This window comes from Barbus barbus (assembly GCF_936440315.1).
Source record: "Barbus barbus genome assembly, chromosome: 16".
NCBI lineage: Eukaryota > Metazoa > Chordata > Actinopteri > Cypriniformes > Cyprinidae > Barbus > Barbus barbus.
The window spans coordinates 3,072,109-3,189,994 of NC_136744.1; the positions used below are offsets into that span (position 1 = coordinate 3,072,109).

At 38.4% G+C, this 117,886-nt stretch overlaps 6 protein-coding genes across 13 annotated transcripts; 3 read left to right on the top strand and 3 right to left on the bottom strand.

Annotated features, from left to right (window-relative positions):
• Positions 1 to 1,418: 1,418 nt before the first annotated feature.
• Positions 1,419 to 45,578, bottom strand: LOC306882073 (leucine-rich repeat-containing protein 1-like). The gene is made up of 14 exons (XM_079436522.1): positions 45,013 to 45,578; positions 32,298 to 32,415; positions 29,308 to 29,386; positions 28,084 to 28,173; positions 24,685 to 24,741; positions 24,519 to 24,582; positions 19,824 to 19,898; positions 19,599 to 19,743; positions 19,164 to 19,282; positions 18,433 to 18,516; positions 15,376 to 15,491; positions 6,869 to 7,041; positions 4,886 to 5,028; positions 1,419 to 3,542 (listed from the first exon to the last, which is right to left on the bottom strand). Exons 1-14 carry the CDS (start codon positions 45,169 to 45,171, stop codon positions 3,384 to 3,386), a joined length of 1,581 nt encoding a protein of 526 aa, XP_079292648.1. The 5' UTR covers positions 45,172 to 45,578; the 3' UTR covers positions 1,419 to 3,383.
• Positions 45,579 to 56,420: 10,842 nt separating this feature from the next.
• On the bottom strand, positions 56,421 to 63,576 carry LOC306882150 (elongin-A-like; the record flags this gene model as incomplete). The annotated part of the gene is made up of 11 exons (XM_079436632.1): positions 56,421 to 56,482; positions 57,105 to 57,205; positions 57,454 to 57,577; positions 59,602 to 59,782; positions 60,070 to 60,167; positions 60,256 to 60,417; positions 60,522 to 60,624; positions 60,981 to 61,698; positions 61,817 to 61,929; positions 62,025 to 62,081; positions 63,505 to 63,576. 11 exons carry the CDS (start codon positions 63,574 to 63,576, stop codon positions 56,421 to 56,423), a joined length of 1,791 nt encoding a protein of 596 aa, XP_079292758.1.
• Positions 63,577 to 64,456: 880 nt separating this feature from the next.
• On the top strand, positions 64,457 to 70,885 carry LOC306882070 (kelch-like protein 31). 2 transcript variants are annotated; one of them, XM_079436517.1, is made up of 3 exons: positions 64,457 to 64,573; positions 65,817 to 67,019; positions 68,917 to 70,885. In XM_079436517.1, exons 2-3 carry the CDS (start codon positions 65,845 to 65,847, stop codon positions 69,647 to 69,649), a joined length of 1,908 nt encoding a protein of 635 aa, XP_079292643.1. In that variant the 5' UTR covers positions 64,457 to 64,573; positions 65,817 to 65,844; the 3' UTR covers positions 69,650 to 70,885. The 2 variants fall into 2 exon arrangements, with proteins under 2 accessions (XP_079292643.1, XP_079292644.1); XM_079436518.1 differs by having other exon boundaries at positions 64,562 to 64,678.
• Positions 70,886 to 72,462: 1,577 nt separating this feature from the next.
• LOC306882071 (glutamate--cysteine ligase catalytic subunit-like) lies at positions 72,463 to 92,812 on the top strand. Its single transcript, XM_079436519.1, has 16 exons — positions 72,463 to 72,899; positions 75,389 to 75,501; positions 76,620 to 76,802; positions 79,483 to 79,596; positions 80,076 to 80,134; positions 81,109 to 81,245; positions 85,581 to 85,655; positions 86,096 to 86,212; positions 87,429 to 87,567; positions 87,808 to 87,920; positions 88,023 to 88,115; positions 88,817 to 88,921; positions 89,123 to 89,204; positions 89,379 to 89,491; positions 89,619 to 89,739; positions 90,050 to 92,812. Exons 1-16 carry the CDS (start codon positions 72,750 to 72,752, stop codon positions 90,229 to 90,231), a joined length of 1,896 nt encoding a protein of 631 aa, XP_079292645.1. The 5' UTR covers positions 72,463 to 72,749; the 3' UTR covers positions 90,232 to 92,812.
• Positions 92,813 to 94,831: 2,019 nt separating this feature from the next.
• Positions 94,832 to 108,482, top strand: LOC306882079 (very long chain fatty acid elongase 5-like). Its single transcript, XM_079436532.1, has 8 exons — positions 94,832 to 95,266; positions 97,530 to 97,594; positions 101,214 to 101,401; positions 104,177 to 104,254; positions 105,357 to 105,528; positions 105,905 to 106,029; positions 106,839 to 106,973; positions 107,053 to 108,482. The coding sequence occupies exons 2-8, from the start codon at positions 97,537 to 97,539 to the stop codon at positions 107,170 to 107,172; spliced, it is 876 nt and encodes a 291-aa protein (XP_079292658.1). The 5' UTR covers positions 94,832 to 95,266; positions 97,530 to 97,536; the 3' UTR covers positions 107,173 to 108,482.
• Positions 108,483 to 109,169: 687 nt separating this feature from the next.
• Positions 109,170 to 116,888, bottom strand: LOC306882076 (F-box only protein 9). 7 transcript variants are annotated; one of them, XR_013785209.1, is made up of 13 exons: positions 116,718 to 116,888; positions 116,095 to 116,143; positions 115,064 to 115,186; positions 114,845 to 114,902; positions 114,655 to 114,751; positions 112,493 to 112,623; positions 112,297 to 112,411; positions 112,063 to 112,181; positions 111,892 to 111,982; positions 111,345 to 111,440; positions 111,131 to 111,224; positions 110,875 to 111,046; positions 109,170 to 109,637 (listed from the first exon to the last, which is right to left on the bottom strand). XR_013785209.1 is itself a non-coding variant. In XM_079436529.1 (13 exons), the coding sequence occupies exons 2-13, from the start codon at positions 116,116 to 116,118 to the stop codon at positions 109,529 to 109,531; spliced, it is 1,212 nt and encodes a 403-aa protein (XP_079292655.1). In that variant the 5' UTR covers positions 116,119 to 116,143; positions 116,718 to 116,888; the 3' UTR covers positions 109,170 to 109,528. The 7 variants fall into 7 exon arrangements, 5 of the variants coding, with proteins under 5 accessions (XP_079292655.1, XP_079292653.1, XP_079292652.1 ...); XR_013785210.1 differs by having other exon boundaries at positions 116,066 to 116,143; XM_079436529.1 differs by having other exon boundaries at positions 110,875 to 111,029.
• Positions 116,889 to 117,886: the final 998 nt, after the last annotated feature.

Below are 117,886 nucleotides of genomic sequence, written 5' to 3' on the forward strand. Positions count from 1 at the left end.
TATAATACCCTTTCCTCTGATAAAATCACCATAATGTCCAGCCTTGAGGGGTCTTTTGTTTTTTTAATTTCCTTTCTAAGAAACATCACTTGTTACTGTCTACTGTCCAAATGATCTGGTTACCTTAGCGACCAGAAAGCACTCAATCTCCAACAATACTTGCCAGTTAAGCTCTATTGAGACTGCAGCTGCTTCACTAATTTAGTGGATGAAGAAACATGACAAGCCCAATCATCTGGGCACTCGCTAGACTTGCTAGGATTTGTGAAATTTCTAATTGAGTGCATGTAGCTAGGATACATGTTTTTTAAATGGTACAGTTTAATCTCATGTTCATACTCCCAATATTTAGCATATATATATATATATATATATATATATATATATATGTATGTGTGTGTGTGTGTGTGTGTGTGTGTGTGTGTGTATATATATATATATATACATACAAATATGTTTTCTGTTTTTTTTTACTCTTGTTTCCAGTTAGTTACTGCACTGATTTCCAGTACAGCGGTTCTGCTGGGTGCAGACAATGCAGCAGACCACTATCATGATGCTAAAACTATATCATAACTTCACCAGATACCTGGCTCATAAAAAAAAAAAAACATATATACATATACATATATATATAGTGTGCATACATTTTGTTTGTTGTGCTGTTTGTCTGGACTTTATAGAAATTGCAGTCTTTAGATGTCTTGAGAAGCCAAACTACTCGATGCAAAATAAAACCACTTTCAGGCTGATATTACTGGATTTTACCCATTTTTAAAATGGTCCTAATTTAATTTTCTTCTTGGCCATAGATGTCACTAAATCTCATCTTAATCTAATTTATAAATGATTAATCTTAAACATAAATCTCTTAACTATTTTAATTTAATAATTATTAGAATTCAGATATTCATTATTTAATTATTACACAACTTGTCAGTTGAATCATATAATCAAATTATGACATTCCATCAGTTCAGGAAGAATTTAATGATTTTTTGTGATATGGTAGTAATTGCTTAGTTATTAACTAAATAGTCTAAATACAGAATATATGATTTAGTAGTTTACATTACTTAATCTGTAAATATGTAAAAATTTAGCAGTAAATGCACATCGTTCTTCCTTTATATTTATGTGTGACTATTTGAGGGTAAAACTGATCAATCTTTTTTTGAGAGAGAGAGAGAGAGAGAATGAATAGCTGACACTGCCAAATAAGCCAACAAGGGTAGAATGGACAATAGAACTGGGAGATCAAACAACAAACAATATCAAAAGAGTATTATGGATGTATGAATCTTCAACTGTGAGAAATGTCCTGCAATCATACCTTTGGAAGGAGTTACACAAATGATGTGATGAAACTTCCCCTGAATATGATGTTTTTGTTTTACTACAAGTTCGGCACAGCTGTCAGTGTTTATGAAAATGCTTTAATGAATAAAATTTAAGGAACAAAAGAACACATGTATTCGAAAGATAAAGTCATTTGTAACATTATCAATGTTCTTTAAATGTAACTGTAATGCATCCCTCTGAACAGAAGTTTTCATAAGGACATGTGGAATATGGAATCAGCAAAATGAACCGATGTAATTTTAAATGGGTAAAATTATAGACCAATTTCTAAATCTTGTTCCATATGTAGAGCCCATTCATCTCTATTTATGTACAGTATACAATGTGCATTTGAAAGTTTCAGCAACAGTATGAACTGCTTGTCTAAATATTACATAATACAATTTAAATTTTGGAATGGAAATTGTATCTACTGATAAAAATCAAAATGTTCAACACACAACAAAATGTATAAGTGAAATACAGTGAAATAAAAAAAAGCCACATGCAAACAGAGGAAATAGTGAGGTAACGGAGAGGGAGGAAACAAGCAAGGGCGGACAAACAATGGGCTGAAGCCTCAGATAATAAATCATTGATCGAAAAATACTGTAAAAAATAATAACACAATACAGGTTTGTAATAGCATGGTGGTGATTAAATAATGACAGAATTTTTATTTTTGGCCGTATTATTCCTTTAACATTAATCCGGAAAGAAGAAAAGCAGTGGCAAGACATCTAGCATTTTTTTATATTAAATCTCTGTATAAATAATGAATCATAACCTTTGCTTTCATGAAATCATTTTATTATTTCAGTGGTTAAAGTCATAAACGTACTGGCCCAGAAACAGCGCCCGTTTACGATTTGTTTTCTGTGCAGCTTCATTTACAAGAAATAATTAAAAATCAACATTAAAAACCATGTCTTTCTTGGAATACAAATGAAAACATACAATGTAAAATGAAGTCTGTGGTGTACCATATACATATATATTTTTAAAAAAATTATAGCATTGCTTACAAAAGTGCATTCTGGCACTTGGAGGGAAAAAACTGCTCACCTAAACCAAAGCAAAAGATAATAACTAACTACCCTTACCCTCAATTACAAAAGACTTTTATTGTACCTGCTTTTTAAAAAGCTGGAAGCACATTTGTACTGCAGCAGAAGTCGGGTTACTTAAGTAATATCAGCGTGGTAAAGCACAGCGCCAGCCTTCACTCTCTTCGGTCCTCATGCTGGAGTGTTTCAGCTCATGGTCCTGAACCGCATTAGCCCTTTTAATTAACTTTAGTACAAAATATGTTCTTTACACACAATGAAAACTGCATGGGTTACGAAGAAAAACCTGACCATGAAATACAAAGCTGTTAAGATAAGAATTAACTGTGTATGACATTAAAAATCCATCACTTTGTTCTAATGCTTTTAATGCTACAATTAAGTCCAAGCGAAAGGAAAGTTTGTTGATTAAGAAACTGGCTACGCATCTTTTGTTTGTTTCTAAAACTTCACACCACCTGAGCTGCCAGACGTATAAAAGTGTCAATATTCACAAGCAACTATACAATAATTTTTCAAATCAGTAGGTCCAAAAATGCCTGGGCTCCGTGTATCACCAAAAGAAAGAAAATGCACCCAGTGTTCGAAAATAAAAAAATAGAGCATATATATATACACATTTCTTATTTCTGTATTATAGATTCTGACAGATTTATGCTAAGACTTGTAGTGCAACTACCTATTTTGTGTGTCAAAGAAAAGCATAAGAAAAGCACTGGATTTGAAGAGTAAAAACGTGCATTTCTTTGCCGGTTATTGCTCTGGAGGTCTTTAGAAAAGAAGGCACCGTGTAGTGAGGACTCGTGCCCGACACAGGGCGGGAACAGATGAAGTTAGCAGGGCTGGAAAAGGGGCTCTGGTGGTCCCAGGAGAGCAAAAGGGTGGTCAGCCCCTGGGAGAAAACCGTGAGGAATGGCTCTGCGGGGGCTTCGGGGACAGACACACTGGGTAAGAGACATCTTGGAGTTAAAGCGGTCACACAGACGTGGTCACTCGGTCCACAGCGTTATTGACCTCGTTTTTGTTGGAATCCAGGCCTTTGGCGGCTTTCATGTCCTTTCGGATGCTCTCGGCCACCTTCTTCATGTTCTTCAGCTCGCCGGGGTGTGGAGTGGCCTGCCGCAACAGTGTTCTCTGAGAAACAGAAAGAAAAAGAACTCTTCAATTCACTGTTTCTCGTTATAGCACCCTTCAGAGCATTTTAAGACCCCATGAAAAGTGTATCTGATTGAAAAAAGATGGTTGAGGTGGGACACACTGAAGGGCTTGTCCTTTTTGGGTTTTTTATGTCACAGCATTTCCTTTTGGCATGGAGTTTACCTACTACATGTCCCACAATGCCCTCTTGACTCGACTTTCCTTTTCCAGTGTGATAGATGACTCAGGAGGAATCAACTTGAGTCAAGACTTCATTTATTTTTCAAGATGAAGGAAAGCATGATGAGGTCACGTCACACAACAAAGCATACAGCTTTTGAAATGTGTATAACACGGGGCCTTGTCCCAATAATACCCACACTTGTGGTCTTGGCCACTTGAGAGGCAGTGCATGTGACAGGAAGTAAACTTGCAAGACTGAAAAATGCCAAAGCTCAATGCCCATAATGTATTAAATCCACACACTCAAGGTGTAATAATTAGATATTATATATGATTTGGTAGTAAAACAAAGTGTTGCACACGGAGATGAGTATGCGTGTTTTATAAAATGTCTGCAACTGTTTATCACTTAAGAAAAGCACCGCAATTTTGTCATCTGATACATACAGACTAATGTACAGACATTTAGAAGTTTATTATACAAAGTATTGTAAATAAAGCTCTTTAAATATGTGCATTTTACAACACTGTGTTGTAAGCATGTCCCATCGGGTAATCCCATCGGATTTCCTGGATTCTTTCCCCCCATTCTGTCTCTCATAGTTGAAGTGCACCTATGATGAAAATTACAGGCCTCTCTTATCTTTTTAAGTGGGAGAACTTGCACAATTGGTGACTGACTAAATACTTTTTTGCCCAACTGTACCATGAACTCAACTTTATACCGATATCGCGAGACCGATTTTCACCTCAAGATGAAACATCGCGAGATCTCGTGCGCTCCCAAAAGCCGGGAGAAATGGTAATTAACACACGCAGCATTGTTAATTTTGCGTGAAAATATATCAGTACTTTAAGTCAAATTCAAGTATTTTAAGCACCTTGTGCGAACCCTGATCCTGTGTAGCATTTAGCCCATGAGTTGCTACTAGCTATTAAGACTGATATCTATCATTTAAAGTGGGCTTTTTTAATACAGTGAGAATTTTGTATATCCGAAAAGTGATATATAAAGTGTATATCTGAGTGACAGGTTAGTTTGAGTTCATCTATAAACCAAACCACCACTAAAAAGGCACCTGAAACATCACTTCTACGAAACTCATAATCATGCTAAATCCATATAATACATTTAGAAGAGCCTGCTTCTTCCTCACCTCTCCGTCATCCTCATCATCATCATCCTCCATGAAACGGATGGTGCTCATTCTGTTTGTGGCTTGGTCATCCCAGGTGTCATCCAGCATGTTGCTCTCCACCAGACTCTCCAGAGCACCACAGCGGGCAAGGTTATCTGAACCTAAACAGCATAGGCATAGTTTTTTTTTTTTTTTTACACACATGGGTTAAACAGATCCCTTTATCTATTATCGGATTAGGAAAAAAAAAACACATTGCATTTACTCTAGTTTTCATAAAAATCACACTGAGACGCTTATATTCCAAGTAAAGGGGGCTTACTGAGAAACAATCCCTCTCTCAACCTGACCTCCAACACATCCAAACATAGAGGAAGTCATTCTATAATGTCAGCAAAACCCAGAATAAGTTTTAATGTTAACATGCTGATTTAGTGCTCAATTATTTTTTATTGATGCTAAATTATTAACAATGGCTATTATTCTCAGTGTTGAAACTTTTTTTTACTGCATAATATTTTTGTGGAAACATCTTTGATTTGAAATGGAAATCTTTTTTAAAAAGAACATCTATGTCTTCGCTGACACTTTTGATCAATTTAATAGAGCCTTGCTGAATAAATTATTCATTCATTCCTTTAAGAATCTGATAGTGTATCACAATTTCCACAAAACAGCACAAACGCTTTTCAACACTGATAACAAGGATGAAATAATGTGTCTTGATGCAAATCTTGATATAAATTTAAATGTTTCTTGAGCAGCAAATCAGAATGGTTTCTGAAGGATTGTGTGACACTGACGACTGGAGTAATGAGCTTAGTAGTAAAACTGAACATGGAATATGGCACATACAAAACTTTTTTTACACTGACCCCTAGTTTCATCAATAAAAGAGAAGTTAAAGACTCCAGAAAATAAAAGCTTCAATGGGTTTAGGTTAAGACACGGCTGTGGGAGGAGGCCGTGTGTGGCAACATCTGAGGCCGAGCTGAGCTCAGAGGAGATAAACCTCTTTAGCCGCCCAATCCGCTGGCTCGATGTAGAAAGCAGCACATGAGTGTGAAGGAAGGCCAGAGGAAGCCCAGGGATATCAAGACCTGATCTGTACATGCCCTGCTGCACCTATACCTCTCCTCAAATCAACACACACGTCACACTGTCTGATCGAATCCTACGGATCAATCCCACGGGACCGCCGCAAGATTAAAGCACAGCAGACACAGGATGTTATCAGAATATTACAGATTAAAAAAAATGCAGAATCTCCTTGCAGATAATCTCGGCAGAATCGCGATTCCTCAAAAGTGATGTAGTGCTGGTTAGGATGGAAATCATTTAAAAGGCATATTCCCCTTCCTGAAGCCCACTAATCTTGTTTCTCTAGTTTGTATTACCTTGATCTTGATCTCCCTATGATACAGTTGCTATTTAACCTCTGCATACACACTAAATTCACACTATTATTTACTACAGCTGATATGATTCCTCAATCATCATGTGACACTGGAGTAATGAGTGCTGAAAATTCAGCTTTGCATCAAAGAAATAATGTAAATCATGCAGCCTTGATTAAAAACATTTAATAATTATGCTTCCAACTTTTGACAGGTACTGTAAACAATGTAAAAAAAAAAGAGACTCATAGTGCAGTACAGACAGTTTTAATTTATAATGGCAGTTTTCACTTAGTCACTAAAGCTTGCGCTTAGGGTGAAATTATGTCAGCCTTATTAATTACAATTCTTAAGCTTATCCTACATATATCTGTATGCAGTTTCACTAACTTCTACCACATTTGACCCTTGCTATAAAACCCCACTCGACTAAAAACACACAGAAAGCCCAGAACGTCTGACAGAAAGAGCGCCAGGTCCTCTGATGTCCTGACAACCTGCCACAGAGACTGTGTGCTTTCACATATGTCCGGTAGAAGTGACATGTTTGATGAAAAATAGCTTACAGGATCTTTCAAGTGTCATGCAGACATCAGGGCTTTACCTTTGTTTTCCGATTCACAGGGCTGCTGAGGCAACAGTACACAGGTCAGGACCTTCACTCCAGACTCGGGGTCCACGTCCGTCTGGAAGGTGAGCAGGGGTTGAGACTGGTTCTCTGACAGCCAGAGTGCTTTGAGTCGTAGAGAGGTCAGGGTCAAGGGCAGGTACAGCAGCCTTCACAGAGACACGGACAGAATATCATTCACAAGACACGCGTCTGCCTCTCTTTAATGCTATTACCGCAAACTCTCAAAGCGGGACATTTTATATGTTCTCCTGCTAGTCCTAAAACGTGTGTGTGTTTGACAGGCTTTATTACTCAATATTGTTTAATAAATGAAATGCCTTTAACTAATCTCACAAATTTCCAAGTGAAAAAGCATATTCAATAAGATGCGTGGGGCCTGGATGATGAAAAGGGGAGTTACATGGCATAAAGATAAGTGGGATTTGTTTCGTTGTCAACAAATGAACATGACGCAGGAGAAAGTTACCTCCAGTGTTACAGGTAATACATTACAAGTAACATGAGTTATGTATTCTGATTACTTTTTTCTGATTACTTACACAATTTGTACTGTTAAAAGCACTATACAAATAATAGTGACTTGACTTTTCAAGTGACTGGTAAAGTAACTCATTACAAATACATTTAAAGCTAAATCTTTCCTATTTACTGACTGACAGCTCTCCTGTCCCCATGTTAAGAAAAATTGGGAGGCACTTCCTTCAGCCTGAGGCTTATTAATTTCACTTCTGGTATGAATAGGCCTTTACAGATGCCAAAAACATCATTTTTGGAAATTTGTAATTTAAAAACAAATAGGAAAGCCCAGCCCAAGGGATAAAAAGTATCGCAATATTATAATGCATTATTTTTCAAAAGTTACTTTCCCCAACACTGGTTACCACAATATGATAAGAGCTTGTCAAGACATTTTGTTATTTGAAGTAACATTAAGAATCATGGACAATAAGATCTTTATTAGGTGTTATAATTTTTAGCTAAACAGTATAATACAGTAGTTTTATTCTGTAAATCACGTTTACAGTAATGGACTTACAATGGAAGTCTATGGAGCATGTGCACCAGAGGATTTAAAAGCAGAAATGTGCCGCTTGTATTTTTAGTTTTCACATTCATATGAATACTTCTGTTCAACAGCATAATATTGAGCTGTAAAGTTCTGTGTCCATGTGGATTCATTTATGCATGCATTACTGACTGTGGATTTGTTTGTTTGTAGTTTAATGCCATGCTAGCTAACACGGCTATAATATGGCTTTTTAAATGGCGAAAAGGGAGAAAAATAACAAATAGGGTAGATTTTAAGATTTCTTTTAATTTCTCTCTAAAATTCTAAAACTAATTCTAGTGTCACTTTATTAAAAATATTTTCACAATAGTCAACTCAAAAGTAAAGAGTCCTAATGGAGTTCAAGACATCACGCTCCATCAAAATATGCTTCAGTGATAAAAGACTCTGGCAAGAGGGGCATAAAGCAGGCTCTTCACACATTAACAGAGACGTATGGGTTTGTCTGGAGTGACCTATTTGACAGCGACTGTAGATAATATGGTAGCAGTGATTTTCAAATGAACAGCCATAAATGAAAAATGTGTCATCATTTCCTCACTCTCATGTCAAGCCATAAGACTTTCTTTCATCTTAGCAACACAAATGATATTTTTAATGAAAGGTGAGCGATTTCTGTTCCTCCATTGAAAGTCCTCAGATCTGAGGTGCAATACAATCATAAGTATTTTAATTAGATGTGGAAACCCTTTTCTGAATTAATAAAGCAGGATCTTTTAAATCATACTGTTGATTTAAATAATTGTAAATATGCAAGTAAATAAATGAATGCATATAAATGTATGAATTTAATGCATGCATTTTTGTTTGATTTGTCTTATAAGATTGTTTTGAGATTGCTTTTCTTTTCTTTTTTTCTTTTGTATCGTATTTTTGTATATAGGAAAAGAAAAGCAATTAAAAAATAAGTCCTTCTCACCAAAATCTTGATGTTCCAATTAGCTTACAAAACATAATCCATCTGTCAACCATACTTATGTTAGAGAATTGGTTCTCACTCTAGCTTGAGCTTGTGTTAATCATATTTGAAGTGCTCTGCGTATGTGCGTTGAGCAGGTTATGTGTGAATAAAAGCCTACATTAAATCAACATCTACATATATACACATACATATACACACACACACATATATATACACATATACCCATATATATACACATATATACATATATACATATATATACATATATATATACACATATACATACATATATATACACACATATACATACATATATATACACACATATACATACATATATATACACACATATACATACATATACACATATATACATATATATACATATATACATATACACATACACATATATACATACACATATATACATATATATTGTACTATTCATACCTCTTTATTTTTTTCACGTTTTGTCATGTTGCAGCCTTCTGCTAAACTGCTTTAAATTACTTTTGGCCCCACATCAATTTACACTCCATACACCAGGGGTGGGCAAGTAAGTTTGGCATCTGGCCCAAACAACATTTCACCACTAGATGGTGGGCCAGAACATAGTCAAACGATAATAAAAAGGATATTAATGGACAAAAAAATGTAACCAGAATTGCCTGTGACTGACTGTTCCAGTGTATTTTGTAACTGGTAGTGAGCTGTTACTCTGTGTACAATCCTGTGTCAGTCATTAACAAAAAGCCACACTTGTGTGGCGGTGTCCGATCAGAGTATGTGAGCGGAGTGGAGCGTCAACAATTTCCCCTCCGCGCTTCGAGCATTTAATAAATCACTCCGCTCTCACTGATATCAGAAACACCGCTCCGTGTCTAAAGTATTTCAGTATGTTTCAAATATCACAGTTCTATGGAAGCCCGTTTCCGCCACTGAATAAAAAATAAAAAAAAAGGTTATTGCGACTTCACAACTTTTTTTCCCCCACAGAATTGTGAGATATAAACTCGCAATTGCGAGTTATAAAGTCAGAATTGCGAGTTTATATATCAGAATTATAACTTTTTAGCTCGCAAGTGCGAGTTTATATCACGCAATCCTGAGAAAAAAAAAAGTCAGCTGTCAGCTAAAAATATTCAGAAGGAACAAATAAATTCCTTGAGAAATATAACTTCCCGCTCATGTCCACTGCAGTCATCATAGCCTTCACATTATTTCTGATTTGAGTGATCCTTTTCTATCTAGCTAGCTAAATATGTTTAACATGTGAATTCTTGCTAAATATGCAGTTATGTTATGGGTCGTTGGCATGAATTGCTATTGGAGCGAGTGAAAACCACGACGCTCCGACTTTTAAAAAATCAGTCAAAATCACACCGCTGCACTCCCGCTCCACTCACATACTCTGATTGTGAGTAACTGTTGCGGTCATGACAGATTTATTTCAGAACCAGGCGCTATCAAAATAATCTGGCTACGGGCACGGGCCAGATATTATTGCTGGCGGGCCACTAGTAGCCCACGGGCCGCCTGTTACCGACCACTGCCATACACCATAATGACAAAGCAAAAACAGATGTGTGACAACTTTGCAAATTTATAAAAAATTAACTGAAATATGTACATTGCATTCATACCCTTAACTCAGTATTTCTCCAGAAATATTTGATGGGGTTCAAACCCAAGCTGTGTGGTCACTCAAGGACATTCACAGAGTTGTCTATAAGCCACTCTTGCTGTGTGCTTCGGGTCATTGTCCTGTTGGAAAGTGAACCTTCTGCCCAGTCTGAGGTTCTGAATGCTCTGGACTGGGTTTTCATTAAAGCTATCTCAATATTTTTTGTGCATTGAACTTTTCTTCTACTCTGACGAGTCCCTCAGTCCCTGCCACTGAAAAACAGCCCCACAGCATGAGGCTGCTGCCAGCACACTTTACTTTTGGGGTGGTACTCTGCAGGTGATGAGCAGAGCTGGTTTCCTTCAAACATGATGCTTGGAATTGAGGTTCATCAGACCAGAGAATATTGTTTCTCAGAGTCTGAGGGTCCTGTAGGTGCTTTTCTGCAAATTTCAAGTGTGTTTTCATGTGTCTTCACTGAGGAGAGGATTTAAACTTGCCACACTGCCATAAAGCCCAGAGTGTTGCAGTGATGTTTGTCCTTCTGTGGGTTTCTCTCATCTGCATATATGATCATGGAGCTCAACTAAAGTAACCATCAGGTTCTTGGTCACCAGTATAAGCAAGCCCCTTCTCCATCAATTGCTCAGTTTGGCCAGGAGGCCAGCTCTAGGAAGAGTCCTGGTTGTTTCAAACTTTTTCCATTATGGATAATGGAGGCTACATGCTTCTGTGAACCTTCAATACAACATAATTTTTTCTGAACTCTTCCTCAGATGTGTGGCTTGACTCAAACCTGTTTCTGAGCTCTACAGACTGTTCTTTTGACCTCAGGGCTTGGTTTTTGCTCTGATATGCATTATCAGCTGTTAAACCTTTTCTGAAAATTGTGTGCCTGTCCAAATCATACTCATTCAAATTAATTTGCCAGAGTTTAACTCAACTCGAAGTGTAGTAACATCTACAAGTGATATGAGTGCTCCTGAGCTAAATTGCAAGTGTCCCAGAAAAGGGTATGAATACTTATGCAATGGAATCATTTATGTTTTTATTTCTAATACATTTGCAAAGATGTTACAAATCTGTCTTGTGCTTTGTCATTATGGTGTATGGAGTGTAGATTGACGTGGGAAAAAAAGTTATTTAAAGCAGTTTAACATGAAAAAAAATGAAGGGATCTGTGTGTGTGTGTTATATTATATATATATATATATATATATATATATATATATATTTAATTTCCATTTAGTTTTGTTGAAGTATTAAAATAACAAATTAAATAAAACTAAAACTTAATAAAAGACCTATACAGACATAATAAATTCAGACATTATTTAACTAAAATTAAAACCGATAAATACAAATCACGACAGTATAGTTTATCAGTAATCCTAAGAAATAACACTAAACACACATGCTAAAAACAACAACTTAATTACACATAGTAAGAAATGGTTATAAAAACTGAAACAGAAGTGAAACAAGTAGTAGAAAAGAGCAGAAATAAAAAGCGATACTTGTATCCTTTGCCGGTGTCCCAGCCCGGTAGAGTCGATGGTCTTTGCACTCTTCGGTCATCACATGAGGAGGCCTTCACACGACAACTGCCGCTACCGCTAAACTAAGCTTTTTTATACCCTAACAAAATACTAATTGAATTTAGCTGAACACACTTTCCTTATTTTTCCACAACAAATGGCCAAGCAAGCGCAGACACTGACAAGATACGCGAGACAGAACGAGACCAAACGTGATATCAGCACATCTCCAGACAGACAGGCATACATTTACAGTGTCCTCCATAAGTATTGAAACAGTAAAGACAGAATTGCTCTGTTGGCTGTGGAGTCAAGACATTTACAAATATGATTAAAAGATGAATATGAGACAAAACTACAGAATGTCACATTTTATTATTAGCCGTTTCAACACATACATGTTTTACCAAATAAAAAGAACAGCACTTTCAGAGTTCATCCCACTCATTGATGTGAGCATAAGAATTGGGACAGTTGCAGATCCCTTGCTTGTTTTGGGGAGTTTCTGCCTTTACTCTCCTCTCCAGCTGGTGAAATTCATGTTCAATCAGATTTAAATCTGGAGATTGACTTGGGCAATCTAAGACTTTCCATTTCCTTGCCCTTATAAATTCCTTGACTGAACTGGCAGGGTGTTTTGGGTCATTGTCCTGATGCAATATGAAGCACTTCCCAATGAATCTGGTGGCATTTTCTTGAATATTGGTAGGCAAGATGGTTTTGTACCCTTCCAAATTCATTCTGCTACTGTCATCATACATTAAGTCATCAGTAAAGTTGAGAGGGCCTGTTCCAGAGGCAGCCATGCATGCCCATGCCATGACATCACCTCCACCATGCTTTACAGATGAGGCTGTATGCTTGGGATCATTTCAGTTCCCTTTTTTCTCCACATTTTTGCTTTCCCATCACTTAGATAAAGGTTCATCTTTGTCTCATCGGTCCATAAACACAGTTCCAAAACTCTTCTGGCTCACCTTTGTGCTTTTTTGCAAACTCTAATCTTGTCTTTCTATTGTTGGTGCTGGTCAGAGGTTTGCATCTTGCTGTGTAGCATCTGTAATTCTGTGTCAAAGTCTCCTGAGGACAGTAGATTGTCAGAGCATCACCCCAGCTTTCTGGAAGTTGTTGGTGATTTTACAGACATGTCTTTTAGGGTTCATTTTCACAGCTTTTATGATTTGTCTGTCATCAACTACTGTTGTTTTCTCAGCTGATCAGGTCATTGTTGGTTGCTGGTGTTGCTGGTGGTTTCCAAACTCTTGATTTCTCAGTGCCTTTTGTTTTTGCTAGATCTCTAACTCACTTCCTCTTTTCTTTTAGCATCCAAATTACTTGTTTTTCTCTCAAAGTCAGCTCCCTCGTCTTCATCCTGGTTTGTGTGTGTCATCATCGATTGCAGGATTGAGAATGCAGAAGTAATGGATATAACTGATACGACATTCCCTGCTTTTAATATCTGAAGAATTAATGCAACAGGACACAGCTGATCACTTAGAAAGACCTGAGAGGCAACTGCTCCAATACTTATGCTCACATCAGATAGAGGGATGAAACTCTAAAAGTGCTGAACTTCTTAGCTGCTAAAACATCTGTGTGTTGAATCACCCAATAATAAAATGTGACATTCTGTAGTTTTGTCTCATATTCATCTTTTAATCATATTTGTAAATGTCTTGACTCCACAGCCAACAGAGCAATTTTGTCTTCACTGTTCCAATACTTTTGGAGGGCACTGTATATATATATATATATATATATATATATATATATTATGTATGTGTCTCACTCGTACTGTGTATGTGCGTGTACATAAACACGTTAACACGTTACATACTCGTATGTGTGTCTCACTCATACTGGAATGTGAAGCTGCGGGCTCTTTGATCGCCCCCTGGTGGCTGGCTGCAGCACAGGTCATAAACCCCGCCCTCTCCATGTAAACGAATGGGACTTCAGTCATAACAAAAAAATTACACTTCCAATAAAAATTTTCCAAAATATGATTTTGGTCATTTACGGTAGTTGTTATCAAGCTGATATGTTCAATTGTTTGTTTTTGTGATAAGTTTGATTTTAGTTAGTAATTTGATGCTATAAAAACGGGGCGTGTCGTTATGGTTGATTGGGTCTGCGGGAGTTTGGTTCCGCGGCTCCACCTCACAACTCCAAATGAATCTCTACTGCGCAGACTCGGGCTCCAAATGAATCTCTACTGCGCAGACTCGGGCTCCGAACGAATCTCTACTGCGCAGACTCGGGCTCCGAACGAATCTCTACTGCGCAGACTCGGGCTCCGAACGAATCTCTACTGCGCAGACTCGGGCTCCGAACGAATCTCTACTGCGCAGACTCGGGCTCCGAACGAATCTCTACTGCGCAGACTCGGGCTCCGAACGAATCTCTACTGCGCAGACTCGGGCTCCGAACGAATCTCTACTGCGCAGACTCGGGCTCCAAACGAATCTCTACTGCGCAGACTCGGGCTCCAAACGAATCTCTACTGCGCAGACTCTGGCTCCAAACGAATCTCTACTGCGCAGACTCGGGCTCCAAACTAATCTCTACTGCGCAGACTCGGGCTCCAAACTAATCTCTACTGCGCAGACTCGGGCTCCAAACGAATCTCTACTGCGCAGACTCGGGCTCCAAACGAATCTCTACTGCGCAGACTCGGGCTCCAAACGAATCTCTACTGCGCAGACTCGGGCTCCAAACGAATCTCTACTGCGCAGACTCGGGCTCCGAACAAATCTCTACTGCGCAGACTCGGGCTCCAAACGAATCTCTACTGCGCAGACTCGGGCTCCAAACGAATCTCTACTGCGCAGACTCGGGCTCCGAATGAATCTCTACTGCGCAGACTCGGGCTCCGAACGAATCTCTACTGCGCAGACTCAGGCTCCGAACGACATCATTTACTCACGATGGCAGCGGCCATACGGAGATGTTTTGGCTTCACTTTTCTATAATGGAAGGAAGCGGAGACGCGTCGTCCATCTTTTTTTACAGTCTATGATATATATATAGACACACACACACATATATATACACATACAGTATATAGCATTCATGTCTCTTTAAAAAAAAGTGTTTTACTGCTTTAAACAGTTTGGTGGAATGGGCTTTCAACAGAGGGACAGAAATATATAATTTCATTGAAAATATCCTTATTTGTTCTTTAAAGATAAATGAAAGTCTCATGGATTTAGAACGGCATTTATTGACGCAGTGATACACATCCTGTCTCAAAGGAAGTCACTGATGTGTTTGATGACTCAGTCTACATCACAAACCCCCCGGTGAGAAAACTTTGTTCTGACAAACCTGTTTCCAGACACGTCGAGCACGTGCAGCTCTGTAGCCTGCGAGAGCTCGGGAGGGATGCGCACCAGACGGTTCTCTCTCACACACAGAACATTGAGACTGCAGCAGCCGCCGATCTGAGACAAATCACAAAAACAACATGAGCAAATTCCCCTGCGACCACTGCAAAACGCTCCGGAAATCAGCACATTACCCCGTCACAAGAGAGAACAACATCAGCTCCGCCAGCATACGAATATTAGCAGGAAAACAACTGAGAAGACGGAGAGTAATGAACAAAATGAATTAAACACAGCTGCACTAAACGGCAAGCAAACCTTTCCTAAATAAGCGGTTTCAGTGACAGTAAGCCAGCAGAGTTAAAATTAGAAGCAATTAGAGGTGGTCTGAACTAGAGTTAATGGGCAGCTAAAAGGCAATGAAAGCTCTCAAATGTAAAAGATTTTGGAGCAATGGATTCCTATGGAGAGATTCACACCAGACGCCAACACTCTGACAAAGTGAGGATTTTCATCTGTGTGTTAAGAGTATGCTTACATTTGAGCACAATGGTCAAGAAGAGTTATTTTTCATCCTTAAGAAAAGCTGGAAAATATATTTGACTTCAAGCTGGAAGTTTAGAGGTGTAACTATCCAGTTTATAAAATGCTAATTAAACATTATTAAACTGACCCCAGACAGCTTCGCTGGTTTTTCATCCTGATTTTTATTATTTGGCATTTCTGTTATCTTGCATTGGTTACAAGCCTCCATAATAGTTCATGCACAGGGGTGCCAGATGTCAAGAGTTTAAAAGGATACATTTCCTTCCCAGTGTTTTACTAACATATTCGATTATGAATACAGCCAGTTTGTTCTCCTTCACAAGGCCAATGGGCTATTTGTTGAAACTAAATCTGCGAGGAAACCTTCTCAGATGGCATACTGTAATAAATCCAAACATAAATCTCGGCTATATTGTTTGTGATTGTTAAATAAAATGATTGTGATTGTTTACCGTTTCAACAGAAAAACCTCACTTTGTGAATCTCACATCATTTGGAATTACTGGAATTAATATTAGAAAACTTGACTGTTTTAACATCTAGTACAGTGGAGAGCAGACAGGAAGCAGAATGGGACACAGAAAGGAGGACGGGATCAGGAAAGCATCATATGCCGATACTCAAATTTGGGTCAGCCGAAGTGCATTTGCACTATATATTGGAGCACTGCCTATTAGGCTATCAGCTGTGACTTTAGAAACATTTCTTAGGGTTTTACCAGTTTTCACCGGTAGAAAGTGCGTTAATTAAAAGTAATAAATATATGATAAATATAATAATTCAAACTAAATGTAATGAGTTGATGTTCTCTTGATTTGTGCTTGCATGAAAATGCAATAATTTTGACAAAGAATTAGTGATCAATAATCACGATTATAACGGATAACCACAATTATTTTGCTCAGTTTGTCGTTACGTGCAGTCCTGCACTCCGACATTGCTTGAAGATGAAATAATATGAGAACATGACATTTTACTGGCTTTTTGCGTTGTGTTGTTCAAGTTCAAGTTTATTTGTATAGCGCTTTTTACGATACAAATCGTTGCAAAGCAGCTCTACAGGAAATTAAGTTTCCACAATATATTTATATATTGCAGAACCTTAATATATTTAACTTATGGCAAAATTTGGTAATTCCAAAATTTGGTGTCCATTGAGTGAGGTCAGAGCTGAGCAAACTGACTCGGAGAACAAGCTGCCTCATTTATACAAAGCCATTGTTTAAACAAGACAATAACATTCCTCAAATCTCGTTCAGCTGTCACCAGCGCCCGTCCTCACCCCACACACAGGAAAGTATGGAGGAGAAGGGGGAAAAAAAAACCCTTTAAGAACTGGAGATGAGGGTTTCTCAAGAACATAAGACACTTGAGGGCTGTTGAAGATGACACAAGACACAGAGCAGTAACACAACAAGCTATGTGTTTGTCCGGGGGTGTGTGCCATGGGCGACCCATCCCCTTGATCAAGCAGATTTGATGGAAAATTATGTCCCAGAAGAACCTTAATATGTCTGAATGCATAATATGCAATAAACATTATATCTCAGAAGATGTGTTAGGGTTCGTAAAGAATAATAGCTGGATTTGTTAAGTTTCAGAGGAGGTATACTCTATGCTGAGGATTTTTAATTCTAGACCACCACAAAACTATGGTACCAATAAGTTCAGCATTGTGACATCACAGACAATTAGAATATATTTCAAATAGGCGCTGGATACTATTTTCTCAACATAAAGTAGCTTTTGCAGCACTAGATACTGTGTCTGGCATTCTTGTCTTTCATGTATAGCAGTAATAAAAAGAGTATTGCTCAAATAAAAAAAATAAAAGATTATTCTGGAAAAAGCATGACAATCTTCAAGGACTTGTTCTAGTTCTAAACAACTCAAAGTCCTTCAATGAAGGTAGTCGTTAAAAATACAGATACTAACTTCTTAACTGAACCAAATACCACTCCACTCACTTAATGTTAATACAAATAATTAGCTAAATTAAACAACTTCCATTCTTGATACTGTTAAACACACAGTTTGACAACCTTGTGAACTTGTATGCAAAGTAATGTCTAAATATACAGTGTCCGGGTAAACTAGCAACAGCAAGAAAAACGAGTTCCAAGAGTATCTGAACAGTTACTGAGAATGTGCCATAGGCGCCAGTGTACAGTAAACACACAGACTCACCCCTGGAGAGAAGTGCAAGCAAGATGTGTTAAAAGAGTTTGCTGCCATCAAGTTCCCCTGAGAGCTCCCTGTCTAAACTAGGAAGTCATGAGTACAATTTGATGTGCATTCAAGTGACTTTGGGTCGAATAAAATGTACAGAATGGGCAATTTGAAACCTTTTAAATATACCTTTTAAAATATTTACTAGGTGTATTTATTAAGGGTCTAGTTTATGGGTTTCAGCATTCCCGAACTTCCACAGAGAATGATGGGAAATGTGGTTACGCCTCATGAAATGTTCTGCTTGTTTCGTGAATAAGGCCCAATGACTAGGATGGCATACCTCTTTTGGTAAAGACGTTAGTTGATTCCTATCACAGTTGAAGTTGGAGAGTTTCTTTAGTTTTCCAATACTTCTTGGCAAATTCTGAGAGGAAAAAAAAAAAAAACATTTGAAAATCACTTACACATGTACTGTAACCGTACACTACACCGTTTCCACAGTGACTCGTCGAGTCGTCGCTCTGTTGAGAATGTCTTGTGTGTTAACCGTGAACATACTCGGGGTTGTTTTTGGAACCATACCTCGAGTAAGCAAGGTTTGGATTAATCAACCAAGAGTTCAGGGTATGGGTGACGGTAAGTTAACCTTGCTTTCTGGAATACACCCCAGAGGTGCTCCGCTCCCAGAGATCAACCTTTCCTTTCTGCTGAGTTTAAATCTAACCCTAATCAAACACATAAATAACCACGCTTCTGGGGTTCAGAAAATTACTGACAGGTGTGTTAGAGCAGGGCTGAAACTGAGCTCAACACCATTTAAATTAGCAATTTTAGTCAGCCCCACGTTATAATTTTCTTATGTTGTTATCAGCAATTAAAATGTCATGATTTTTGAAAATGTGAAAAATCAAATTTTTTTATTATTAAATTTAAATATTAAAAAAAAAATATGCAATGAATTGATATTCAATAAGTTGATAATTAACTCATTTTAATGACCACAATGTAATGTTTTCCTCTTGCTAATTGAAAGCATGTAGACAGTTCATAGGCTCAGGTGCTGTAACTTACCACCAGCTGGTTTTCTGTCAGCACTAGTTCTGTCAGGCTTTCACAGTTGCCTATGCTCTCCGGGAGTTGGACTAATCGGTTTTGATCTGCTTTCAATATTGAAAGCTGTCTTAGTTTACCTAAAGGAAAACATATATTACAGTATGATTACTGCATAAAAAGAAAGTCAAACATCACAGCTCACAACCCAACAAGGGTGGATAAGTAGGTTAACCACACGCCCAATAACCGTTCCATTAATATAAGCTCTTCAAGCTTAAACTGATATTTTGCATTATATTAAAAAAAAGCAAGACAAAAGAAACAAGAAAATTATTTTTTGTCTCTCCCTTCTCCAAATTAAAAATCCAACTCCTCCATCACTATCTAATTTCTGCAGGTTATGAGGGACAACACACAGGCACTGCAGGTACCGGTCGGGTCCTAAACACTGACCTAATCCCTCCGGCAGCACGTCTATGAGGTTCTGGGACACCAGGAGGTCAGTGAGGGAGAGGAGGTTTCCCATCTCCTCTGGGAGGCGCTCTAACTTGTTCTCCGATACATCCAGACATGTAAGGCTTCTCATACTACCCAGTTCCTGAGGCAGAGAAAACACACACACACAAATGTAAACATGTATGCAAACTCAGGCACAAGCACACAAAACAAGCCTCTTACCGGTGGTAATTCAGACAGCTGGTTTCCATCCAGCCACAGGTCTTTCAGACTGACAAGACAGCCTATTGTCTCAGGCTGCAAGAAAACAAGTTTGACAGAGTTCAGATGGAGCAACGAGAACACAGCAGGTGACTGTTACCAATGTGCACAAGAATGCAGGCCAGCGCGAAACATTCGTGAAATGCCATTCCTGCATCAAGTCCAGCCTCTGTCAAACAGGGGTCACATTCTCGGAAACAAGGGTTTTAGACTTGGACAAACGGCAGTACACTAAATCAACTCTTGAAAAACTTCCCACTGTTTATATTAATGTGTGAATCTTAAGAGATCTGCCAAAAACATGTTTCTCCCCAAAATTAAAAGGAAGAAAACACATTTTTATTTTACATAAAGAAAACCAAATTTTAGCAACATTAAAGTATTTTCACTCAAAAATTTAAATTGTCATCATTTGCTTGTGTCTTTCTTCTGCTGAAAACACAAGAAGATATTCCAGTAACTAAACAGTTGATGGTCCCTATTGACTTCCATTGTATTTTATTCCATACTAAGAAAGTCATTGGGGACCATCAACTGTTTGGTTACCAACATTCTTCAAAATAACTTATTTTATACTTCACAGAAGAAAGACATTTTCATAATGTTTGAAGTGTTCAAACGTTCATATGGTGCAGAATTATACAACAGGGAGTAAAACATTATTTGGCATATAGAGGGGCTTCAGGAAGCGGCTTCAACTCGACCTCCCATATACCCCTAAGGACTACTAGTCCTATATATAATGGATGGCTTAACTGATGTTAAATTATGTTGGTGGAGTAGATGGAGGGATGGTGCTGCTCATATGATTCGACAGTCAACTGAAAGATTAGACTGGCTCACTCCTTGCGTGTAGGAATTTCATATAATAAAAACTAATTAATCAGTTAACCAATTAGTTAAAAGTGAGAAATTTTATTGAAAAAAATAAAAAATTTCAATCATGGCTCTGCTCTCCCTCAGATAGGCTATTAAGTGTGCACCCTCAAACTTTGCCCTGTGTATGTGCGAATAAGTGTAAACAGGTATTTATTAAATAATTTTATTTAGTGAAGCGCAACCCTCGTAGAAAGAATGTGTGTATTATTTGGTTGGTAATTGCATGCATTTCACTTCGCAAGATACATTTTGTGTAGTGAATTCATCAAACGCACCATCAAACGGAGTATAGCCTACTTTAGAAAAAAAATAACACCCAGTATAATTACTGAGTAATGAGAATGTTTAAATGTGTTAAACATTTGTTGCGTATGTGTATGATACACATACTCTTTATTAACTGCAAGCCTTTTTATTCGCCGCGTGAGTTTTCCTCTTTTATTCTGGTGAGTGTGTGCATTCCTCCTGACGCTAGAACTGTTGGCTGACCAAATCTCACACACACACACACAGAGTAGCGTTACCCGGACTCTTTCATTGTCATTCTTGGTGATTTTAATAAAGATAAATCTCACCCGCGAACTGCCTAAATACAGACAACATATCACGTGTCCCACCAGGGACAGCAATATACTGGACCATTGCTACACTGTTTTAAAGGATGCGTATCACTCTGTCCCCCGTGCAGCACTGGGACTCTCTGATCACTGTTTGGTTCATCTTCTACCAGCCTACAGGCAGAAACTTAAATCTGCTAAGCCTGTAGTAAAAACTGTAAAGAGATGGACTGTTGAAGCAGAGCAGGATTTACAGGCCTGCTTCGAACTTACCGATTGGAGTGTTTTTGAGGCTGCAGCTACTGATCTGGATGAGCTCACCGACGCCGTGACGTCCTACATTGGTTTCTGTGAGGACATGCGTGTACCCACCAGGACTTATTTAACATTTAACAATGACAAACCTTGGTTCAGTACAAACCTCAAACAGCTTTGCCAGGCCAAAGAGGATGTTCACAGGAGTGGGAACAAAGCCTTGTACAAACAGGCCAAATACACACTGAATAGAGAGATAAGAGTGGCAATGAAAAACTACTCTGAAAAGCTAAAAAAAAAACAGCTTTCAAGTAACGACCCTACATCAGTGTGGAAAGGCCTGAAAGCCATCACCAAGCACTGAGGCCAATCAACAACTGGCTGAAGACTCAAACAAGTTTTATTGTAGATTTGAAATGCAAAAGCCTGGTCTGTCACCCCAAACCCACTCTGACCGTCTCACAACACAGCCATCAACACCTTCCCCCTCCCTCCCCCCTACTGTTTCTCAGCCTGTAATCAAGATCTGTGAAGAAGATGCAAGCAAAGTCTTCAGGAAACAAAAGATAAGGAAAGCCCAGACGGCTATCATCCATCTTCACATTGATCTTCAACAGATCACTGGAGTTGTGTGAAGTCCCCTCCTGCTTCAAACGCTCCACCATCATCCCTGTACACAAGAAACCAAAAATCTTAATAACTACAGACCTGTTGCTTTAACGTCTGTGGTGATGAAGTCATTTGAGAGGCTCGTGTTGGCCCATCTGAAGGACGTTACTGGACCCTTGCTGGACCCCCTGCAGTTTGCTTCCCGAGCAAACAGGTCTGTGGATGATGCAGTCAACATGGGACTGCACTTCATCCTCCAACATCTGGACAAACCAGGGACTTATGCAAGGATCCTGTTTGTGGACTTCAGCTCCACCTTCAACACCATCATCCCGGACACCCTTCAGAATAAACTGACACAGCTCTCTGTCCCCACCTCTGTCTGCCAGTGGATCACCAGCTTCCTGACAGACAGGCAGCAGCTAGTGAGGCTGGGAAATCTCACATCTAACACCCTCACCATCAACACTGGAGCTCCTCAGGGCTGTGTTCTCTCCCCACTGCTCTTCTCCCTCTACACGAACGACTGCACATCTAAAGACCCCTCTGTCAAGCTCCTGAAGTCTGCAGATGACACTACAGTCATCGGCCTCATCCAGGACGGTGACAAGTCTGCTTACAGACAGGAGGTTGAGCAGCTAGCTGTCTGGTGCAGTCACAACAACCTGGAGCTCAAAACGCTCGAAACTGTAGAGATGATAGTAGACTTCAGGAGAAACCCCCCTGCTCTCCCCCCACTCACCATCATGAAAAGCACTGTGACTGCAGTGGAGTCATTCAGGTTCCTGGGCGCCACCATGTCTCAGGACCTGAAGTGGGATACTCACATCGACGTGAAAAAGGCTCAGCAGAGATTGTACTTTCTTCATCAACTGAAAGTTCAATCTGCCACAGGTGCACATGACAGTTTTACTCTGCTGTTATTGAGTCGGTCCTGTGCTCTTCTATAACTGTATGGTTTGGGTCAGCCAACAAATCAGATATAAGAAGACTGCAGCGGACTGTTAGGTCAGCAGAAAGGATCATTGGTGTCCACCTGCCCAGCCTTCAGGACTTGTACTTCTCCAGAGTGAAGAAACGGGCAGGTAACATCATCACAGACCCTTCTCACCCTGGACACGACCTGTTTGCGCTTCTTCCCTCAGACAGACGCTACAGATCTCTGTGCACTAGAACATCTAGCATAAAAACTGTTTTTTCCCACATACCATCTCCAGCTTAAACAACTAGTAATTCATTCCCCATCTCTAATTATTGACGCTCTCCCTAGTACTTTGTATATATATATGCATACAGCTGTATATATAGAGTAAATGAGGCACAAATCTGTACATAAATCTTCTGTTCCAGATTCTTGCACATTATTATTATTATTATTATTATTAAGTCTTATTTAAATGTTTCTGTTCTCATGTCAGATATATATGCATGCTTGCATGTATGTACCAAGAGCTTAAAAACCACAACAAATTCATTAAATTAAAAAATGTAATAAAAAAAACACAACAAGTGTGTTTGCGCACACTTGGCGAATAAAGCTGATTCTGATAACTCTGCCCGGTTATCATTTACTCGTGGAAACAGCGGTGAAAATGTATTTTATATAAAAAATTTTTTAAAAAAATGCTCGTTATTTTTACTCCCACCGGCGGAAACATTGGATGTCTTAATTATTTAATTTATGTTTAAATAAATTTGTCATGAAAACTTATGACAGCTACGGTTTCAATGATCATATTTCAACAAAGAATTATAGCAGAAACAATTATATCATTAGAGAGTAAACTTTGTGTACAAGTTTCTTTTATCTGAGTATTGATTATTATATCTGAAAGTAAATAAGCAATTAAATTTAACAGTTTGGGCTCTGTAGTACATATGTTTTTGTTGAAAAGGTTCATTTTGGTACATTTTATCTATTAATTTTCAGTGAAAATGAGAAATATGTATGTTAACTGCATGTCCTACTGAGTACTGCAATTAAACTGTTAACAAAAAGTTGTTTTATTTGTTGCATAAAATGTAAATTTGCAGATAATCTTGATTTTTTTTTATCAGACAATAGCCATAACAGTCAGAAATTAACATTGTGACATCCTTACTCCAAATGTTCTCACACATTTATGGTTTCATGTGGTCCAATATCTTTATGCAATTTTTTATTTTTTTTTGCTTTTGACTTTGGGATTAGATGTGATGAGGACATATCTTCATCATACTGGATTCAGCCTAATAATCAGGCGAGGTTCCAGAGATGGTGTGACAGCTGCCATATTCCAAGTCTTTTTGGACAATTAAAGTCGTTATTATTGTTATTAGTCCATTTAGAGCATGCCATGAAAATCTCAACACTTACCAAATTATACAGTTCATTGCTTCCTACATCCAGTTCTTCAAGTTTATGAAGTTGAGACAGAGACCTGATTAAAAAAAAAAAAAGAAATACAGATAAATTTGCTTTTGCCTTATGCACGCACACACACACACACACACACACAGAGCGTTGTGAGATGTACACTTACTCTGGTAAATAAGTCAGCAAGTTCTCTCGGAGTTCCAGTGATACCAAGTTACAGAGGCTAGATAAAAGACAGAAACAATGCACAATTTTAAGAATATGCATAAATATAAACCATTACACATTCGAGCAGTAGATTATTTTGTCCTGATGTGTTTTCTGAATTTAATTTGCATTATAGGACCACCATACATATTGCCATTAGGAGAGATGTTATCGATATTTTAAGAGTAGCGTTTACAACACAGAGTTTCTTCCTAGTTCACATAAAGACCATTAAAGGATATCAAGATGCAACTAACAGCATCCAACAAAGTAATAACGTCTCAACCATAAGAAAAATTAACACATTGGAAAAATTAAGACTTTAAAAGTTTTTGAAATAAGTCCCTTATGCTCACAAAAGGCTGCATTTGATCAAAAATACAGAAAAAACACCGCAATATTGTAAAATATTTTTATAATGTGAAATAACTATTTTCTATTTGAATATTGTAAAACGTCATTTATTGCTGTGATCAAAGCTGAATTGTCTGCATCATTACTCCAGAAACTGTCAGAAATCATTCTAATATGCTGATTTGCAGCTCAAGAAACATTTCTGATTATTATCAATGTTGAAAACAGTTGTACTGATGAATATTTTTATGGAAACCGAGATACGCTACCATTCAACAGTTTTGAGTCAGCAGCAAACTCCTCACAGAAATGTCTACTTGTTTTCTGTTAAAAAAATGATGTGCACTGAGATAAGGGTGATCTATCCACTGACAGAGCAGGGCGAGGCGCTGTGGGAAGCACACTTAAGACACATCCTGAGATAGCAATCACAATCTTCCAGTGCGCTCAGCATGACACTCACAGACGGGGCAAGTGACATTCCCGGTTATTTATTTCAGGGCTTCCAGGGACTTTCTGCTATTTAAAACATGATATAGTTTTAGAAACAATAACTACATCAAATTATGTAACAGGAGGGCAAGAGGACTTCCCCGTTCAAACTGAACATAAGCCAGATATTCAGAGATAAGGCCACTCACATTTCTAGAAAACGTGTGGCTATCTGACCGCTTCAGTCAGTCACACGGACAGCTTGGAGGACTATTTGTCACTATAACTACGAAAAACCAAAATTTAATCAACCCGGAGAACAGACAAGAGTTCAACATGCTTTCAAACGTCTGGAGCTCAAGGCTATAGACAGCTAAAGTAACGCAGACATTAATCAGGTTTGTCTCCTGAAATGAAAACGGAGAGAAATAAAAGAGGATTATTGTTGGAGGCTGTAGCGAATGGAGTATTTCAATTCCACAAACTAAAGCCTTTGAATACTGCGGTAATAACAACTGTCTGCCGTCAGTCAGGGGAAAAACAGTGTCATTGCCACACATTAATGTTTTTGTTTGTCAATAGGTGAGTGATATGCATGTGTGTGACTGAGCTGACTATAGTATATGATTACTGAGAGGATGGCACGGAGGAGAAAAGTCAGCTATCACTGATCTCTATAAAAAATATCTGCTCACTGAAAAAGATCTCCTCACTGGCCAAATCATTCTGCCTCTGTCCTCTCCACTGAGCCAGATTAAACCATCGACAAGAAAAATAGAAATCCTTTTTGCCCCCACTTTCAGCGTTTGAGCTAAGGGCAGGCACAAATGTATGAAAAATCTCAAAAATCCTTCATTTCGATTAGAGAGAGATAGAGATATAGAGATAGATAGAGATAGATACACATAGACAGAGAGATAGAGATATGGAGATAGACAGAGATAAATATAGATATAGAGAGAGATAGAGAGATAGATAGTAGTGCTGTCAAACGATTAAATCGCATCCAAAATAAAAGTTTTTGTTTGCATAAAGTTTTCTGTATTTATTTATCATGTATACATAAATACACACACATACAGTATATATTTTGAAATTATTTACATGTCTATATTTATATTAATATAATTTATATTTATATTTAATATATAAACAACCTATTTTTCTGAAATTCATACATGCATGTGTTTGTATTTAAATATACATAAATATACACAGTACACACACATATATTATGTAAACAAAAACTTTTATTTTGGATGCGATTAAGCGAGATTAATCGTTTGACAGCACTAATCTATAGTTACAAATTTATCATCACACCAGCAGCAAGTCATTAACATGTGTCTAGTAAGGGTTAGTGGCAAACAACACTGTTTTATGTTTAAGTCTCACAGTTGATTCACTTCTACAGCGAATCAACTCACTGGTCATAAAGGACTAGCCTAGCCTTATGAATGAATTTGAATGATTTTTCTAGGCACTTTCTGACGGTTCAGGCTGCTAGAGACTGCCACTGAGCTGTGAGATAGAGGGACGACAAGCATGGAAGAGGAAATTACTCAGGAAATGAAGAGAGCCGTGGAATCGCACAACGGAGAAAAAAACTAAAGTTACCCGGACGTTTCCTAGATTTCAATCTGAAAGAAGTCCAAGTTACTACAGAGACAATGGTGAGAGGTGATGTGAACGTTCACTTGAATAATAGGCCCAAATGCATTCTGGGGTGGGTTTTGGGAAACAATAGCCGCGTTTCCACTGTCGGGCCAAAAGCGGGCGTGCTAGTGCGTGCCAGGGCCAGTCGCGTTTCCACTGTCACTTCCAGGGCTTGATCGTGCCTCGTCGGTGCTTCCTCGGGGCCAAAGGCCAAGGTTTTTTGGCCTGACGAAAACCTCGGGCCAAAGCGGGCCAGCTGGGGTTATGAACAAAGGCAGAGTTTCTCCGCATCTGGAGAGCATCAGCACCGCGGATCATTTCATAAACAACTATACACCAGCATTAAAGACTTTAAAATAATATGTTTAAAGCACCGGCCCGACAGTGGAAAAGCAGCTAATATGTCATCCTGGAGTACTCATCAGCGAAAGAAATAGTCGAAATCACCCACCGATAGACTAATCTACAGAAACCACTGTCTCAGTCTCAGTGCACATGTCAAAATGTCCCTGAGGATAAATGCTTTTAACTAAATTTGAAAAAGTGGAATCAATTTTCTGAGATGACTAAAAGTTTAAGAAGTTCTGATATCATATCAGCAATAGTCATCAAGTCACGGGTTAATTATTACTGTAACCATCTCTGATGCTGATTAGTGTCCTACAACACAGAGAAGGAAGACGCCACAACTAGGGTGGATATGGCAAATGAAGTCAGTTCATCTCAAAGACTGACTGTCTTCATCAGTTTCCAACAGTGATCAAATTTCACATGAGATCATCTGAGAATGTCATCATAGATCAAACCCTCTTAATATCATAAAAATATCCCTCTAAATATTGCAAACAAAGAGCCAGATTATCTGGTCTAAAAAAAGGAGAGCACATAAAAAAAACTAGATTAAAAAAACACTTACTTTCCAATGTTGTCTGGAAGTGCTTGTAAAGAAATGTCATTGATGGAAAGGCATGTTAAACTCCGTAATTCCGGAAAACTATCTGGCAATCTGAAACAAAACAAAAACAAAGTACAAGTCACAGTTCACTCAGGGACTGTCAGAAGAGAATAATAGATAAAGTGCATCTGCTCTGGTGGACAGGTGAAAGAACAGAACATGCTCACGCCAGCAAAACATGATCACTCACTATTGTTCAAAAAATGAACAAAACAAAGAATTGCTAACAAGAAAGTTCTGCCAGTAAACTAAACCATATGGTTGTTTGTTACAAAATAACCAGAGAATACAGAAGCAGTCAAGCATTGTAACATCCAGCAAAATGGGGGAACAAATTGGCAAACTGGGCCAAAGTGGATCCAGTGCTAATGCATAACGCATGACCTGCCAAGCACAACACAGCTATTAGGGTATCGTCAATAAACCGCAGAGATGATGTATTAGACATGCCATTAAGACACCCAACCTCAATGCACACGCCACAAGAAGCACAAATAAAAATGACCGTGGATCAGTATTACCAACCTGATGAAGTGTTGGAGGAGCTACTCTACAACTGCAGTCTACTCAGAATGTAAAACAGATAAAGTACACACAAGCTTTTCTTTAAAAAATAAAAAATAAAAAATAAAAATAGTAAACTTCATTACAAGCTACTAACAAAAATGCAGCTAACCACAGATGCAATGTCTCGTTGATTAAATTTGAATTATACTAGAAACTAGGCTCACGCTTTATTTTAAGACCAATTCTCGATATTAACAAACCTGTAACTATGACTTTTGCCTCAAACTCCTAATGTGGAGCTTATTAATAGTTAGTGCGGTAGTTGTTAAGTTTAGGCATTGGATAGGATTAGGGATGTAAAATATGGTCATGCAGAATATGCGCACTAATACACAGCCAATATGTTAATAATAGGCATGTTAATAAGCAACTAGTTGATAGTGAGAATTGGTTTCTATACTAAAGTGCTACTGAAACTAGAATTATTTATTCAATTAGGGTAACAACATCAAAACTTAACAACACGAATTAATATAACGTAAAATCTTATAGTATTTTTTGTAAACATTTGACTTTTCCAGCATTTTTTCATGACCTGACCACATATTGAGCTTTGCAAAACATGTCAGCAATCATACAGGATCAGAATATCACACAAAAGCTGAAATGCACAATTACCTTGTCAAAGGATTTCCACTAAAATCTGCTACTTGGAGGGTTTTACAATATGAAATGCTTTCAGGGAGTTCCATAATGTCTGTGGACAAAAAAAATGAAAAAAGAAAAGAAAGAGGAAACAGATTTAATCCACTTACAACAATAAAGTTGCAAAGACTGAAGTCTCAAAACCAAAGAGATATTCTTTATAAAAGTTAAGACTCGACCACGCCCCCCTAAAATGGCTCATTCAAGCACGCCCCCACATGTCTACGTCACGGTGTGGGAAGATTTGCAAAACACCGCCCAAATGTATACGCAATGAAAGAAGGTGGAGCTATTATTCTGGCTGTAGTGTTGTTGCTGCCGCCGGAGCCATGTCCTGGAGACGCGGTGTTTCGTTGAGAAAGAGAAAGTATTTTGTTTGGGCTTCCAAAAGAGGACACAATTAGAAATCAGTGCTTAAGTTGTATTTACAACACTGTTCCAGAACAGTTCAACCCAAATATTAGAGTGTGTGCAGCACATTTTACGAAGGACTATTTCCTGAACCTGGGAGTAGCCTGCCAGCTGTGCACAAAGGCTGTTTCTATAAAGTGGGGCAATTCCAACTTTGCAAGGACAGTCTGGTGTTTCTAACTCACAGCCTGTAAGTATGTTTTCATATTTAAAGAACTTGCCACTGACGATTCAAACGTGAGTTTTGAGCAGTGTAGAGTAGTGCTTGTTGTTTGGCGTTTCTACGATCACAAATGCAGACATGGTGATGTTTACACATCGCAAAAAGATAGTATAATCATTATAATCAGTAATTATGTCCCCACTGGATGCAAAATGGGTTTTATTGCTTTTGGATCATCGCACCGGGACACGGCATCACAATACGGTAAGGGGGCGTAACATTTCCGTCTCGCGCTTGAGCTATTCGGCCAATCACAACGCACTGGATAACTAGCCAATCAGAGCACGCCTTGCTTCTCAGAACGATGAGCTTTGTAAAAATCGATGCGTTTCAGAAAGGCGGAGCATAGAGGAGCAACAATAATGTACAGTATGTGGAAAATAATGTTTTTTTAACCTTAAACCGCATAAACACATTGCATTACAGCAAATACACAAAATAATGTTCTTTTTAGCAACGTCCTACGGCAGAGATGCCTATAAGAAGCCTTCCTTTGACCACATTTTAAGTCAGCACAGCATGCATCCTTTACTGAAACATGCAAGATGCCATTAAAGCATTACTTATAATTATTAAAAAATGAAACATTTAAAAAAATATTTTAAATCAAAACAATTTCCTATCTTCCTCAACATCTGAGAGTGCTATGCAGTTTTATACTAGTAGAGAACAGCATTGTTAGCTTAATGTTATTGCAAAATTCTGCTGGAATCAACTGTGAGTGGTGTATCCTTCCAGGGAGGAGTGCTATAGAGCGTGACAGTATATTTTACTATTTCAGTATACCCACTATTTCAGAGGCCTTTCTTACGAAAATATTTATCCCATAGAGAGCATAGGGAAATTTGCATTGCTTCACTGGAGTAGTCAGGCCACTTAAGGACCACGCTTTTAACATTTGCATTGTTAAAAGCGCTATACAAATAATATTGACTTGACTTAGGTGTTCTTCTGCCGCAATTTCCTTATTACAGGTCTCTTATTGCTGAACATTTCTGGGTAATGCAGTTTTTCTACCAGGAATTCCACTGTTAAACATGATTCATTTAAAAATGAGTTGAGGTAATGCTGGCTGATGGTTTCAACAAAAGCATATACCGTTGATTAACAACCTAGTAGCTCGCAGTAGGTTTGTCTTAGTTAAGTTAATGTTCAAAATTGAACATTAACCCTATGGAGAAATTGAATGAAATGTTCACTTGTAGAACATGACTGTAGCATTCATGGCTGTGAATAGAGCCGTAAATCTTTACAGGTTCCATTTCAGATGCTTCCTTACAAGATACAGAGACAGCAAGGTAGCTTACAGGGGTTTGGAACAAAGCCAGTATTTCAATCATTTATGTGTCTGCCATAAAAACGGTGCTATAACTAAGAGAGATCAGAGTTCAACTACAATGCAATGTCAATTTATAAGGGAGGAACCTCCACAGCAAGACAGTGTGTAAACACACAGAGCATAAACCATACTTAAAAAGGGATAGTTCACCCAAAAATGAAAATTATGTCATTAATTACTCACCCTCATATCGCTCCAAACCCCTAAGGCTTTCGTTCATCTTCACAACACAAATTAAGATATTTTTGATGAAATCCGAGAGCTCTCTGACCCTCCATAGACAGCAACACAACTGCAATGTTCCCAGACCCAGAAATGAAGACATCAGTAAAATAATCCATGTGACACCAGGGGTTCAACTGTAGTTTTACGAAGCTACGAGAAAACTTTTTGCGCGCAAAGAAAACAATAATTTATTTAGCAATTCTTCTCCCCGAGTTACCATCTTCTGCCATGTTGGAGAGTACCTCAGAATGTAATCAATGTAATCAGCGTTGTTTACGTTCAGTAGAAAGGGCACGCATGCTGAACGAACAACGCTGATTCTTTGCGCACAAAAAGTATTCTCGTAGCTTCGTGAAATTACGGTTGAACCCCTGATGTCGCATGGACTATTTTACCAATGTCCTTGCTACGTTTCTGTGCGTTGATCGTGGTAATATTCTTGCAGTCTACAAAGGCCTTACGGGTTTGGAACGACATGAGGGTGAGTAATTAATGACAGAATGTTCATTTTTGGGTGAACTATCCCTTTAAATATATGGGCAAAAAGCTCTAAATATCATCTATGCTAGCAGAAGAAATATTGGGAATTACTGTGGATGTTGCTGAAAGGTTGTACGTAGTTGTTGAGCACAGAAACCCAGCTGCTGAAATAACGCTGGGCGTATGCTGGAAGCGTGTGGGAAGGGCGAGACGCGGGAGGCCAAAGTTTCTCACAGACACGTACAGTAATTAAACAGTGGTCTGATAAAGCAAAGGGCTTCTTACCATTTCGAGAGATGTCTAGCTCTACGAGCTGGTTGAAGTTGGCTATATCCCCCGGCAGCCGCTGGATCTCATTGTCACTTAAGCCAAGTTTTCTCAGCTTAATTAAATTGAAAAATGGCTGCAAAAGAGCAAGAAACACCAATTAATTGCTACTGCAGTTTGAAAAAGTCATGCACAATCAGGACTAGTGCTAGTAATTTTATTATAAACGTAATTACATATGATTTTTAAAAATTAAAGAGTAAACATGTACACAAAAAGTGTAATGTGCAGTATCAAATGATCAAATAATCAACTTAATTTATTTTTATATTTATTTATTTTGGCATACCATATAAAAAATTTAAATAAAATAATGCTGGATGGGAATGCCGAAATGCGGCTAACATCATAAAATGTGCATAAAAATACCTTATGCACACAATTGAATCAGATCATTTTTTATTTGATAGGAAAACATGCATAAACTGTGATAAAAACATTTTGCATGTGCAAAAAAAAAAAAAAATCATGACTTTGCCTCATCAAAATCATATTTCTAATTGGGATCACAATTTTAGCTTCTCTTGAATTATTAAATTTGCATCTGTGATATTTACCTGCTGGTTATTTATCCTAAAACATTTCATTTTATTTTGGCATTTGCATTATATTGCATTGTTAACAAGCCTCCACAAACTTTTATGGTTGTGGTTGCCAGATATAAACAACATAAATCCCCCCAGTCAGAACGTTTCTCCTAAATCATACATTTGCTACCAGTTGTTTAATCAGTCTTCCCAACCTGGCAACCACGTGCATCTTCATATTACATAAAAAGCACAGATGAGCTGAAAATGCCAGCAAACCTGCAAGTAGAAGTTTTGTTTGTTCCAGTAAAAGTGGAAAACAGCCAGTCTGTTTTCTTTCACATGATTAAATCTGTGAGCAAACCATTACTCTCTTGACTTATATTTTTTGAGTATAATAATTGTGATGAACAATTTAACCATTATCGTGCAGCCCTGGTAGATCATGTAATTTGATAACTCGCCTAACAAGCAGACCAATCTCATTGTGCATCTAAAATACCATTTTAGTCATTCTGAAAAGCCAACGTCGGTGATCAAAATGATTTGGTATAATTACCTCACTGAATCGTTCAGAGAATTAACTCCCAAATTGTTCTGAGGCACAAGTAATTTATTATGTGGGACGGAATTGAAAACTGTGCTTTATTTTCAAATGTTTTATGCAATATGCTAATTTTTGCACCAGTTTAATTCATGTCTTTGAATGAAAACAGTTCAAGATGGAACGGAACACTAGATTATTAGATAACGAATATTTTGCAGTATACAAAACTTTTCCTTTTTTTAAATAATTTTCATTGTCATTGCTGTCACATGATCGTGACACTTTCTCTCATCAACATGGAAATAAAAAGGCCTAATTATTTTTCATTTGGAATGCAATATTGCATAGAAGCAGTCGAGTTAAGCGCAATGCATTGGGGGATTCCATACAGTATGCTTTGTTGTATAATGCATATTTTGCCAATGCAGTGGGTTATTCTATGCATACAAAAATTGTGTACAGTATATACTGCAGAGATTAAGAAAAGTACACTATTATGCTATTCCAAACACAGCCTATGCAAATCAACAGGGTGTTTAGAGAGGATTATGCTCTACTGACTCACATGAGTATTACTGATGTGTTGGTCTAGAAGCACAAGACATACAAACGGGCTACAAACAGAACCTCCAGATATTCCACAATCAATTTACACAGAAAAAAACTAAAACTAGTTTATTAGGTTAGTAATTACTAATGTCCAGTGGCCTGGCAAAAGCAGCTCAGTGTATGGCTCTCTATGATGTAATCAGCTATTCATGTCTATCTGCCTGACCTACTTGTTCAGTTCCTCCCACCTCTCACTGGCACCACGACTGACACCAGGAAAAAAGTGCCTTTGAAGCACCCCATAAAACAGCGCAGTCAGATGGAGAATAGAGCCCGTTACAAACATACAACCTGCCTGCAGCATCTCCTCCGCAGCGCTTATATTGTACCTCCTGCATGTTCAACTCAATCTCCAAAGCACGTTTGGCTCTAGATAAATATATTATAGCCCCAACGATCATTATCATAAACGACCCTGAGTGCTCGTGGTGTGTACAGCTCCTTGCAGTCCAGTTGAAACCAAGCCAGGGTCCGGAACAGGGACCGAGATTTTTGTGTTAAATGTGAAAGTATCATGTAGAAATTACAAATTGCAGCTTTAGAAATAAATATTTTATTTGATTGAACATAAAATTTATTACACATAAACATTTAAGTTACAATGGCCTAACAAAAACTATGGAACATAACTGCCAGCAGGTGTCGGTAAATGTCTTCATTCGATTCGTTCAAACGGCTGATTCATGCAGGAATTAAATAAATGGCTCTCTTTATGAATGGGCCTTCGAATCATTCAGAAACTAAACACTGCTGTGTTGGTCGGAGACACGCAACAATTCTGCTGTGGCTTTATAGGTATTATGTTCACTGCAAAATTGAGCAAACACACATAATATTGTGTTTCAAATATAACACAATATCAACTTATTATTTCCTGAACTGCTGTATGAAATCACATTTAAACTTTTGATATAAATATGAGACATACAGTGGCATTTTTGCACCAATATCTTGAATTTTAGGGCATATGAAGTTGTTGCCCTGCATCGTATTTGTGAACAGTCAACTATATATGTAATGTAAGATGACGTACAGGTCTGGGGGCGGGGCCAGTGCGTTAACTGGGTTCAAATATTTTAATCGCATTATTTTTTCATAACTAATTAAGTTAACACGTTGTCTGTCTGAATACTGGATTGTGATTGGCTGGCAGGTATGCAGTAAAACAGTCTAATGCGCAGGTAGTTCCAAGTCCGTTTAATCACCGTTCTATATCTATAGTTTTTGACTTTACTAAAGCATAAAAATACCATAATATGTTTGCAGATATTTAAGAAACATGTTAAGTTAACATACTTGTTTATTTGAAAAGCAATGCTACAGTCAGTTATTCTCCTTTGAAAATGTGCGCTCCAGCCCGGATTGTCGTCTCTGTTTTGGTTTGTGAAACCCGCCCACTGCCAGTTTAGCCAATTGTATTTCGGCACCCCGGGTTGCCAGTTGGCAGGAAACACAGCGCATTTAATTTCAGTCATCGTCATGTGCGCTCGTTCTGGTTGGTGTCGTCAATCTGGCAAACTGCGTGTGCATCAAGTCTGAGGAGGAGGGGCCGGGAGAAAAAAAACCCTCTCCAATATTTAGAATTTGGGCAGCAATACCTAGTTCAACCGCTAGGTGTCAAATCTACATACAGCACCTTTAATGCACTGCTTTAATTGATGCACACAAACCCACACACATCACTCGCACACAATGTTTTGCATTGGTTCTTATTTATAACAACAAAGATAAAATAAAAACCCATGTTCCCGGGTTCGCACCATCACAGAACTCGTTTCTCCACAGTGAATAAATCCCCATCCGAATCCACGAGCTTTATGTGAATTTATTTTCACAGACGTACAATTACAATAACAACAATTATCCGAATAGGGCTTTAATGTCCATAAATGACATCTATAGAATTCTTCTGATAGAAAAATCCATCCACCACCAGCTAAGCTAAGACTGAAAAGAAAAAGTGTGAAAGAAATGGATATTCAGGCAAACTTTAAAACTCTGTTAGACAGCCAGCAGAGAATGGTGTGAAACTGACTTCAAAAACTGTGTGGCTGCTCTTTGAGATCCATGCAAAAAATAAATAATGCATTGCGTTTCACACAGCTTTTCAAACACCGTTTGCAAAATCATCTGAAGACCTTCATGGTAACTTGCAGAACAAAGAGGAGCAATTTTGGACATCATAGTGTGAAAAAAATTGTATGCAAATGATTTTATATTCCTCCACTAGCATGCACAGTTCAAATTAAATGATGGGATTTAAAGAAATGTTTCACTCAAAAAAAGATATGTCTGTGCGTGTGTATGTATTAAATCTCACTCATGTCATTCCAATCCTGATATGTATCATTTTCTATCTGTCGTGAAATAAAAAGGAAAAAAGGTTGTTGGTTTGAGTCTCAGGTCGGGCAGGGATAGTAGGTGGGGGAGTGAATAACCAGCACTCTCTCCATCAATACCACGACTGAGGTGAGACCCTTGAGCAAGGCACCGAACCCCCAACTGCTCCCCTCCGGGTGTATGTTCACTACTGTGTGTACACTTGGATGGGTTAAATGCAGAGCACACATTCAGAGTATGGGTCACCAAACTTGGCCACACACCACTTCCCTTTCCCTTTTCTAGAAATCAAAAATGGATAATGATTTATACTGCCAAGCCCTTTCAAGTCATACAATTGCTTTTTGTGAGGAACAGAACAAAACAGAGAAAAAGATTTGTACCTTACAGTTCAACTCATGGGAGAGCAGTTTGCTCCATCACTGTACACGCTGGCTTTAGGTCTGAGGCTCAACGCTCTAGAGAGGACAGGAACACACAGGACTGGCTGTTCCTGTCAAACGGCACAACTGAACAGAGCAGAGCGCAGGTTTGAACATTTCAGTGCACGCTTATTAAGATAATTATGGCAATCTGCATGAAAAACAGAGACAGTGTTCCTCTCATTGTTTGATCAGCAATTCTTATGAGGGTGCTGGTTTTGAGTTTTTGTTTGGTAATAATAATAAATAACCAGTGAATCAGCAATACAATAATGCCTATCTGACATTTGTGTACATGGACACAGACATCCTCTAATAATGAAAATAAATAAATAAATTGTCAAAGGGTTTTATAAAATTTGCTTTAGTTTTTTTCCAAATTCCATTTTTTCTGTTTTCATTTTTTGGGGGGGTGAAGCTTTCGTGATTTAATAATCAAAAAACATTAATTTGTTGATATCATGAAACTTATATAAACTTATATAAACTTATATAACCTAACAACTATTTTTTTTCCAAATAGTGTGGTTTACGTTTAAATTTTTCTAAATTATTTAATTGTTTAAATACTCTTTAATAATCAGGTCTAATCAATTGAATTATTAAAACTTTACCAAATTAACAATTTTACATTTTTACATTAACAGGGCCCTACTTTTTTCTTTTTTTGAAATTCTGTGCTGTCTGTTTTAATTATTCTGAATATATCATAACAGTGATATGTGCATTCCTACCAGGACTCATCTAACTTATAACAACGACAAACCGTGGTTCACTGCACTCAGACAGCTCTGTCAGGCCAAAGAAGATGCTTACAGGAATGGGGACAGAGTCTTGTATAAACAGGCCAAATACACACTGAAAAAAGAGATCAGAGTGGCAAAGAGGAATTATTCTGACAAGCTAAGCATCCAATTCTCTTCCAGTGACACGCTTCAGTGTAGAAAGGTCTGAAAGACATCACCAATTACAAGACACCATCCCCAGCACTGTGGAGAATCAACAACTGGTAGACGATCTGAATGAATTCTACTGCAGGTTTGAAAAAACACCATTCACACCTCCTGCAACCCCCCCACACCTGAACTGTAGATAAGAGAAGATGATGTGCGCCAGGTCTTCAAAAAGAACAAGAGAAGGAAGGCACCAGGCCCAGACGGTGTGACTCCAGCCTATCTGAAATCCTGTGCTGACCAGCTGGCCCCCATCTTCACACAGACCTTCAACAGATCACTGGAGCTGTGTGAAGTCCCCTCATGCTTCAAACGCTCCACCATCATCCCCGTCCCAAAGTAACCCAAGATTACAGGACTTAACGACTACAGACCTGTGACTCTAACATCTGTGGTCGTGAAGTCATTTGAAAAACTGGCTTTGGCTTATCTGAAGGACATCACTGGACCCTCTGCAGTTTGCCTACAGAGCAAACAGGTCTGTGGATGATGCAGTCAACATGGGACTGCATTACACACTGCAACACCTGGACAGACCAGGGACTTATGTGAGGATCCTATTTGTGGACTTCAGCTCGGCCTTTAACACTATCATTCCAGACCTCCTCCTACCCAAACTAACTCAGCTCTCCATCCCCACCTCCGTCTGTCAGTGGATCAACAGCTTCCTGACAGACAGGCAGAGGCTAGTGAGGCTGGAAAAAATTCACATCCAACAGCCGCACCATCAACACTGGAGCTCCTCACGGCTGCATTGTCTCCCCACTGCTCTTCTCCCTCTACACCAACGACTGCACATCTAAAGACCCCTCTGTCAAGCTCCTGAAGTTCGCAGATGACACCACACTGATCGGCCTCATCCAGGACGGTGACGAGTCTGCTTACAGACAGGAGGTTAAGGAGCTGGCTGTCTGGTGCAGTCTTAACAACCCAGAGCTCAACACGCTCAAAACTGTGGAGATGATCGTGGACTTCAGGAGAAACTCTTAACATTAAACATGAAACACACAACACTATCATACTTTATTTTTTTATTTAATACACATACTTATTTCAAATTTGCACCTAACATACCTGTACATACCGAAATGTCTATTTTGTATATTGTATTTGTGCTATTTTGTATATTTGTACATAATTTTTTTACTATCTGTGTCCTGTCCTGTTGCAGTCATTCTGTCTCACTGTGGAGTTACTGTCACTAAAACAAATTCCTTGTATGTGCAAACATACCTGGCAATAAAGCTCATTCTGATTCTGATGTGTAGTAGACAAAAGTGTGCCAGTTAAAAATGGCCAAATTCCATGACACTCAAATAAATTATATTTCTATGACGGGATTCTGTCAGCGTTTTCCACATAAAATCAGCATCAGGCCTCATAACCCCCACTCTGAACTACTCAACTGCACTTGACCTCCTACACTGACCTTCAGGAACCCAACTAACCAAGTTATGAATGAAATTAAATAATGTGAAATCTACTCCAGAATAACAAACAGGCCATTATCAAAAAGAGAAGAACAGAAATGCTGCTCTTCTTGTTTTCAGTCTCTCTTCTCACTCTGTAATCAAAACATTAGTACAGCACAGGAAGAGAAAATAGTCTAGACAATAGACACAGAAACCTCCCAGACTGCAACAGGTATAGCACACAATAGAGCTCTTTAGACTCTGAAGTTCACACCGCACTCATCTCAATACTTCCTTTGCGATGCCTGCTAGAGTTTATAAAAGGCGATGGATGAAAGCAATCTATAGAGGACAAACCCATCAAGTGGTATTGGCGTGTTATCAGGCGGACACATCACGGAGGAGGAACACTGAACCTGTTCTTCCTGTTAATGAAGCACCCCTCCTCCACCCTTCAGCCAGCAAATACTAATTTACATGAACCTTTCTAGCCCCTTGGTCATTATTTGAAGCCTGATTGGATTATATCAATATCAACTTACTGATTTTAATGCAGCAGTGAAACAAATAATAATAACAAATTTGTAAATGTGCTGATATCTGGAAAAACGCTCTTCATTTTCAAGGCATTCTGCATTTTAATAGGCTACATCAAGTGAAAGCGAGCACCATGCCTTTTGTTTTTACATTTACACAACACGTCGCACACCCCTACACGGCAAGCCATTACTTCACATAAAAAGGCTTAGCAAAGTTTGCTGAGAGAGCAGTGACGCATGCATCTGACTCTGGTTCCCTCACACACATCTTTCGTCACGATTAGCTCTCCTCACAGCATTCCTCACATTTTAGGCCAAACAAGAGGTCTGAGATTGCAGGAAATCTCCATGATAATAGCTTTCACATACAAACTGACAAGAAACAGCCTTTAAGATGCGTGTTTTCCCCTTCTTCTCAAGCTCAGTCTGCATGCTTTTGGCTTGGATATGGGCACTTGATATGCCCTGCGGTCACATTGGGCCCACATGATACAAAGGAGAGTGAAAAGTCCAATCATTAACTAATTTATCTCCCAGTATACACTTCTGAGAGGTTTATATTTGTCTCCAGAGACTGTAGTTATGCTAGAGAATCCTAATGGTTGCTCTGCTTGCTCTCAAAGTAAATGCCCTACTTCACTGACTTTACCAAACAGGAGTCTGGATTCCACAAACGAAGATATCAAGTGGTAAATTTTTCAGGAATTGCAACAATTCAGAGCAATCAGATGTTTTGTTCTGGTCAAAAATATACACATACACACTAGAGCTGGGCAAAAAAAAAATAGATTTTTTTGATTAATCGTTTTTTTTAATGACGTTGATTCGATATCGATTCTCAAAAGCCGTGAATCGATCTTTTCCGGTATTTATTTCAGCACACATTTAAAACAAGATCTGATTAATGTGATTCTAATCATTAGTCTTCTCCCCTAGATATCACTCTTATTTACAGAAAGCCTGGCATTCATGGCGGAGATACTGTTGATGAGAACCAAGAACAAAGGCATATGCATGATTCGTAATGCTCAGGTGAAATGCTGTAGTAACACTATAAATCTGTGGAAGCATCTGATATCACGCATGAGGCGCCATGATTTCTGCAATGAATGGATGGTGCGACGCACTGTTTTGTTTACTACACACATACTAAAGCGCGAACGACGCTCGCGGTGTTTTCATCTTCTGCTGTCTCACTATATGATGATATTAACACACGAATATCATCTCCAGCTGCTCTGAGAGTCATTTCATTAGCATTTTACGGTTTAATTTGAGAAAACTACGGTCATATCACATGATATACAGCAGCTGCAAGTTCCTCACGGCAACCCGTCAAAATAAAGGTTTAGTTTAACGTTAAGAAACGGTCAGAATATAAGACTCAATGCTAAATATTAATAAATCTTTATTTTTAAAGGAATAATCCCATTTGTTTTCTTTTTAATTTTAACAGTAAACCTCTGATGTGCAGCACTTTGTTTGCCAAACAATAAAAGGGTTTAATTTTCATTTGATTAGGATAAATTAAATTAATGTTTTACGCCTCATCTGATTACCAGAAAAATTAAGAACATTTTATAAGCCCCTATTATTATTTAAGAAAACAAAAATAGAATAGGTTTAAAATACAGGCCTGTGGTTCTTAATTTCTTTATTAATTCACCATTTGTAAACTGATACTGTTCATTTCTTAGAAATATCAATAGCTTTTGTATTAAAACTATATTCACTGAATGTAATGAAAAAAAATGGAGAGCTTGCGAATCGAAATCGAATTGGGACATCTGAATCCATACCCAGCCCTAAAACACACTCCGATACATGGTTGCAAGCTTCAAAAACATATTCACTGATTATCTCCCTCCCCAATGAGCTGTTGACCACAAATGACCGTCACCGAGTCAGTGGAGTGAACGCAAGAACTGGACCGAGAACAACTTTTGTGAAGTAGACCAAATGATGTATAATAAAGATCCAACTCTGAAAGGAATAATTCATTAACTGAAAAAGTGTTGGCCTAAATATGCCATTCTTTTTTTCTTTCATGAGGGTTTTATTTTTTGAAATAAAGTTCTTGTTGACAATAGATTTCTAAGCTACTGAAAATCAAGATGAACATGCTCAGACACGAATAACTGAATTGGATAGTTAACACAGCTTCTTACAATAAATGGTTAAAAACCGGAATGCACTCCGTTCATCCACTCAGCCCTTAAAGAGAAAGCCTGATACGTGGCCAATTTACTGGCGTTTCGTGTTTCCACGTGTCTGTAATAAAACACCGCTTCAACTTATTTTTATCCCAGCAAAGATTTATACAATAACTGTGGAGACCAATACTATTAATAGGACGAAAAAACTTTGACATGTTATCCATTTTGATATGTATTTCTCAGGAAAAGGTTTGGGCATGATTTTTAATTATGAATATAATATTCATCCTCTCCACAGTAGCTATTCACAAAATTGATAAAATAGTATAACTAGAGCTGGAAAAGTTGCTCTCTTGCCTTGTTTTCCTTCGGCTTCTTGTGTGAAAGAGCATTTATAATAGTCACACCTGACTTAGTCTTGCATTTAGGTTTAAGAATGAAGCCTGCTCAAGGACTTGCCATCTGATTTCAAAGACACTTTTCATTAAAACACCCAGGAATTCACCAAAATATGGGATTATCCCACACAGATTAGCTGAAATAGGACGTCTTGAATGTTTTGCTGCCTTAGAGAGAGATGTGCTGCAGTTGTTGGCACAGCACTGTAATCTATCATTGATCTGGGAGATTTAATTCATTACATGCCAAAGTATCGCTGCAAGCAATGCTTCTGGTCTGTCTATCAGCACCACATGCAGGATTTACTGCTGCACACGCATGGGGAGCAAAGCAAACGTGTGCTCTTTACTAACTCACAGACAGAGTGATGAAAGCCCCCCATCGCTCTGTTCTGAGAGGGTCCTTACACAAGGACAACTGTAATTGCATACAAGCGTGAGAGGGAAAAGGCTTATGTAACGGCATGGAAATGTCTTATCAAGATTATAGTGACCAAAATGATCACGGTTATCAGTATTATCACGGTATTGTTAAAATGAGCTGGTGGTGTTCAAAAGGTCCCGACATATAAATCACTTCAAGTTTTAGATTTAAAAATCAGCAAACAGCAAATAAAATAACTTTGCATAATCACTAAAACAAAATGACCAATTTAGATTTTAATAGCGTTCAAATATCGAATGTAAATGTTCAAATAAAGCTTCGTTTCATAAAAAGGTAAACCTCACATTTCAGCCTTTAAATAAAGAAAAAGGTTGAGTCAAAATGATATTTGATTCATAAATGATTATATGTATTTTATCTGCCGCATAAATAATTCTAGATAGCTTACCTGAATTGTTTAAATGTGTAGAATGCACATAAGCTTGTTTTTCCATCAACCGGACAAAATTTACAGTAGTGCATGCAAATTTGGTCCGTTTTTGGCGGTTTAATGATAATTAAAATATGAAACTGTAATTCTAACCGTGGGGAATTTTATCATGATTTATCGTCAAACCGGTAATCGCCACATCCCTACTTTTTACATTGATGCACTGCAGCGAGAGGTAGAGGAAGTTGTCCTGTGTGTCAGTAAAGCATCACGGTCAAATCAGCATTAGCCTGAAATGTTCCCTGCTAGTCCTCTCCACCAATCAGACGCTCTCCTGAAGGTGCTCCCTGCTGCTTCACGCATGGGTCTGCGCTCTGAAAGGTCACTGAAAGGCAAAAATGGAGCTTTCCGGTGGCTCAAAGCACTGCAGTTGTACAATTTTGAGAAAAGCTCTATGCGGCCCATTCATGTCATATTGCATACTAATGCAGGATGCATTCGTCAGTATTATTAGAAGTTATTCTGAATCACCTAGGGTTAAGAGTTTAGTTCATGGATCATTTCTTTAGGGTTTGAACCACTACAGCATTGTGTAATGGAGCGAGAGCTCACTGGTTCCTGCCACTGTCACAATGTTTTTCTCAACCACATTTAGCTGAGTTCTAGTGTTCTCTGCCGTCTGCGTTTCAAATCCTAGAGCGCTACCTAACTAGAATGCATTTTTGGCAATCACAGGTTCATACAACACAGCATTTTGGCATCATAAGAGTGATTCTGTACAGCTCAGCCTACAAAGTCCAAAAATTATTCTGATTGCTGTCAAACGATTAATCGTGACTAATCACATCCAAAATAAAAGTTTTTGTTAACATAATATATGTGTTTTGAAGTTTCATGGAAGCTGGGCAAAATCATAATCTCTGTGGGGCATCGATGAGAATGCACAACACTTTATTGATGGCTCAACATGTGGGTCAAGGTGTGGTTACTGTAAAGAAGGAGACAGCAACATCGACATCAGTTACTAATCTAAATCATCAAACACTAATATACTGCTCATGCAACAAATTCCTCTTATCAAACAATCATCATAAAGTACCAGGGTTACAGCAATATATCAGATGATCAAATATTCAAACATACAACATCCATGGATAAAGATTAAAATTCCTCAATCAACAATCTGTACAAACAATTCATCTAGAAAAACAATATATTTCCTCATGTGAAATACAGAGTGCTGTTTACTGTATGTTTATTACGTTTATATAAATACACACACATGGTATACATATTTACATGTAGACTATATATTTATATTCATCTAATTTACATGACATGCATATAAATATTTTTAATGTATTTCTTAAATATATACATGTGTATTTATATTTGCTTAATAAATATACACAGTACACACTAATTTTATATGTAAACAAAAACTTATTTTGGAAGCGATTAATCGTTTGACAGCATTAAACTATTCTACAACAATGCTGTGGGGTAAAGATGCCCAAAACTGCTGTGAAATCTGATCATGCCTATCATGCTAAGGAACGCAGCTTCACCTGACACCTGCTGCTGCTGACTGGGAGTATGCATAACAATACTGACTGCCTTATTGTGGTTACGACAGCCAAAACTGCTGCTGATCTGCAACCCACCTGATGCCCAAAACTGCTGCTGACTCACAGTATATGTCTATGACACCTAAAAATTCTGAATGCCTTCCAACGCGCCTGCGAGGCCTCAATGATGCTCAAAACTGCTGCTGACCGGGCATGCGAGCCAAACTGTTGATCGTCCCTCGGCTCACCTGCTGACTCGGAGCGCAATGCTGCACAAGCAGACGGCTTTAGCTTTTGAGACGCGGCCCACAAACGCTTCTCTTTCATCCATTAGTCAACAGTCTTTTCTAGCAACAATGGTCCCAGGACAGGCTGGCGTCTTCTTACCTTGGGCAAATCCCGGAGCTGGTTGGCGTCCAGTAAAAGCTCTTCCAGACTCGCTCTGTAGCGGTAAATCTCATCCGGGACGAAGAGCAGCGAGCAGTGGCGCTTATCGACCGACTCAATGTGACGGTTGCACCGCCACAGGGGGATACAGTTAAACATCACGGGATGGTGATCCTAGCCCTAGATAAATCCGTACTGCTGGAAAAGTTGCCACAGCAATCAAAACTCAAACAAACAAGTTGGAGGAACTAGGAAGAGCGCAACTAGTGTCGCATTCAAATGTATCGATCTCCGACGCGAATGTATCGCGCGCTGAAACATGGAATAAAAACGTCGCGCTCCACTTCTGCTTTGATCCCGGGAGTTTTCTTTCCGCTTTTTCACCTTTCTCGCGACATCTTTACCGAGAGGCTGGGAAGTGTGCCGTATCGCTCTTTGTAAGCGGTTACATGTCTGTTTAGTGGCGTTTATTTAGCGTGTTTCTTATCCCGGAGTTTATTTCCTCTTGGACCAGTTTCTGACCCGGAACATTCACTCCCTCATTCCAGACTGACGTCACGAATCCCAGCTGCTCCTCCCTCTCTCCCTCTCTCTCTCTCTCTCTCTCTCTCTCTCTCTCTCTCTCTCTCTCTCTCTCTCTCTCTCTCTCTCAATTCAATTCAATTCAGCTTTATTGGCATGAATGTGTAACATATCACAATGTTGCCAAAGCAATAAATATATTATACAAACATACAGATTAATAAAAAAAATGGGGGGAAATAAACATACATGTCCAATTTATCACAATGAAAAGAGAAGAAAAAATAAAGAAAGAAATAACAGATTAAAAGAATACAGAGAGTTATTGTAAATGGTAAAGAGGGTTCAGCCTTTGTCCCTCATTTGATGGCAGGAGTTCACATACTGCGATGCCAGGTGGATGCACTTTTCCTTCTCTCCCAATATATACCAGAGTTTCTCTGTGTGGCTCGTTTGCTGGAATTCAGGTGACACTAGCGCTATTTGTTTGAAATAGGTATCTCTGATGTGTTTATATTTGCTGCACTCCGTAAGGAAGTGCAGCTCCTCCTCTATGAGTCCCTCTGTGCAGTGAGAACACAGTCTCTCTCTCTCTCACACACACACACACACACACACATAATCTCTGTGCAGTGAGAACACAGTCTCTCTCTCACACACACACACACACACACAATATCTGTGCAGTGAGAACACAGTCTCTCTCTCTCACACACACACAATCTCTGTGCAGTGAGAACACAGTCTCTCTCTCACACACACACTCTCTCTCTGTGCAGTGAGAACACAGTCTCTCTCTCTCACACACACACACACACACACAATATCTGTGCAGTGAGAACACAGTCTCTCTCTCTCACACACACAATCTCTGTGCAGTGAGAACACAGTCTCTCTCTCACACACACACTCTCTCTCTGTGCAGTGAGAACACAGTCTCTCTCTCTCTCACACACACACACACATACACACACAATATCTGTGCAGTGAGAACACAGTCTCTCTCTCTCTCACACACACACACACACACACAATATCTGTGCAGTGAGAACACAGTCTCTCTCTCACACACACACTCTCTCTCTGTGCAGTGAGAACACAGTCTATCTCTCTCTCACACACACACACACACACACACATACACACACAATCTCTGTGCAGTGAGAACACAGTCTCTCTCTCTCACACACACACTCTCTCTCTGTGCAGTGAGAACACAGTCTCTCTCTCTCTCTCACACACACACACATACACACACAATATCTGTGCAGTGAGAACACAGTCTCTCTCTCTCTCACACACACACACACACACACACACACACTCTGTGCAGTGATAACACAGTCTCTCTCTCACACACACACACTCTCTCTGTGCAGTGAGAACACAGTCTCTCTCTCTCACACACACACACACACACACACACAATCTCTGTGCAGTGAGAACACAGCCTCTCTCTCTCACACACACACACACACAGTCTCTGTGCAGTGAGAACACAGTCTCTCTCTCACACACACACACTCTCTCTCTCTGTGCAGTGAGAACACAGCCTCTCTCTCACACACACACTCTCTCTCTGTGCAGTGAGAACACAGTCTCTCTCTCACACACACACACTCTCTCTCTCTGTGCAGTGAGAACACTCTCTCTCTCTCACACACACACACACACACCATCTCTGTGCAGTGAGAACACAGTCTCTCTCTCACACACACTCTCTGTGCAGTGAGAACAGTCTCTCTCTCTCACACACACACACACACACAATCTCTGTGCAGTGAGAACACAGTCTCTCACACACACACACACACACACACACTCTCTCTGTGCAGTGAGAACACAGTCTCTCTCACACACACACACACACACTCTCTGTGCAGTGAGAACAGTCTCTCACACACACACTCTCTGTGCAGTGAGAACAGTCTCTCTCTCTCACACACACACACACACAATCTCTGTGCAGTGAGAACACAGTCTCTCACACACACACACACACTCTCTGTGCAGTGAGAACAGTCTCTCTCTCTCACACACACACACACACACACACACACACACAATCTCTGTGCAGTGAGAACACAGTCTCTCACACACACACACACACTCTCTGTGCAGTGAGAACACAGTCTCTCTCACACACACACACACACACTCTCTGTGCAGTGAGAACAGTCTCTCACACACACACTCTCTGTGCAGTGAGAACACAGTCTGATTTCTCTGGCTCTCCAGCTCTGCTTGTGTCAGCCCGTCTCCACACTCAGACTGTGCTCACTCAGACGATACTTCGTCAGCAGCTTTCTCTTTACATAGCCTTTAATACTGCTCAGGTATGGCGCTAATTTATAATCAGCTTTTATACTGCGGAAGTAAGTTAATTTCTTTACTTGAGTTACTTTTTGTTGCCAATCATGAATGTATTCTTCCTGGGTTATTTTTTCAGTTTCTTTAACTTTTGAATGTTTACACCGAATTGTGGAATTGAGTTGATGTTTTTCCACTAAATAGTGTAAGGGGTCACTCTCTGGGTGTTTTTGCCAGTAAGTGAAAGCACTGTGATGGTATCTATCTGTCTATCATGTCTGAAAGATGGAAGCAGAACTTCGCTGCTCTCTTCTGGATTTCAGAGAACAGAGGGAATCTGCCCTGTTCTGCCCTGCAGCCCCGATTTGGGGCGTTTCTGTGAATTCCCAAGATGGTTTTGCAGAACTCAAGGTGGAATATTTCAACAGGGTTTTTGTCCCATGTTTCATAGTTTAGTTTAAATTTGGGGCCCCAGATTTCACAGCCATAGAGAAGAATGGGTTTGATGATGCTATCAAAGATTTTCAGCCACAGTTTAATGGGTGGGTTGAATTTGAACAGGGGTCTTCTTATACTGTAAAAAGCCCTGCGTGCCTTATCTGTCAGATCTTTTATTACAGTATTGAACTGTCCAGAGGCTCATCGTCAGACCCAAAAATTATAACAGGTGACATGATTAATAATTATTCCCCCAATTGTCAACTCATATTTTTTGTCAGCAAGACGAGGCTTTTTCTGAAAGATCATGATTTTTGACCTCTCCATGTTTATCGTAAGGCCCAATCATTACTGTACTTTTCCAAAATGGAGAGGCTTTGGTGCAGCCCCTCTTCATGAGGCGACAGCAGCAGAAGATCGTCTGCATACAGGAGGCATTTGATTTCTTTGCCCTCGAGGGTCAGACCAGGACAAGAGGACTTATCAAGTGCTGATGCCAGTTCGTTAATATAGATATTAAATAGAGTCGGGCTGAGGCTGCAGCCTTGACGGACTCCTTTGGTCTGACTGAAATAATCAGTTCGTCTGTCGTTGATTTTGACACAGCATTTGTTCCTGTTGTATATGTCCTTTATGATGTCATATGTCTTTCCTCCTATTCCACTTTGGATACGTTTTAGGAAAAGTCCATTGTGCCATACCGAATCGAAGGCTTTTTGTAAATCAATGAAGCAGCCAAATATTTTTCCTTGTTTTGTCTGCTGAACGTATTTCTGTATGAGTGTGTGTAAATGTGATCTGATGTTCTCCGTTTTGGCATAAATGCAATTTGACAGTTGTTTACAATTTAGTTTTCTTGAATGAACTGAACTAATCTGTCATTAATAATAGAGCAGAATAGTTTTCCGAGGTTACTGCTGACTGTGATGCCTCTATAATTGTTTGGGTCGTACTTCTCACCTTGTTTAAAAATTGGAGTTATTAGATTTTCTTTCCAGATTTCAGGAAAGTGTCCTGATTTTAATACGAGATTGAATATTTTCAGAATAGCAATAGCATAATTTTGCCTATTAGTTCATGTAATGATATGGGTTTGTCTAAATGGTTTAGATCATCTTTTGTGGTGAATTCTAGGTCATGTAATTTGGTTTGGTTTGAAAATCTGAGTTTTCTGAAATGTTCAGTCCAGATGTTTGGATGTGTTTAGCTTCTTTGGATTTATCTAAATTATTCCATAATTCCCAAAACGAATTTTGATCGACTGCCTCCTCAATCTTGTTGAGCTTTATTTTCATGTGATCAGCTTTTTTCTGTATTAGCAGTGACTTGTATTTTTTAAGGGTTTGTTGATATGTGGCTAGTGTTTGTTGGTAAAGTAAAAAAAAAAAAAGTCGTGACGTATTGTCAAGTATGGTGACGTATTGTCAAGTATTGTCAAGTATGGCTTTTCTGACCACTGTAGAAAAAATTGGAAATAATTGTTCTGTTGCTAAATTGATTGTTTTCTTCTCTTCACCAAATGAAGTCAGTAGAAATGAGTCTATCATGTTCTCCACATGAGTGCTGTGGAGCTCGGCTTCATATTGGGCAGGACTGTCTTTACGCCATATAAATTTGGAGGGGACGTGGTACAGTTTAACCTTCTGCTCTGAAGATGGCAGAAGATTCACTGACCTGTTCAGACTGAGGACTATGTGACTGTGGTCTGATAACGGTAGCTGTGGCATCACTGTGAAATAGTTGATTTTACTTTGGTCTAGATCTGTAATGGTGTAATCTACTGTGCTGCTGCCCAGATAAGAGCAGTAGGTGAGTCGACCCAGAGAATCACCCTTTACTCTGCCGTTAACTATGTATAGACCCAGGCTTTTGCAGAGCTGCAGGACCTGTTTTCCATGTCTGTTTACGGTGTTGTCATAATTCTGTCGTGCTTTAGTAAAACGTTTTTGTTGGTACGTATGTGAACTGTTAATATATTTATCTCCATCTGAACTAATGTATTCCACTTCTCTCCCTGTTCTAGCGTTCAGATCCCCCATTAACAGAACTGGGCCTAGAGACTGAAAGTATATGATCGCTGACTGTAAGGTTGAGAAGATGTCTTCATTGTAATAAGGCGACTCATGTGGAGGGATATATGTGGCACATAGGTACAGGTCCTCATCTAAACACAAAATCTCTTTTTTAAGTTTTATCCAAATATGTGTTTTTTCCCTTTTTCACAGGCTGAATATACTGCTACAGGTGGTCTTTGAACCAAATTATTCCTCCTGAATCTCTTCCGTTTTTAACATTCGGCTGTTTGATTGATGGTATATGTAACTATCTGTAGTTTGGAGGAGTGTAGGATTTGGAGTCTGAACGACTCCATGTCTCAAGTAATTTACAGTTGGGCAAAAAAGTATTTAGTCAGCCACCAATTGTGCAAGTTCTCCCACTTAAAAAGATGAGAGAGGCCTGTAATTTTCATCAACTATGAGAGACAGAATGGGGGGAAAGAATCCAGGAAATCACATTGTAGGATTTTTTATTTATTTATTTGCAAATTATGGTGGAAAATAAGTATTTGGTCAATAACAAAAGTTCATCTCAATACTTTGTTATATACCCTTTGTTGGCAATGACAGAGGTCAAACGTTTTCTGTAAGTCTTCACAAGGTTTTCACACACTGTTGCTGGTATTTTGGCCCATTCCTCCATGCAGATCTCCTCTAGAGCAGTGATGTTTTGGGGCTGTCGCTGGGCAACACGGACTTTCAACTCCCTCCAAAGATTTTCTATGGGGTTGAGATCTGGAGACTGGCTAGGCCACTCCAGGACCTTGAAATGCTTCTTATGAAGCCACTCCTTCGTTGCCCGGGCGGTGTGTTTGGGATCATTGTCATGCTGAAAGACCCAGCCACGTTTCATCTTCAATGCCCTTGCTGATGGAAGGAGGTTTTCACTCAAAATCTCACGATACATGGCCCCATTCATTCTTTCCTTTACACGGATCAGTCGTCCTGGTCCCTTTGCAGAAAAACAGCCCCAAAGCATGATGTTTCCACTCCCATGCTTCACAGTAGGTATGGTGTTCTTTGGATGCAACTCAGCATTCTTTCTCCTCCAAACACGACGAGTTGAGGTTTTACCAAAACGTTCTATTTTGGTTTCATCTGGCCATATGACATTCTCCCAATCCTCTTCTGGATCATCCAAATGCCCATGTACTGGCTTAAGCAGGGGGACACGTCTGGCACTGCTGGATTTGAGTCCCTGGCGGCGTAGTGTGTTACTGATGGTAGCCTTTGTTACTTTGGTCCCAGCTCTCTGCAGGTCATTCACTAGGTCCCCCCGTGTGGTTCTGGGATTTTTGCTCACCGTTCTTGTGATCATTTTGACCCCATGGGGTGAGATCTTGCGTGGAGCCCCAGATCGAGGGAGATTATCAGTGGTCTTGTATGTCTTCCATTTTCTAATAATTGCTCCCACAGTTGATTTCTTCACACCAAGCTGCTTGCCTATTGCAGATTCAGTCTTCCCAGCCTGGTGCAGGTCTACAATTTTGTTTCTGGTGTCCTTCGACAGCTCTTTGGTCTTGGCCGTAGTGGAGTTTGGAGTGTGACTGTTTGAGGTTGTGGACAGGTGTCTTTTATACTGATAACGAGTTCAAACAGGTGCCATTAATACAGGTAACGAGTGGAGGACAGAGGAGCCTCTTAAAGAAGAAGTTACAGGTCTGTGAGAGACAGAAATCTTGCTTGTTTGTAGGTGACCAAATACTTATTTTACCGAGGAATTTACCAATTAATTCATTAAAAATCCTACAATGTGATTTCCTGGATTCTTTCCCCCCATTCTGTCTCTCAACTTGCACAATTGGTGGCTGACTAAATACTTCTTTGCCCAATTGTAATTATATCTGAACTATATACAATATTAACAAAATCAGAGTTTGTATTTTCTCCCCAAAAGCTGAAGAGAACATCCCTTGAATATTATCACATGTTATTTTAAACGATGACATTGAGTATTACTGTAATTACCAGAATAATGTACGAGTTCATGACACAATCATGTAAATATATAGATTAATCAATTAAAAAAGGTAATATAGAGAATATAGAGAAATACAGTGAGTGGATCTATTTTACAAATGTTACATTTTAAAAATAAAAGTAAATAAGCAAAATAAATAAGTTAATATATAAACGAATAAGTCATTAAGAAATAATGATCATTCTTGACTATAGACCCACTGTGTGCTTAAGATAATAGATTATCACATATCATTTTCAGCATGTTTTTTATCTGGATAAGGTCACTGGAGTTGATAAAGAGCTGATAAAATGTAGAAACTGTAATTTGAATGCAATGTAAGTCGCTTTGGATAAAAGCGTCTGCTAAATGCATAAATGTAAATGTAAATGTGGAGTCTGATCTACCTGGTCGTGCCGCTACAGCGGCGTAGCTGTCCGTTTAGCTGCCGGGAAGCTGCTCAACTCTCTCCTCCTGGTCCAGATGTGTTTTCTGAGGGCTGTTCAGGTTTGATGGTTTTTGCAAACAGTCTCATGCCCTCTCGGTGGATGTGGATATGGTCGTAGAGATGCTGATGGTTGGCTATGTGAACATTCGGTATTGGAGCACAGATGTTAGCTATCTCCACATTGATGGCGTTGATGATCCTTTGTGGTACATCTCTGTGAGGTAGAAGGCTTGAGATGATGACTTTGGCTCTGAGGTAGTTCCTGCTAGCTGTTCTCACCATGTTGGACAGAGATTTGAATAATAATTTGTGACGGGGCACCTAACACACCCTCTTGCAGTAGTCTTAAAGCAGAGTGTGAGGTGGGACACCAGAACTTCTTCACGGATCTCCCCGGAAACAGTCGTCTGGGGTCAAGATGCTGGCCGTTGGAGTCGCAGAGGATGACGATGTTGCCTTTTCTCTTCTGTTCTCTGCCGTTGCTCGTGAATGATGATGTTGTAGTCGGTGGATGAATCTGAGTGCTGCTGCTGTCTTTCCTCTTGAGGTTCTGACGGGTTGCAGGAGTGAAGGAGCTCTGAGATTGTGTGCTGACACACCGCTGCTGTTGAGCTGAGTTTATGGAGGTGCTGGGTGTTTGTGTGTGGTGTTGAGTTGTGGTTGTGGGGCTGCTGTGGGGTTGTGTGCTGACAGTGTGTGTGTGTGTGTTCTGGTGTCCTCCAGCAGTCTCTCCAGTGTGTGGCCAGTTCCTCTCTCACCCTCCTCAGCTCCTGGCGCAGCTCTTGATTGTCCTCCTCCAGGTGTCTTACAGCAGAGCAGAGTTGTTGAAGTTGTTGCACACTGGTCAGGTTCAGCAGCTGATGAAGGTTGTTGTTAGTTTCCTCTTTAAACAGGAAGAAGTCCTGCTCCAGCTCAGCGATGTTATCTTGGGAGACGCAGGAGTCCTGGTGTGCCCATGTACCCCACAAAAAAGACAAAACTGGCAGATTTAGAAGTGTGCAGTGCAGTGCAACAGGTTGTATTGTTTGCTCTTTTTTCATATTTTGACATTGGTCATGTTTTTTTTTTTAATGACAGAATTTTTTTTAATTAGATGTTTATCGTTATTATTATTAATAATAATAATAGCAGTTATTATAACAATAATTTGAAACTATGTAATCATGAACATGCATGACCTCTAATAAAACAAATGACCAGCGACAGGTGAAATGGATTCCTACAGGAAAAACTTGACAAATCCTGTACAATTAGGTCACCGTCAATTGAATTTAGTGTTTCTATAAATTGTGTAAAAGACGATACTGCACACAGGTCAGCATTTTTTCAGTATGACTGAAACACATCATGCTTATGTAGAAAGATTGGAGAGACTCTTTTCAGGGTACGTTTATTTTTGGAAGACACTTTCATAAAACTTCAAGCACTGACTATTAAAAAGAAATCAAAGCTTGTCCGCTGAGGAAAAATCAATCATACGGTTGACTGAACACACTTCGCCCTGACAACATGCACCACTCAGGCTTTCCAGCACAGTTTAAACAGTGAGACAATTATGAACCACAAAACAATTAGTAAAATGGCAAAGATGTAAAAGAAAACATTTGTCTTCAAGTATCCCATGCAGCAAGGGATTATTGATACCCAAAGGCCACTCTAAAACTACATTACAATCTTTAAGTTGATACATTTTTGAACTAGATGTCTGAAATACAGCCGGTCTGAACACTTCCCCATGCATATTGCCCATTCCTCAATCTAACTGAGGCATTATATCCCAGCTAGCAATGGATACAGTTGCAATCAATATTAACAAGTAACACTTCCTGAAGCAATACACACAGTAAAGACATCACTGCAAAGATCTGTCATTCAAACAATATCAGTGACCCTGGACCACAAAACCAGTCATAAGAGTCAATTTTTCAAAATTGAGATTTATAAATAAGCTTTTCATTGATGTATGGTTTATGACAATATTTGGCTGAGATGCAACTAATTGAAAATCTGGAATCTGAGGGTGCAAAAAAATTTAAATATTGAGAAAATCTCCTTTAAAGTTGTTCAAATGAAGTTCTTAGCAATGCATATTACTAATCAAAAATTAAGTTTTGATATATTTACAATAAGAAATTTACAAAATATCTTCATGATCTTTACTTAATATCCGAATGATTTTTGGCATAAAAGAAAAATCAATAATTTTGACCCATACTATGTATTTTTGGCTATTGCTACAAATATACCCCAGCGACTTAAGACTGGTTTTGTGCTCCAGGGTCACAAATGATGTGGTCACATCCTAATGATCTCCGAGAGCAAAACACCTGATCCCTCCACGCTTCCGCTGTGACCCAATCATTTCCTGGAGTAAGGTACAGCCTACATGTTCTGCCTGTAGCTTATATACACAATCTTTTATTGCACAAGTACATTTACTTAAGTTTTTCCTCATTAATTCACTCATATATTTGCCACAGTGCTTTTTTAACATGTTCTACTGGTTATGATTTGCACTTGATAGTGTTTTGAGAGCAGATACTGAGTGTTGGCTATTGCATTTAAGATTTTAAGAATGTGAATGAACACATTTTGCTATAGTGCGGGTGTATATAGTTTGCAGGATTGTGTTGAATTACAGCAGACAAATGGTCTAATCCTGGACAGTGTAAGGGCTTGTGTTAGCTGCAAACAAGAGGTTCTTAATTAGCATGTATGGTTTCACAAAGAAAATCCATTATACTCTGTGGAAAGATTATGCTTTTTTTGGATCATGAAAATATTCTGCACAAACAAATTTGGTTCTTCGATAGCATCACTGCAAAAACCCCCTTGTTCAAATTAAACCTTAATTTCCTCAGGTGCCTAGATACCCGTAAAAAAGGAGCCATTGTTTCTTTGATCTTTAAACCAATGTTGTTAAATTAACCACCCAGTTAATTTTTAAGAAAACTGCTTTGACAGTGGGACTCTTGAACCTTAAGATTTTCTAAAATGTAGTCTCAACTGCTTTTGCTTCAGGACTCAGATTTTAAACAAAACTGGGACCAAAATGATATTTTAAAGTAAAAATGTTTTATTAATATTAGCCATATTACCAATTGACATCAATTTGCACTAAAACAAGTGTTTCTTTTAAGATGACATGCTTAGCTTTCTAATCTAACAACTGTATGCATGAGTATAAGGCTAGTCCTTTTTATTATTTGCAATTAACAATGTTTTTTCCCCTGCTGTCTGCAACTACCCAAACAGATGATCCACCATTTAAGAATGAAATCCCAGGTCTAGGAGAGAACTGAATTGTTTAAGTGGCCTCCCACATCCACTAGATGGAGACAAACACTCTTGGGTTTGATCGCACACCCAGCAGGCAAACACCACAGCAGACAACAGATTGTGTGGTTATTTATAGTTTTAATTTCAGAATTCAAACTGTGTCTGTCATGATTGAAAAAAATAAATAAAAAACGAACTAACAATACAAAGAGACAGCTTGATTTCAAAGTGCAATTGTTGTTCATACAAATAAGTACAAAGTTGATCATATTTCATCAATACTGTAAGCATATTGTGGAATTACAAATTGCATTGGGGGGAAAAAAAGACTCCAAACTGTTTAGACAATAAGGGTGGGTGAGGAATGATATACTTTCAGTATTATCTGCTACCTTCATCTGCGACTAAGCTGCTTTTTAAAGGCCTTTAGGGACTTTGCCATCATGGGCGCCACTCCTGTGAACAAACACCACATTAAAATGAGAAAAATCACCCAGCAAAACAACGACAGCATTTGGAAGAAATTCTTGCAAAAAACTGCTCCTGTATAAACGATGTAATCAAATTATTTAAAATGTTAATTAAAATAAAAACGACTCCAGAAATGTATAAATAAAGCAGTAACACTTTACAATAAGGTGTCATTGTTAACATTAATGTATTAACATGAACACTACATTACACTCTTTATTAATATTAGTTATTAAAAATACAGTCGTTCATGTTAGTTCACAGTGCATCAACTATTAACAAGCAACTTGTGATTTCAATAATGCATTAGTAAATGCTGAAATGATTAATAAATGCTGTAGAAGAATTGTTCATTCCTAGTTCATGATAACTAATAAACCTTATTGTAAAGTGTTACCAATAAAGCTGTAGATGAAAGCCGTTCCAGCGGTTTGACTGTTGGTAATGTGATACAGGTCTCACGCTCAAACCTGATAAACTACCAGATGACAATTTTGTGCTGCTTTGATTATTTCAATTACAAATTTTTGCATTATTGGAATATGGATTGACTCCTGCTGAATAAAGTGTGGTCTTTAGAGGCACAGTTGAACATGTGAAAACTCACTTTTAATCTTTCGGGGGTCTTGGGCTTGGCCAGAGTTGTTAGTGGAGGGTTTTGAAGGCTCACTGAAGCTGGATCTTCCCCGAATCTCACTGGGCTTCACACTACTGTGGAGTGATAGATTTTCTGTGAATGATATTCATCTGCACAGTGACTAGCATGACACTAATGGAAGGAGAAACCCTTTGTTTTCAATTCAAAATGACCTTTAGCATTCTTCTACTCATTGCTTTCCTCACACTGCATGATGATATTTACACAGTTGTTTTATTAATTCTAGAACTGTGACGTACGCACAGCTGGCTCTTTCACCAAAAGGGCTGACTTCCAGCCTAATCTGGTCTGAACTGACCTGGCTCTGTCTGTTGGGTGAGGTAGTGTCACGGGGACGGCCGTGCCGTGAATCTCCTGTTGGATCCTCACATTTCTAGGTGGCTTAGCAGTTGAGTGAATAAACGCCATTTTCACCTGCCTGCCTAAAAGAGAAAAACAAAAGCACAAAACTGTAAGTGCGACATTAGGCATCAACAGACTTTCAAAGCTAAATTAAAGCAGGTGGTGGGAGAAAATACACTGACATTCTGGATTTGGATGGCAATAAAATCATAGACTAGCCCTTGTAAATGTTGAAATTTCCTTACGTCCGCATGAGAAACAACTACCATCCGAATAGGGCTTTTCCAGAAACATTTTTATATCCACTAAACATCTTGGTGTAGTGATGAAATTTCTGCAATTCTGAAAAACAAAATTGCTGTATTTTTAAGTCACTGCTTTCTCGAATCTACTTCGACTGGATTAAGGTTTAATGTTCCATTGAATTTAGAATCAGAAAGAAGGGAATCAGAAAGAGCTTTATTGCTAATTAATTTGTCTTGGTGACAAAAGCTTTCAGTGCACAGATAGGATGACAAGTCATAAAATAAAAACAAGCGATTAAAAATAATATGTAAATCAATGCACAATATATCTTATGTACAGATGTGCTATATACAAATTATGCAAGGGGATGTGTATAGATGTAAGATATATTAAAACAATAGTATGTGTATAATAAATACAAGTATAAATAGTTGGGTATTGCCCATGTTTTACTGCACAGTGGGCAGAACATTAAACTCATGAGGTAGACGGCCTGAGGGAAGAAACTTTTCCTATGTCTGGCTGTTTTAGTGCTCAGGGGGGAGACATAAAAACACATGAGTACAGTACATTCCACTTCCTGTCACTTCATTAAAATGAGCCAAAAATCCAACCCAGGAAATTTAAAGAGAGCCAATTTTTACATTTTGCCCAAAAGGACATTTTACAAAGATTTGGTAAAAATTACATTATGCAATTGCAAGACAACTGCTGTGATCCCATCTACGATAAAAAAAAAATCATTTTAAACCAAGAAAATCAAATGAGACAAAAAAAAGAGCCTTAATGAAGATGAAAATTAAAGTTTGAAGGCATTAGAATTCAGCCGTATGCATCTACTGCCATTAACCCCAAAGTCATAGTTGCGCTGTAAATCTATTCATAGTCTGAGCAGACAGATGGTTAGAGCCATATTACCACAGAAGCCAACTGTATTTATGAGCCTTCAAGCTCAGCTCACCAACATCAACTGCTCCCGCTCTGGAGAAACACTTAAAGATGAGGCTTACAGATTACACTTACAAATCATCTCCCAGTAGTCAGTCTACGTCTGTCTAAAGTACCGGCTTAGACAGTAGAATTAAACATCAGCTGACAATCTACAGGAGGAGGAAGGAACCCAAATCAGCTGTACATGGGCAACATGATATTATTGTAGAGCAGTAGATATTTTAATATCATTTATACCGTGCTGCTTTGGGACATTAAAGGAACGGTTTGCCCCAAAATGAAGATTTGCTGTCCCTCAGGACATCCAAGATGTAGATGAATTTGTACCTTCATCAGAACAGATTTGGAAAAATTTAGCATTTATCATTACATCACCAATGGATCCCTCTGAAGTGAATGGGTGCCGTCAGAAACATCAGCATCCATAAAAACATAATAATCCACACCACTCCAGTCCATCAGTTAACATCTTATGAATGCATGTTTTTAACTTCAAACCATTGCTTCCAGCTAAAATAGGAGTCTTCTATCCATAATACAGGGTGAAATGGGATGGACATTTTCACTGGATGAAGAATTAAGGATTTTGGCCAAAAGCAATAGAGTAAAGGTAAAACTTTTTAATGATGGATCGTGCATCTTTTCACTTCACAAGTCATTAATTGATGGACTGGTGTGGATTGTGATGTTTTTATCAGCTGTTTGGACTCATTCTGACGGCACCCGTTCACTGCAGTTGATCCATTGGTGAGCAAGGAATGCTACATTCCTCCAAATCTGTTCCCTAGAAGGAACATAAGTACATTTTCAGCAACTTTGAATTTTTGGGTGAACGATCCCCGAAACATGTGCAAGGAAGAAACGAGGAGTAATGAGAAACTGCAGAGCACAGCACAAATCCAATTACCTTTGGGCTTCCCGGAGTGAGCGGAGACGATGCTCTTTGTGAGTTGCTTCAGTTTTCTCTCCCTCTCCTTGGACATGCGGAGGTACATCTCTCTCCAGGATTCGTACTCCTCCAGCTGGGCGTTTCTGAAGTCTTTCTGGCAGTGTCTCTCCCACAGGTGGTCCGTCACCCCAATGTACACCTGTGTCAGAAATACAAAACGTATATTGGGAAGTCACTTGAAGAAAAAAATAATTTTTTGGGAATTTAGACAAAAGATCAAATATTTCATTTAAAACTTTAATTGACTTGGTCATTAAGCAATTCCCACACTTCAATGCCATTATTTCATAGTTTATGACTTTCATTAAAAACGTTAATAATAAAAAAGCCGTGTGTAAAGGCATGACCGGTAGAGTAAATGTATATCTATATGGCACACCCGGTTTCCAGCATTCTCTCTATGAAAGACGACAGTTAGCTTCTTACTGGATTATACTCCTCAATCCGGAGCAGCTGTTCAGGCGTGCAGCGCTCTAGTACTGGCTCCAAGATCTCAAATGGCACACCTCCAATTTCATAGAGAGCTGCAAAGAGGCCAAAATCTATAAAACCAAGCTCACCTGACCTCAAGCAATAATATGGAGAGCAAGATCACAATGTCAAGTCACGTACAGTCGATGTTGTTCTGCAGCGCTCGAATGCATTGCTGGTACAGCGTCATCATGGTGGGCAGGAACGCCATCTTACTACCAGAGTACACTTGCATCTTATTCTTCAGCCTTTGTCCAGTGAAGACCGGGGCCTCTTCACAGACATCAATGACCTTTCTATCCACTACGAAAATAAATAGATAGCGGAGGGAATTTCTCTTGCAATGTCAAGCTTTTGGTATTTGAGAACATATGAAAAATCCCAGCAGGTGCAAAGCTTTAACCCACCTTTCTTTTCACTGAAGTACTGATACTGAGAAACATCCTCGCATTCGGGTAAACTGGATGGCAAAGGAATGTTTAGCAAGTCCATCACTGACTGCTCAGGAACCTGGAACTCAAAAATGAATTAGCATTTACGCAATTTCACATCGTTTTAAACCTGTATGACTTGGTCTTCCATGAAACACAACAGGTGCATTTTTGGTTTCTTTTCTATAGGATGTAAAGCTCCAAAATCTCAAATAACAACATTAGCTGCATGTGTCAGGCTTGATACCAATAACATTAAACATCATTGGTCACGCTGTGTTTGGAAAACTGCTGTAGCTTTCAGATCGAGTCACATTGGAGCAGAGCGTGAGATTTTCTGGACCAAGGAACATCATATGTTTTGAACTACATTTTCAGTGTGGCAGAATTTTTTTTTTTTTTTGAAAGGATTGGCGAAAAACAACTACAAGCAACATATGCAGGTTTTTTGTATACCATGGTCATTGGGTCTTCTGTTACTGCTTTGCTCGTCTTCACAAGAGACACACCAGAGTTCTCTTTGAGGGCAGTTTTAAGTCTCTTCGGGTTCTTAGCAACACTGAAGGATTTTTTGCGTTTGCGAGGCTCAAGGTCATAGCTCAGGTAGGCCTCGAAGGACATGGAAGGCATTTCACAGCCATCCTCTGCACGCATGTCAGTCTCCATTGCTACTACTTTGTCTGTGGCCTTCTCCAGCTTTTCTTTCTTGCATGCATCTCCACTCTTCTCTTTTTGCTTTTGCGTCGCTTCAGGTCTTTTTAGAGATTTTTCATGCTTTGTATTCTCCTGTTTTTTTGTTATGCCAGAAACCTTGTTAGTCTTTTTGCGTTCATGTTTTGTGTGCTCACCACTTGTCTTTTCATTGCCATGTCCTGAGCTGTGACTCCATGAGCCCTGATTTACACTTGATTCTATTTTTGGCTCATTCTTTTTTTCACCATTCAAGTAGATTTTGGATTTACTGGGCTTGGTTTTGCATTTAATGTCAACAATCTGTGACATTTTCTTTTCAGTACTGGAATTCTCAATTTTTGGCTTCTTCCTAGAATTGGTCTCTGAAAGCTGGCTGTTTTCATGTTTACTCCTTTCTTGAACGTCTTCATTAAGCTGTTCTTTTTGGGGTAGGCAGTTATCAGGCTTTCCCCCACTCGAACTGCAAGAAAGAACAAAAAAGGTGGAGAACAGGAGTACAGTATGTCACTAGTAAAACATAAAATCTCAAATGCAAATAAAAACTTTCAATTACAGATTTGTACCGGACCAGATGATACCTTATAGAGTGTTTTGGAACAAGCGTTTTCCATCGATTAACCAATATTTTTGCCACCTTTCCTGCCTCATCATGCTTCCGAAAGGAGTTGACAACTTTTCCAATTCCTGTTTCCTACAAACAAAATATGAATATATTGAAAGCTCGAGAGAAAAATGTTTCACTAAAAATAAGGGAAATTATTTTTCCAAAATACATAAAGATCTTACAGCGAGAATTTCAAGTGTGATGTCCAATACTTCAAGTTTCTTCAGGATTTTCAGCAGCTGAAACAGAACAAGTTAAATGAAATAAAGCCAAAGCACTAATTGACTTTTGGAAAAAACTCTGAATTTAAAAACTGCCTCCGTTTCAATTAATGAGAATTTATAATCCAACAAGCTGCTGAACTAGCACTACAACAGAAGGAGAACTTTAATGTTTGGATGATTGCTTCGAATTCAGTAATCAATATTAGTGTGGTTGCAGATGTTTCAACAAACTAGGAAAGAATATTACTTGTTAGAGGTTTTGTTTAAGATCTTGCAAACCTGCTTCACATTGATTGTAAACTCAGAAAATTAGAGCACTCTGGGAAATTACGTGTTACTCCACCACGGTCCAGAAAATAACTTAAAGACACGTATATGAATCAAATACAAATTTCTGTAGACTGCATTTCAAACACTAATTAATACAATCTAATGTTACTGATAATACCCATGTGTTGTGGATATCACATACAGAACAGAATTATAAATCAGTGTGTCCCGCCCATTTCCACATGGCTGTTTAAAAAAGTGAATTTGCTGAGTGAGCGCTCTGGTCACGCTCTATGTATAGGGAAACCTCAGCTAAGGGACTATAAATGGGCAATGAAATAACAGCCACCCACTGGCTGTGAAATACAAGGCACTGCGCATGTGCACTAGAGGGGCTTCTGCACTGCGCAGTCACAGCAAACAAAATACTACTTTAACAAGGCACTACCAAAAGTCTCCAACATGTTGAATGTTACAGTTAAGCAAAAGAAGTACTGCCACATTGCCCCTTCATGACCTCAATTGACTGACAGCCAACATAAAAGACAACTGCAATGCTATTTTTAGAAAGACCCCCTCTCAAGTGCATACCCCCCACCACCACCTCCCAGTCAACAGCTGCTGACATACTACATTTTCTATTCACAGTTCACCATAATTTTTTTTCCAGTATGTATGCATTTATAAATAAAATGTCATAACATTAATTTACAATACCATACCTTTTATTTAAATCAAACTTTAAGGGGGGAGGGGGCACACTTATTGCTGATCTTACAGGTTATTTAATGGCTTTTCAGTGAAATTTGAACAGTTAAGCAATTACGGCCAAATAAATAATAATAATAATTTCAAACATGAAATAGGTGACATATACGATAAATCTGATTAAACAGTTCAACCTCTCAGTTTTGTTGACAACTGTGTTGGCCTCCAACCCAAGTGATTTAAAACATGCTGATATTAGAAGTTTTGTCTTGACAGAATTCACAAAAAGTCTTCTTTTAAGAAGTTGCTTGCTTGAAAAGCGTTCAAGCAGCTGGACAGTTGACTGTTATTGCGTTAATGCTTGTGTTGTCCTGCCCTCGCCGCTTTAACGTTTATCCTGTTTACTTATTTGTGTAAAACGATACAAAACCTTTTTGTTGACGACTGCACAGCATCCTACCGTGTGTCCTTCACAGGAGTCTTTTAGCTGATGTTTTAAATGCAAAACCTTTTTCACATCAGCTGCGGCCATCTCAGCTCCTCGCATGCGCCTTACCTGCGCTTATTAAAGTCTCGCCATATGTTTTCGTCACCTTTATATGGGCGGAGACGATATATTACCTTGTTGGAAAGGCTAGAGTCCCCTCAGAATCACTGCGCACGAGCTATTGGACAAATACAGACGCACCGCAGGGGGTATGTCTCCCAAACACTACACAAACGCACGCAATCACTCTTTTGAACACTGATTACTGAATATAGCAGTTAGTTACAACTTTAATCAAATCTGCAGCACACTAACAGAGACAAAACGCATAACCTATTCATTTAATTGTGTGTGTGTAGCCTACACAAACACCGGATGCTCGTCAGAAAGTTGAGTAGCGCTATCATGTCTACCCAGTTGAAAATTTTATGACGTAATTTAAATTTGAAATTGGCTGAGTTTTTTTGTAAATAAAGCCTAAAAGGTAACATGAAAACTTCACAGTGCTTGCAGTTCTTCAAAATAAATCTGCCCTACTTTATGCAGCTACTATTGGTCCTTCCCATTAATAAAATTATTAATTTATAATTATAGTTAACATGCATGGAACCTTTCCAAAAACGCGCGTATTTTTTAAATGTTCTTAACGAGAAAAAAATATATATCAATAATACATGAAACATTTATTTTTAAGCGTGTGGAGACGCCTGGGTTCAGTTCAGTTGCGCTTTATGTATAAGCCCTAACCCTGTTGTTGTTGTTTTTCTCTTTCTGAATAAGTTTTTATGTTTGTCCTTCTCGTAAAAGGCTACGTCAAAAGCATTTTCACGCTAATAATGTAGTTTAATTATTTATGACCTCTTGGTGAAATAACGGAGCACCAAACGCTCCGCGCTATTTGCGCAATCCCTTCTTCTCTGCGCAGGAGAGGAGGAGTTACGCGGCTCTCTATTCGGACCTCTGACGGGCGTCTCTCTCTCCTGCACACCAACTTGGAGGTGCAAGTCTGTCCTTCTCCTCCACCTACTTCATCTCGACATCGGTAAGTGCGTTATACTTGTCTTCATGGAAAACGTTTTCGGTGGTTCATTACCGCACCTGAGTTTAACAAACTACGATCTTCTTATCAATTACCATTTTGGCACAAGTGAGTTCTTGAATTGAATTGAATTGATTGAGGTCAGTGTATTGGGTTCTGGTTTTTAAAGCACCAAAATAATGGTGCTTGTTTAACAGCATGAAAAAATATATATATTTAGATAAGAGTTATGTAGTTATTGTTAGTGGGAAAGTTTCGTCTGTTTCATCAGGTTGTTCTGATTTGTTCTGATTGGAGCCTCTTTTCATATAGTATACTTATGTGTGTGTGTGAACTTGGTACAAATACAACACTCATAGACCCTAGGAGTAGTATTAATATACTTTAACAAAATAACAGTTCTTCACAAATAAAGTTATAAGTTATAGTACTGAAAGGATAGCTGGGTTTAAGTGACTTAGAGTCTATAAAAGGAGCCTTAGAGCAATGATGCACTGCCTTTCTATTCTTGGCCATGGTTGTGATAACTTGTGACAGATGCAAAGAGAGGAATGCCGAGGTGATATTCTGCGATAACAACTCTTAAGAGTTAATTTTGGTATTTTAAAGAGCATTAGAATAAAGTTTTACACTTCTGAGATAACTTTTTGTTTTTGAGTTGTTGTCTTTTGCTGCTTGTTGGAGTGACCCCAATAGTTAAGCAACACTGCACGTGGTTTTGAAATATGAGAAAAGTCTGTCACTACACTACAGACTTAATAGGACTGGTTCCGTCTGAGAATGTGTTGTTGTTTTGCTGAAAACACGTTAGGTATTATGCAAAATTTCTGAATTAATAATACATAGAGCATTGTAAATTGAAAAATCTATTGCGCGATATTAAAATGTTGCATACAATGTTTGAGAGCAGGATTGCAACCAACTATACATTTTCATATAATCAATGAATGTGGCTTTTTCAAAAAATTATTCTTGAGCTATGATTTTTGGTAGGCTACACCCAGTCTTGACTGTTTGTTAACCTTTTTATACAAGATTATGGTTGCTAATAGAGTCATATGCTGAAGTATAAGTTTAGCATATTTCAATTGTTGTATATTTGGTCAAAATTTAATAAATTGGTTAAATTATACATTAGAAAGCGGTCACCTCCTGCATGCTAACAGGTCAAGAGTAATAGATTTGTTCAGATTTGTCTGTACACATGTTAACATTTGTTCTTCGATTTATAATGTGTTGTTTTTAGGTCTTGGCTGTGACCCATCACTACAGTCATGGCACCCAAAAAGAACAAGGCTGCTAAGAAGAGCAAAGCTGACATCAATGAGATAACAATTATGGTAGAGGACAGTCCCACCAACAAAATCAATGGGCTCAACACTCTCTTGGAAGGTGGAAACGGCTTTAGTTGTATCTCAACGGAGGTCACTGACCCCCTCTATGCACCCAACCTCTTGGAGGGTCTTGGCCACATGAGGCAAGACAGCTTCCTCTGTGATTTGACTGTAGCGACCAAGTCCAAATCCTTTGACGTTCACAAGGTCGTGATGGCTTCCTGCAGTAAGTACATCCAAAACATGCTCAGGAAGGATCCAGACCTCAAGAAGATTGAGCTCAATGATTTGTCCCCAGTCGGTCTGGCTACAGTCATCACATATGCCTATTCTGGAAAACTGACCTTGTCTTTGTACACCATTGGTAGCACAATATCAGCAGCCATGCTGTTGCAGATCCATTCTCTGGTGAAGATGTGCAGCGATTTCTTGATGCGGGAGATCAGCGTGGAGAACTGCATGTATGTCGTCAACATCGCCGACACGTACAATCTGAAAGAGACGAAAGAGGCTGCTCAGAAGTTCATGCGGGAGAACTTCATAGAGTTCTCCGAAATGGAGCAGTTCCTAAAGCTCACCTACGAGCAGATCAGCGAATTTCTCACCGACGACTCGCTTCAGTTGCCCTCTGAGCTCACAGCTTTCCACATCGCAATGAAGTGGTTAGACGTCGATGAGAAGAGGTTGAAGTATGCTCCTGATCTGCTGTCCAGCATCCGCTTTGGAACCATCTCACCCCAGGATCTTGTTAGTCACGTGCAGATCGTTCCCAGGATGATGCAAGATTCTGAGTGTCACCGTCTGTTGGTCGATGCCATGAATTACCACCTGCTGCCATTCCAGCAGAACATCCTGCAATCCAGAAGAACCAAGGTCCGTGGCGGCCAACGAGTGCTGCTCACGGTGGGAGGCCGGCCTGCCCTAACCGAAAAATCTCTCAGCAAGGACATTCTCTACAGAGATGATGACAGTGTCTGGAACAAGCTGACGGAGATGCCTGCGAAGAGCTTCAATCAGTGTGTTGCTGTTTTGGACGGCTTCCTTTATGTGGCTGGTGGTGAAGACCAGAATGATGCTAGGAACCAAGCAAAACATGCCGTCAGCAATTTCATCAGGTATCCGATGTCCTTTCTATACGATCGCTTAAAGGGATAGTTCATCCAAAAATGAAAATTCTGTCATTAATTAATGTGCCACTAGAAGCTTGCGTTCTGCAAGTGAACGGCGCATTATTGTTTATCACAAAGAGGCACAAAATCACTTTCACAGACTTTTACATTAACTGTTCCCTCGTGGTGGAATGACCTGCCCGACTCAATCTCTTCAAGAATCGGCTGAAAACACATCTCTTGCATCATTATTTGACCCTCTAACTCTAGCACTCTCTATTCTAATTCTATTCTTAAAAAAAAAAAAAAAAAAAAAACTTGCCCCTTTTGGACTTGCACTCTATTAATTTACTAACTGCTTGTTTTCTTTTCAAAAAAGTATTCGTATTCTATCTATTAATTTTATTTTATTTATTATACAATTAACAAAAAGCCAAAAAAATAGGCCTCTAACACTAGCTTGTTCTATTCTATCTGTTTTCTTTTTATTTGTTATATAATTAAAAAAAAAACCTTGCTACGTCACGTGTACTGCATTAGGCAAACTGAGACTTGTTAGCACTTGCATATTCCTCTTTTGTTGATTATGATTGCTTCCATTGTCCTGATTTGTAAGTTGCTTTGGATAAAAGCATCTGCTAAATGACTAAATGTAATTACTCACCCTAATGTCGTTCCAAATCTGTAAGACCATTTTCGGAACACAAAAAGAACATTATTTGGTGTAATGCAATGTGTTTATGGTTTAATGTTCAAAAAACACATTATTTTCCACATACATTACATTATTGTTGCTCCTCTCTGTCCCGCCTTTCTGAAACGCTTTGATTTTTACAAAGCTTATCGTTCTGAAAAGCGAGGTGTGCTCTGATTGGCCAGCTATCCATTTTGTTGTGATTGGCTGAATACCTCAAGCGCGTGACGGAAATGTTATGCTCCTTACCATTTTGGAAACCCACAGCATCTCCATGACATGGCGGCGGCGGCAACAATACTACAGCAAGAATAAAAGTTACACCTTCTTATGATATGTGGGGGCGTGTTTGAATGAGGCGTTTTAGGAGGGCGTGGTCGAGTCTTAACTTTTATAAAGAATATCGCTTTGGGTTTGAGACTTTAGTCTTTGCAACTTTACGGATCTTATATATGCACAAACAGCTTGTAACACTCCAAAGACAAAGCAAAACTTGAAATAGCATCATATGACCCCGTTAAGATATTTTTGATGAAATCCGAAAGCTCTCTGACCCTCCATAGACAGCAACACAACTGAAATGTTCCCAGGTCCAGAAGGTAGTAAGGACATCATTAAAATAGTCCATGTGACATCAGGGGTTCGACCGCAATTTTACAGAGGTATGAGAATACTTTTTGTGCGCAAAGAAAACAAAAATAATGACTATTCAATAATTCTTCTCCCCCAAATCAGGCCTTCCTCAATAAACGTAAACAAGGTGCAGCGCATGCGCTCTACGTCAGCAGCACCACGCGCATCCATGCATGGTTTACATGTAGAGGTACTCTCGATAATGGCAGAAGACGTGATTTGGAGGAGAAGAATAAAGTGCTAAATAAAGTTGTTCTTTTTGTTTTCTTTGCACACAAAAAGTATTCTCATAGATTCGTAAAATTACAGTTGAACCACTGATGGACTATTTTGATGATGTCCTTCGTACCTTCTGGACCTGGGAACATTGCAGTTGTGTTACTGTCTATGCTGTCTATGTCTATCTTAATTTGTGTTCCAAAGATGAACGAAAGGACATACAGGTTTGGAACGACATGAGGGTAATTATTGACAGAATTTAAATTTTTGGGTGAACTGTCCCTTTAAGTGTCTAAAGTCTATTGGCATGCATTTTTTCCGAAGTGATGCATCACTCACAAGTGTTTCCCTCATCAGATATGACCCTCGATTCAACACATGGATCCACCTGGCAAGCATGATTCAAAAGCGCACTCATTTCAGCCTCAACACCTTCAACGGTCTCCTGTTCGCTGTAGGGGGGCGCAATTCTGATGGCTGCCAGGCATCTGTCGAGTGCTACGTTCCATCCTCTAACCAATGGCAAATGAAAGCGGCAATGGAAGTCCCTAGATGTTGCCACGCTAGCACAGTTATTGATGGCAAGATCTTGGTTAGCGGTGGTTACATTAACAATGCCTACTCTCGCTCTGTGTGTTCTTACGACCCATCCACCGATAGCTGGCAGGATAAGAACAGCCTGAGCACCCCAAGAGGATGGCACTCTTCAGTGAGCGTTGGAGATCGTGCCTACGTTCTCGGTGGCAGCCAACTGGGCGGACGTGGCGAGAGGGTCGACGTCTTGCCAGTTGAATGTTACAACCCTCACTCCGGCCAGTGGAGCTACGTCACCCCCTTGCTCACAGGAGTGAGCACAGCTGGTGTTGCCACTTTGAATAACAAGATTTACCTCCTGGGTGGCTGGAATGAGATTGAGAAGAAGTATAAAAAATGCATTCAGGTGTATAACCCCGATCTTAACGAATGGACTGAGGATGACGAATTGCCAGAGGCAACGGTTGGTATCTCATGTTCTGTTGTCACCATCCCGACACGCAAAACACGAGAGTCGAGGGCCAGCTCTGTATCGTCAGCGCCAGTTAGTATATAAGCAGCGAGCGAGTAGTGGGGAAATGTATTTGAGTTGCTAAATGTAATAAAATTTTACAAATTTTTATCTTGCTGTTTGTTCAAAGCCAATATTACTCACAGATGCCAAGATTAATTGTCAGTTCGTGGCAATCTCGGAAATGTTGGATGTCAAGTCACAACATAGAAAATGAAAAGTGAAATTATGCATACAAAGTAACAATTATTTATATAAGCCACTATATATCAAATTAAAGCGATTTGAAAACAACTAAAGATGGATGCATTTCGAAGATGGTCCGTAGGTTGTGGGAACAGGAAAATTCAGAGAGATTTGTCTTGGAGGTAGAGTTATTGTTTTTAAGGTTTATGGAAAAGGAAACGCATACAAACTACACATATTTGTAAAATCAAGAGTTATAATTTTCATTGGGAAATTATTTTCCAAGTGGGGCCAGTTCTCCGGTTATGATTTGATTAGTCCCTTAATGTGCAAAATGAGGTAATTGCAACATTGCAAGCTGTCCAGATATATTAGACATTGTCCTTTGATCAAATAACCTTTAAAATGACTGCAGATACTTAAAACTGCATTATTTTCCAAAGATGCCATTCTTTTTGCACTGTACACATGTGAGCATGTAGAACATATTTATGTCGGCTAGTACACAATGGAGCATAGATTGTATAGCCAGGTTTTAACATATGAGGAGTAGGTGTTCATACAACCAGGCAGTTTATTTGATCATGTAATACACTGCTGGCTCTTGGAAAATCAAGCAAGTTAATTATAAGCAGGGTTGCTGGCTGGAGGGAATCATTAGGCCACAGAGAGAGGGACACATACCCTCAGCACTGTAGCATTTTAGTTGTGACCCTGTTTGAAAATAATACAAAAACAGACACTATGATGGTGTGGGTGATGATGTGAAGAACACAGAATAGGACATAAAAGGATGGATACAGTGGTGGCATATTTTGTAAACTGAGAGAATAAATAATTGTGAAAAAAAAAGTTTTGGCCTGAACCATCAAGAGGACAAGTATAAAATCTGTTTTGTTTCTGATGGTTCATGATTTTTAATATTCTGGTTAGAAAACATTGTATGATGGGGGGGGGGGCAACTGGACACATTTATTACTTTAATAAGGTATTGCTTATTTAAGGTCATTTAAGGTATTCACAATATACATACTGTAATACATGTTGTCAAATAATAAAGCTCTGCATATTTATTAAAGCTTCTTAAGAAATGTTGCTGTTGACATTTTTCTTGGATTCTGTTTTGAACAATGACTAGAGAGAGAAGCATATTTCCTTCATTCATACCTGTTTGTCCGAGCAATGAAAGACATTGCTTTTGCATTGTGTTTAGTGCAGCTAGTGGCACAGAAATAGCTGCGTAAAGCACTACAAAAGGCTTCAGGCATAGTTCACCCAATAAAGACAATTCTGTCATTTACTCACCCTTCACTTGTTCCAGTATACAGTAAATGTTTTTCTTCTGAATACAAAAGAAGGTATTTTGAAGAATATGGTTAACCAAACATTTGATGGTCTCCAATGATTTCCATAGGTTTTTAGTTTTTTTCTTCTCCATGGAAGTCAGTACATCATCCATCAACTGTTTGGTTACTCATAATCTTCAGAATATCTTCTGTTGTGTTCAGCAGAAGACAGAAGTTCATACAGGTTTGGAACAACTCAAGGGTGAGTAAATGATGACAATTTTAATTTCTTTACCGCTAGATTTTCAAGTTCACTAAGTAAACATAATGGGCGTTGGAGTGGCAGATAACAGACAGCATGACAATGCAAAATGCATAATAATTATGACGATGACAAGTGAATATAAAAGAGGTGACTCCTGATCTAATAGCAATAACCCCATTTGCTTTATCCCATTCACATTATTGACATCTTCAATATAAAGTATATGGGTCACACAAACACATCTGCAACGCTCTAAATGAAAATAATGATTCAGGAACATGCTTTAAGTTATTTAATGGTTATATACGATATATATACACATATAGATAGATAGATACACACAGAAAATAATTATCAGGGAACATCCTGTATAGGTTATTTAATGGTTATATATAATAAATATTAGGGAACGTCCTGTATAGGTTATTTAATGGTAATTTAAACTAAACATTACATATGGCTACACATCTGCAGTGTTTTAAATAGAAAGTTAGTTATTGTTTAAAAATACAACGAGAAAATAACAATTAGGGAACGTCCTGTGTTATTTAATGATTATAAAAAATAAAATAAAATTATGGAAAATCCTGAATTATTTAATGGTTTATATATATGTTGTTGTTGTTAAGTTATTTAAGAAAACCATTAGGGAACGTTCTGCTGGCTGTTTTTGGTGTTGCCTCGAACTCTAACATAGATGTTTTGTTAAATAGCATCCAAATTAATTTAATAAAAATGTAAAACTAATTAAATAAGTATTTTTACACGAATACAGTGTTTTGTCAAACTTCGATAAAAAAACACATCAACATATCACATTTAGCAGACGCTTTTATCCAAAGTGACTTACATTGCATTCAAGTTACAGTTTCTACATTTTATCAGCTCGTGCTTTCCCTGGGAATCGAACCCATGACCTTGGCGTTGCTAGCGCCATGCTCTACTATTTGAGCTACAGGAAAGCTCGAATGTGACCATCATATGAAAAGAAGAAAAATAAAAGTTTAATAAAAACCAGCCGCTGAACAAAAGTCCTTATAACAAACACTCATTCCGCATCGTCATGATTACAAAACAGCACGAGACTGCCGAGTCATTACGTGACGTCACCGCCCCGACACGGTCACGTGCTCCCCGTTCACTTAAAGCGTCTGTGCAGGAGGAAGAGATTGGCACAGCTCGCGCGCTGCTCAATTCGACACGGCTTTATTCCGTTACAGTCGAGGAGGCGAGAGACCGCAACCGGTGAAAAGCGACTGCATCCGCTTTTAAAACCGAATCATATAAGGCCTAGCGCGCGCGCGAGCGTTCAATTGTGGTTTAGTGTTGCGAGTGAAGCGAGGTCGCGGTGGAGGAGACGCAGAAGTCCGAGTCCGTAACAATAAGCGAGGGATCGTAGGTTTGTGCTATGGGCTTACTGTCACAAGGGTCACCGCTCAACTGGGAAGAGACCAAGAAACATGCTGACCACGTTAGAAAGCACGGCATCCTGCAGTTCCTCAACATCTACAACAAGGTCAAAGATCGACAGAAGGATGTGCTGAAATGGGGAGACGAGGTGAGGCTCTTTCTCATCTTCATAAATACACGGTATAACGGCACGCGATGGAGAAACACGTGCTTGCGTGTTTAGAGGCAGCGTGCAACGATGCAAAGGACCACATGTGATGCTGCTTGTGAGCAGGTGCGCGGTTCAGCTCGCTTTATGCATGCTTTCTACTTTGTGCTCTGACACTTGACTGCATGCGTGATTCTTAAAATCCCTCCGATCTGAAGGCTAATGCTTACAGTCTTATTTAGTGTTGTAGTCAAATATTATTCATGCGTATGCATGCTTTTTATTGACCAAACTAAAACTTCACCTGTCAACTTTCAATAGTGAAGGGAAAGCAGTGAGCTCCTTCAGTGATGTTTAAAACTGACCCCAGGATGAAGTTGTCTGAGACCCTGCACAGCTGGAGCTCAAATGATTTAGATATTTGGTTTGATTTCACTCCATATTCTACCATTTTGTATTTTTTTTCACAGTGTTGATGAGTTGGTTATTATTCTCAAATGTGGAAAATCCCAGTAATGAGGTATGAGCGGGTGTGTCCAAACTTTCCACTGATATACTGTGTATAATGCAGCCCAGGCATGTAAAGATCTGCCCAGTGTTTTTTTTTTTTTTTTTTTTTTTTTTTTTTTTTTTTTTTTTTTTTTTTTTTAAGTTCACAGATTTTATGGCATTTACAAAATGCAAATCCCATTGGATGGGTGGGCAGTTAGTCATCTTTTAGTGAGTTCTTTCCCTTTTTCTTTTTTGGGGTTCAAGCACGCAGTGCTGAAACCATATTGTAAACCGTAAGGCCTAGAGAGCTGAAACTTGGTCAGATGGTAGTAGTCCGGCCTTCTCGTCAGATACGAAGGCTCGTCCCAATCGGCCTAACGCTGGCGCTACAGCGCAAAAAACAACATTTTCAGACATTTTTGGCCATAGCTCGTAAACCGTTTGTCGTAGACTCAAAAACTTTACATCGTTGCGATCCTTGGGTTTGCACGAACAACAAGCGTTTTTTTGCTCTACGACGCATCGTTTTCCTGTAAATTTGACCCAAACCTACTTTTGCGAAACTAGTCCTAGGTTTTTCGCCCGATCGGAACCAAACCGCTGCAGAAATATTTTGTGGACACTGAATAGCAGTAATTATTAAAAAAAAGCGAAACGGTACGTCAATTAGCATCTATGCTAACGTTAGCCAAATGTTATTTGAAGTATAACTCTGGAATGAGATATCTTCACCTAACTCCGTACACTTGTACGAGCTCAATCTTTGGTCAAATAAAAAAGTTGCGCAGATCTGCCACTTGGGGGTGCTAAAAAACGGAAACACATATTAATGGCTATAACCAGGCAACCGTTGCTCTGATCGACTTGAAAATTGGTATGCGGCGTCTTCGTCCGAAGGGGCACAAGCGTCTATGAGGACATTGGTGTATCTCAAAAAACATTGCCACCATTGGCCAAACAAGTTTGAGCACTTATTAGGTAAACGGAGGTCGATCAGAACGAAACTCGGTGGGCATGTTCGACTCCTAAAGGTCTGTAAGAATTTTGAAAGAAATCGGCCACTAGTTGGCGCTAACACGTTTTTTGGCTCTGTAATCACGTGGTGTTTAACATCCACACAATATGCATATCATTTGATAGAGCTCCTCATAATGAGCAACTTTGCCTCAAGAACTATTGCTGTCAATCAAATCATTTATTAATTATTCAGAAATAGTTTTAAAACCTACTTTGAGCGAAAAACCAGGGACTAATTCGTAAATCTCGATCAAACCTCTGCAGTAATAATCTCTGGACTCTCTAGATCAATAATTATTGATATTGATATGGTTAGTTATAATTAGCTCATTTTAAAAGGGGGTGTGGCCACATATAACCATAAGCCCATAAAACCTAAACAAAAACTTTACGAAAGTTGGTGGAAACATTTGTCAGATGAATGTTAACAAGCATGAAAAGTTTCATGGAGATCGGACCATAGGTGGCCCTATAAAAGTTAAAAAGGCCTGAAAAACATAATTTATGTTTAAGTGCTGCTTGCAGCTATATTTTTTTTATTGTTCTTAACCGTGTACTAAACCTAAACATTTCAAACAAGGGCGCCTAAAAGTGTTTTCATGTTCAAACTTGCAGTTCATAGGATCAACAGGCTTGTCAATTTCTAAACCTCCTTTTGAAACGGCTTTTCATTTCATTACCTTTGTTCGGGTTTATGATAAAACCTGCTGGAATGTTGTTGGTTTAGGTGAATCTTTTGTTCCACATTGGTGGATTTAAAAGGCCAAGAGAATGGAATGGTAACAGAATTGTCTCTCTGCAGTTTAACTTTCATAATGAGTGTGCGTTTGCAATTCAAATCCACTCACACATAATATGCATAATACCTCAGTGAAAGAAACAGTGCTTACAGAAACTACTTTTACTTGTGGGTAATGTTTTGTGGCTTTGTTAGTAACGTGACGAACTGTGTTGTAAAAAGTGTCTGAAACATCTTGCAGGTGGAGTACATGTTGGTGGAAATGGATGACAAAAATGGAAAAGTCTGCCTCGTTCTGAACGGGAAGGATGTTTTGGAAACCCTTCAGGAAAAGGGTGAAAAGATAAACCCCAAGTGAGTAACCGTTCTTGTGGGATTTATTGCACGTCACAAAAAAAATTGGTTGAAATGTTTAAAACCAGGTCAGATCGATCCATAAGAATATGCATATTTTCATAGTTTTGCTACAGGGTTACTGAAAATAGCAGGTTTAGCTGCAACTGTGTTTAAAAAGCCAGAATAAAAAAAATAAAACAATGTTGCATCCATTGATTAATTTGAAAACTGGGTGACCTGAACATAGCTGGTTTGTACTTTTGTACACGTTAACGTCAGCCAATCCCTCTTTTATGCATGCGTCTAATCAGTCAACAAGATTGATCGTATCTTTTGTACATGTACTACTTGTATTGTTAAATGACGGTCTCAGAGTCAATTGAAGCAGTTGGTTCGGACAGCATAAGCTCGATTTCAAGTTTGAGAAGTTGTTATATAGGAGTTAGGTAATGGCCTTATTATTTTTCTGAACCGGTTTACACAAGCTCATCTGAGGCCAAGTATAGCTGTTGTAGCTCAGGGGGTATAGCAATATATTGAGGAAAACGCCTTTAAAGTTGTCCAAATGAAGTCCTTAGCAATGCATATTACTAATCAAAACTGAAGTTTTGGTATATTTATGGTAGGAAATTTACTAAATATCTTCATGCAACATGAGCTTTACTTAATATCCTAATGAATTTTGGCATAAAAGATCATTTTGACCCATACGATGGGTTGGCTATTGCTACAAATATACCCGTGCTACTTACTTTACTTACTTTTTGTGCTCCAGGGTCACATTTTAGACTAAAGTGTACCAACAGCCTTGTCAGTGCATAATATATAATATAATACATATTTTTAAAACGAGGTTTCTCTTTGTTTTAATTAAGCACCTAAGTGGTCATTGGCTACACTGTTCACGATTTATCATTATTGGTTATTTAAAAAACAAACACACTCATGTCTATTGACCATTAGTTTCAAAAAAGTTGACAGTGTCCAAGATATGCGTGCTTATTTTTCTATGCATATGTTAGTTTTCACATTTGTGCATCCTTTTGGCTGAAGACAAAATATCGATCTCTTGCTTTGTAGTGCATTTTTGTTTGAGTTTTCTTACTAGTTGATTGTCAACCTTTGCTCATTTGAAGCCACCCCACTCTGTGGAGGCCAGAGTACGGCAGCTACATGATCGAAGGGACCCCCGGGCAGCCGTACGGAGGGACCATGTCCGAGTTTAACACTGTGGAAGACAACATGGGAAAGCGGAGGAGAGAAGCCGCATCTGTGCTTAATAAGAACGAGACTCTCCTCACAGTTACATCATTCCCCAGGTAGTTATATCATCAATCAATAAACTGTAATCCAATAGGAATATCAAATATTTCCACCTGAAGTTGTGCAAGCAATGCCAAATGTCTATTAAGGGTGTCTTTGCATGTAGATTCAGGGGTTTGCATTGGGCACAGACCATATTGTAACAATTTTTTTGACATGAGATGTTTTTCCTGGTTCTTCCTGACGATATTGTCTTAGTGGGTGACCTTTTGCACTTTAATAAAGTATTTAATTTTCCAAAAACATCCACCAGTCACTTTGCAGTAGTGAATGATGCATTTCTGTGGGCAAAACGCATCAGAAAGATAGTGGAGGACACAGAGAGCTGCTGTGGGAAAAGTGCCTGACCCAAGTTATCAAAAACATGGCAATACTTTATGTGCTTCAAACAAACTCCTATGCATATAGTTCGATGTGGCTTGCACTTTCAGGCGCTGTGTGCAAGTGTGTGTGCTGTTTGTCATTTTACCATTTATATCTTTATCTGTGAACGTTAGAAAATCCTGCATATTTTGCATAGCTCATCTTGGCAGAAAGCAAGTCTCCGTTAAACAAGCGCCAGCATGCAAATGCACTTCAGATAGACTGAGATCATTAGAAAGGGAGTGCTATTAAAACAGACTATATTTGACTTACTCGTAGCATTTTAAACTTTAAGGTAATTTAATCTATATGAGAGAAGTAACTGTATTGTAATGGGGTATAAATATATTATGATTACCATATACAGGTGAGAAAACATACCTTTTACCAATTAAATATTATTCTGCTTTTGTTTTTCTTATTTTAAAATTACAATTTCTTTTTTTAAACCTTTTGAACGGATTAGCAAGGAGTTGTTTTAAAATGCAACGTTTCATTTTTTTGCAAGTGTTTGTCTGTGAATTATCAAAGTTATCATTAGTTGCAGACCTACTTTGCAGCAATTGCTGTATTATGTACAGTGATCGAATCTGATTTATAAAGTGGTGCAAGTAGTCATAATGCCCATTCCTAGTATCAACATGGCATGCTTGGCATGTTAATATTTCCTGTTTAGTCTTGTAGCTGTTCACCCACACAGTGAATTAACAACACCAACCATTTTTTGGGCTGCATCTGATTAGTTTTTTTTATATAAATGACTGATATGCCCCGAATTAGTCATGGTAGTCATGGCATGGTTCTTTTTTGTCCTTTGCTTGGGGTTAAAAAGACATTTGAAATGCATAATTTTGAACAAGCTGTGCCAGATTTAGTTGGTCAAGTGTCATCACAGCCGTTCTTTGTTTGATTTCACTTGAGGTATGTTGTGCCATTAGAGTTAATTGAAATCAGCATGCTAAAGATCTCAATCTGTGCCCGTATTCTTAAAGATTCTAAGAATCCTGTTAGAGAGCTCCTAATTTGGCTTAATGTTTCACAAACGGGGCTTAGTTTAAGACAGGACTAGGCGTTAGTTAAATTAAGATATTTAAGCAACTTTTACAAAAATGCCTTAGAAGAAAACACAGAACAATGACACTGACATATTTTAAGATATGTCAGAGCAAGATATTTTCAGTTGAGACGGCTCAAACATTTTAGTCTGGGACCAGCTTAAACGTTGTCTGTGAAACCGGGGGTAAGAGTCTTCGCTTAAGTGATTCAGGACCAATCTGAGAGCAACTCTGAGCGAGGAAAATGCAAAAACTTAGTGAGGAGGGGGGGCTGACCCGTTGCTAGCTGTGACAGTCTTTTGAAGACCGTGATTGGTTGGTTGTCCAAGAAAGAAATAAAAGAGCGCTTTTAAGAGAAGGGTTTATTTTAAGCCTTCACTTTGAAATTACAGGTGTAATTTTTCCTGTTTTACCGTACACACTATCTCTCTCTCTCTCTCTCTCTCGCACACACACACACACTATATATGTGTATATATTGTTTATTTTTTATTTAACATGCTGTCATACTTGGTGTATTTTATAGGAAATGAACACGATAAGGTTCTGAAAGTAGTCAGGTACAGACCCAAATCATCGCTGCTGCATAGTTGCATTTTTCCTGTTGCTAAATATGTTAATGTAGTTAATGTTTACTTCCATTTCTGGCACTATGGCATTTCTGCGCGGTGTCGGAGATGTTAGCGTGTCTCTAATAAGATCGGTCACAAACACGATCCCTGCACCATCTAATGTGTAGCGTCTTATTAACTCACTGTCATGCATTGTGTGCAACACTTCTCCTTCATGTTTTGTCCAAACACTTAAGCTTCGTACGTACTCCTATCTATTTTGGACCTTAAGACCTCTTTTAAGGGTTAAGATGCTTTCTGAATTTTTTCTTTATTAGGATATTTTCTTTAATTTTAAGAGGACATTTTCTTATAATATTGTTACTAGGAGCAACTCTTAGCGCTAAGTTTTTTTTTTTTATAGGCCCTGTTCACTATTTTTAGTCCTAGACTGATTTGACTTTGGCTTTAATTTCTAAGAACTATTACAGCTCTAGCAGTCTTTGTATTCCGTACGTATTATTACGAAAAATTCAAAACGTATGCTTCTAAGCACAAAACTCCTGGCTGTTTGAATGATTTAGGGGTGTCATGTGTAGATAACATTCACCCTTTACCCCAAACACTTTATTGTCCCTGATAAAAGATGCAGGCTTATAATTGCAGTGCGTGGTTATATTTTTCTCTTTGCACTTTGTGTGTTTTAGGTTAGGCTGCCCAGGCTTCACTCAGCCAGAACACAAACCCACACCTGTTGAAAAAGGGGTGTCCAAATCGCTCTTCTTCCCTGACGAGGCCATCAACACACACCCTAGATTCAGGTGAGAGATCATGTGTCCCATACCTCTGGCAGTTGACCTGCGCAGATGCGTTTCAGTTCCCGAATCCCGCTGAACTCTCTCTGATTTCATGTCAAAATGGGCCGTCGTGAGTCCAGCGGTTTTACTTTGCTGCTGAAAGTGTTTAAAGTGACGTGTAACGTTGTTTGCGTAAGCTAGAGCTCCGAGGCATTACAAGGGGATTATGGGGAGACAAATGATTGTTCACATACTAGTAGCCAAGAGCGGTTTACAAAGTGCTGCTCATCTATAGAGTTGTTGGTGGTTCTGTTACGGTCACTCATATTTACAGAAAGTGAAGGATTTCTGCAAACCTGTACTGTTTGTGCTGCAGACATGTATTGTACAAAAATTCATATTTATACTATGCAATGTTTAATGCATGGTTATTGCAGCTGAATAAGGTATGGATCCTTTAGGTAATGCATCACTAACAGATCTCGTTTGTTGATGTATTACAGCACTCTGACCAGAAACATACGCCACCGGAGGGGCGAGAAGGTGGTGATAAATGTACCAAGTAAGTGTGTTGTTGTAAATGATTGACTTCTGTTTCTGCTGTTGAAAGTCAGTCTTTCTCTGTAAATAAAATGAACCGAGTGTATGTGGTTTCATTTGATCTACTCCTAATGTGAGTGAATGAGATTATATTATGAAGACCCAGAAACTTGAGCACTACCCAGTGGATACACTGGAGATTTTCCTCAGCATACAGTTCAGTAACTCTACACGTGCCCTAAGCAGGTGCAACACGAGGAGATTCTAAATGTGAACTTATGTAATGTGATGCAATGAAAATCAATGAGTACTTGATGTTTAATGTGCAGTTACACTAGCGGTCAAACTGGAATCATTAAGTCTTTTATGCTCACCGTGGCTGCTCTTAATTTATGAGTATAATGTATGAGATGTTTTCAGGATAATTAACCAGGAGGTAAATATTGCAGACCATTATTCTTAATAATATCAAGATAAGCAGAGATCATGATCACAATTAAATTAGATTAATTGTGGAGCCCTATCTGAACAGAACTTACTTGAGCCAAAGAATGATGCTTGTTTGTTTTAGAGCTGCTTTACAGCACAATCCGAACTGTTTCCATAGTTGATTCTTATTTTCTTGTCAGTCACGGTGAAGCAGCTTTGACACAATCTGTATTGTAGAAACACTACAGTAATAAAGGTGACTTGCCTCGAATTGCTTGTTGCTGTTGTTATCAATGTTGAAAACCGTTTTCATTTCCTGAAGAACACGTTTTTGGACACGAGATTTCACAGTGAGTGATGCTGCCCGCTGATATGCCATAAAAGTACAATCAAATGGCATGGAGAACACTGCTGTTCATATTGCTGCAAGTTAGGAGGAAGATTTATGTGGAAGAAAGTGCTTTTATTGCTCGGTAGCACACGTCGAATTAGTGCACCACGTGATTATTAAAAACAGAATCAAGATGTTTCATATATTGCATCTTTTGACTTGCATGTCCTTAACAGTTTTTACAGATAAAAACACCCCGTCTCCTTTCGTGGAGGAGTTCCCGGAGGATGATGGAGAAGCTGCCCGGGCAGCCCTGCCTGATCACATCTACATGGACGCCATGGGCTTTGGCATGGGAAACTGTTGCCTGCAGGTGAAATGTATTTTCCTCCCAGAAACCTGAGCATTGTTGCCTCCCATTGATTTGCACTGAGGATATTGAAGTCAAGTGACACTGGTTGACATTAGGCAAGGCAAGGCAAGTTTATTTATATAGCACATTTCATACACAGTGGTAATTCAAAGTGCTTTACATAAAAGAAAGTGAAATAGACATTAAAATCAATAAAAACATGGAAATAAGAATAATAAAAACAAGGAATTTTAAAATGATATAGAAAATGATTTAAAATAAATTTAAAGAAAATGATTATACATAAAATTCATTGCAGTCAGTTCGGACATATAGCACAGTGCTCATTCAAATGCACAGTTAAACAGATGAGTTTTGAGTCTTGATTTAAATGTGGCTAATGTTTTAGCACATCTGATCTCTTCTGGAAGCTGGTTCCAGCTGCGGGCCGCATAATAGCTAAACGCAGACTCCCCTTGTTTTGTGTGAACCCTTGGTGTTTCTAACTGACTCGATCCTAATGATCTGAGTGGTCTGTTTGGTTTATATTCAGTGAGCATATCAGCAATATATTTAGGTCCTAGGCCATTGAGTGACTTATAAACGAGTAAAAGTACTTTAAAATCAATCCTAAATGTAACTGGAAGCCAGTGTAAGGACCTGAGGACTGGTGTGATATGCTCAGATTTTCTGGTTCTAGTCAGAATCCTGGCAGCAGTGTTCTGGATGAGCTGCAGCTGTCTAATGGTCTTCTTGGGAAGGCCGGTGAGGAGACCATTACAGTAATCCACCCTGCTGGTGATAAAGGCATGAACAAGTTTCTCCAAGTCTTGATTGGAGACAAAACATCTAATTCTTGCAATATTTTTGAGATGATAGTATGCTGATTTAGTTATTGCTTTGACATGACTACTGAAACTAAGGTCTGTCTCCAGAATCACCCCAAGATTTCTGACTTGAATTTTCGTTGTTTGACCCCTAGAGTCAAGATATGCATTCACCTTGAGAACTTCATCTTTGTTTCCAAATGCAATGATTTCAGTTTTCTCCTTGTTTAACTGAAGAAAGTTCTGGCACATCCAACTGTTAATTTCATCAATGCATTGGCAGAGGGAGTCAATGGGGCTGTAGTCATTTGGAGATAAGGCTAGGTAAATCTGGGTATCATCAGCATAGCTGTGATAGGCAATTTGGTTCTTCCTCATTATCTGACTTAGTGGGAGCATATACAGGTTAAACAAGAGCGGTGCAAGAATTGAGCCTTGTGGGACTCCACATGTCATGGCCGTCCACTTAGACTTATGCTCTCCTATACTCACATAATAACCTCTCCCTTCTAAGTATGACCTGAACCATTTGAGTGCCATCCCAGAAAGCCCGACCCAGTTTTCCAGTCTCTCTAAAAGTATGTTATGATCGACAGTGTCAAACGCAGCACTAAGATCTAGTAGTACCAGCACTGATATTTTGCCAGAATCAGAATTGACGCGAATATCATTTATTATCTTAATGAGTGCTGTCTCTGTGCTGTGATGTGCTCGGAAACCAGATTGAAAATTGTCCAGGTATCCATTTGAGTTTAAGTAGTTGTTCAGCTGATTAAAAACTACCTTTTCAATAATCTTACCTATGAAAGGAAGATTTGATATGGGTCTATAGTTGCTCAACATGGTGTTATCAAGATTGCGCTTTTTCAGAAGGGGCTTAACAACTGCAGTTTTAAGGGAGTTTGGAAAAGTCCCAGAAAGAAGTGAGGCGTTCACCACTTCTAAGAGATCAGCTTCTAAACAGTTAAGCACATTTTTGAAAAAGGATGTGGGAAGTGTGTCAAGATAGCAGGTTGAAGATTTAAGGTGCTGTACTATTTCTTCCAAAATTTTGTTATCAATTTCTTTAAAAACACACATAGTCACTTCTTTTTGAAATTGCGGTTGAATCTGTGTGACCTCTGCATAACTTGAGGATGTGCCAATCTCCTTTCTGATATTATTGATCTTCTCAGAAAAGAAGGAAGCAAACTCATTGCATTTGCTGTCGGAGAGCATTTCACTGGGAATCTGATTTGGGGGGTTTGTCAGTCTCTCAACAGTCGCAAAAAGAGTGCGAGTGTTGTTTAAGTTACTGTTTATAAGGTTTGAAAAGAAAGTCTGTCTAGCTGTGGCTAGTTCCACATTGAAAGCATGAAGGCTGTCTTTATAGATGCTATAGTGAATTTCGAGTTTCGTCTTCCGCCACATCCGCTCAGCTTTTCTGCATTGTCTTTTCATGCTCTGAACTGCTGTTGATTTTCTCCAAATTGATTTCTGTTTCCCCGTCTTCTTGCTGACCTTTATCGGGGCAATATCATCAATAACATTCTTAATTTGAGTTAAATGACTCCAGGAGAAGATCAACAGAGTCTGCAGAAATGCTTGGTGTTAATGATATTGCCTCCATAAATAGCGCACTAGTGTTCTCGTTAATGCATCTCTTTCTGATAGAGACAGATCTAGATTCAGTGGTGACCGAGATCAATATATCAAAGAAAATACAGAAGTGATCAGATAGTGCTACATCCTTGATTACAATGGATGAGATGTTTAGACCTCTACTGATGAGTAGATCTAGGGTGTGTCCACGATTGTGTGTGGGTCCGTGCACATGCTGACTCAGGTCAAAAGTGTTTAAAACAGTATAATTTCTTTTGTAGTTTTGATTTCTGCATTATCTATGTGAATATTAAAATCCCCTGCAATAGCAAAACAGTCAAACTCTGAGGAAATCATTGATAACAGTTCAGTGAAATCATCAACAAAGGCTGGAGAATATTTTGGAGGCCTGTAAATAATGATAAACAGGGTGCGTGGAGCACCTTTCAGCACAATACCTAGGTGTTCAAAAGATGAATACTGACCAAATGACATTTGCTTGCATTGATAAACATCTTTAAACAGAGCAGCTACACCTCCACCTCTCCTAACAGTCCTGCAGACACTTATAAAATTAAAGTTAGGAGGGGCTGTTTCAGTGAGGACTGTTGCACTGCAGCTGTCTTCTAACCATGTTTCATTTAAAAACATAAAATCCAGGTTGTTTGTGGTTATTAAATCGTTGATCAGAAATGATTTATTTTTAAGTGAGCGAATGTTTAAAAATGCTAACTTGATGGAATTACATTTTGTCTCTACAGCAATCTTAGATTGATGCATTATAGGCCGCAGGTTAGATGGGTCAGCCGTACGGCTTGAGAAGGCCTTAGACTTTCTATTGCTTAATAAAACAGAGATAGAGGAGGCTACAGGCACACTGGGTTCCCGCTTGTTCTGTAAACATTTGTGAATGTTGCTGCTAATATAGCGGGGACCCGACACATATCACTGAGAGCTGTTATCAGTTGTTTTTGGTTCACCTACACCAGATGGAGAGGGGTTTGGGCCCTGACGTTGTGGCAGCGGCCGGAGAGCTCTCGCAGGAGGAGGAGGGTGAGCTGGGCCTGCAGTCTTTGGTGGTTGTGGGGCCCGCCGTTTTTTAGTTGATATCTGGGGGCTTTAAGCGAAAGAGTGGGAGAGTTTGGTCCCAGCATACACCAGTTCCTCCATTTTCTGTGAGAAGCTTAGAAGTGGAGATTCTGGGGAGAGTGATAGTGTATCTGGTGAGCAGGGCTCTGGCTCTGGTGTTTCCGCTGGCTGTGAGATGTCGTTCTGGCTTCCCTGGCTGTTTTCCAGAAGGTCGTCCTTGGGTGCTGAGTCTTGGAGCTGTTGTAGTACGTCACAGTCTGCATGTGATGAGCTCTGTGGGCAGGGCTCAGCTGGGATGTCCATGAGCAGTGCTTGTTGTGGCTGCGTGGTGTTATCAGTATCCTTGTGGGATGTGTCAACCACATGTTGACTCAAAAGCTGACATGAAGTCCTGTGGTCACTCATATTCTGTCCAGGTGTGTGTGTGCCATTCAGGCCGAGTAGATTGGCACACACCGCTGAAGGATGACGGAGGGAGAAATAGATATTGTCCTTAAGCACTCTTGCACCGAGTCTGTTTGGGTGGAGGCCATCTAGTTTAAACAGTTGTCTGTGGCCCCAGAAAAGGTTGAAGTTGACTCCTTTTATACTGCAGGTTCTTTGTAGCCATGTATTCAGCCCAAGCAACCGTGAGAACATGTTAGTTCCCCTTGCTGGGAGTGGTCCACTGATGAACGACTGAACTTCAAGATTTTGAAGCGTTTCAAAGAGTTCACTGAAATCCTTCTTAAGGAGTTCTGACTGCTCCTTCCGAATATCATTCTTCCCCACATGGATGATGACTCGATTTGCAGTCTTGTGCTTCATCAGAATGTTCCGAAGTTCATTAGATCAATGTTGTCCACCGCTGTCATTTCAGGTGACCTTCCAGGCCTGCAGCATCAAGGAGGCGCGCTACCTTTACGACCAGCTGGCCACTTTCTGTCCCATAGTGGTAAGAAAACACCGCTTCGAGGAATTCATTCAACACGCTGTCCATGTGAAAAGAGTCCAAAAACAAAGTAAACTTTGCTTCCCAGAACAAATGACAATTAAGCACTGTATGTTTATACTGTTAAAAAAATTGTATCTAAATGTGGGGAAAAGGTTTGCAGGCACGGCAAACTTTTATGCATGATGTGATTGCTTGTAAGAGGGAGATGTGTAGTACACTACCGCATTCAAGAAAAGATCCCAAACTTTTAGCTTATAAAGGGCATCTTCTAACTTTGACCTTAATTGACCATCTTTACCAAACATGAAGTAATATGTAACCCACCCTCATCTATTTCACGCCTCTGTGTGGTTAGCGGTTGTACAGCCTTTTAAGATGCTTGTAGATGTTTCCAGAAATGCACTCAGAAGTTGTCTTTATTGCTGTTTCTGTTTGTGCAGATGGCTCTCAGTGCTGCCTCTCCGTTCTATCGGGGCTATGTGTCAGACATCGACTGCCGCTGGGGTGTGATCTCTGCGTCTGTGGACGACAGAACCCGAGAGGAGCGGGGCCTGGAGGTGAGAACGGGACACGGTTTTCCCTTTTTTCTACTAAAATGGTGCTTTTGGCTGATGTTTGAGCTATTGCTCAGATCTGGCCTGTTTTCCACTGGCTGAAGAGCCAAATGTTACGACACAACCTGCACACAAACAAGTTAAAAGCCATGGACCCTATTCATAATTAATAGATTTCCTTAAGGAAACAAGACACAAGAAAATTGACCTTGGCTGGGTTCCTTGCGCAATGTAAGGCGCAAATTATGGAAAAAATAATGCAGTCTTTAATTCCTTCCACTTATTATAAAAATGATTTTATAATTATAGTCTGCATGATGTTTTGTAATGCCCACAACCAAACAATAGACCCCCCCCCCCCCAATTCAGTAATGATTACAGACATCAGACTTGTGTGAATCATACATGGAGTAACAGGCAGCATCTGTTAATAATTTTAAAAAGAAAACCAATCCCATCAAATTGGTGCTTTTGAGAACTTTTTTTTTTTTACCACACTTTTATATGTGACCTGTGCTGGCAAAATGAGTCCATGTACACAGAGCACATTATGAGCTACAGGCTTCAAAAAATGAGGTTTTCACAAAAAGTCCATGAAGCCCTCGTCTAGTGATCCCAGTGCTCCAAACAATGATTAAACATCTGAAAGTATGTTATTTGTACGTTTACATCTGAAGCGCTTCCGACAGCACGTGATGCTGATAAATGTACACAGAATAACAGTATTTAAGTATTCACGCAAACATAATCTGTTGTCTTAAGTGAACGTTTGAGAAACTTTTGGGGAAAAACATTGGATGTGTAACAAAAGATGCAATGTTTTTTCTTTATGATCTGTCATTTTTTTGTCTGATTCCAACAACTTGTATATCATTTTGAAGGTCTTTAAATTGAGAATGTAAAAATAAACAAATTTTTGGAAATTTGCTCATTGTAATTCATTTTGCCAGCACAGGTCACACATAATATCTGATATTTAAATATGTAAAAGGAAAAAAAAACTCATCTCACTCAGTTTGTACACAATATTTGTAAATAATGAAATTGTTTTAGTACAAACGTTTACTGTCAAATGACAATAAAATCTGTTGGCCAAGCTGATGTTTGATATCACTAGTTTTAGAAGCTAAGCATGTCAACTGCCCATGTCCTTGTGTTTCTGATTGCTTTTTCATAGACATGGTTAAAAATGAAGCATGTTGTGTTTCTGTCTCTGCAGCCGCTGAAAAACAACAAATTCCAGATCCATAAGTCGCGGTATGATTCGATTGACAGCTACCTCTCCTGCTGTGGTGAGAAATACAATGACATTGAGCTGACCATAGATGAAGATATCAACAAACAGCTCCTAGATGCAGGTAAAGAAACAGCGGCTTGAGGCTGTGTGCACTAGACGTGTCAAAACTGTCTTTGTCCTCTTGTCAAAAGATGCTGCGACCCCACTGTAGACAGCATCATTGCTTATTATGGGTTCTGTTTGCTTTTGATGCGACACGGCGCTCTCATCCGGTTTAGACGGGGTGTGAGAATCATTGAAGCAGGCCGCCTGTCAGCTCTGTGTGCAGTATTTTCAAGCGCGCTGTACTACTCCGTTGCAGGCATTGATAAACTGCTGGCGCAGCACATTGCGCATCTCTTCATCCGCGACCCACTGTCGCTCTTCCAGGAGAAGATTCATTTGGATGATGAGAACGAATCGGACCACTTTGAGGTAAAGTTAACATCTGATTTTTTTATTGTTCTAGCAAATGGAGAATTGATCAGCAGCAGCAACAAAAAACTCACTTTGGTTAAAATTGCATGCGTGTTGCAGAATATTCAGTCAACCAACTGGCAGACAATGAGGTTCAAGCCCCCCCCTCCAAACTCTGACATCGGATGGAGAGTCGAGTTCCGTCCAATGGAGGTATTAAACAAACAGCCATCTGCCCGCTGTCTGCGTGCCAAATGATGCAAGCAGACACGGCTTGACTGGCTGTGTGCTTAGCAAAGCAAATGTCAGTACTCGCCACCTACAGTTTATTCACAACACGCCAAACTCTCAGAATACACACACAGTTTGATCTAATATAATGTAACTCACGTAATTATAAAATACAACGTGGACTAAATGTGGACATCTGGACCGGTTTGATTTGCTTATGTGACCCTGGAGCACAAAACCAGTCATAAGCTGCATGTGTATGTTTGTAGCAATAGCCAAAAATACATTGTATGGGTCAAAATTATCAATTTTTCTTTTATGACAAAAATCATTAGGATATTAAGTAAAGATCATGTGCCATGAAGATATTTTGTAAATTTCGTACTGTAAATGTCAACTTAATTTTTGATTAGTAATATGCATTGCTAAGAACTTCATCTGGACAACTTTAAAGGTGATTTTCTCGGCACCCTCAGATTCCAGATTTTCAAATAGTTGTATCTTGGTCAAATACGGTCCCATACATCAGTGGAAAGCTTATTTATTCAGCGTTCAGATGATGTAAAAATCTCAGTTTCACAAAATTGACCCTTTTGACTGGTTTTGTGGTCCAGGGTCACAAATATGCAGTCATTTGACTTGTGCTTCATGTTTCTTATGTCTTTTGTGTTTCTTCTTAAAAGGTTCAACTGACAGACTTTGAAAACTCAGCTTATGTCGTGTTTATCGTTCTCCTCACCCGTGTGATCTTATCGTATAAATTGGATTTCCTCATTCCATTGTCAAAGGTTGGTTACTCTTTGTGTGTTTTGAAGTATTTGAACTCTTGGTTACACTGCTAAAAAATGTTAAGATATTAAATGGCAAAAAACTGGACGTTCTTAACCAAGACAACCACCAAGAATTATACATGTGTGCATGACATTTGTGTTTCTGTTCATTAAAGCACTGCATGCAACTTTTTGCAACTTCAATGTGTTTTGTTTTAGGTTGACGAAAATATGAAAGTAGCCCAGAATCGAAATGCGGTGCAGGAAGGCATGTTTTATTTCCGGAAGGACGTCTTTAAAGGTTAGTTGACATTTAAAGTTAAATAGGTCATTATCATTCATATCAAAAATGAGCTGTATGACACATTTGTATAAAGGCACAACTAAAATGTTGTGGCCATTTTTAACACTGCATGCTGGTTCCAAATGTATTTAACTGTTTTATTTATTTAATTTTTTTTATTATTATTTTAAGGCTGTAACCCAGTGTTAGATCCGCCCTCCACCGCTCAGAATGGAGTGGAGAGTGAAGCTAGTGACGGTGAAGAGTTCACACTGATGAGTATTGACACCATCATCAATGGGAAGGTGTGTGTTTCTCTGCTCTTTAGCTGTACGTTCTGTATAGCTTCAACAATAAGCTCATGCGAGTTGAACGATATACTTGGTGCTCGTCCTTTTATTTATTTATTTATTTATTTATTTATTTATTTAGGAAGGAGTATTTCACGGCTTGATACCGATGTTGAACAGCTACCTTGAGAACATGGAGGTGGATGTGGACACGCGCTGCACTATTCTCAACTACCTTAAACTCATTAAGAAGCGTGCTTCTGGTACGTGTGAGGTTTAGGTTATTTACAGTGGCAGTGCGGTTTCTGTTCTTTAAACATTCTAGTTTTTTAGTTTCTGCAATCAATACAATTTATTAACTTATTACATTTGTGTGGTTTTTATTTTTTGCTGATAATATCAGTTTTCGTTTCATTTAATTTAAATATACACACATGCAAATCTATTTTAAATGCAGTTCTTCAAATGTGTGTCTTTTACATACTGCAAGCAAACTAGTTCACTCGTTTTCATTTTGGATTGTGTTATTGATATTTCTTGTCATGTTTGTTTTCACTACCGTGGTGTTCTCAGGTGAGCTGATGACGATGGCTAAGTGGATGAGGGAGTTTGTCGCTAAACATCCTCAGTACAAGCAGGACAGCGTCATTACGGACAAAATAAACTACGACCTGCTGCACAAGTGTGACCGAATCGCACGGGGGGAGGAGAAGTGTCCGGAACTTATCGGAGACCCGGTTAACAGAGGAAAATAAAGCCCGCTCCACACACAAGAGAATCGCTCCTTTGCATGAGAACGGAAGACCACAGCAGTCCAGAAATTAAACGCTTTAAGAAAATATTTAAAATGGCATGTGTTGATTTGCTGAGGTCAGCCAAAGGTTTGTTAAATTTGTAAATGGCAGATTTGTATTATTCGCAAATTAGTTTAATAGCTTAAACAGATCCATGATGTAACTGTACTCGGTGTACATATTTCACGTCGGTCTGACTTCGCGAGAGATTATGTAAATGTAACACACTAAATTGTACATTAGTAATATTTTCATTGTTGAAATGTAAATACTGTACTTCAGGCATTAACAAGTGTACCTTTTTTATTATGGATGAAACGGTTGACTTGTTTTGCAGATTCTAATACTTTTGGCATCTATTTTTGTACCAATTAAGACAGATTTTAAGGCACTGGTCTTGATGCTAGCCTGTATGCAGCACTGACTGAGTCGATGTAGGAATTGAAATCAGAATCAGGAAGAGCTTTATTGCTAAGTATGTGTGCACACACAAGTTTTAGTGTCACAACTTCCAGTACACAGAAAACAACACCGATAAAAAAAAAAAAAATTAAGATGTGAATAATACACACATATATAAATATAAAAACCACAAAAAAAAGGGGGGGGGGGGGTGAGTTCACTAAAAAATTACATTTCATAATGTTAGTGTTAAAAGGACAGCTAAATTTATACCCTTTGAAGTTAGATGCTTTGCTTAGCTGCTCCACCACTAGAGGGTGCAGATGACCTTTTTTATAAAAATGGAAAGATAAATTAGATTCAGCTATAGTCTGTTAGCTTTAACATTTGTATATGGCTTCAAATAAAGTGATTTCTGTATATATTCAGCTTATTGAGTGAAACGCCTGCGTCGGCAAACAATGCCTCTTACAGACCACTGTCATTTCTTTAGCGTTCATTGCAGCCTTGTGGAAATGATCCTTTAAATGTTGTTGGTGTGGAATGTTTGTATTTTAAAATTCAAGTCATTAAATCATTTAATCAGCATCAGGTAATGAGAGCTGTTACACAAGCATGTGCCCCCGGCGTGTCAGGCAGACTGCTTTTCTTTTTTTTGCTTTATTTTTATTGGTGTAAAAGGCAAGTTTTAACATGCTTAGGCCATGAATAAAATAGGTCTTTAGATATTTTCAGTCAAACTATAGGTCAAATTAAGTCAATAGTCAAGTCAATATTATTTGTATAGTGCTTTTAACAATGCAAATTGTGTCAAAGCAGCTTTACATCAGCTTGATATAAAGCTGGGTGGCTTTATATCAGCTTTACAGTATTTAGACGGGGAAATAGTGTCATTCTAAGGCTTAGTTTAAATCTAGGCTAAAGCAGAATCAGATTGTGCACGTGTGTGTGTGTATATTCTCCATACACGTATGCATGCATGCATGCATCTCTCTCCCTCTCAATTCAATTCAGAAAGCTTTATTGGCATGACAAAAACATACATTTTGTATTGCCAAAGCATTCAAAACAACATAGAAAGTGATTTAGTATATCTGAACATTTATTAAAGCTTAGAGAAAATAATAGTAATAATGAAACTAAAAAAAGGCACCTGTTTTTTCAGAATTTAGTAGTAAGAAATTGCTAGTCATGCAGTTTTTGATATCAACTATACATTCTGTTAGTTTTGCAAATTGGTAAGTTTCATCAGGTCACGAAGAAATATAGAGCTGGTAACCTGTAAAGCGTGGAAAGTAAGGGGCCAAGTACTGAGCCTTGAGGTACTCCATACTGCACTTGTGATTGATATGATACCTCTTCATTTACTGCCACAAATTGATGGAGGTCAGATAAGTACGATTTGAACCATGCCAGTGCACTTCCTCTAATGCCAACATAATTTTCTAGTCTATTTAAAAGAATGTTGTGGTCGATAGTGTCAAACGCAGCGCTAAGATCCAGTAGCACTAATAGAGAGATACAACCACGATCAGATGATAGAAGCAGGTCGTTTGTAACTCTAATGAGAGCAGTCTCAGTACTATGATACGGTCTAAAACCTGACTGGAAATCCTCACATATGTCATTTTTCTCTAAGAAGGAACATAGATGTGATGATACTACCTTTTATAATATCTTTGACAGAAAAGGGAGATTCGAGATCGGTCTGTAATTAATTCTTGGCGGTCAAGTTGTGGTTTTTAATGAGAGGCTTAATAACAGCCAATTTGAAGGTTTTTGGGACATATCCTAATGTCAATGATGAGGTAATATTCAGAAGAGGATCATTACTTCTGGAAGCACCTCTTTTAGGAGCTTAGATGGAACAGGGTCTAAAATACAGGTTGTTGGTTTAGATGATTTAACAAGTTTATATAATTCTTCATTTCCAATAGAAGAGAAAGAGTGGAATTATTCCTCAGGGGATCTATAGTGCACTATCTGATGCGATACTGTGGCTGACAGCTGCATGGTTACAATTTTATCTAATAGTTTCGATCTTGAAAGTCATAACTACTGTGCTGCTGGGTAATGTCTGCACCTGCTGATGTTATATTTTTGTTAATTTAGCCACTGTATTAAATAAATACTTGGGGTTATGTTTGTTTTCTTCTAGATGAGACGTAAGCAGATCTAGCAGTTTTTAATGCTTTTCTGTATGATAGGGTACTTTCCCGCCAAGCAATACGAAATACCTCTAATTTTGTTTTTCTCCAGCTGCGCTCCATTTTCCGGGCTGCTCTCTTTACGGCCCGAGTGTGCTCATTATACCACGGTTGGACTCTTTCCCTTAATCTTCCTTAAGCGTAAAGGATCAACCGTATCTAAAGTGCTAGAAAAGTGAGCGTCAATAGTTTCTGTTACATCATCAAGTTGTTCTGAGCTATTGCTGAGGAATTGAGATAAGTCTGGAAGATTATTTATAAAGTAGTCTTTTGTGGTAGAGGTGATGGTTCTACCACATTTGTAACAAGTATTTGGCTTTACAGCTTTAGCTATATGGAATATACACGAAACTAGATAATGATCTGAGATATCATCGCTCTGCTGCAATATTTCATCGCCACTGACATCAATTCCATATGACAATATTAAATCTAGAGTATGATTTCGACAATGAGTAGGTCCTGAAACGTGTTGTTTAACACCAATGGAGTTTAGATTGTCTATAAATGCTGATCCCAACGAATCTCTTTCATTATCAACATGGATATTAAAATCACCAGCAATTAGGACTTTATCTGCAGCCAGCACTACCTCAGATAGAAAATCAGCAAATTCTTTAATAAAGTCTGTATGGTGCCCTGGTGGCCTGTATAGTGTAGCCAGTACAAACATCACAGGGGATTTATCATTAACACTTGCTTCTTTGGATACCGTTATATGAAGCCCCATTACTTCGAACGAATTATACTTGAAACCCGACATCTGAGAAATACTGAAAATATTGCTATAAATTGTGGCAACACCTCCCACCTTTACCTTTTGGACGCAGTTCATGTTTGTAACTGTAATCTTGGGGGGACTCGTTTAAAGTAATGTATTCATCTGGTTTTAGCCAGGTTTCTGTCCAACAAAGCACATCTAGTTTATGGTCAGTTGACAAAAAGTGCTTTTGTAGAAAGGGATCTAATATTCAATAAGCCAAGCTTTATCATTTGTTTATCTGTATTATATCCTTTTTTTGTTTGTAGAACATCTATTAAATTGTTACTCTTACTTTGGTTTGGATGTTTTCTGTATTTTCTAGTTTGGGGAACAGACACAGTCTCTATAGTGTGATATCTAGGTGAAAGAGTCTCTATGTGCTGAGAATTAACTGACTCCTGTGACGTAAGGCAGCTAGCAGACGACCGGTTTAATATAGGGATTAAATATTGGGATTTTTGCAGTTCAACTAATTCAGGTTGTTCATCAATGAAAGATTAAACAGTGCATCAAACACATGTCAGCAAAATATATCGAATGCAGTTATCGGTGTAAATAATACAACAAAAAGAACAAAAGTTTTATGGAAGGGCTGAAAATGAAGGTTAATACTGTTAGGACTCTTAGTAAAGTTCCCAGTCGTCCTCATCTAATGACACTATGGAGTATTAATTGTATGTATTGACTGTTGTAGATTGTTTATAATAATGGATAAAACTGGCAAAGGTGATTCTAAGGCGTGCAGCAGTTGGCACATGATGCTAAATCATGGGACTTTGTTTCACGCTTCCTAATAAAGAATCTGCAAACTGATCAGACCAGAGATCAGTTTTTTCAGATGTATGACTTTTTTATGCTTACTGACATCATCCTAATAAGCTTCTCTCCAGCGTTTAGCCAAGTTACAAATGCCATGCAATTTACAACAACCAGAAACTAAATACTACACTATCTATCTATATAAAAAGATGAACTATTAACCACTGCTTTCCACAAAGAAAATGTTACGTGAGCACGTTTGGTGGAACTTGTGACACTTTTCCTGTGATTGTCCCCTCTCACCATGGGCCCCTGGGTGCGCGCTTGGCCTGTGATTGGATTCCACATCAGAGCGGCTCTGCGATTGGTCTGTTTTGGCTCCACATCATAGCAGCGCTGTGATTGGTCTGTCCTAACTTCAGATGAATGGGGTGACTTCATTTCGCGAAAAGCTTAACATGGAGCGCCAGAAAGCGCGCTTTACTTATAACGTCATAATAATGAAAGTCAAAACAGATACGTTGAAGTTCTAAATCCATTTGAAGCCAAACAGTCGATCATAACGACATCTCAACATTTGAATATATCACCAGTTTAAAAAGTGTATCCCTCTATCCACGGCTCTGGTGTTTTAACGCGTTATAAACGTTCCAAACGTTCTTTTGTTCTCGGACTGGAACGCATGTGGATGTTTGAATCTGCGCGGCAGTGAAAGTGCAGTGTGCTCTCCTCGCCTTCGCCCTAGAGCGGCAGTATAAAGAGAGTTATTGGAGCACGGCCACTCATTAACACTCATTAGTTCACGAGCTTTTCCCACTGACGACAGGACCGAGCACTGAACAAAACATCCGTCTGAAGACTAAAGGTAAGAGATGCTGCGCATCATATGACTTTATGAGAGATTAGCTTTATGATTATGTCACCCGAAGCCGCTCTTTATTTGTTCTGATGAAGAAGTCTTCACAAAACGTTTCCTAATCGTCTTAAAGTGTGTTGTTGCAGTGTGTGCTTTAAAGGCAACACGATCCTATCGAGTAACGTGCAAATCAATGACGGCATCAATCTAATTTTCACTTCATTTTATGTTCAGCAGCGCTTGTATTTATTTAAGTTTTTATTACTTATTGTTATGCATTTAGACTAAACTGAGGTTGTTTCTAAATTAGTGTTGTTTCTGACTAGGCTATTATTACATCTCCAATCATGCACAAATTATGAGTTAATGAATACATGGTAATCTCATTTTAGTTTGCCATGGGATGTAGCCTATAATTGTCACACTGTATATGATATTTAGATGAAAACCTGTCGAGAGCATGTCACATTTCACCCCCAAAACAAAGAAAAATAAGCCTATTTATTGGATATTAGGCTAGTAGGCTACTATTATTGACAATGAAGTATATCTCCTCTTTCTCACATGATTCCTTTCCACTAACTATGTGTGTGTGTGTATATATATATATATATATATATATATATATATGATATACAAGTTCATCCGTACTCACACATGCATTTACCCTTCTCCATATATATATATATATATATATATATATATATATATATATATATGTATGCATGTATCTCTCTCCCTCTCAATTCAGTTCAGAAAGCTTTATTGGCATGACAAAAACATACATTTTGTATTGCCAAAGCATTAAAAACAACATAGAAAGTGATTTAGAATATCTGAACATTTAGTAAAGCTTAGAGAAAATAATAGTAATAATGAAACTAAATAAAAAAAGGCAATATTATGTAAACACATGGCTATATATATATATATATATATATATATGTGTGTGTGTGTGTGTGTGTTTATTGGCTGTTTGTTTCTCTCTAGCTCTCTCTCTCTCTCTCTTTCTCTCTCAATTCAATTAAATTCAAATAAGTTTTGAGCTTTATTGGCATGACCTGCACAGTATTGCCAAAGCATTGTCCATTACATGGATAAGGAACAAACAAGAATAGATCTGTAAAATAATTACGTAAATATGTACATGTATACTTTCTTTTTTTGAATTTATTAAAAAAAAAATTCCCACAAACAAGAAAAATATTTAAGACATTGTTTAAAAAAAACGTCTTTGTACAACATGTAAGAAATGATCTTGCTTCAGTTTTGTCCACTGGCTGATAGTTTTAGTTTGTGGCAGGCTGATACATATCTTGCTGCTGTTGTGATCATTTGGGAATTTTCTCCTAAAATGTGACTTAATTTTTCTGCATTTGCTAATGCGATAAAATTTGGTTTAATTTGTTGGAATTTGGGGAAATATGCAGCTCTGATGTTCTCTCTCTCCGCGTTCGCTTCACTTTTGTCGAGCCCGACGCCTCATAATAATCACACAATCCCTGCGTCCCAATGTGCATACTACCCACCCTATCTGCCCTAAATAGTATTGAAAATGACTAATATCACATAGAATTTAGGATGGATAGTGTGCAGGCAATGATAGATAGATTACCAGTGAATGATAGATACCTTCCGCGCTGCAATGACAGCAAGAATTTGGGGTCAAACCTTATCAAACGATTAATTTGCGTTAAAACAATATTAACGCGTTAAGATTTTTAGATTAATCGCATGCGTTAACACGTTAACATTGACACCCCTAACATATACATGTTATTTTTATTTGTAAGTGTGTCTAAGCCATTATACACATTTTTATCAGGAGCTCTTGTATCATTCGTAGAAAACCTTTGGCTTGAAAGTACACGTTTGCATATCTGATGACAACAGCAGTGACACTTGACAGGCTGCTTTAATAAACACCTCCAGCATAAGGCCTCCTCGAGACTGCTTGGGTGTGTGGAGAAACAATGTAGTCCTGCTAAAAAAAGAAGGTTTTCTGGATTATAAGCACGATGTCTTGACCTTTACTGAGCTTCAAACAGGCAATCAAGAGAATTGAACCTGATGGATAGTAGTCCTTGCTGTAGGCGGCCATATTTATTGCTGTAATTAATAAGTGTTCCATCAAGGATTTATTAGGTTAACTTCTATTGCCCTTTTTAAACAATTTGATTATGTTCTAGGACTTGCACAGCAGGCTGAATGTATATTTGCTCTGACTCCTGTGTAAACAGCTGAAGTAATCTTCATATGACTTCTCTCGAAGGTTGGAGATGGAGGCCTTTAATCAGAGAGTTAACACTTATATTGACTCTTGGATGGGACCCAGGGGTAAGACCAATACTTTTTTTTAATTCTTTAAAAAGTTTTTAGTCTTTAATTGTCTTTCTTGCTGCCTTAGCTAAACTTTTCTTTGTGTTGTGTTCCTATATGGCAAACTTTTGAATAAACTTTACAGGTTTTCTCACTTTATTTCCATAGCTAAAGCACTATTATTACTGCATGCTGATGATTTGAATCTGTCACATCATGTGTCATGCAGCCACGCAATCTCTCAGTCTGGCAAACTTTGACAAATCCAATGATTATTTGGCCCTTAAAGTGCTCATTGTATCAACCCAGTCTCTTGGAAACATGGTTTCCAGGCTCAGTAAAAAATAACATTAATAAAGTTTCTGATCAGATTGGAAGCAATTGCAATTTCAGCCTGCACTGAGAGTAGGCAAAGCAGCATTATAGAAAATAAAGAAAAAAAATTCTAGCTTAAATTTCTGATTGGAATGAGGCACATTTAAAACCATTTTTAACCCTTTGATGCACATGCTATAAAAACCTATTCTAATGCACAACATGGGTCTAAAATGACCCGTATTGATTTCTTATGTTATTTCATGCTTCGCTAGGCATTTTTTTTTTTAATCAGTTTATTTCAGCATTTAATATTCCCTGATCTATAAATTCCATGAATATTCAAAATTTCTTTTTACAATGACCACAAATTAATATTTAGTTTTTTCCTGTGTTTTGTTACTACATCAAGTTTACACGCATGGGTCAAAAATGACCCATCTATGCAAGCATGAAAAAACTAAAGAATAAAGACATTTTGTTAAAATAATTATTTTAGCAGTTATTTAGACCAACACATTTAACACTTTAAATGTTTATTTGCCATTTTGTCACACATAACTTATGCATATAACTGATAATACTGAAATTGAACTGTTTGTGGTGTAACTGTAGTGAATTGTAGTTAATGTGACCGAATAGATGAAAATAAAACTAACATAATAAAATCACACAGCTACAGCGCCAACTCAAGTCAAGTCAGCTTTATTTATATAGCGCTTTTAACAATACAGATTGTGTCAAAGCACTGAACTGTATCAAATTGGTTGATAGAGTGTCAGTAATGTATAATAATAAGATTAAACACTCAATTTTCAGTTAAAGGCATTTCATTATTGAGTTCAGAGATGTCATTGTCTAGCTCAGTTTAGTTTAAATAGTATCTGTGAAATCAAATTGACGATAATCACTAGAAATTAAGTGTCCCCAACTAAGCAAGCCAGAGGCAGCAAGGAACCAAAACTCCATCGGTGACAGAATGGAGAATAAACCTTGGGAGAAACCAAGCTCAGTCGGGGGGCCAGTTCTTGTCTTGCAGGATATTATTATCTCAGTGCTTACATGCCTCACAAATGACAACTACAGGTTTGTGCTCCTTGCAAACAGGCCTGACACTGAACACCAGCTGCTGACTTGTCTGTCTTTGGCAGCTGGGCAGATCCTGGACCGCTTCCTCTTCGATTAACCCTTCTGTCTGATGTATACTTGTGGCCGGGTGGTGACGGTGTTTTGTTTTTTTATCCCACGTCTTCCCATTGCCTCTGTAATATGGTTTTGAAGGTGGGACCTGCCCTCCAAGCACCTCTTCATATGTGGCATGAAAAGCTTTTTGACCAGCTCCTTGATGAATAGCCATCATGCATTGGTCACACCAGCTGTATAATCAGGATGTTGTGAAGTTGGTGTAGGCCAAGGATGGTCCGCATCAGTCCTGCAGAGTTTTGCTTCAACCTTTATAAAAACTCACCTGCCTCTAGCTTTCCAGTAACCCTTATACCTTGATTAGCTTGTTCAGGTGTGTTTGATTAGGGTTGGGGCCTAATTGATTGAGGGTGGTAACATCCAGCACATTGTACCACAGAACCATGGGCGTTCTCCACTTACATGAGTAGGTGCAAACCTTTTTTACTCAATCTATTGGACTGGGTCTGAGTTTCCTCTTCAGAGAACTCATCAGACAAGTCTTCATTGTCATCACAGAGTCTTCTTCATCTAGGAGAGCTGGATTTACACCCACAACTCCAGATTGACCCTGTGGCACATAGTCTAGGTCAGTGGCTGGCAACAGGCGGCCCGCCAGCAATAATATCTGGCCCGCGCCCATAGCCAGATTATTTGAATAGAACTGTGATATTTCAAACCTACTGAAGTACTTAAGACGCGGAGCGGTGTTTCTGATGTCAGCGAGTGAGTAGTGGAGTGGCACATACTCTGATCGGACACCGCCACACAAATGTGGCTTTTTGTTAATGACTGTTTCTTGATTTTACACAGAGTAACAGCTCACTATCAGTTACAAAATACCCTGTAACAGTCAGTCACAGGCAATTCTAGGTGCATTTTTCATCAATTAATATCTTAAATTATCCTTTGACCATGTTCTGGCCCACCATCTAGTGGCGGACATTTTTTTTGGCCCGATGCCAAACTTACTTGCCGACCCCTGGTCTAGGTCATCAGCATCAGATATTTCTGACTCTGAATCAGGACTAAGAATTGTCTGATCTTCCTCATCATGCAGCATCTCTACAAACATTTCAGCCGTTAATCTAGAATGTCTGGGATCAGCCATACTAACTCTCTAGATAAAGAGTGCACAACAAGCAGTTGATCATGTATATACTGACTATATATTGTTGCTGTCAGACAGAAACCTTGTATGTCCAAAACCATTACTTTTCAGAAACACTGACAGACATAAAGAGTGACCAATAGCACTGATTTATGACAAAATGATGAAATATGGAGATACGAGGTTTCTGCCTGACATCAATGATATATGCTTGTATATACATGCATTATATTATTTTGACTATTATTTTGTTGACCTAGCTAACATTAGTTAGCTAAAATGGAATATGTCAACAACAAGCTAGTTAATAGTATTGGACATTTAAAGGTCAAGGTAACCTTAGCCTAACATTCAAATATTATCTTCCACAGTATATCAAATATATTCTGTGGTAATAAATAAGACTAAATGCATCAATTATACAAAAGCAAACATATTGAGTTGTGAAATGTGGGGCAGGTGAATAGTTTTCTGCAATAAATATGTTCCTACTTGCAAATAATCAAAGGTTTCTTTATGGGTCATTTTTGACCCATGTGTGTAAAATTGATGTAGAAATACAAAAATGTTTTTTTTTATAAAGAGGAAAAATAAACATAATGATTTGTGTAAATCAAAAGCAAAATATTTAATGAATACCTGGAATGATAAATAATAAAATGCATTTCTTTTAAAGATTCGGCAAAGAAACACTCCATGACTGAATTAACATAGGAAATGAATAGGGGTCATTTTAGACCCATGTTGTGCTTTAGAAGGGTAGTGACACAAAAATGATTTTTATTCAAAAAGTAAGAAATAAAAAAATAAAATAAGAATATGTGATGATCAAAAACAAATTAATTGAGGAATTCCTGGAATTCTGAATGATGAAATTTCTTGCAAAGATATAGAAAAAATAAACTCAGTCACACTTTAGGCCCATGTAGTGCATCCAAGGGTTAATGCAGAGGAACACCTGTGACTATTTATTGAACATCCTGTAGCAATAGCGTATGCATGAGGATGGTTGTGCTCTATCGATTGCAGATCCTCGGGTTAGAGGATGGCTTCTACTGGACAACTACATCCCCACCTTCGCCTTCACTGTCATGTACCTGCTGATTGTGTGGATGGGACCAAAGTACATGAAGAATAGACAGCCATACTCCTGCAGAGCACTGCTAGTGCCCTATAACCTCGGCCTGACGCTTCTGTCTCTCTACATGTTCTATGAGGTGGGCTTGTCATAAAAAATCATTATCATTAGAAATCAAAGGTGATCAACTGTGAGAACATACTCAGAATTCAAATTTCCTGACCTAGTCCAAAAAGAGCATTTATTAAAACTTGACCGTCCATGTATACATGTCGGTGAAAACGATTGAGTGATCAGAAATTTGCCAGTCATTGTGAGGTATTATTATTCCTGAACACCAGAAAACCTTACAAGAAGGGTGAACTGACACATTTCTGACGGCATACAGCTGTGATTTTGCATAGATTTCCATGCAGCAGTAAAAAAGGACTTGTTTAATTCTAAAGGTCAGAAGGAGGCTGCAATTTTTGGAACAAAAATATAGTATTAATTCTGAACTAAAATCAAGTACACTCACTTATTTTGTTTTCTCTAGTTCCCAAAGCATTTCTTATTTTCATTTTGTTTAACTTTATGTACTAAAATATTTCAAACTAAAAGTGACATAAAATTAATAAACTATTTAGACATATTAAAAAAAAAAAAAAAACCCACCAGACATTAAAGCTGCAGTCTGTAACTTTTGGCGCTCTAGCAGTTAATAAACAGAACTGTATGCGGCTTGTGAAGAACATTGTAGACAGAGCTACTTCTCTCCGTTTATGTCAATGACGAATCATTACAGTACCTATCTGAACCGGTCTAAAGTAGTTTGAATATAAAGGACAACCCTTACCAAAAAGTAGTATACTTCAAATTTATTTTATTAATGCTTAAGTAAAGTTCAAGTATATTTGAAAGTATACTTTATCTAGTAAGTATACAAATATCAGTGTACTAGTAGTATACTTGTAAATGTACTCTTTCAATACTCCTTGGGACTAAATTGGCCCACTTTCTAGTATATAAATGTATACTTTAAGTATAACAGTAGTAAATGAGTACACAACTAGTTTAGATCAATGTTTTTGGCTTGTACTGCAATTATACTAAAAGTGAACTTGAAGGTATACTGAAATACTTGCAGCATTTTTAGTACACTTTGGGAAAGGGAAGTGGTGTGTGGCCAAGTATGGTGACCCATACTCTGAATTTGTACTCATGTGCATTTAACTCATCCAAGTGTACACACAGTAGTGAACATACACCCGGAGCAGTGGGCAGCCAATGCTGCGGCGCCCGGGGAGCAGTTGGGGGTTCGGTGCCTTGCTCAAGGGTCTCACCTCAGTCGTGGTCTTGAGGGTGGAGAGAGTGTTGGTTATTCACTCCCCCCACCTACAATCCCTGCCGGATCTGAGACTCAAACCCATGACCTTCAGGTTACAAGTCCAACTCTCTATCCATTAGGCCACGACTGCTTTCTAACGCTGCTTTCTAAAATGTGTTTGTCGCCCTTCTATTTTGGAGTGTTTACAAATGCCTTTCAGATGCATTTCAGAATTTTCTTTGATTTTACGTTGTGATAGATGTAACACAATCTAGAGCAGGGGTCTTGGAGCAGCGATCAGGGTCTTCAGAGTTACTTGATAATCACAGGCAGGAAGTGTGCAGGAGTCTGCAGGAAGTATAACTCTCCAGGAGCTCTCCTCTGATCTACATATTTCAATGGGACTGGGACCTTTGAAACTGGTATTGAAATGGCGTGCGTTTGATACTGATGGTTTGACTTTTTGGAAACTTAGCAGGACAAACCGATTGATGAGTCACAGTCCATGTGCACCTTGAAGTTCAGAGTCCTTTCTTGCCTAATTTGCACTATCTGCATTGCAAAACAGACTCGATGCCTGGCTTTCCAAATATAATTAACGCTAAATTCAGGATAAGCTCACAGATATGTTAGCTACAAGTTCAGTTGCCTCAAACCTGATTTATGGCAGTCTCATTAGAGCAAGAAACCTCTAGGCTACAAATGTCCATCTCTTCTCTCTTAAAGGGAAAGTCCAGCCAAAAAGGAAAATTCTGTAATCATTTGCTCACCCTCGTCAGTTCAAACGCATCCGACCTTTGTTCATCTTTAAAACGCAAATAAATACACAGACATTTCTAAGTAAACACCAAACTGTGACAAGATGCTCCAAAAGTTCATAAAGACATTGTGAAAGAAATCCTTATGAATCAAGCAGTTGAAGAGACACAATCACTTACACAATGAATAGATTTATTTTAGGCTTTTGTTCACAATAAACACACATTGTCATGCCAAGCCCACATGTTCTTGCTTGATATGGAAGTCATTTGGTAGAAAATGGACAGAATTTAAATTTTTGGGTGAACTGTGCCTTTAAAGTTATTGTCCTCGTTATATAGAAGATTAATGTTTCTCCAGTTGTAGGCAATCACTGGTGATTTGGTTTTAGAATCAAGTTCAATTCATCAATATTTGACGTGTTAACATTTCAATTATACAATAAAGTAAGTGAATATTATGTAAGTTCATAATGAACGAACATGAACTAACAATAAATACTAATGTTTCATCATCAACAAATGCTTAAAGATGTAGTTCATGACGCTTAAAGCATTAACTATCTATTTTCCAAACCTCCTGTCCTACTGTTTGTAGGGTCGTGGGATGCTGGAGCAGTCTGTGAGTTATTTCGTTTAAAGAGAAATTAGCCGAGTTAGAGAGAGGCAGTGGTGCATGCTGCATATTGAGATAAAATGATATTTACATTGTACTTTTTGTTCATGTAAACTGATCTTCAAGCTCCTCAAGAATTAGTACTAATTCCATTAATGTGTTTCATATTGGGAGGAACGGTTAAAGCAGTGTGGTGGAGAATGAGGATTCATTCTGTTGTCTTTGTCTCTGCAGCTGGTAATGTCAGTGTATCAAGGCGGATACAACTTCTTCTGCCAGGACACCCACAGTGGAGGAGAGGCCGACAACAGGGTAACGCAACAAACTGAGTTTTACATTTTGTGAGATGGAGAAATGTAAGCTTCAGCTTTACTCTTACTAAAGACACAATATTCCCTATGGGTGAAAGGCGCGAGAGTGCTGTTAAACTGGCTGCTCTGTTTCACACGTTAGGTGGAAAATTCAGACATAGGTTTTCCTGAATAGCTCTTGGCAGCGCAGTCACCTCATGATCCACTGCATAGAGCTGTGAAGCTTTATTTCAAGATTTAAATTGCATCCTCTGTGGGTACCCTATCATATTAGAAAAGTAAGCATTATACCAAAATAATATACTTCAAATTATTCTCTGTCTGTCTGTCTGTCTGTCTGTCTGTCTGTCTGTCTGTCTGTCTGTCTGTCTGTCTGTCTGTCTGTCTGTCTGTCTCTGTCTGTCTGTCTCTGTCTGTCTGTCTGTCTATTAGTATATTATGTAACTATATTATGTAAATCTACTATATATTTACTAAATATTTATATTTACATATATAAAGTAAATATATAATGTAAAATAAAAGTTTTTGTTTACATTGTGTGTGTACTGTGTATATTTATTATGTATATATAAATACACACACATACATGTTTCATTTATATATGAAATATATTTATATGAATTTAAATATACATGTACATATATGCTGTATGTGTGTCTATATATGCATAATAAATATGCACAGTACATACACATTATGTAAACAACTTTTATTTTGGATGTGATTAATTGTGATTAATCATTTGACAGCACTATATATATATATATATATATATATATATATATATATATATATATATACACACACACACACACACACACACACACACACACACACACTAAGATTTGAAGAATACTACAATTGCATATTCAATACACTGAAGTTAATTTCTTTTTCACAAGGATATTTCATGATGTTATGCTGTAATGCATAGCTTTATACGTGTTCGCAGTCTATGGATAGAGACCAAAACATAAGTGGACTGAGAATCATTGCAGCCCTAATGATTTCATGACTTTTCATGGAACTGATGTTGCATGTTTGTGATGTCCTTGGTGAAATGACATCTTGTGTATTTTTCTCTTTTAATCTCTCCTCAGATGATTAATGTACTTTGGTGGTATTACTTCTCCAAACTCATTGAGTTTATGGACACTTTCTTCTTCATTCTGAGGAAGAACTACCACCAGATCACCTTCCTGCACGTCTACCATCACTTCACCATGCTCAACATCTGGTGGTTCGTCATGAACTGGGTGCCGTGTGGCCACTGTAAGTTCCTCGCAGAGGTTTCGCAGGCAAAGGCTTCTGAAGGAGCTTATGGTGCATTTATATGCTGAATTATTCAGATGCATAAGAACAAAGCAAACAGAACAGGGTAAAAATGCTTGTCCAGGTGGTCTTTAAATATCACGCTGCATTATGCAAACAGTTATTTAAAGGAGTTGTTCAGTTTATCTCTGGCTTTAACAGATCCATTTACTTCTTAGAATAGATTGTGGTTTCCGATTATTGATTGAGGTGCATAATGCTGACTATTTATGAAAATAAAAATCATAATACATCTGTGAGATTGTACATTTTAAAATATATGAAATCATAGGGAACCTAAGTGGACTAATACTGATATTACTGCTCTTTCCATCAGCCTACTTTGGCGCCACGTTTAACAGCTTCATCCATGTGCTGATGTACTCGTACTACGGCCTCTCTGCTGTCCCAGCCATGAGGCCGTATCTGTGGTGGAAAAAGTACATCACTCAAGGGCAGCTGGCAAGTACACGCTTTCACTCCAAACCTCTATAAGGACACAGTGTTTTGTTGTAATGAAATGTGTTCACTGCTATTTTCATTGAAAAAAAATAGGCTAAAAAATAGAATACAAGTTTCAGTATGTTCATAAGAGTCAACTGTCTTACTCATGGGTAATTTTCCAATTAGGGGAGATTTTCTGTTCCTCTAGTATGCTTTCTTAGTATGTTTTCCAAGACAATATTAAATACACTTCCAAAAGTGTTGCAACAGTGATGGAATACAATTTGTTTTAACACATGAATTATGTTTCCATCTTTGTTGCCACAGTTTTGGAAGTGCCTTTTTTCTGTTTTAAAGAAGGGGGTGTCCCAATACTTTTGTCCATATAGTGTATGTACAAGACACTGGTGAGTTTTTGGCTCAAGGTCTGCATTTAAAGTCACACCAGAGGAGTTCAGCTGGGATTCTGCAGAGTTCTTCCACACTGACTGAATCAATCATGTCTTTCTGATCCGTGTCTTATACACAGAGGCACTGTCATGTTAGAATAGAAAAGGGTCCTGTCTAAACTGTTGCTATAAAATTAAAGCACACAATTCCCTAGAATATCATTATATGCTTTAACAGTAGTAGTAAAGTCAAACCTGTTCATTAGAAGGGGTGTCCCAATACTTTTGTCCACATAGTGTATATTCTAATGGTTACATCAGCCAGAATTTAGACTTTTAAATTCAAAAGTCAGTTGACCACAAGCAAACATGTATGAACTCATAGGAATCACTCATATTCAAGACTGATCATTGGCTGATGGCGGTTTCCTCTTGTAGGTCCAGTTTGTCCTGACCATGTTCCAGACGTCTTGTGCTGTGGTTTGGCCATGTGGTTTCCCAATGGGCTGGCTGTATTTCCAGATCACTTATATGATCACTCTTATCTTACTCTTCACAAACTTCTACATAAAGGTAAACGAGCATCAAGAATGTTATTGTACCAAAGTACGGCTTGAAAAATTGCTCAATGTTCCCGTTCTTTGCTCCACAGACCTATAAGAGACACGCGGGATCTCGGAAGACCGATTACTCGAACGGATCAGTAAACAGTCACACTAATGGGGTGACATCCGATGAGAAGGTTAAATACAGGAAACCGCGCTCAGATTGACGACACTCGATGCACTTACAGTCCTGTTATTAACATCAGCGCAGTAGAGGAGCTTCATGTATGTCTATCCACTTACCACACTACAGCCACTTCACCTTTAAGAGACTCCTGACATTTTTGCACACTGCAACCTCGTGTTATTCATATTGAATCCAAAATTAAGAAAAGAGAGCTACAGTTAGGGTCCAAGTTTAGTGTACTTGTTGTTTTTCATATGACATTTTTCTTGAAATACAAAAATGGCTAACATTTATTACTGTACTAATTTGCACTGTTGCACACTAAGCTTGTTTGTAGACATAAAGAAGAATGTATTTGACAAGTATGCAGGAGAATGTCACACTTATGAGCTGAATTAAACACAGTAGGTGCTTATACAGTGTTTATTTATAGCACAGGCAGATAATCTTACAGTTAATAGAAGATCGAATGTAAAAGTCAAAATACCTTGAGAAATAGAGAAAATGGAAGCTATATACTTTTATAGTCTAATCGAGTGAGTTCACTGAATGTTGACAAAAGAAAACGGACTGTTTATTTTATGTTAACATGGATTTAGCATAATTTGTTGTAGCGCTGTAGCTGAATCTCATGAGAACATGTCCAGGTTATATTTCACCAACTTGGACCTTTTTTGTTGTATTTTTCATTACTCCCATTAGTTTTGTTTTTTTTCTTACAGTATTACATGAAAACTTTACTGTTCTACAGTATCACATTTGTAGATACTTTACAATTTAAATGATATATAATTGCTCTTTGAATTACGACAATGAGATTAAGGTTCTTTTCCACCCAAATGTGCTAAAATTTCATTAACAATGTTACAAGTTTAATAGTTGTAAACTCACTCACACTCACTCACTCACTCTCTCACACACACACACACACACCTTGTCAAGTGACATTAATTTTGCCCTTGTGCTTAAACAAACGGTTTCCTTAATCTAGCCTGCTGTTAAAGTGTAACTTCGGTGTGTTAAACCATTAAGCAAAGAACTACAGGAAGGCAATACTACTACTGTAACACTAAACATTACCAGTTCTTCATATAATAATCAAGCCATTCTCTCCGTTAGTATTCCATTTAGGATTAGTAATGATATCTTGCATTACTGTAATACCCCCCTGGTAAATGATACAATGCTGTTAATTAATTCATGCTTTGATTACAGAAATATAGACCTACCCATCCAATGTACAAGATACCATTTGCTAATAGCCAATATCACAGAATTACTACTGGAAGGATTAAAACAAGTAGGCCGTTAACATCAGACACAAAACCAATAAAGTGATTTTTATTTGGGAATAAATCATGTGTCAGTATTTATTTACTTGTAATTGTATATTGAGGTTTTAAATATTGAAAGGTTTTTCTTATTGGCTTTAACTGAATTCTATAATCGAGTTTACGCACATTTTGACCAACGAATTTCCAGGACGTTTGCAGCTAAGCAACTACAAACACTTATTCAGACTTATTTAAACTTCCCTAACCATGGCCATGACAAACTAGGACAAATAATATAATAACAAAGAAAAGGTTTATCAGTGGATTTGAAAGAGAATATTGTCATCGCTTTCTATTCTCTTGGATATTGTCACAGATCCAATTCCCCTTGAACTAAAACCCCTTCAGTCTCCAAACCTCTGAGCATGTTATAGCTGGATCATATCTGTCCCCTTTATCAGAGTCTAGACCTGATTTCTGAAGAGTGCTTGGTTCAAAGATGTTCAAACGGGGTCCAGCCGAGAAAGCATAAACTGAACTTGTTATAAAATCCATCTACAACACCCTTCCCTTATAATTAGGGAATAGAACAAAATATTCACTGTTATAATAACACTGTTGAGAAGAGAGGGGCTGAAATGGGGACAGCAGTCATACAGGAAACATTCTGATGAAACTGCAAAGACTAATATTTCTTCCTCTGATTTGAATTTGGGTATTATGCAACACAATTTACACACACGGAAAAGAAAAGAGAGCAAAACACAATATAGCTCATTTATTTGGGTGTTCCAGTTGTCAGTAGGCATAATTCCCTCACTGCAACCCACAAAAACAAAGAGAACACTCATCACAGTCGACTTGAAACTTCTTACAGACAATCTTATATATATATAGTGTATCTTTACGATATGAGTGAGACAGATCTTACACTACCGTGAAAACAAAACAATGCTTTGAGCTGCAGTTAAGACTAGGAATCTAAAAATGTCACACGTTACTGTGCATTCGTAAGAAAGAGCCTGGGGCTGGAAGCAGTAGGGAGAGCAGATGGAGGTGGAAGTGAGGCGTAAACCTTGAGGGGTCAAGGGTCGAGTGACTGCATGCATCGCTTGGGTCGTCCTACAGTGGACGCTCTGAAAAGGCTGTGTAGCTCTTCACTCGTGCAAAAAACAGCGGCGTGTACATTTTGTCTACATCAAATGCAGTGACAACTGTCTCTCCAGTCGATCTGTAGGGAAGAGAAGAAAAGTTTGGAAATGTACAAAAATCTCCCAGCGTGCTGAAGTCACACAAACCATCACTGCCTGCTGACTGCTCTGGATCAAGTTTAGTAATTTTCCAAGCAGTAATATTTTATTTTCTTCCAAATTCACTAAAACAGTGACAAAAAAAGATTTGATATATCCTAGAAATATGTCATAAGTTGGTTATATGATATATAACGTGCCCAAAAAACTTGAATTGTGAAAATGAATGTTCAAACAACAGATCCCATTCAATAAACCAAACAAATAATCCAAATCATTCTGGTGTAAAAAATGAGAAGAAACTTTAAAGAGTGCTATCTTCTCTGAGATGGACATATCCCAATTGCAGTCTCTTCGTTTGCTGGTCAAAAAACATCAACACGTATGTGTTTTTCTACGATTTTTGAGCAGTGACGGCAAATGCTTACTTTAAACTTTACACAACGAAAAAAATGAAATATATATATGGAAACTTTTGAACAGAATGAAGGTGTACATTTTTCTTATTTTGCCTAAATATCATTTTTTTATTTTTTTATTTAGTCCTGCCCTTCAGAAGCTACAGAAGATACTTACATGTATCTCAGAAGACAAAATATGTAAAATTTACCCTGATCTTCAAATTCAAAAAGTTTTGACCCCCGGTTCTTAATGCATGGTTTTCCTTCTGGAGCATCCGTGAATGTTTGAACCTTCTGTAATAGCTGCATATGAGTCCCTCAGTTGTCCTCAGTGTGAAAACATGGATCTCAAAACCATTGTCATTGTTGGAAAGGGTTCAAATACACACAAATGCTGGAAAACCAAAGAATTTGTGGGACCTGAAGGATTTTTCTGAAGAACAGCAGGCAGTTTAACTGTTCAGGACAAACAAGGGACTCATGAACAACTATCACTAAACAAAGATCCACAGCTGTGGTAACAACACAGCATCACACCACACTCTGTCCTGGAGGGCCGGTGTCCTGCAGAGTTTAGCTCCAACTTGCCTCAACACACCTGCCTTGAAGTTCCAAGTATACCAAGCAAGACCTTGATTAGCTGGTTTCAGGTGTGTTTGATTAGGGTTGGAGCTAAACTCTGCAGGACACCAGCCCTCCAGGAACAAGTTTGGTGACCACTGTGCTAATGCGGTCTCGATGATTGTGTGAACAGATGGCTGGTGGAATTTCATTGGCACTCATCAGATGTGTTGGAGAAGGCAGATTGGTGGGATACCTGTAGGTGATGTGGCAGGAATGGTGGATCCACACTAGCTTGTTGAAGCGCTGCCGCCCCCCTGAGGACAGCTGCAGTCCTACATGGAAGGCGCGCTCTGCTTCGGGAACTGGGTTCCGCCTGCAGAACCGGCTCCTTTGGTACTCTGCCACCTTCTGCTGAAAGATGACAACTGGTTTATTGCTAGTAAAACAGCAAAGAAATAGAACAGCGCTGTTAAAGGAAAGAGGCCATAAACTTGCACCGGCAAACCCACCTCTTCTTTTCTCTTGGAGACAACAACATAAACTTTGGTTTGATTGTCCGTATCCTGGGACAGCCGATAATGGCCAAACATGATGGAATCCACCCTGTGGAAATTGAAGATCATGAATGACTTAAAGATGGAACATGGCCTAGAAATGTGCTTTCAGCCAAGTTGAGTTCAGAGCAGGGTTTTTTTTTTTTTTATTCAGGCCCGTGACTCGTACCTGGAGTTGTGGCTGCGCAGTCTTGGGACGGTGACCAAAGGGTCCTCGGGTGTGGTCAACATCATCACCTGACCGTCAGGGAAGAAGCGCAAGTACCTAAAAGATTAGCTCTCGTCAAAGCCTGATAAACACTGAGCAAAACTGATTTTAATGAAGGACATTAAAGGGACACTCCTCCCAAAAATGCTCCTCATTTACTCCTTATGATGTTAAAAAAATATCAGAGAAATGTCTCACTGCCAAACAAATTCATATACTAATTTTGAAGTATTTATTTTAGATTTGTATTTTTTTTTATAGTGCAGTTATATATACTTTTTTACTCTATTCAATTTGGTCACTGAAAATGGGTTGGGACTCTTCATTTTGATTTCAAAGTGCAACAGATTCATGCATTTAATTTTAAAATCTAAACATTTTCATCTAGGGGGTGCATGACTCAGGACAATCCAGTCTAATAAAATCTTGTGGGAACCACGTGATGATGAGTAAATACTGACAGAAATGTATTTTTTGAGTGGAGTATCCTTTAAAGCCCAAAGCTCACCTGTAGTACTCCACCTGGTGCCAAGCCCTGTAGAAGCCATCAAGAGACTCTTCCCCCTGACGGATGTATGATGTTTTACTGATGTAAACACCTGCACAAACCACAGACCTTTAGTCAATACTGTACAAGCGGCACACGTTCAAGAAGACATACACAAACGCATGCGTTTACCATCAAAGCGTACACGTGGCCTTTCCAAAAACATCTCTCTCCAGGATGAAAATGGCAGCATTTTGGTGCAGCTCCGCCCCCACACCCTCAAACAGGCAGACCGCCAAATCTCAGGGTCCCTGAAACAAGACACCCACAAATACATTTTTAATGGAGAAAATCTGAGTGCTGTGCTTGAGCACAAATCGCTATAATGCTGGTTTACTCTGATGTTTGGTGAGTGTGTGGGCCCACCTCGCACAGATATAGAAACCCCTGCAAACCAGGGAAAGCTGCTCTAAGGCTCGAAGGTCCAGGTCACATGACACCACCCAGCGGAAGATATACATGAGCACCTCAAAGGGCAAAGCTGTGGACAAGAAAAAGGGACTTTCAGAGCAACGGGTAAACTCTAGAAATACACACAGATTAGCTCCAGTGTGAGAATTACCTGAGAAGTGCACCTGAGTCGTGTCGGTCTCAGGCTCACACAGCTTCATGGTGCCGTCCCCCAGCGTCAGCTGCTGCTGGAAGTACGTCAGCAGATCGTCTATCTCCCGATCGTTGCCATTGTCCTCCAAGCTAACGAGAGGCACGATCAAAAATTAACATCATCATGCAATCAAACTTCAAATGGCAAACAAACACACACACACACACACACACACACACACACACACACACAAAAGAAGAACTTCTAAAGTATTTTGCATGTAGAAAATAAAGCTTATTTTCAGGGTCATTAAGATTTTTTGCTTATTATTGATTCTACCAATTATTACTGAAAGAAACAAACAAACAAAAAACAAAGAAAAAAAATATATAAATACATTATATATATATATATATATATATATATATATATATATATATATGACCCTGGACCACAAACCCAGTCATAAGTGTCAATGTTTTGAAAATGAGATTTATGCATAACCTGAAAGCTGAATAAATAAGCTTGAATAAAAAAATCTAAATATTGAGAAAACCGTTTATTCGCATATTACTAATCAAAAATTATGTTTTGATATATTTACGGTAGGAAATGTACAAAATACCTTCATGGAACATGATCTTTACTTAATATCCTAATGATTTTTGGCATAAAAGAAAAATCAATCATGTTGACCCATACAATGTATTTTTGGCTATTGCTACAAATATATCTGTGCTACTTATGACCGATTTTGTGGTCCAGGATCACACGCACACATATATATATATATATATATATATATATATATATATATGCTTATTTAAATTGTTAAGAACTGTTTAATGTAATACAGTAATGATGAGAATCTTCGAAAATGATCAGAACTGTTCAAAACAACTAAGAAAGTGCATCATCTGGATACATTACAGTAATAAGAAAATGTGCTTGAAAACTGTCAAAGCTTAATTTTATTTATGCAAATTACAAACAAACATGAATATATGACCATAAATATTATGCAAAGTCACATACAAAGGGTCTATACAAAAATAGCATCTAACAGAATATTGAATATTTAAAGTTATAAAAATATTAATATTATTAAATATTTGTATGTTCTATTATTCCATTAAACTTCTATTATTATTATTTTAGAATGTTCATGAATTTTACAAGGCTAGTAAACATAATTTACAAATTTCCTAATGTACATCCAAGATCTCCATGAGTGTTTCCCCTAGGTTATCGGCTTTTTCTGGACTCCTTTTTAATGGTTAGATTAAATTGTATTAATCAGAAAGCATGTCTAGCTAATAAAAATAATGAAACTTGAACAATTTAACATCAATTTATTAAAAGTTTAACAAAAATGACATGTTTAGGGCCCTATGACATTTTTCCAACCTTATGTTTTGTTACCAAATTCTGTGTTTTGCATGTCTAATTATTTGAAAACATAAAAAAAGTTTGATTTATTCTGACAATAGCCCTATGAATTTTTTTCCTCAGAAATTCTGTTGTGTATTGCAATTTTTAAGGCATAAAACATTAATTGAATTTATCTTTTGAAAATTAAACATTTGATTTTTTGGAAAATAAAAGGGATTTAATATTACAATTAAAAACATTGAAGAAATATTGTATGATTATCCCTTAAAAACAAGTTTCTAATAATTTTAGTAGTAGCCTATTGCATACATTCTACTGAACAATAGTAATATTAGCTTTTTCTGCCGCAATGACTTCAAGGTAAACCAAACTTTTATTTTGATGGGTTGCCGTAAATACCTTTACATTTCTGTGTGTATATGATATGAGGATAGTTTTACTCAAATGAAACGGACAAATGCTCATGAAGTGACTCTTCTGGAGATGTTGTTCATGTATTTACGTCCTCATTAGTGAGACGGCAGACTTGCTTCAGTACAAGTAGTAAACAAAACCATTCATAACACAGAGACATGCAGAATTCATATTTAAATAGTCTTTTGCGGCTTAATATTTATAAATACGAGTGGGAGTGTGCTCACTTGTGTGTCGCGATACAGAGAGCGCGACTATGTGATGTAGACACCGAAATGACATGCCGTCGTGGAAATAAGATAAATAACATAAGGCTATTTAGTTTGTTTAATGGTAGGGGAAACACTGAGTTCATTCTGCAGCCCAGCACTTACTAGCTCCCACCACGGTCCGGATCAGGAGTTCTGCTGTAGTTGATCCTAAACTCAATGTCCGGTACCAGCTGCATAGCACTCTTATAGTACTTGATGGCTGCAATTTCAAAATGGGGAAATTTATACCTGCAGCCTTCGTGGAATCTATTGCATAAGTCTGATTGTCGAAACAAAAAGATTAAATAAAAACCTTCATAAACTGCTCCATTCTGTTCTTCCTCGACAGCCTTCAGGAACAGCTCTCGGGCCTAAGAGCACACATTCACAATCAGTGATGACCCAGGCTCAAGTGAAGGATGTAACATTACACATCAGCACTGTGACAGAGTTATTTTGGTCATGATCTCTTCTCATAGAGTATTCTCATAGTGTGCAGCGGCACCCACTATGAATATTCACGAGCGCACACCTTTTTCTCTTTAGCGATTTCCTGTCTCCTCTTCAGGTCAGCAGTTTTAGCGATGCTTCTCTTTCCACCTGAGCTGGGCTGAAGCTCAGACATCCACTTTGCTCGAAAAGCAGTGAGCTCCAACTGAAACATCAAAAATCAGCTACAGAACTCTATTGATAGATTCTGTTCATAAGAAATTCAGTATCCCCACACCTTCGGACCAATGAGCTTTCACAGATTTTCCAGTCATTCTTGATTACTGGAATTGTTTAACTCCACAATAAAATGTTTTTCAGGCATCCTCGTACCATCCACCAGATTTTCAAAGAGGAAAATAAAGGTAAAGGCTTGATTTGATCCATAATCAGTTGATTAAAGAGTAAAGTTCTTTACATAATAGAATTGAGCCTTACTACCCTTCAATAGTAAGAGGATATGGTGACATTATTCTCCTGTTTAACACTGAAAAGCTGCTTTGTCACAATCTGTATGGTATAATATGACTCGGTGGAATTGGCCATTAAGGAAAGTCCTTTCATTGGCAGAGCAAAACTAATTTTGATGAAAGATTATAAGATGTTTTCTTAGAAATGACATGCAACAATGAATTATGCACAACAACACCTGAAAGCTACTATAAGGAAATAGTTAGGAAAATACTTTTGTAGATACAGTGGAGCAGATGTTTATTGTCGTATCAGTTATCAATCCTCAGAATTCATAGCTTTAAACGATTATACTAAGAAAATGTCTTTGAGATTTGCAACAAGAACAAGAAAAAGCAGGGTGAGACTTGATTTTAGCCAACGAGAGTCAACTGGATTCGTTTCATAGCAGAACAGAGAGAGACGGTAAGATATTTGCGATGCCATCTGAAAAAGGAAGTCATTTCATAAAAGTAAATTATCATAATGACAAAACATGCTATCCTTTTGGGTACAGTAAAATGCATTACATAAAGAGGGTTACAACTTCCTTTCATGTCTTAATAAAACTAAATTGGGAGACCAGTTCACTAACTTGCAGATTAGAATCCTCTATATTTTCACCTTCCCCTTCTTCAACAGTGCCATCCTCAGTGTTTTGGTTGCTTTCAGCCTAAAAACAACACATATTCAGTCATTTCAAATGACATATTTGTATTTTAAGTAGGTGAAAATACATACAGAGAATTTAAAAAGAAGTGACGCAGATCTCATAAAAACTATAACTATATATAAAACTAAAACTGATATAAAAACTATATAATTAAAATCATGTTTGGTGTGGAAAATAAGAGCGACCAATCAGAGCTTGATCTGCATTTACTGTGTGACCAGGCCCAAAGCAACAGAAAACCATTGCACTACACTTTCAAAACACACACGATCGACTATCAAGTTAAACTCGTATCCAGTGCGTGTAAATACAGGCCCAGCTGTTGCGTGATTTGCAGAACAAACTTTGTAAACAACATGCATGCGCAACTGTTTCCTACATATACACGAGGAAATTATGCATATGTGTTATTATTACACGATAAACGTTCAAGGAATTATTTAAGACTGTTATTCGTTAAAAAAAAACAATTGGAGGTGTGTGACAGGACTAATACACGTCATGACTGCTAACATACTAATGTTAGCACCTGATTAGCAGCTTCGCTCATCTTAAAAACACAGCGTTTACTGACCATAACAGTTTATTTTGTGCGCTCTTTTAATGTCGCGTTTAAAGTCGTGCTTTCAGCGAGTATTTTACAGATCACGATCAGAGAAGCGGACGACGCAGCGGACAAATTTGCGAGCTCGCCATACGGCAGCCATCACGATGAGTGTGTGACGCTTGAGCTGCTGCTGCGACTAAACAACATCCGTCCTAGGGTTTCAAAATAAAAGTCTCCCCGTCTGTCTCATCGCAGAATGAGTGATTATTTTTGTCAGTGTGAAATCAAATGTTCCTTATTTCACCAGTATCAAAATATTTTAATGTGAGCAGAAAAAGACAAAAACTACAAAAACTGCTTTTTGTTTTAAATTCAAATTTACTCGCGTTTTCTAATTCTTAAGAGTGGTCTGAACGGGAATAACGGCATGGTTCATACCACAAGCTGTCTGGCGTGTTTCTTTTATTATTATATATTTTTTTATTATTATCATTAAATTTGCAAATAAAATGGTGGATAAAAATAAAATAAAAAGGAAGGGCCAAATTTACGGTGTCCGAGAAAGCTCAACGCGCTGCAACTTCAGAAAACACCTGCAATTAGAAAAAGCACCAAATCAAGAAAACATAAATGTTACAGCAGGTGCTGCAAATGCTCGCAACACAAACAAATAAAGAATTGTATTTGCAGCGCGCTTCTTTTTTTGGTTGTCATATATATATATCTATGATTTGCGGCGCGTGTGTTGTCAAATTGACAAAGTTGTTTTCTTAATTTGGTGTTTTTTTTCTATTTGCAGCGCTTTGAGCTCTCTCGGCCACCGTACAATTTGCTCAAAATTAAATCATGAAATAAATGTTGAAATATACAAATAAATTATTAAATACATCTTATTCATTTATTTATATATTTCAACATTTATTTAATTATTTAATTTTGAGTAATGTGGCCATCCATATCGAATCGAACCTCACTCCCATTTAATAAATTATTACACTTGTACTATGGCGAAACATTAGCTACATCATAAATATGTATCAGATTTTGCTAATTTGCTTGGCATCCTTCCAATGTCAAAGGTGAAAGACATAGCATATTAATTAGATGGATTAATGGTGACGCTGCGTTATTTTCCTCCAACAACGAAGGCGTGGTTTATGATATTAATCAGTAATTCTTCGTCATAGTAGTTTAAT

Coding starts and splice junctions, on each gene's coding strand:
- LOC306882079 (XM_079436532.1), top strand. CDS start 97,537: ATGGAGGCCTTTAATCAGAGAGTTAACACTTATATTGACTCTTGGATG. Junction 97,595..101,213: donor CTCTTGGATGGGACCCAGGG/GTAAGACCAATA, acceptor TATCGATTGCAG/ATCCTCGGGTTAGAGGATGG. Junction 105,529..105,904: donor CTGGGTGCCGTGTGGCCACT/GTAAGTTCCTCG, acceptor TCTTTCCATCAG/CCTACTTTGGCGCCACGTTT.
- LOC306882073 (XM_079436522.1), bottom strand. CDS start 45,171: ATGTTTAACTGTATCCCCCTGTGGCGGTGCAACCGTCACATTGAGTCG. Junction 29,387..32,297: donor GCTAGACATCTCTCGAAATG/GTAAGAAGCCCT, acceptor TTTTGTCCACAG/ACATTATGGAACTCCCTGAA. Junction 19,744..19,823: donor AGCTGTCTGAATTACCACCG/GTAAGAGGCTTG, acceptor TCTCTGCCTCAG/GAACTGGGTAGTATGAGAAG.
- LOC306882070 (XM_079436517.1), top strand. CDS start 65,845: ATGGCACCCAAAAAGAACAAGGCTGCTAAGAAGAGCAAAGCTGACATC. Junction 67,020..68,916: donor GCCGTCAGCAATTTCATCAG/GTATCCGATGTC, acceptor TTCCCTCATCAG/ATATGACCCTCGATTCAACA.
- LOC306882076 (XM_079436525.1), bottom strand. Junction 111,983..112,062: donor GCCACGTGTACGCTTTGATG/GTAAACGCATGC, acceptor TGGTTTGTGCAG/GTGTTTACATCAGTAAAACA. Junction 111,033..111,130: donor TCTCCAAGAGAAAAGAAGAG/GTGGGTTTGCCG, acceptor GTCATCTTTCAG/CAGAAGGTGGCAGAGTACCA.
- LOC306882071 (XM_079436519.1), top strand. CDS start 72,750: ATGGGCTTACTGTCACAAGGGTCACCGCTCAACTGGGAAGAGACCAAG. Junction 76,803..79,482: donor ACAGTTACATCATTCCCCAG/GTAGTTATATCA, acceptor TGTGTGTTTTAG/GTTAGGCTGCCCAGGCTTCA. Junction 79,597..80,075: donor AACACACACCCTAGATTCAG/GTGAGAGATCAT, acceptor GATGTATTACAG/CACTCTGACCAGAAACATAC.